The following is a 144,179-nucleotide window of genomic DNA, read 5'->3' as shown; positions in this document are numbered from 1 at the left end:
CTTGGCTTCTGAAGAAGCACCTTGTGATCTCAGATGACCAGCAAAAATAGCTAACATCAGGTTGTAATATTTAAAATACATATGAAAAGGCAATTAAGCCAGCAGATTGGTCTCTATGAGGTCTTTGCATGCTTCAATACAGCCAAGTGTGTGTGCCCAGAACAGCCTTTAGCAACTGTTTAATATCTCCACCAGCACTCAAGTTAAACATTATCTCCAGCACAAATGGCAAGATCTTAAACTCCACACCTTCCCTTCAGTGAATGTCTACAACTGCAATAAACACAGGATCAGAAAAGCTGGCAGCTACCTCAGGAGGTCTCTAGTCCAACTCCTGCTCAAAGCAGGGTCGGCTCTGTAGTCAGACCAGGTTGCTCAGGGAGTTATCTAGTTTAGTCTTGAAAACTTTAAGAGATGAAGATGGGCACAACCTCCCTGGACTACCTGTTCCACTGTTTCCCCTGCTAGCTGGATAGCTATTCAAAACAAACCAAACAAAAAAAGATCTCACTCTACTGATGCCAAAAACCTGGGGATTTTTTTTTACTGAGATTTTGAATGGTGCTTAATTATCTGCATTTATCTCTCAGAGGTTATAATTAACAAAGCTGTAGAACTTTCTCAACTAATGAATCTTCAACACGGTTGCTTGGCCAAATAACATTTCTGTGTCAATCGTGTCAAAACCAAATTCCAGTTACCAATAGTTGAACTTGTCTATTGATTTTAATTTTTTCATTTCCAAGTGAGAAATCATTTCTATTTATCACAGTGTTTTTCCAAGCCCTAGGATGGATTCATCCCACCTGCAAGCAGAACAACCTCCATGAAACTACCAGGATTAACATCCAGCAGGATAAAGCTTAAAACTTTGGGCCAACACATGTAAGAAAATAAGCATTGTGTTGATGTCACTGACAGGGAAATGTTATTCAGCCAAGCACTGCACTGAAGGTTGGTTAGTTGAGAGAGTCCTACAGTTTTGTTAATTACAGATAAAGAGTGCCCATCAGGTCTTGAAAGCTTTTAAACAGTCCAAGAATGATGGGCAGGTCATGAAAGAAACCAAGCAACATAATTTCCTCCGGAACAGTTTATGAAACCTTTAAAACAGTCCAAGAATGATGGGCAGGTCATGAAAGAAACCAAGCAACACAATTTCCTGCAGAACAGTTTATAAAACTTCCACACAGGACAGCACAGCTGCACGTGGAGCATAAAGCTGCCCAGTAAAACCAGCACAGTTCACCCAAATACAGGGAAAATCAGCAGAAGGTAGTTGACTGACACATGGATACTTTGAGGGAAAGACCTACAGGAGTTGGGCAGCTGTCCCACCAGATAAATAAGTATGACAATACTGCAAGAACTTCTGTGTGAGTTACTTAAAGAGTACCAGGCTACAGTTTAGGAGAAATAACTTCCATGGATGTCCAGAGAAGAAAGTCAAGACAGTTAATAAAAATCATCCCAAGCAACACAGGCTTGAGCACAGGATTGCTGGAGGGTAACAACAATTTTATCAGCCTCCCCAGGATCATCACTCCTGTGATTGCCAACCATCAGGGCTGAATAGCTGTCAAACAATGCAGCAATCAGCACACAAGGGGGTTTATGGATTTACAGTTTAACCAAGAAACATCTGCAAATCCCAAAAGATGTCTGTATGCTGAGGTTCTGGAATTCAAGCTACCTAGCTGAAGTCCTTTAACACACAGGTAACAGCCTAGAAATTAATCATAGAATCACAGAATCAATAAGGTTGGAAAAGACCTCAAGGATCATCAAGTCCAAGCTGTCACCCAAGACCTCAGGACTACTAAACCATGGCACCAAGTGCCATGTCCAGTCCCCTCTTGAACACCTCCAGGGACGGTGACTCCACCACCTCCCTGGGCGGCACATTCCAACGGCTAACAACTCTTTCTGTGAAGAACTTTCTCCTCGCCTTAGGCCTAATTTCCCCTGGTGCAGCTTGAGACTGTGTCCTCTTGTTCTGGTGCTGATTGCCTGGGAGAAGAGACCAAACCCCTCCTGGCTACAACCTCCCTTGAGGTAGCTGTAGACAGCAATAAGGTCTCCCCAGAGCCTTTTTCTCCAAGCTAAGCAACCCCAGCACCTTAAATACATGTGCCTTTTAAGTAGGAAAAGGGGGAAAGAAATCTGTTTTCAGAACCATAATTTCTCTCTTTTGGAACAGAAGTCCAGGTCCATTGGATTTCAATAGCTTCCAGATGACACCTTGCACCTGAAGAATGACGTTTGGTGTAATACATAGATGTTGTAAGGACATTCCCTTTCTGAACTAATGGTTCATTTAGGCAGTTGAAGAATGAAGATTCAAATGTGAATTTCTCAGCAGATATAACTACCCACCTACAGATCTCTAGACCTACAGTGACATTATTTGGAAAAATAATGTTTATGGAAAAATCCTGAAACTGAAAATGGAGACCCTAATGCATAGTAATTTAATTCAGAGCTACCTCCCTTTTTCTTCAGCATTATGCTTTTAACCAGTGCTTCTGCACATCCAGCACACTGAACTCACCTGCCTCAGCTACTTAACTACAGCTTTTTAATGCTCCAGTAAAAAGGACTTAAAACCTGACCTACAACAAACAGTAGCTGGCATTTGACTACAGGTTGGATTTTCAGTGAAAATAGCATAATACAAGTTTCAGGATTCAAGGGAAGATAATCAGTAGGACACACAGTGCAGTTACAGCGATGTAGTGATGCTTTGAATATGTAGAAACAGGTTTTCTTCACACAAGTGCCTCACAAAATGTACATGAAGTGGAAAGGTCTGACACAGAAAAGGTTACCTGCTGATTATCTGGAAGTGCTCCTGTCTTATGTGAAACTCTGCTAGAGTTTGGCTTGAGACAGACCTTTTTAAATAAAGGTATACATTCCTTTGATTTCTTTCTTTGGAAATCTAAGGATGCACAGATGGATTAGTGAAGGGGGGAAAAAAATAAACCACTGTTGGTTAGAGCCAAGTGGCTACAGAACTTCAGTAATACATACAGCAAAGTTTCCTCTCTTCAGTTCCCACCTAAAAGCCATCACTTCTGATCTACACCTTTCAGTGCTCAGAACTGAGGCAAAAGGTTATCAAAGCCCCCAAGTTTCCTTCACAACACTGACATGAAGGCAGAGACACACAGTTGTGCTACACACAGAACTCTCAGCCTAAGACCAACAAGGCCATTAAACCATGTCCTGAAGTGCCATGTCCACATATTTCTTGAACACCTCCATGGACAGTGCCTCCACCACCTCTCTGGGCAGCCTGTTCCAATGCCTGGCCACTTTCAGTACAGAAATATTTCCTAATATCCAAGCTAAACCTCCCCTTGCACAATCTGAGGTGGTTTCCTCTTGTTCTATCCACTTGATGATAGGGAGAAGAATTCTCTTGCTGGAAATTTCTGCCCCCTCCAGAGAGTCCACAAGGAAGCTCTTAATCAGCTTCAACGCAGGTTCAACCAACTCCAATCATGCTCTCTGGATATTCAACCAAGTGGCTTAAACTAAAGGAATGAGAACTTGCACAATTCCATGGATGGGCTAAGGGAATGGTAACCACCAGCCAGGCACCTGAATGAGCATTTAATTATTTTCACCCTCAAGCCCTATAGCAAAATTTGGAAAATATAGGACAGCCCAAGACAAAACCAAACAATACCATTTAACCTGGGATCTAAACTAGATTATAAATCACAGCCTCCAGCTATGAAAAATCAATGGCATTTAAAAAAAAATATAGATATTTATATAATTCTAGATATTTACAGCAATCTTTACATATTCTATAGTCATAGAATCATTAAGGTTGGAAAGGACCTCTAAGACTATCAAGTCTTAGTCTAAGACTATCAAGTCTTCTACCCAACACCTTCATGACCACTAGATCATGTCCTGAAGTGCCACATCTATTAATTTTTTAACAGCTCCAGGGACAGTGACTCCACCACCCCCCTGGGCAGCCTGTTCCAATATCTGAACACTCTTTCAGGAAAGAAATTCTTACTAGTATCCAACCTAAACTTCCCTGGCACAGCTTGAAACCATTTCCACGTGTCCTGTTGTCAGTTACTTGGGAGAAGAGTCTACCACGGGCCTCAAAACAACCTCCATTCAGATAGCTGTAGAGGGCAATAAGGTCTCCTCTCAGCCTCCTTTTCTTCAGCTTAAACAATGGCATCTCCCTCAGCCTCTCCTCACAAGACATTCAGTCCAAACCTCCTCACCAGCTTTGTTGCCCTAATCTCTATGCATCATATAAGAAATATGTTCACACTACCTGGCTTGCCCACTTTGATTCTTCTGTCCCTTTTTGTTTCAACACAAATGCTTGCAGAAAAAAATTCCAGCTAAAATCTGCAAATGCAACAGCTAAGCCTGATAAAAAAGAAGATATGCTGATAATTGAATTCTGAAAGCACAATAGCATGTCGTTTATGGCATTACAACATTAGAATGGCAATTATCATGTAAATAACTTTAACAGAACAGTCTATAACACCATTATTAAAACATTCAAATTACACAATAATGCTATTTACCATTTCTAAATCTGGGCTTTTAGACCAGAACATTTTCTTACCCTCCTTGAAGGACATAGAAATCTGCTTCTGTGTTGTCTCCACTACCAGCCAATGGAACTGCTCTTCGTCCATTGGTTCTCCTACAGAAAGCAAAGCACAAAGGATTTTTCCAAAATACAGTTGGACACATTCATTTTAGTCCTATAATATTAAGCTGGTAGATGATTCATCTTCACATTTCATAATCCAATATCCTGATTCTTTTAGTTTCCACTTTACTCCAACAGCAGATCACACTTTGCAATTTTCAGTTAGCTACATTCAATGCAATATATTATTCAATGTTGTGATAAGATCAAATATCATTAATGCAACAACCTATTTCAGATATTGCAGTCTCTGGAGACTTTAAAATGACTTTGGAGTGAGTCTTTAAAATAGCCTTCTAAAGGAAACAAAACAGGATCAAATTGTTTGTGTCCCTTTCATAGAATCATAGAATCGTTCCAGTTGGAAAAGACCTCAAAGATCACTAAGACCAGCTATTAACCCAACACCACCATGACACTTAAACCATGTCCTAACGTGCCATGTCTACACAGTTTTTGAACACCTCCAAAGATGGTGGCTCCACCACCTCTCTGTGCACCCTGGTTCAATGTCTGGCCACTCTTTCAGTAAAGACTTTTTCCCTAATATCCAACCCAAAACTCCTTGGGTGCAATTTGAGGCCATTTCCTGTTGTTCTATCAGTTGATACTAGGAGAAGAGACCAGCACCCACCTGCCTCCAACCTCCTTTCAAGTAGTTGTAGAGAGCAAAGGAGGTTTCCCCTCAGCCTCCTCTTCCCCAGTTTGCTTGCCAATTAATCTTCACTTCTTTTTTATTGAAACAAAAACAGTTCTCGTATTTGGATTTGGCATTTGTATAGTTCTTTGTGTTTATTAGCTAGGTAACCCAAGGCAAATATTCTCAGGTAAATACATAGACACTGGAATAGTCCCAAAATCAGGTAGAAAAGCTTCTAACAGCCACTCTATTTATGAAGGGGGGAAACAAGGACAATGAAGGTTCAGAGAAACAAGTTGCAAAAGCAAACCTAGAGGCAAGGGCAAAACGAAAGATAAGAGCGTAACAACTGAGCAGGGTGACAGCATGACAGCGCTTAGCTGCAAAAATGACGTGTAAGGAGGAGGAAAAGAAAAGAAGATACAGGAGAGGAACAATACATGAGAGAAAAAGTATGAAAGAACAGGAAGGAAAGAAGAAGAAAGCATCCAAACTTTTGTCAAGTTACAATGAAGTTTTATGTTTCACTTCCCTGGAAAACTTTATGACTCCACTGCACACCTGAATGAGCCATCAGAAAGAGGGAGCAAGACAAAATCTCAAGCCAAAATAAGAGCTATAAATTAAAGTACCAGAGAGCTTGTGGAAGATGTATACAACTAAATTAAGACCTGTGAAGAAGGGAGTTAAAAAAGAGGTAATGGCTGTCTTCAGAGATCAGAAATTAATGTCAGAGATCAATTGTATCTGTGAAGAAAAAAAGAGAAATGTATGCTGTTAATTTCTCTTTGAAGCCATTATGGTACCAAACCAGAATTCATGGCACTTGTTCTACATCATTTCTGAAATAGACAGAAAGTATGAAGGTGGAGAGCCTCTTCCCCCAGCTGCACAATTGAGCCAGGTTAAGTGTTGGTCTCTCCTCCCTAGTATCAAGGGATAGAATGAGAGGAACTGGCCAGAGGAGGTTTAGGTTGGACATACTGAAAGGCTGGTAACGCTCGCCTTGGATGATGGAAAATTCTGCCTTGATATAAGGAAGCAACTTCTTTTATCATGAGATGGCTGGAACTGGAGCACAAAGATGGTGGATCTCCATCCTTGAAAAGCTCCAAAACTCAACTGATCAAGGCCTGGAGCAACCTGCTACAGCTAGATGTGATCTGAGCAGAAAGTTGGACTGGATGACTTCTGTGGGTCCCTTCCAAGCCAGAGGAGCCTGTTGCTCTATGCAAGAACTCTTTTCCAGAGTGAGGAATTCCTTATGGCTTAGTATAATCTTTAACAAGAAATTAATCTATTAGGTAGGGAGATTAAATACGTTTTCCCCTTGGTTTCACACAAGAGATCTGACCTTTCACAGGAATTGTTATCATTAGAGGAAAACAATGAACCCATTAAGGTGAAGGTCACACACGTGTCTTTGGAAACAAATTCTTCCTGTATTGTCTCACCTGCTCAGTGTCAAATGTGCATAGCTGTGGTGATACCACCTTTATTTACAGAATTTAAGGCTGCACCAAAAGCTGTGAATAAATGATGAGGCCATTGGTGAAGACATTCACCAATTAACAAGCAGCAGCTGTTTGTCTCCTTTTCTTAGGGTACAATTGATTAAAATTGCATGCTTCATTTAAGCAAAATTCTCTTGTACTTTACCAAAGGGGAGAGAAAATATATTTCAAATAGAGCAGTTTCTTTTCTGATTTATTGAACATCTCCCCAGCTGAATACAAATTAGAAATCTATTTTGTTTTGTTGTGTATAACATGCAGGCACTATTCGAAAAATCAGAGTTAAAATATTTTGAATGTTAATCAGAGATGGATTCTAACAAACAACAGTTGGTGCAACAAGTTATTCAAGGCTTAAACTATGCTTCCTTTTTACAGACTCACAGAATCATAGAATTGCTTAGGCTGGGGAAGACCTTTAAGATTAGTGAGTCCAAACATTAACCCAGCACTTACAGGTCATCACTAAACCACGTCCCTCATTACTACTGCTCCACAGCTTTCAAACCCCTCCAAGGGCAGAGGCTCCACCACTGCCCTGGGCAGCCTGTTTCAGGCTTTGACAATCCTTTGGGGGAAGAATTTTTTCCTCATGTCCAACTCAAACCTTCATAGTGCAACTTGAGGCCTCTTGGCCTGTCACTTGTTACTAAGGAGAAATGACCTATACCCACAATACTACAACCTCCTTTCAGGTTGTTGTAGAGAACAATGAAGTCTCCCTTCAGCCTCTGCTTCTCAGACTAAAAAACCTCAGTTCCCTCAGTTGTTCCTGAAATGACTTTTGCTCTAGACCCTTCACCAGTATTGTTGCCCTTCTCTGGACCCACTCCAGCACCTCAATATCCTTCTTTAAGTGAGGAGCTCTAAATGTGAGCACAGTGTGTGAGGTGCAGCTATAAAAACTTTGGTTCCCATTTTAGGAAAGGCCTCCTTCTCTGTGGAAAAAAAATGTCTGCAAAGCCAACTTGGAGATGTAATGAAAAAGATGACACCTGAAATGACTTTAGGAATTAGTGTTTACCACAAGCCTAAGAATATGCAAAACTAGAACTTCTGGGAAAGGTCTATATGAATTGCTTGACCCCAAGCAGACATTATTCAAGCCTGAAAATGTTCATTAGAAAATAGGTATTTATTAATCATTTACTCTTCATCATTAATAATTTTTATGTTATTTTCACAACATCTGATCACCTGGCAGATACAGAAGTCACTCTGGCTTCTGTCTGCTTAAGAACACCCTGACTCTACTTGGTCTCAGCCCACTGGGCACCTCCAGTACCAACTTTTAACAACTTCAGAAGCACAACATGCTCAAGGCAAGATATTAAGTGGTCACTGTCTTGGACATCTGAAAAGAAATGTGATTTATCTTCACAATTAAAAATGCTGAGTAAGTCTCAGGAAAGAGCAAGCGTATCCCATCTTGATAGAAACATTCATGGTATCATAATCGTGTTCTTCCTAAATCGAGAAGGCACGAGATAGGCTTCACACAAAGCACACAGCTGCTTTTCCACCTGTTTACCTGAAACAACCAACATCTGACTATGGGGAAAAAAAGTTTTTAAACATAATTAAAAATAAAAAGGAAAAAGGAAATCAAGAAATATTTTGTTCTTCATTTTTAAACTTATGTTAGAGGGCACTCTAGAGACTATTATAACTATAGTTAGAACAGTTTAACAGAAAAACTTTATTCCCCATTTGCTGACCTGAGTATTAAAGTAAAATTAGGTGATTTCCCTAATATCTGCTCAGAAAAACCTCCTTTTTTTGAGCATACCATTTCACTTTTTTTTTTTTTACTATTTTTTAAATCTAACAAGTCCTTGAATTATTCACTTCATTATAATTTAAAGGTCTGTATTTCTTTCCAGTAGAGAACACAGAGATAACTGGACTACAAGCAAAAGCTCCTTTAGGGTCAGTGAGCTTTAAGGAATATCTACAGGACATTCTTGGCTCACAGCCACCTTACAACATGGTGTGTGCCATATCCTCTAATCAGAAAAGAAAGCCACATGTGCCTTCAAATATCCCCAACAATTCCCAAACATTTCAGCACATAGCAAGTGATCAGAGATGTTTCTCTAACGATTTCAAAGCACATGCATTATATCTCTCAAAGTCAAATAGGATTTCAGGTTCTGCATCGCTGTTCCCATACTGATGCATCTGTCAAATCTAGGCACCAAGATCTCATCTTTATTGGAACACAATTATTTTCTTCAGTATAGGCTAAATGAAGACCAGAATACTAAAAGCTATAACCATGGTTTTTCCAGTTAAAGCAGAGCCTTTTCAGTTGTGCTCTTGTGCCCACCTAAAGAGATTTAAATGGTGCTACACAGGCAGAACCTTATTTGTAAGTAACCTCAACTGTTCCTGAGAATTAGCTGTTCTCATATGAAAAATGTCATTTAGAGACAATATAAATCTCATCTGCACTTGTAGTTAAAGCAATATCTGAGTATTAGACATTGTTGGAAAACACCAAAGGAGAACGACGTGTTTTCATCTGCAAACACGAGCGCTAAAATAGATCTGAAATGTGGGAGTGAAGATATCAGGGTTTATCACAAATTGAAGTATTCATCAAATATTTCCCACGGTTCTGAAGTCCAGCATGTTATGACTGTTATTAAAACAAAACAAAAAAAACCCCACCTCCTTCAAAAGAGATGCATTTATTAGAGTTTATTTAAATATGTAGATACTTTTGAATGCTGCATATAGTAAAATAGGTATATATGGAACAGAAGACAACAGGACAAAAAAAATGTTAGTACTAATACAGTCCGATTCTGCCACCTAGTGACAAACCTTCCTATGGAAATTTTCGGAGGACATTACTATACATGTCAGCAGGAAACACATTCATCCATAGGAAAAGGACGAAAGTGCTCAGCCTTTACAACCAAACCAGCAAATTCTGGATTTTACTGTCACTGTCACTTCATCTTTAGTTCAAAGGAATCAGAAAAAGAAAGACCCAGTACTCACTTGTGACAGTACCTAAAAAGTACATTCTCTAAGGACAAAGAAAGCATTGGTTTGTTAGCAGTGACTCCAGAATTGTCATTTGTGAGGTAACTAAGACATAAGAAGGGTGAAAAATAAACCAGCCCCAAGAAAGTCAGTAGAAGTTGTGCACAGAAAGCCATCACCATCCCTAGAGGTGTTTAAAAGGTGCAGAAACACGGTGCCAAGGGACATGGTTTAGTACTAGACTAGACAGAGATAATGATTGGACTCGATGATCTTAAAGGTCATCAAGCCTGTGTTATGTCTCCATAGACCAACATTCTCTATATAAGAAATCACACCATAATAGATCTGAAGAAGGAAGACCTGGAGAAGGAATCCTGGAGAGCTGGGTGCAGGCAAACTGCATGAAGTTTAATGAGAACAAGTGCAGGGTCCCATATCTGGGGAGGAATAACAACATGCAGCAGTAAAGGTTAGGGGCTGCCCTGCTGGAAAGAAGCTCCCCAGAGAAAGACCTTGGAGTGCTGGTGGACAGCAAGTACTCCATGGAACAACAATGTGCCCTTGTGTCCAAGAGAGCCAAGGGTATCCTGGGATGCATCAAGAAGGGTGTGTTCAGCAGGTCTAGGGAAGTTCTTCTACCTCTCTACTCTGCCCTCGTGAAACCACACCTGGACTACAGTGTCCAGTTTTGGGCTCCCCAGTTCAAGCAAGACAGAGAACTGCTGGAGAGAATCCAACAGAGAGCCATGATGATGTTTAGGAGACTTGAACATCTCCCCTGTGAAGAGAGACTGAGATCCCTGGGGTTATTTAGTCTTGAGAAGAGAAGACTGAGAGGGCACCTCATCAATGTGTATAAATATCTGAAGGGTGGGTGCCAAGTGGATGGGGCCAAGATCTTTTTAGTGGTACACAGTAATAAGACAAGGAACAATGGGTTCAAACTTGAACATAGAAGATTTCAGCTCAACCTGAGGAGAAACTTCTTTACAGTGAGGATGATGGAGCACTGGAACAGGCTGCCCAAGGGGGTTGTGGAGTCTCCTTCTCTGGAGACTTTCAAAACCCACCTGGATGCATTCCTGTGCAGACTACCCTAAGTGATCCTGCTTTGGCAGAGGGGCTGGACCAATGATCTCTTGAGGTCCCTTCCAACCTTGAATATACTGTGATACTGTGACCTAGCAGATCCCTAGATAAGCAATAGCTCTGAAATTATCCAAGATTTGCAGCGTCTCCCCTGTCCACATGCAGCAGGGTAGAAAAACCTTCTTAATAATAGAGAAGAAAAACATTCCTCGACCATATTTACAATAAAAATGGTATCATTCAAAATCTTTATCAACAAAACACTTTAAGTATTGATAATAATATAATGCAAAATTATATGTTTTCATTTTACTTAAAAACATACATTTGCAGCAAAAAATCAACATTTAAATCACTTTCACCTTTAAAACTCTTTACAAACCTGAAGAAGACAGTACCATGTTAACTTTGCACCTACATATATATGACTCCATGTGTATGCATCATTGCATCTCCTTTCTTTCACTGACTGTAATAACCACTATCCTAATGATTCTCTTCTCTCTGCTGCTTCTTCTGGGGCCTGAAGCAACCAAATACACTGCTGTAGCACTTTTCTAACTGGAGTAATGTGGTTCATTGATTGTACTCTGTCCTAAAATGAATAAATATTTTAAAACATTACTTCTATAATCTAGTTTGTAAATATTGTCACATATGGGAAAATGGATTTGGGAGATTCAATAATAAATGATGTTAAAATTGACTGAGCACTTCTATCTGCTACAAGTGCTTGGAGAACCACAAACACACACAAAAACTATGCTCACATGTAGCAATGATGTCTAAGCAACAGAATCAGCTTTTAAATGTATTATCTGACAGAGAAATGATATCTAAAGTGATTGCATTGGATTCCATCAGAAATCTGGCACGGTTGCCATGCTAGCACACTGAGCCTCTGCATTGAGTTTTAATACAGTCTCTCTCCTTTTCACCATAACTCTTTCTGTATATGCAGAGCTCCTCTTACCTAACTTCTTTTCAACTAACCTGAGATGACACAAGCTTGCAGAAAGGCTTTGGGCTGCAGTATGCCAACATGCAGCTCAAGTCACAAAGCAAGGAAACCCAAGTACAAAATCTCGAAAGATCAAAAAATTTAGATTAATTCAGAATATAATCTGGACAAAACCCCCCCACTATATTAGTACTATAATATATAATGTTGAAAAATAATGTATATACTCATACACATATGTGTCTACAAAGATCTGCTTAATTAACCAACCCATTTCAACCTTAAACAGTAAGTTTCCTGACTGCAAAAAAGGAAACTTCCTATTTTTTTGATGACAGGAAAAAACCCAGAGATGTAATAGCCTGGATGACAAAACCCATGGTGCCCTCTATTTGCAAAGCACTGCTTTGCAAACACACACAAGAAGTGAGGATAACAAAACTCTGGCATTTTAAGTTAGACAAGACATATCCAGTCAAAGCAAGCCATTTTAAAACCCAACCAGCCATTTTGCTTCTGGTTAAATCACTTTCAATAACAAAGACCTAGATGTAAGAAAGATAATTTTGAAAACAAAATGTGGCTCTTTGTAAGTATTAATATAATGAGAAAAAATGCATAAATAAGAATAAAATCTGTGTGATGGGTGAAAAGAGACACTTCCCTGGATGCTCAGGGAAAACAAGATCCAATAAGAATGGCAAAAGAGTGGAAGGTACATTCCCAGTGACAAGGAAAACTTTTGAATTTGAAAATTATAGAATCATACAATTGTTTCAGTTGAAAAAGATCTCTAAGATCATTGAGTCCAACCATCAACCTAAGACCAACAAGGCCATTAAGCCATGTCCCAACGTGCCATGTCTACACATTCCTTGAACACCTCCAGGGACGGTGACTCCACCACCTCCCTGGCCAGCCTGTTCCAGTGCCTGACCATTATTTCAGTAAAGACATTTCCCTAATATCCAACCTAAACTTTTCCTGGCAGAATTTCAGGCTGTTGCCTTGAACATCTCCAAGGACAGTGACTCTACCACCTTCCTGGGCAACCTATTCCATTAGGATGCCTGACAGGCTCTCAAAAAGCCAAAGTGCGAGAGTCAAACTCCGAGAGCATCCACACACCGCTGAGCAGTTTGGATGCTAAATGATATCAACACTTGCAGTTGACTCTTAAAAATGTAATTTTGAACAAAAAAATTTGCCTTCATAAATGAGGGGGGAAAAAAAAAAGGTAAACTCTACAGTTGTTAGGATCATAAATATTTCCTGAACTCCATCAAAATATACCTAGGTTTCTTTAGGAAATTTCACAGGGGCTGTGAATGGAGCAACTTTAAAACATTTAAATTGCTCATCAGTTGTGTTTTAAAACATCACAAGATCTATTTACCAGTTTGAAACTACTATGAGAAAGTCGGTGGTGTTTTCCAGATTGCACCAAAATTGTGGTCTTTTAGGCCAATGAGTCACACAAAACCTGTTGTATTTACCCAAACCCACCCATTATTTATTCTCCCTCTGATTCACACTCCTCTGCATTTACTCCACATAAGTCTATGCAAGCTAAATGTCAATTTGGCTGCCTCACTTATGACAAAAATACCTTATAAGTATATTCTTAGCATGTTATTAATTAATCATACCCCCTTGGTGGTAAAACTTCTATCACTTTGGCACCACCAGCAGCAATGAGCTTAGATAAGAAGTAACTTGGCTCAGCACCATCCATGCAGTGTAACAAACTGATTTAATGTTCTCCACCCAGGTGGCAGAAAAGCTTTGAGCAAGTTTTTACATCCTCTGTGTAAGATATTTATTTTTTTATGGCACATTCCTTTTCAACATACAGTCTGAATTATCACAGTGTCTACATTTGCTCTTGTTGCACCTGAGCTTTACCGGTTAGCACCTGCTCTTTTGATAAAACAGTTTAATTTCCCTGAAGAAAATTTGTCTCTCATTGCAAAGCTGTGAAGCAGCAGATTCTCAAAGTCCTCCAGGCTTCCCATTCCATTATACTTTTACACATTGTCAGCTGCAATTTGCAGTTTCCAGAAGCATACAGTGGAGAATGGTGTCCTAGCAAACACAGGCCTTCAAGACTTACTGCCACCTTCAGAAATTCTAAAACCCAGAAATCACCTCACACTAGAGGAACTCACAGTGCAGAGGTTGTTGGTGTCTTCTCACAAGTTACAACTGATAGAAGAGGAAATGTCATTAAGTTATGCCAGGGCAGGTTTAGATTAGGCGTTAGGAAAATTTTCTCTAATGCAATGGTTATCAAAGACTGGAGTAGGCTGCCCAGGGAAGTGGTTGAATCCCTCTCCCTGGATGTATTTAAAAGCCTTCTAGATACGGTGCTCAAGGATACAGTGTAATAGTGGCCCTGGTAGAGTTCAATAATGGTTGGGCCTGATGATCTTGAAGGTCTTTTCCAACCATAGTGATACTGTGATCCTGTGAACTTCAGCTCTCTGTCCAGCTAAGTCTTCTGTCCAAAGAAGCCTCCAGAAAGAGCAAGGGTTGGATCACATCATCCAACCCTTGTTTGATGCTTATACTTTTGCTACCAACCTGCCTGGGTAACGAAGTCCCACTCAAAGGAAATTAAAAATTCAAACATTTCCTGAATGATGTTCAAATCCCATCTTATCTCTGTTTATTTTTTGGAGCATAGCAAAACAGTACAAACAACTAATTTATACATATATAGGTAAATATGTATAGGTATATAGGTATTTATACATATATAGGTGGTTTCAGAAGTCTGTGCTCTCCCACTCGCTCCCAGCTGTGGTTTTTGTATAGCCTAGAACTGCAAAGTTGTGCTAGAACAGCGAGACTATTTTTTCCCCCAAAGTTTGCCTAAAACATTTACAGATGTTTTTGTACAAAGGAATATATTAAACACATGCCTACTGCATTTCTGTTACCAAATACAGACCTCTACCACTTCCATTTCATTACTTGCTCTCACTTAAATCTCATTTTCTCTAAATGAAGAGAAAATGCTGTCTTCACTGGCAACAGTTAACAGGTTATTTAGCTAAATTGTAATCACTAACCAAAAATTTGCACCTTGTTAAAAATAGGAATTTTCTGTACTTTAAACCCACAGAACTGGGCACAATACTCCAGATATGGCCTCACTTAGAGTAGAGGGGAGAAGAGAACCTCCCCAGACTTCTCAGTTGTTGATGATACAACACAGTGATTAGGATCAGAGACACTTTACCTAGAGGAGGAAGATAAAAACAAACAAAACCCTCTCCTTTACACTTTGCTACGGCCAAGACTGTGATATATTGCCCTACTTACATAAGGTTGTTCTTTATGATTCATTCAGTAAAGGCCATGACTGAAACTAACTGAAAAGAAAAAGAGTAGAAACAATGAGCAGGTGAATTTGAATATTCAACAGTACATTCAAAGCTCATTAAAACATCTGTAGTTCTTAAAAAGAAACAATGCTATCTACTCCATGCAACTGTATTCTGATGCATAAAATAAAATACAAGCTTTACACACCTACAAAAGTCAACAATACTAAATATTCCCATTTTAGAGGCCCTAAATATTGTTTCATTGAAGGATTTGAGTACTGAAGGAACTGAGTTGTTCAGCAAGGAGAAGAGGCTAAGGGGAGACCTTCTTGCTCTCTACAGCTCCGTGAAAGGAGATCAGAGTTGTGTAGGGGTTGGTCTCTTCTTCCTAGTAACAAGCAATAGGACAAGAGGAGAGGGTGTCCAGCTGAACCAGACAAGGTTTAGGTTGGATATCAGGAAAAATTTCTTCACTGAAAGAATGATTCAGCATTGGAACATGTTTGCCAGGGAAGTGGTGCAATCACTGCCCCTGGAAGGGTTTGAAAAACATGAAGATGTGGCACTTAGGGACATAGTTTACTGGACTTGGCAATGCTGGGTTAGTGATTGCAGTCAATGATGTTGGAGGCCTTTTTCAATCTTAATGCTTCTATTTATTATGAGAGATACCAGATTTCATTACTGTGCCCATAAAGCCCTTCTTAATGTACTGCAAAATGGTTCCAATGCTGCAGTTTGCTTCAGCACTATCAAAGGAAAAAGGTCAAAGTTATCTTTCTGGAAACTTTTAAAGTTAAGATGACAAAAAACGGTGACATTTTCTCAGATGGAGCAACATAGTTACCGAAAACAAAGACAATATAATAATAAAGCAGGTATTTTTCTTAACATGTAAAATGATATTTGCTTCCATCTACAGAGGTAAATAGAAATTCAGGATCAAAAGATCATTCATTATCTGTCATTTACTATTTGCTTGCATCTGAGAACTCTATGAAGTTTGACCCCACTTAAAGGGCTACTTCACCTTCAGAAAATAAGCTACATTTCCCCATTTTTTTGTGACCACAGAGGACTCACAGATATATTAACAACATTTTCTGGAAGAAAATTTGGCTTGATTTATGTTGATGGCAAAATTCCCACTAAATTCAAAGGCCAAACATTTAGTTCTGCATCTGTAATGAAGCAGACATTCATACTAAATATAATCTGCATACACAACATCAGGAAGGACATGATTTGACAGAGTATGGCCATGCCAATGCACACTGACTTCCCTAATACTTTGGCTTGATTGACTGTAGAGTAAATGCCAAAGAATGCAAACTGACCCCATTTAGGTCTCCAACAAAATGTTACTGACCTGGTTAGGGTTGGAATATTGCAGCACCTCAGGCAAAATCAATGCAAAATGATGCCATGAGATTTCCTGGGTCTCAAGTTGATGATCAGAGCATTGCAACACCTCTGTAATGAAAACCAACACTGACAGTGACTGAATGCAGCTGACAGCCACTAAGCCAGGGCAGGATCACATTAAAACAATCTCACAATGTCAAAACAACACAAACTACTGAGCACATTGATCCTTGCCAGTTCCCAGTGACAGTAACTGTGTGACCAGAGGAAAACAGCCACATCAACCTCAGCTCAGTTCATACAGTACTGGAAAAACACGTTCAATCCCAGCATGAAAGTCAGTCCTCCAAAGGCAAAGTTCTCACCCTTTTTCTTGGGTTTTTAAGTGCAATACTGCAGCACTGTGTTTTGTAGGAAGACAGTATTTGTTTGTCCAAAGCCAGTCATAATGTGCAACTTGCCCACATCTCATGCTTTACTAAATAAGTTAAGTTCCTTAAAAGTTAGTAAGGATAAGCATATACTAATAAATGAAGATTTTTGCCATGTGAAACAAAGCAAAACGTGTAGCCAGAAAATACTTTTTTCTTTTTGTATTAATAAAAAACCTAGATTTTTTAAAAATTGCATATGCTTTGACCATTCTGCATTATTTAAAGCATTAGGAATCCATGCCCACAGAGAAAGGACTAATCCTCAGTGCAGAGAAATGCAGTCACCTGTGACAGAAAAACATCCTGAGGTGAAGCAGGTGCAATGTGTTTTATTGGGCAAACATTAAAAAACAAACAAAAAAATAGCCACATCAATCAAATCCTAAAGAGGTGGTTGGGATATCTTAAAACACAGAACATTAATTCTAGAGTAAAGAGAATTCTTGTTCTATCATCCATCAGAGCAGCAATGACCATTTGAAAAGTTTCACGCCTGCTGTCAAAAGCTGTAAAGAAAACTGAAGCCGTGAATTCCCAAAGCAGCAGCTCATCCACGCTCTGCTGACACAGCAAGTCTGCTCATCTCTGCAGCAACCACTTCTACAGCTGGAAACATCTTCTGATTTTGAGGTAGGTAATTTGAATAACCCACATGACTCCTTCTCAAACTGCTTGGGTTAAATCGTGCCTCCTTTTCATCAACTGCTGACTGCTGGGTGACTAAAGGTTTCCCTTCCACTTGATCCCTTGTCAGCTCCCTGTAAGTCTGTCACCACCATTATTTACCACTATCTGTAAATGCTTCACCTTGTTCATTTTCCACCACATTGCACACCTTCCTCTTTCAAAGCTCAACATCCCTTCCCTATGCTGCATTTTACCTCCCCCAAATCCTGAAATTCATATTCCAGGCCATGAAAACCTTTCAGCCTTCCCGTTCAAAGAAAAATAAAACTCCATCACTAATATTTTCACAAACAAAGTTCCAAACTTGTTCCAAGAGACTTTCCAGAGAATATTTCTCATCAGTTTACAAAGCAAAAGCCTTCTCACAAACAGCCTGATGTTTCTCTCTTTCCTGCACTGCCACAGCACAAGTTTTTGTTGTCGGCCCATCAGACATTTTGGCCCCTACCCAAACTTCTTGTCTGTAGTTCCTGTCATCTGGAACAAACTGTACTAACACTGTCTAGCTGACTCTTCATCTCATTGCAAATTCAAGTTCAAAATATCCTTTATTCTTTTCTCTATGAATTGTCTCTATTTGTTCCTCCTCCTGCTGTTCCAGCTCTGGAAAGCATTAAGTCTACAGCATGAATATTATACTAACGAACTGAAAAGAGAATGCTGGTCTTGCTTTTTCTAAACAACATAAACAGTATAGAAAACATATAAAGATATCCCATTACATTAAAAACCACTAATAAATTAGAATAAAATTCCATTTAGGCCTCCTCTCATCTGTCTTTTTAAGATGTCTTGATGTTTCAATAACACTTAAAGCCATTCTGTAAAACAGCTCAGGAAAAAAAAGTACTTGCAAAAAACTCACATAGCTCCCAGTTTATTTTTCATGTCATTATTCAATGGAAGTGTAAACAAACAGATCTGGTGCCTAGATGACAATTTTGTGGATAATGCTCTAATGTAGCTATACTGCAGATGATGAGATAGTCAAAGGTTTCATTAAGCAAGTGGTGGTGATAAATATGGTAATCTACAAGAAAAACTTGGTTTGAGCCATTTCCTTTTTGTTTTTTAAACTGTGACAGTTATGGGCCTCATACCAAGCCAGTCCTTTCCTAGGGATGACCCAGGTATACTGAGCTCTAGCAGTGACCTCACAACCTCCTTCTTCACCACCATCACAAAACAAGACTGTGCTTATCAGACAAGGCAAAATCCCAGCAGCCTGAGCTTTGCCCAGCAGGTGGGATAACTGCAGTACTAACGTGAACCTCCTACCTGCTACTCCACAAGGACAAAATTCCAGCTCTTTCTAGAAGTGCTTCTTAGGTTTCAATGGTACAGTAATAAATCTTATCTATAGAATTATAGATTTATGTTGGCTGGAAGAGACCTTTAAGACCATCAAGTCCAACTGTTAACCTAGCACTACCAGGGAACCACTAAACTATCACTAAACTTAACCCAAAAAAACCAGATTATCACTGATGAAAATAAGTTACATTGCTCATGCTACTGATTTGGGATGTGTAGGATAGTGGACATTTAGCAAAATCCTGAATTGTACATTTAATTTAATTTTTTGCCTTTTATAAAATAAAAGTTGCTTACATTTATGTCAATTTATCACAAACTCTGGGTAATCCATTGGTAGAAATAAAACTGAAGCAGTGTCCATTTATTTCCAAAGTGCAAAGTCACTGCATTGTACCCAGAGCCTGCTGGAATGACAGAACAGCTCCTGACCACATGAAAGAGAATGTTTCCTCGATTTGAATCTTGAATCTTGAGTCTCTTTGAATCTTGAATCTGAAACCATCCTCTCAAGTCACTAGCTCTAAGGCTGGACTTCCTCTTCTTAATAAATCTGTTTGGCATTTTTCATTGCTTTCAATATTATCAAATATGCAACAACTGTATTGTGATTGTAACCCAATTCCAATTTCAATTCACAATTAATAAAGAAGAAAGAAAAAAAATCCCCATGAAGCGTCTCAGATACTTCTCTTTCACTTTCATATAAATGTGAAAACAAAGAAAGACTATTGCTTGTATATGCACAATTTCAGCTCAAACCCCATAGCATTCATATGTTCATTCAAATGTTGAGTTAAACCCAGGTTTTTTCATTTGCTGACTTGAAATGCTTTGTTCTAACCCAATCCATCACTGTCTGTCAGTGCTTTTAGGACCAGTGATGCAAAATTAATAATATTTTACCAGCCAACAAAACCTTAAGTGGAAATTAAAGCACAATAGAGGTGTGACTCGTCTGTACTGCTACAGTCTGTCTCACAAGATGGAAATTCTCTATTTCAGTTTTGCAGTTTGCTCAATAAACAGTAATATAGTTACAGTATAACCAAGGTTAAACGTTTCTGTCAGTAGGCCAACAGAGAAGCTAACAGAGTTTTCAAATGAGAGGGCTTTCTTCCACATTTGTTTGCTGTCTGTTGGCCAGGCACCAAGCTTTCATATTCATAAGCAAGAAAAAAATAAATTAAAAATCCTGGAGAGGCTATTAAAGTGTCATTTTTAGTAGTAGGACTCCATAAATCATAGTGATGCTCTCACCTTCAGGTTCTACTAGTGTTTGGCACCGTCTCCTCCCTCAATCAGCTCCAGTAGGTTTATGTGTGCAGGTTACTGGCTCAGCTTTTATTGTACACGAGGAGACCCCTGTCACCATCACTTGTCCTACATCTATCACAGAAAAGCTCTTTAGTGAGGATTTAACATGGGCCAAAATCCAGCTATTGCCCAGCCCTCCTACTTGCAACACCTGTCTTGGCAGGCTGGCTGCCCCGTGGGAATGGTGGCACCATAGCACTGGGGATGGTGGCACCATAGCACTGGGGATGGTGAGCTGCTGGTCCAGAAAACAGCCTGGTCTTCTCCTTGCCCTGGCTAATTTGGTGGTCCTGCAGTCCCACAGCAGAGGCCACCAGCCTCAGGATCTGGGAAACCCGAGGTGGCTTAGCAAGGTAATTCAGTCCCAAGATATCTGCGTAGGAAAAAGCAAAGAACATCTCCTTTTGGATGTCATCTGTCTTTCAGAGCTGCATTGGTTCCATGTAACCCTTGGTTGGTCTCTTTAAGAAAAGTAGAGATCAACCAGATAATGCTTCCTAGTTGAAAGATCAGGGACTGTACCAGGCACACAACTAGAAATCTGGTACCAGCACACATCTTTCTTTTTAAGTCAAAAGAGGGAAATAGCAAAGCCTTCAGGACAAATGTAATTCAAGGTTAGGAACAGTTCTTCCACTTCCAGCTGCAAAAATGCAGTTCCACATCCTGGTGGACATACATGAGTGCTGGAGGTGTTTGGCATCAAAAGATTTTGTGCTGGAAAATCAGATGGATAGAGGAAGTGTTCCTAACAGCATCTGCTGGGTCTCATCTAACAAGAATAAACTATAATTTTGCTTTCTAAAATGTGTCACATTTTAGGCTTCACTTGCTCCATCACAAAGTAAATTTATTCTGAAACCCTCTATTTAAACAACAGTCTTGGTCAGGGGAGGGGAGGGAAAAGAAGTGGCGCCCTTAAATTCCTATTGCTGCCAAAATGGGAGAAGAAAAATGCAACAGAGAAGGAAAAACGTCCTAATACCATTGATATTAGAAATCCAAATTCTGTTTAAATTGCACACAGAAAATCCTCTTCTTCTGAAAGACTTAATAGCAAAGCTGCAAAGGGTACCTATATATTAAGAGGGCTTTATTAAAGACACAGAACATGTTATGTGGCATTTACTGCTATCCTACAGCACATTATCAGCAGCACTTGCACAATATCTAATTTCAATCAATAGCAAAGCTCTCATTGCTATCTTTGAAAGCAGCCTATAACCTAATTTACTAAAAGCACTCATCTGCAGCAAGTGTTTCTCTTCTTTATGAGAATTAATTAAATCCTATATTATGTTAAAAAGTGAATCTTGTGAATTCTTAAGGGCCTGCTGTAATGATGGCAATCAGAAGAGAAGATCGAGCAGCCTTATCAGAAAAGGGTGAAAGTCTCCAAAGGGAAGAAGAGATCATGCAAAATAGCAAAGACAAAGCCAAGAACAGTTGCAGCAAACATTCACCAGAATGGTGCAAAGCAGTTGGAAGATGCAACAGACAGACATCATGAGGTCAAAATCAAAGACTAAAAGAAGCAAGATCAGAAATGAGTACTGTGGCACACTAAGTAACAAAGAGCCATTGCTTGGATGTCTTAATTTGCAAAGGCAATCCACAATCATTCTCCTAACCCAGTTTTGGCTATGTTCATTAAGTTCCTCCACTGCCAGAGAAGCTGTTGGGCTGATGTTCCAAGAGGCTCAAAGTACTCAATCATCCACCTGGCTGAAGGTCAGCACAAAGCATTTCTATGGCCTATTTTAGCAAAGATAAATAACAAAATCTTGTCAACAACCTGTTCTGTTAAAACATTTATTATCACAAAAGGAATATTAGCTTCATAATATTTGGGTTTCAAATTGTAAACATTCTTCTTGATGTGGTAGCATTTAAATTTGCTATCTTCCATTACAGCTACCAAAAAGGAAGAACGAAAAAATTCTCTGGTATGACCATTCAAATTTGTTCAATGAACCAGAAAATATTGGTGTCCAGGTAGTTCTTAATGTTCTGAAGACAAATCTACCTAGCAATGGAGGCAAGCACAGAGTACATACTGCTACTGCTGCAAAGCCTGTGAAAACCAAGTAAAATGCAAGACAACAGCAATTCACCTATTTGCTGCATGCCATTTGAAGCTGAATTTCACCAAAGAAAAAATCCTCTGTGGGACTGCAGTCTCAGTCCCCTCGTGATGTTCATGCCTTATTGATTGATTTCAACCACAGTTAGAGAGGCAGAGTTCTCAATGGCAGTGAGTTTGCAATAATAAATGGGGAAAGATGCAGTCTGCATCTGCATTTATTGTTGTAGTCTCCAACAATATATAGGAAAGAAAACTCAAAATCAGATAAACCATTAGATATCAGGAGAAACCATTAGATATCACAGCATCCACCAAGTGATTTGCTGAATGTGACCTAATTCAGTGTTACTAAGCATGAAATCTGGACTCCTGTCATCTTCACAGATATCATGGTATGTCCTCACTTGTCCTTATGTTAGTTCAAAGCGTATTTTGCAGTACTGTAATGCCAGAGAGTGGACAGATACGTCACCTGGTTCTTTTGCCTTTCAGAGATACTCCTCCATAACATCACATTTGGCTCTGGCCCTCACACTGGGCAGTCTGTCAGTCTTCGCTGCCAGCAACTCCTAAGTGCCAATAATCAGCCTGTTTTTGTGAGCAGCATATAATTAGATTTATCTCATTTGGATTGAGATATTCAGACTGATGAACAAAAGATTTTCTCTTACTTCTCTTTGTTGGCTTTCTATGCTGCTGTCATCAGAGAAGGTATTAATAGCACTGCAGCAAATACGGTCCAAAGCTGTGAAATAATTTGTAACAAGAGGCAATAACTTGTATTAATTCTTTAGTGCAGAAAAAGCTTGGTACAGAAAAAAAACCATACCAGCATTGTGCTCAGAGACTGTTCATCAAGACACTATCAGTATCATTGCTCAACAGGACATTTGCCTCTGGAGCTAAAACAAAAAGTGTTATTTAATATTTCTTCTATAGTACAGATCAGTCAAGATTAGGAGCTTCAGTACTGTTACTGTGGAGTCCTAAGAGTTGGAGTTACTTCATGTCAGTAAGTTTTCCTTCCCCAATCTTTCCAGGCCAGTCCTGGTGTCCTTGAAGGATTAGAATTGGCATCTCTGCTGGTTTTTTTAATGTATCTAGTATATTTGCAGCAAAAGCTGTTACAGCCTTGTAAGATTTCCAAGCAGAGTTAATGCACAGAGTATATAACAAGACTCTTTACTACTCTGGCTTTCTAAAGCACCACAAGTAACATACAATAAACACACTGGCTCCTCCTGATGGATGCTTTCAAGCAGCAGTTATGTCCTGTTAACTGGATGGGACTTGCCACCCCTGCACTGTTTTTGCTGCACCCAGGGGTGAAGCTCATTGTGCTGGGATTAGCCAGCCACATGACCATCCCTGCAGTCACAATAATCACTCCCTAGCCTCCTATTCACGGCAGCTGGGAGTGATAAAGGTCAGGCTCAGCATGCTCTTTCCCAATTATTTTCCAGTCTGGTCGAGGTGGAGACAAGAGCAAACAGTGGTCTGGTACTCATGGTCTGGCTTAACATGCTGCTGAAGTGCAAAAACACAGCTCAGCTTCTGTTTAGCAGTTTTTGAGTTAATCACTGCAGTTTTGAAGAGTTTGGATGATCTTTTAAATATATTTTCTTGAGGCTTATTCACATTACTAAACTACTTGAAGTCTGACCAAAAGATCACAAAGTCACCAGCTGGACCCCAAAACTGAAGAGCTGGGAAATACTAATCCTGAAGCAAGCAGAAATGCTTTTCCCCAGGTTTCGGGGGCCTGAATGAGCGATCAGTGCACAAAGGACTCCTTCCATTACTAATGTATGGTTGCTGGGAATAATACATGTAAGAAAAAATGGAAGTTTTGACCTTTTCTCCAGAGATCCACTGCTTTTCAGAATTACTTGATGGCAGCGATGGTGATGAAGAAGAAATACTAGTATGTGGAGAAGACTTAGAGCTTAATCCTTTTGATGGCTTGCCCTACTCTTCCCGTTACTATAAACTTATGAAAGAAAGAGAAGAGCTTCCAGTATGGAAAGAGAAATATGCTTTTATGGAAAGTTTGCTTCATAATCAAATTGTGATTGTGTCAGGAGATGCTAAGACTGGCAAGAGCTCCCAGGTCAGTACAACATATTTGGTTGGGGGTGTTTTTATTATTTTTAGAACGTTTAATGTTGTACTTTTCAGAGTTACTATTATTATTTTACTAATATTGCATGGTTTTGAAATAGAACATATTTTTTTTGCCTTAAATTGACTATTCACTGTAGTTGCCCCTTACATTAGGTGTATCAGCATCCAAATTTATAACTAGTCCCTGGTTTCTGTTACGAGTGGGCTGTTACTATGCTGAGCACTGTATGGGATTGCAGTAGAAAGACATCCAGCTGTGGTGGTGGTACACATAGTTGCACTGAGTTTAGCCATTCTCAGAGTAGGAGCAGATGTGCAGCCATCTGTTGTAATCTGAGGCGTTAAAACCTGGAGAGGGGAAGTGAATAAAGATTGATGCAGTCAAATACAGATTCAAAATACATGCCTAAGCATACATTTAACTAACTTTCCTCAAATAGTCACGGACAATTGACACTATGTTTATTACAAGCCATTTTACTTGGTTGATGATGTCCTTTGGGCTTCAGGGTAAGCCCCCTGAGTACCCAAGAGTAACACTTCTCAGACTGTATTTGTGTGACAGTGTCATAAACAATAAATACAAACTACAAGTGGTTTTGTACTAAATATTAAATACACAAATATTAAGCCCTTTCTGAGTACTGAAGACCACACACACATTAACTACTACAATCTAAAGTTCAGAATCAAAGATACAGAAAACCTTAAAAAATTCTGTATTAAGTATTATTGTATCTGCCAGTATGTAATTTTTTGCTTCGTTTGTATATCACAATATCAGCTCTGTCCCATCCCTGGAACAATTCTAGGTCAGCTCGGACAGGGTTCTGAGCAACCTGATCTAATCGGTGATATCCCTGCTGACTGTAGGGCGAGTTGGACCTTTAAAGGTCCTTGGAACCCAAACCATTCTAGAAGCTCTACTTGAAAACCTATCAGATCTATCCTTTCAAATGTATTATGGAATGGACCAGCTAAAATCCTTCCCTCCTGAAATTTCAAGTGTATTTCCACTTTCTTCTGTGAGGTCAAATCTAAATGCAGTATACTTTAGGAGTTGATTCAGGTTGCTTTAGTAGATCTATAAATGATTCCATCTACACTTGGCTGGCTGATGTTTTGTTTATTTGGACAATTTTATTGCCTTAATAATGACTGAACTGTCATTTTGCCCTCTTTTTACCCATTGAACACCCAGTGGAAATTGTGAACTCTGCAATGACTGTGTTGGATTCAATGCATATGCTCGCTTGGAAAGCGTGGTGTAGCTCTGGTTAGCACTACAGCAGGAAAGAAATACAGTGGTTCGCAGACAGGTCATAAGAGAAGGTGAAAAAAGTTCTCAAGGAATGAAGGATTGAATGAAAGATTGAAATCAGTAGGGCTGTTCTCAGGGAGAAGTAATGATCTTTCCCTCATTTCAGCCAAGAGTAAAAGGTGGGTTTTTTTCCAACAGAACACAGTTACTTTACAGAACTCATGTTAAAAGACATCACTGAAGATAAAATCTCAGTTGACTCTAACCACCTAATTATCCACTAGGGATATCAAATTCAGCTGTGGTGGTATATAACCTAAGTCTGTTACCACAGGAAGCAGAGAAGAATTTTAAAGCAAGTGCTATAAGCCATAATATTATTGTTTATAACTGGGATCAGGAGAAAGCTTTCCTCCCAGTAAAGCTGTTGCACGGTATCTCATATACTGCCAGAGATTCTGATGCTGGACAGTACTAGAGATCATATATTGAACTAGAGACATCAATTTTCTCTGTTCCTATGAAAAGGATACACAGCCACCTGGTGCCTGGCACTGGCAGGTTTCCTATTCAGCCAGTTGAGAAGCCCTCAACAACAGCACTGTGGGATCGACCAGCAGATGCTTATGGATGATACAACAAATATTATCTGTTCCCCAGGGACTAATTCTGTCCTTTCTGCAATATACTCAAACTAATCTGAGTCCAGCTGAGAAATTCCCAGGTATTCTAGCCAATCACTCCAGTTCTTGACTACTTAACAGATTCTGGGGCTTGACATTTATCAAGGCAGATAATTTCTGTGTTAGGTGCACCTCATCCATCAGTAGGCAGTGGGTGCTCAGGTTGATTTAGTTCTTCCACACTGTCTACCTCTTTTGGATTACAATCTCTGCTAAATACCAAATCCACCTGTTTTCTTGTTTACTCACAGGTTCCTCAGTGGTGTGCTGAGTACTGCCTTTCCATGCACTACCAACACGGCGTAGTCGTGTGCACCCAGGTACACAAGCAGACTGCAGTGTGGCTGGCTCTGCGTGTAGCTGATGAGATGGATGTCAATGTTGGCCATGAAGTGGGGTATTCCATTCCATTTGAAAGCTGCTGTACAACAGAAACCATCCTGAGGTTTGTCTGGTTGGTTTTCAGTTCCTTCTAATAAATTTGTGGCTTACAGCCCTTTGTCAAGTGCAAGTTTGCAGCTGACAGCGCTCCAGTCCTTAGGTCTTTATTGCACAACTAACATGGTCAGGAAGACAACTAACATTGTCATAATTGCAAAAGATGTTTACATATACTATGGCAACAACAATAACAAAGAAACCCCAACAACCAACACTAATTTATAAAATTATATATAATATTTTTAAATGCAGATACCAGGAATTTTGTAAAAGGCCTGAAAGAGATATTCCTGAGGAGAAGGATTTGGGGCATATTAGGGCTTGTAGTGACAGGATGACAGGGAATGGATTTAAGATGGAAAAGGGTACATTTAGACTGGAGATTAGGAAGAAATTCATTACAGTGAGGGTGGTGAAACACTGGAACAGGTTGCTCCAGAGAAATTGCAGATGCCCTGTCCCTGGAAATGTTCAAGGGGTTTTGAGCAAACTGGTCTAGTGGAAGATGTCCCTGCTATGGCAGGGGTTTAGAACCAGATGATCTGTAAGGTCACTTCCAACCCGAACTACACTATGATTCTGTGCTAAACTGTAGTAAAAACTTAAGTGAGAGAGGTTATTATCTGTGCAAAACTTCATTAAGTACCTCACTAACCACCTTTTTCTTTCTCTGTTTTCCAGTACAGCAATGCTCATTACCAAAAGAGAATGTGGGACAATCTATCACAATACAAAGCTGGAATTTAAAAGCAACCAAAAATCATGGCTGCAAAAAGGGTATATTGAGTAACAATGAGGGGGGAAGAAGTATTTAGGAGCTAAGAAATGCATTTAAATACAGACAGGCGACAGCAGCAAGACAGAGATTCAGATTTTGAGCCTCTCTTGAAGTTAAGAGAGTTATTTTCACTGGTCCCTTAATATGGCAAGGCACAAATTATAAAATATAGATCAAAATCCTTTTTCCCAGTCAATGATCCCCAGTGGAAAAGAGATTACTCACCACTCCTGAAAATCTAGTTCAGCCACTCTTCCTTTTGCATGTCCTTTCTCTTTCATGGAGAATTTTCAACCTCATCCTGCAGAACATCTTCCTTAGAGGGGGACGAATTCTGTCCTCTTACACATCAACAGCTGCTTCAAGAATTCAAAGTTCTGCTGAGTAACACAGAAAAAAATATTATAGTTTAAAAAACCCTTTCAGTAGCAGGGATAATAGAGATAAAAGTGAGGAGGGGTTTATGGTACAATTTCATCTCGCACCTTGGTTCTGGCACTGCCTCAAGTGCATGTGTACACCCTTTCATTATCTAGAGCTATTAGTTCCCAGCTCAAGAACTGGTGGTGGCATGCAATATGCTTAGGTAGTTTGGGAGATGAAAGGCAATATCAGTTATGATTCTAGGGCAGAAGTATTTCTTCTTTTCTCCAGAGCATCCTTCCAACCAGAGTGCATTTAGTGCTGTTGAATTACACTGAGTTTCTAGCTACTGATAGGATTTAAACAAGTAGTTGAGACTGTGGCACTGTCCACAAAATAGGGTCTCTATTCTTAACAAATCTTTCTGATAGAAGAGAGCACCAAGCTGTCCCCAGGACCCTGAAGTAATTCCTTACAATCAAGTCCCAAGGAATTGTGTGGAGTTTTCTGTTTGTATGTTGCAGATACTGTACAGATGACATGCTACAAAGGGAAATGATGTCTGCTCCTCTTCTGACCTATTATGGTGTCGTCATCTTGGATGATGTGCATGAAAGAACCACTGCAACAGATGCATTACTCGGCCTTCTTAAAAATGTCTTGATATTAAGACCAGAACTGAGGCTGGTAATACTCACTGCACCTCACATGTTGGGCAAACTGCTGAATTATTATGGCAGCATCCCCTTCATACGAGTGGAAAACAAACACCGTGCAGAAGTTGTATACTCCTGCAGCATTCAGAACAACCACTTTCTGTCTGCACTGAGACTGCTCTTTGAGATACACCACACAAAAGAGAAGGGCAACATTGTGATCTTCCTGGCCTGTGAACAAGTAAGTTATTAACTGATTCCAACATTTCTGATTTGAATCAAGAAACAATTTATATCTGCATTTTTGTATGAACTCGTTGCCAGTATCTAAGACACCAGACACTGCCAACATGTTGTCTCATTTCAGAGTCACAGAATCATTTTGGTTGGAAAAGACCTTTAGGATCATCAGATCCAACCATGCTCTAACACTCCCAAGGCTGGTGCTAAACCATGTCCCTCAGCACCACGTCTCTGCATCTTTTAAACACCTCTAAGGATGGGGATTCAACCACCTTCCTGGGGAGCCTCTTCCAGTCTGTGAGAATCCTTTCAGAGAAGAAGTTTCTTCTCAAATCCAACCTAAACCTCCTCTGGTGAAACTTGACTCCCTTTCCTCTCGTCCTGTCACTTGTTACTAGGGAGAAGAGGCTGACCTCCACCTGGCTCCAGCTTCCTTTCAGCTAGTTGTGGAGAGTGAGATCTCTCCTCAGTCTCCTTTTCTCCAGGCTTAACAACCCCAGCTCCCTCAGCTGCTCCTCACAAGACCTGTTCTTCAGACCCTTCAGCAGCTTCAGTGCCTTCCTCTGGACATCTTCAGAATTTCAATGCCTTGCTAAAATTTGATTTTATTTATAAACATTTTGTGTTTAAAAAACTACCAAAAATTCCTATTATAATTAATAGGTTACCACTGAATTTAGGACTATATTACAGGAATCACAGGAATATTCAGGTTGGAAAAGACCCTCAGGATCACCAAGTCCAACTGATAACCCTACTCTACAAAGTTCACCCCTAAACCACATCCCCAAGCCCTACATCCAAATGACCTTTAAACACCTCCAGGGTTGGTGACTCAACAACCTCCCTGGGCAGCCCTTTCCAATGCCTGACCACTCTTCCTGTGAAAAATTGCACTGCACAGAACAACCTTCTGTGAATTTTCACCCAGGAGGAGATGAAGTAGTAATGAAACCTAGAAATTAAAGGTGACATTCCTTTAGTAGAGTGCAGGGACATTTTATTGATTATATTAGTTCTTCATAGATTTTATTAATCATTGGGGGGGGGTGGTGGAAACCCAATCAAACAACACAAAACAATAAAAACCTTTACCAGACTTATAGCTTCTTAAATATAATAACTAAGGTAAAGTAGGAGGATTTCTGCATACTTTGATTTTCCTAAGGTATTCTAATTAGACTAAGACCATCACAGTATTTTCCAAAGTGAGCCAAAAAGGGGCTCTGCCATTTTAGCCCTTCTCATGATGGGGCCAGTAGGGACTGGAGAAGACAATTACTTGATCTGTTCTGATTGCAGGAGCAGTCCTTGACCTTGGCCATCAGTGCAGGGTCCCTCATTGCCAGCTCCAGAGTGCACCGTGCACAGAAAAAGCCACCCCACAGAGGACAATACCATGTTCATAACTTTGGTTCCAACAAAAGAGAAAGCATTTTGGGCACACCAGTGGAGTATATGAGTACCTGCTACAGTATTCCCAGCCCTACACACACAAACAAATTCTCACCAAACTGGTACTAAGCCACTAATATGGATGCATCCTAAATGTCCTACACACGTGAAGTTTTGTGACCACTTCATAATTTTTCAGCCTTGCTATTCCTGTGCTCTGTTTTTGCACATCTGCATAACAGAGGTGGGTTTGGAGCAAATTAAAGCTAGAGAAGACTGTTTTGAAAACTGCAGAAGAGAAACAGACTTCTCAAAAAACAGCCCAGCTTTTCCCTTGTCTATAGTCAGTGGATAGAGCCAGTAAATCCTCATACATCATTCTGTTCCCTTCTTTTTCCTCTTTAATTATGTAAGGTTTAAAGGTTGTTATAGTTTGATATGTAATTAAAATTCATTTCAGAATTACAAAAACCCAGTTGCTTTCAAATTAAATGTTGATATTTGGTGTTCATGCTCATGAGGAAATAAATTTTCTTTCTCCTGATTACAGGACATTGAAAAAGCTTACCAAATGATCAGACAGGAGCAGTCCAATTTAAACCCTGACCTTGGAGAACTCATTCCAGTTCCTTTATACCCCACAAAACAAGAGCTTATTCCCAAAGCCAACCAAGACAAACAGAAATGCTGCCAGAAATACAGAAGAAAAGTGCTACTCACCACAAGCTCTGGAGAATCTTTGATTTGGATTAAAAATGTAACCTTTGTTATTGATGTTGGTGTGGAGAGAAGAAAGGTTAGTGAAGCTCACCAGAATCAGCAGACCAAAAATTAGCTATGCCTAAGGGTTGTTTTCAGGGTGAGGGAATGGAAAATGTGCAGCTAAGAGATTGTTGCAAATAGTTTCTAGAGGATCAAATATTTGTCTATGGTTTTCATAAGTCAGATTCTATAATATTAACATTCAAATTAACAAAATCTAACTTTCAGGGGCATCTCATGTGAAAACCAAGAAAGAAAACACAATTACTTCCTAAATTCAGACAGGAAACACTATTTTAAAGATTCTAAAGCCAGATAAACACTTTCAGCTGGAAGTGCCACTCATTTGGGTACCAAACCAATGCCATTTCATTTGCAAACTATACCTTATGTTATTTTTTTGCCTATTGGTCATAATTATCTCTTCAGTATCTTACAGGAACAGCAAAACATAACCATTTCTTGGCAGCTTACCTGGTTTAAAAGAAGTAATCTCATCTCTTGTTTAACAATTTAGTAATCAGTGCCACAGACCATACAATGTCAAGAGATGCTCTCAAAGGGCATTCCTTTTTAAAGCTCCTCGTGCTCCTGGATACGTGTTTCCACTCAAACATCTCAAAATGCTGCAGCTTATCAAAGTAATCTCTGACCTTTTGTCTGTCTTCAGTTCTTTTCCAACCCATCCTGGGAAGGACCAGTGCAGCTGCAAACACTTGTTTATCTTTTGCTTCTCTCATGTGTACAAAACTGATGTCCTAAATGATGAGCAACTGTGTAGGAGCAAGTCTTAACATGAATTGGAAAGCTGCACTTGTAACTGTCTTAAGCTTTGTAGCTGTCCTATTTGTTTTGCTAGTCAAAATAATGCCAGTAAGAGGCAAGAGAAACAATATAATAGAGTTTCTTTCTATAATGGAGAATGAAATCACCAAATTGAAGTTAAGTGTTCCTGAAATTTTGGGTCAGGGATCATTAATCTTTGATAAGCCTTGAAAGTATTTCAGGCAAAAGCCTGGGAACTCCCATCACCTTTCATTTTCACTCCAAAAAACTCTAACACTGTCACTTCTAAAGGTTCTTATGTGGGGGCTTATGTGACTCGGCCTCAAGTCAAGCAAAACATAATTGTCATACTTTTGTGTGAAATGAGCAAAAGCCTAAAAGCAGTTTTCAGTTAGGTCATGCACAACTTATTTCTGAAACTACAGTTGTCTTGGATGACAGAAATGAATCTTGTTTCCACAGTAATCTGAAGCCCAAAGTAAAGTTCTGTGAATCATGGAGTGTTTTGGGTTGGAAAGGACCTTAAAGCTCATCTAGTTCCAACCCCCTTCTGTGACTCAGAAATAGGAAGCAATGGGAACCAAATCAATTTCAGCACAGTCCTGATGGCCATCATATCACCTCTATCAATTTTTTACCCCTTAATTCAACTATTTATTCCAAACAGCTGAAGTTTAGTCCTTTCATATTCATTCCTCAGCAGTTCCAATTCATAAACTACATGGCTGAAAGTCAGTTGAACGCAGAGGGAACAGGCAAAGCTTTGTACAGAAAAAAGTCCCACGTAAGTCTTGGCAGTTAGGATATATATAAACACTTACCTGGAGGAAAATAAATTTATCCCCTGCACTGAAGCACATTTTATAGAATCACCTGGTTGGAAAAGACCTTAAGATCATTGAGTACAGCCATAAGTAAACATCTCCCTGTCCAGATCGTTTTTTATTTATTTACTGAACCCCTGCTTAAAGTAGACACTTGATTCACATTATATGATTAGAATGTTGCCTTACCCAGATATTCTATGTCTTGCCCTACACTTCAGAATCTTGTGAGCTCCTAATTTTCATCAAAATCTCAGAATCACAGAATGGTAGGGGTTGGAAGGGACCTCTGAAGATCATCTACCCAAATGCCTCTGCTAAAGCATGGTAACCCACAGCATGTCCAGGCAGGTTTGGAATCTCTTCAGAAGACACTCCACAACCTCTCTGGACAGCCTGCTCCAGGGGTCCAGCACCCTCACAGGAAAGCAGCTTTCCCTCATGTTCAGGTGGAAAATTCTGTGTTCCAGTTTGTGCCTATTGCCACTTGTCCTGTCGCTGGACACCACTGACAAGAGCCTGGCACTGTCCTCTTTCCCACTTTTCCTCCCTCTCCCTTTGCTCTTCTCCAGGTCTCTCAGCCTCTTCTCCTCACACAGATGCTTTAGTCCCCTCTGCATCTTTGCAGCCCTAAGTACAACTAAGTAAAAAATAAAACAGGGCACTGTACCCCTGTGTAACAGTCCTTATCTCCTGCACTGTATTGACAGATTTCAGCATTAAGACAAAAAAAAATGGGAGTTAGGGAACAAAATGTTATCAGACAATGTTGGGATGCTGCAGCTGGAAGAAATAATCTTTTTCTGGTGCTTTTCTTGATGATATTGTAGATATACATTTTGTGCCTTAGTAAGGTACATTTCTCCAGAAAAAGACATTTATTTTGGTGTATACTTACAGAGTTATTGCACAGCATGTCTGCCATGTACCACAGTGCTGACTATTCTCATTTCCAAGCTGATGAAATACGTAACAGAAAAAGAAATGAGACTCTTGCTACACTTTCTGCAAAATGATCCAGGCAAAAATACAGGCCATTAATATTTTTTGTAGCCTTCACTAACTTATCTGATGCTTAATATCTCTTTCATTTAAAGGTGTACAATCCTAGAATCAGAGCAGACTCTGTTATAACGCAGCCCATCAGCAAAAGTCAAGCAGAGATGCATAAGCAAATTCTGGGCGTGTCTTCATCAGGTAGAATTATGAGCTCAAAATTTCAATCCATTAGCTCAAATTATTAGCAGAATCCGTGTGTACAACGCAAAAATATATAAATAAAAGGTAATTTTCCTGAATTATCTTCCAGGAAAACTCTTCTGCTTGTATCCTGAAGAGTTTACACACAAAGAAATGAAAGAACATCTGCCAGCCAAGATACAGGAGTCAAACCTGACAAGCATGGTTCTCTTCCTCAAGAGGATGGATATAGCAGGCTTTGGACCCTGTGACTTCATAACCAGGCCAGGTAATGATGAACTATCAATTTTCCATATATTTATTATTATTATGGCAGTTATTTAAAGGTTGTTTTGGTCCTGTTTATTCAAAATACTGGTTTTGCCTGAAGAACTTGTAATAATATTGACACTGCCTTTACCACTTACCTGCCCGAACAGTTCACAATGCAGTAGCTATACTTAGGAAAAATGTCACTATCTCTGAACTGTTTGCTCTGTGAAAGAACTTAAAGTATCTGAATGCAACTGGAATTATCACCTTTTTTTTTTTTAATATGGCAAATATCTTCTCATCTAGGTTTCATATCATTTGGCTGCAACCCACAAAGAAAAGTTGTGTCCCATTGTACAAGGCACCATACAGATATCTAAGAAAATATATTCATTTAATCAAAAGTTTACAGCCAAAATATAAGTTGCTTCTGTTACCTAGGAGATATATTTGGAGGAAATCAGATTTCTTCTTATCCTCCTGCATCTCCCACCTCAAATTTATAATAAGCTGTTACTTAGGGACAATAATTATACAATAAACCTGAATAAACTTTCAATACTACAAAGGGACTACTCTGACTTTTGAGATAAAAGAGTGTGAAGAAATGGCTGCTTGTTCATTTTTCTGACTTCATATTTTGGGGCTTTTTCTACAGAAGGATACTCTTTGTTCTGATCCTAACAAAACACCCCAATTTTGCTGTTGTTTACCCTTAAGGTGAGGGTAATAGAACAGATTTCACTGGTTTGGGAATCATATGACCTCTCAGTAGCTTCATTTAGAATACTTTCCAACACAAATAGGAAGAATTCTTATATTATCCTCTTTTTCTTCACACACAGACAGAAAATAAGAATCATCACTTGCCTTCTGCGTGTTGTGCAGTGTAATTAACCAGTAATACAGAATTCAGTTCCCACTGTTGGATGTTCTGATACATTGTAAGTGGGATATGTAAGAATAATTCACTCTACTTTTCCCTTTTCTGCCTGCTTAGCAGAAATATGCCTAAAGAAACTATGAAATGTGAAAAATGGGGGGGGGGGGGGAAATGTGGAAAAGCCAGTGGTAAATGATTGAAGACTGATGCAGATGGGAGTATTTTGGCCTTGTGAGGGTCACTTGTGTTGAAATCTTCATGGGAAATGGTTGTGGAAGACAGTTGGCTTCCACTCAAATATAGGACATATTTCAGCTTTAAAAAAAAAAACATTCTAAACCATATTAATGCTTTTACTGGATATGAAGAAAGTTGTCCTTGAATTGGAGAATGAATTAGTGAAGTTACATTAGGAAAAGCACTCTGCATTTTTTTTCATTTAAAGGCACAATGCAGACAATTCAGAGAGAATTCAGAGAGAATTCAGAGACAATGAAATGCTGGAGGCATTTAAGGGCTTTCACAGATGCAGGGATTCTAAGTTTTGTCTGTATTTTTGAGGAAATGGAGCTGAAGAAAGCATCCTGCTGATGTGTACAAAATTGTAAAGGCATTGGATGAACTTATCGAATATGGAAAGGTTTTGGCTAGCTAGATCAAAAGTGCAAGGTCAAGGTATTGAAAGGCTTGAGGAATTACTGAAACTGTGTGAGAAATATTAGGCAAGCTGTTTGAACAAAGAGAAAAATCCTACAGTTGCTGTAGGCAGTCCACTGAAAGGAGAAAGTCTGCACAATTTCCTGGTCTCCTTCCCCTCTTAAGGCCTCCCATGATTAAACATTTCAAACATTGCTTTAATTGTCTAGTACAGCTCTTCCTTTACCCTAGGACAGATTGCATTGGTTTTCTTTGCCTGGGGGCTTTCTTCTTCCCACATCTGAGTGGGCAACAAACCTTTTCTCTGCTAACACTTAGGTTATATTCCTAGCACACCTCCCCAGAGATGACTATAAAGCTCATAGTCTCAGAATGCAGTTTGAAGTACCTGCTGTGAAATACATTTGTCTGAAAGAAACAGGACTACTGAAGTTAGCAGATTTATAAGGGGAGTTAGTTATTGCATTAGACCAACTTACAGAACTCAAAAGAACATGTCAAGCTTTCAAGCACATGGCATATGCCTCATTCAACCTGGCCTTGAATACCTCCAGGGAGGGGGAATCCACAACCTCCCTAGGGAAACTGTTCCACTGTCTCAGCACCCTTACTGTAAAGAATTTCTTTCTAATATCCCTGTTTCTTGTACAAGAGGTAGAGAGCATGCAGGAGATAAGTAAAGAAACAAAAACTGCACCAGTAAAACATTTTACTTGTGCTCAACAACAACATGCACAAGTGGCTTTTTCTCCTGCTCTCTGAGGAAAAAGCCTGGATTAACTCTGATTCATTATTGCATTATGAAAGCAACAAACATGTCAGGCTGACAGCTGTTGCATTTAGTTCATGCTGTAAAAGAGATGAACAAATGAATACATAGAATACATAGAATAAACCAGGTTGGAAGAGACCTTCAAGCATCAGACTTGGGACACTTTTGAGAATTCATGAGCCATCTGAAAATGTCTCTGGCACTGCAGTTCTGAAGTATGCTCTCTGAACTTGTGTGCCACTCTCACAGGGATGTGTTTACATTTTTGTCAGTTAATCTGCTAGATCTTCACTGTGTTCTTTCATGGGACAAAGAGCTCCTTTCCCAGTGAGTGCAGCACCTTTACATCATTTTGTAAATCACTGGAAATTCCTTATTTAAACTATTCAAATCAGTATAGAGATGAAGCCACATAACATTTCTGTAAGGAATCAAGGTGAAAGCATTCTCTAGATTTTTCATTTGTGCTGAATTTCCATAAACAGTTTTCAGTGTAAAAGAGTTGTTGATGGTCATGGATAACACTACATTTCAGAGCTATTCTATTATAGCCCTCTTGAGAATACATTTCTAGAATATCAAGAGTTATATAAATGCAGGTCATTTCAAATTCTTTCAGAAACAAAAATGTGTTTGTGTAGCTTTTTATTATAAACAGACTGTAAAACTCAGAAACTTAATGTGCCTATGTAAGATCTGCTCAACAGAGATTACTTGATGGGAGATTTATGATCACGGATCCACTTGTAGATTCTTTGGTGGTTTAACTCCTGAATTTCATTGATTACATTTAGAATCATAGAATCAATAAGGTTGGAAAAGACCTCAAAGACCATCGAGTCCAACCTGTCACCCAAGACCTCAGGACTACTAAACAATCCCAACTCCCTCAGCCTCTCCTCGTAGGGCTTGTGCTCGAGGCCTCTCCCCAGCCTCGTTGCCCTTCTCTGGACACATTCAAGAGTCTCAATGTCCTTCTTAAATTGAGGGGCCCAGAACTGGATGCAGGACTCAAGGTGTGGCCTAACCAGTGCTGAGTACAGGGGCACAATGACCTCCCTGCTGCTGCTGGCCACACTATTCTTGATGCAGACCAGGCTGCCACTGGCCTTCTTGGCTACCTGGGCACACTGCTGGCTCATACTCAGCCAGCTGTCAATCAGTACCCCCAGGTCCCTTTCTGTTTGGCTGCTCTCCATCCACTCTGACCCCATCCTGTAGCACCACATGGAGTTGTTGTGGCCAAAGTGCAGCACCCGACACTTGGACTTGTTGAATGTCATCATGTTGGACTCTGCCCATCTGTCCAGCCTGTCAAGGTCCCTCTGCAGAGCTCTTCTACCCTCTAACAACCCTTTATCTCCTAATGAAAAGACATGCCCACAGTGCTGTCCCTGGTGTGTGGATATTGCTTAGTATATTTATGTTAGAAAATGCAGGTCAGCCTCTATCCTGACTGGCACGCAGCACAGGAGAAACCATTACCAGGCAGTTTGGAAGACTGAAGAAGCAGCATAAGGGGAAATGGAAAGACTGCAAAGTAAGAGTTTGGAAAAGTAGTTTTTTTTTAATGATCAACTATAACTTTAAAAAAAAAGTAGTTATAGACTTGGTGGCTTCAGCATATGGCAAACTCATAAAAAAAATCCTACCTCAGAAGTCAGAGGGAGAGAAAAGAGAATCAAGATGAAACCTGCACACAGAAGCTTGTCCTTGCAGAAGGAAAATCTTTGCATAATTTGAAGAAAAATTGGCAGTCAGTTTCTCCATATCTTCAGTTTGCTATCCAAGGAGCAATGTTTAAAAAAACAGTAACAGAAAACACCATTCTCCAGAGCCATTCTCCCTGCAGTAATTACTCTGGCACCTCGTCATGCTGTTAAGCCTAAGAGAACCTGGAAAAACTTGTGGATTGCCAGGCAGTGAATCAGCTCTTTAAAGGCAACATTCCTTCACCTGTCACTAAAGTCAGCTCTAACTTTGCAACATTTTTTTTTTCCCCTGTGGAAAGAAAAGATCAAACAGAAGAAAGGTATTTTATATACTCAACATTTTCACAGGGTAGGAGACTGGAACACAGGCCCTGTAGATCCTCCATAGGAATATTAAAAGACTATTAAAAATCATTAAAATTACATTTAACTCTTGTCTCCATTTCTTGCAGAACTTTGTGTAAATCACTTGCTTCATTATGTAACAATAATACTTTTGTATTTATTTGATCACACCTTAAAGGCTCCACGTTCAGCCATGTGGGATGTGATACAGAAAATACTAAAGACACAGCTACCTTTAGAAACATTACTTTGTGCATGCCAATGCTACCAAAAACTGTGAAAGGAAGAACATCATTTTAAGTCAGCTTGAAACTTTCAGATAAACAATTTCACTGCCAACAACATGCAGTTAGTTACTTTCTTTACTAAGGCTAAGTATGATCAGGAGTGCGATCTGTATTGATACAAAGCTGGTCAGATTTCCTGAAACAAGGCCAGAGCAACCCAGTCTTAAGTAACCAAAGAACACAAGCAAGGGAAAGAAAAAGTCAGATAAGGAAATACCTTTTAAACTTCCAGGGATGTGACAGTTTCTTGTTGAAAGCACAGGACACATCTTGAGAGCTTCTTTTAAACTTTGCTCATGTGAAAGCAGCAGTCAAGACACAAAGCATTGTGGTTTGCCTCGATGGCAGCAGCAGTTGGTGCTGGCAATCAGTCCTGAAAAATCGTGATACTGGCTTGCTAGAAATCATCCTAAGACAATATAGGTTTCTGTTCCTTCAATAAGAGCTTTTCATATCTAAACATTTGCAGTACTTGTGATTTATCATAGTTTTTATTGAAATCTATTCTCTGTCATTGATTCTCATTCTTCATTAGCTGTAACTTTTCATTTCTTTAAACTTTCTTCTCAGATGCTTTAGCTTTTGCAAGAGCTCATCCTTTATCCCATTAAGCCTCATCTGTCTGATAACAAAATGTTGTCTCTAGACAGAAGCCCCCCTCATGTACAGGCAAAAAGATGAACTCAAATACTGAAATGAAACAGGTTCACAGGCTCAACAGGAATTTACAGACTCCTGAGATTGCCTCTGAAAACAAATAGGAAGTTTTTTAAAATTAGGTGAAGTCACAGCACTACCAGACTTACAGCTTGGAGAAGTTCTGTAAAAGCTCATGCAAGGGGAATTAATAAACTATTGTTTCCTTTAGACACTAGTAACAGAGAAGGGTCATAGACAACAGGTGCTTGCTTGCTTCCCTATTAACTTTTAGAACCATAGAACCGCTTAGGCTGGAAAAGACTGTTAAATCATCTGGTCTACCCATTAACCTAACCATTCTGGTGCCAAACCATGCCAAACACCTCCAGGGATGGGGATTCAACCACCTCCCTGGGGAGCCTGTTCCAGTGTTTGAGAACCCTTTCAGTGAAGAAGTTTCTTCTAATACCCAACCTAAACCTCTGCTGGTGGAAACAGAAACAGTTTCCTCTCATCCTATCACCTGTTATGATGGAGAAGAGACCTCACTCCAATCTCTTCCAGGGTAGTTGTAGAGAGTGAGAAGGTCTCCCCTCAGCCTGCTTTTCTCCAGTCTAAACAACCCCAGTTCCCTCCTGAAGCACGGTGCCATGGCTAAGTATGACCTACCAATTCCTCACAGCTTGCTTAAATTTGCTTTTAATCTCTGTGGTGCAGAAGCAGCCTGCCAAGGACAGGTTCCTGTTCATAATGAATTCAAGAAAGAAATTCTTTCTAGTCGTCTTCTAATATGCATATGAGAACAAATATACACCCTGGCCATGTGGGCAGCTGTGGCATTGCTTTGGGGTTTTTAACTTAGAGATTTTTTTGGACATTAATATGCAAACTGACAGCAGACCACAGAAGCCTGAAGAACTGCCAGTGCAGTCATTAGTTTCTCAGTGCTGGGTATGCTTGGCTGGGGATGAGGCCAAGTCCTGCTGTCGTGGAATTTTTGCCACCAGCTTCAAGGGGACTAGAATTTAACTCATTACCCATAAAACAGAGAGAAAATATCAAACAGTTCCTTAAGCTGGAATAAGGAGGAAGTTGCTGCTGTGACAGAAGAGCAGTTATGAATTTAAATGAACTGGCACTCACAAAAGATATTGACCATTTCAATAAGATCTGAAATAGAGATCTATCTTTGAAAGGAGCTGGCAGAGAAAAAGCCTTCACACTTCAAGAATTCCCAAATTTCCACCAACTTTTTTTATGCTCTAGCAACTACTTTTTGGAGAGTGTGGGCTTGACAACTTCCACTCAGCTTGCAGGTTCACTCTCTCTAGCCACCATGGTTGCATATAAAGCTCTTCTACGCTTGCTTTGCCCAAGGGACCTACTGTCATTAACAGCAGATTTGTTGACTCTTGTCCTTTCAGATAGGTTTGCTTATCACTGAAGCTGTGAGAGTCTGAATTCATTACACCTTTCTTTCTCATCAAAAGAACACACAGACTAATTTTTTTTACAAAATCTGAAAAAAAAAAATACCCAACCCAAACCCAAAACCCAAACCAAACTCAAACAATCAAAAAACGCAGAATAACACTTCATATTCCTCTGGCACCATCTACCAAAAGCAGTCAGTAATAGTGAAAGAGCCAAGGCATACACAAGCTGAATCTGTCTTCTGCTGCTTCAAGATGCAAAAATGTAAGAAAACAAATAGTGGCAAAACAATACCAAAGGAGAAATCCAGCAACATACTTAACAAGCAAGAAGCATCTTTGCCAGACTCCTGTGTTCTTTACTCCCATCCAGCTGACAGGTTCAGAAGAGTTACTGCAAATGCCACCTTTTGGCCTGTTAAAAAATAGCTGATGAGATGCAAAGATAAGTGATGAGAAAGGTGTATTTGTGTCCCTGTGCATAAGCTATTTTCTGTATTGTCACTTCTTGTGGGTTGATTTCATTCACACTCATCTATGAAAGAGGAAGGTATACCTATGACTTGTGACTTACAGAGTAAGCTTCGTATATCATTGAGCAAAAGTTAATTAATTGAAGATACCTAAGTAATTGGTACTCTAGTGGTCCTAAAAATCTCCATATGTGCCATTTTAGCCTAAAAGCTTGGTGTTCAAGAAGCAAATCTCCCTACTGAACATGAGCCAGCAGTGTGCCCACGTAGCCAAGAAGGCCAGTGGCATCCTGGCCTGTATCAAGAATAGGGTAGCCAGGAGGAACAGGGAAGTCATTGTGCCCCTGCACTCAGCACTGCTTAGGCTCACCTTGAGTCCTGCGTCCAGTTCTGGGCCCCTCAATTTAAGAAGGACATTGAGACTCTTGAATGTGTCCAGAGAAGGGCAACGAGGCTGGTCAGATGCCTCGAGCACAAGCCCTACGAGGAGAGGCTGAGGGAGTTGGGATTGGTTAGCCTGGAGAAGAGGAGGCTCAGGGGAGACCTTATTGCTCTCTACAACTACCTGAAGGGAGGTTGTAGCCAGGAGGGGTTGGTCTCTTCTCCCAGGCAACCAGCACCAGAACAAGAGGACACAGTCTCAAGCTGTGCCAGGGGAAGTTTAGGCTCAAGGTGAGGAGAAAGTTCTTCACAGAGAGAGTCGATAGCCGTTGGAATGTGCTGCTCAGGGAGGTGGTGGAGTCACCATCCCTGGAGATGTCCAAGAGGGGATTGGATGTGGCACTTGGTGCCATGGTTTAGTAGTCCTGAGGTCTTGGGTGACAGGTTGGACTTGATGATCTTTGAGCTCTCTTCCAACCTTATTGATTCTATGATTCCATGATTCTACTGGCAGATCTCCACTTATGTTCATCTACCACCCAAGATAAAAAGCTATCACTTCAGTCTTTGCTCTCCTCTGCTCTCACTGTCCACACCCCTATCTTAAATGCTAAACTCTAACTCACTGTATCTTTCACTTTTTCCTCTGTTCAACCCATTTCATACTCGTGCTCCCTAATCACTGTGCAGCCCAAATTCACGCATTTCCTCCTTTGTTTCCCAAACTTGTCTCTCAGCCTACCCAATTATTTTCCTGGATTCACACATTTGCTCTGCCTTGCTGTTCTCAGTTCTGTCTGTGGAAGTTGTAACATACAACAGGGAAAATTTAATTTAATACAGTGGGAAAGTATAGGAAATTGCTAGGGAGAAATTTTCTGTTACTACATTCCCATTTTTCTTCTGACATCGTGAGAAACCAAGAGATCTCCAAATACCTGCCAGGATGATAAGACAGCTGTAGCTTCTGTGTGTGACTGACATTTGGTTATAACCCTCTTTCCTAGGGTTTCTGTGTACCTCTCAGATGTGGCCATCCACCTCTTTAAAATGAAGATGCACACAACAAAATACCTGAAGTAGGTGCAGCACATTATTCAGCACTGTGGTTGGACTTTTGACAACAACTGCTCTCTCACACACACACACAAAACCAAACCAAACCAACACAACAAAGTTATTTGCGGCCCTGTAATTGTTACCCCTTTTCTCCTCCCTCCACGGTGTTCTCATCTGTTTATTCATCTCATTTATTACTTTTTCTTCTCGCTCATTGTCAAACAACAGAAGCCAGTTTCGATTATTTTCACACAGGAAATATACAGCTGGATGTTATAATGAGAATTCAGACAGCCATTTAAATGGAGCCATTCTCAAGAACTTGAATTATCTTTCCTTTTTATTAGCCCCTGAAAGCCTGATGCAGGCTTTGGAAGACCTTGATTATCTAGCAGCCCTGGATAATGATGGAAACCTTTCTGAATTTGGAATTATTATGTCAGAATTTCCCCTGGATCCCCAACTGTCAAAGTCAATTCTGGCTTCGTGTGAATTTGAGTGCGTTGATGAGATGCTCACCATCGCGGCCATGGTAACAGGTACTTGTAAATAAGGTCTGACTGCATGGCTTGTGCCACCTGCTAAATCCACGTAGATTCTTGCAGAGTCTGTTCACAAGGGCAACCCAAAGGCAAACTTTTGTTATTCACATCCTGCTGACTTCAAGTAAGTGACTATCTCTGGCTGTTTAAGTCTTGACTTCAAGCATGCAACAAAACAAGAGTAATGAATTCCTAAGTAGCACTCTATTTCAGTGCTTCAGCTGCCTCTTTAGCTTCCAACCTTTTGTCAGAAACCATACACAGAATGTCCCTAAAATGAACTTTCTTATCACATTTTCATGTACATTTGGAGCAGATGGGAGCAGCAAATTAGGGGAAGTTCTAATTATAAACAATACTGGCCTACAAAGAATTACTTTGTGGTCTTGTTTCTTCATGCATTTTATAAAACTAACATAACCTTAAGGATGTTATAGTATTAATTATTCTGTCCTGATGGATCACTCTGTTCTTACAAGGCACTGTGAGACAAATCATCTGGCCCCAAAGACTGGACACATGAGGTGTGAAGAAGAATAGTTATATTAGAAAGCTGTTAACTACAGAACTTCTTCCCTTTGGCAAGACAGAGCTTTCAAACCAACACATAACCCCAGATATTTAAAACAAAGCTGCTGTTGAAATCTTGATACATCAAAGATACACAAAAGATTTTAGGATAACCCAGAGGGAGATGACTGCAGAAGTTCAAACAGCAAACAATGACCATGACATCTCAAGATCCCACCAGATAGAGTAGAAGAGGTCTAGATTGGCATTCTTTCAGGTCTCACTGTTACATGCTGGCTTCAACTAGGCTAAGCTGTCCCACTTTCCTCCACAGTGGCCTCCTAATCACATAGCATTATACTGCTGATATTATGACACACCCTGGCACAGCACCAATATTTGACAACTCTCTAATGCTCAACAGTCACCTGTAGAGAAAGTTCTGGCATAGCATTATTGTGCTTTACCCAGAGGGAATATCTTGGGTGCAGAAACTGGTGAGGAGTCTTGGGCAGCAAGGACACGAACCCACAAGGCACCAAGATACCGTAGGGGTTCTCTTTATAGAACAACTTTGTTTTATGCCTCAGCTGGCTTGATTATTAATAGTGGACCTCAACTTGTGGAGAAAATTTTGAGGCACATACAAGTCTAAACGATTAAGCACAGTCTCAATCATCTCAAAAGACACAATTATGTAGCACAGTACCACAACAGAAATTAAATGAACTGCAAGTCACAGTTTTCAACATATAGGAGCAAATTTAGGCATTGCAAACCAAACAAGAGTTTGAAACAACATCTACATAAATAAAACCTTAGTGAATGCCACAGAGTCAGGTCTTCAGCAGCAATCCCACACTGAAGATTAAAGGCAACTGAGAAGGGAAAAAAGCAGAAGCACCAGTGGAGTTACTATTTGTGCGTGCACCTACGTGCTTTAATAACCCCTGGCTTGATTTTTCTCTAAGCTCCTAATTGCTTCTTACACTCACCTCCTGGAACAGAAGAGATTGCTCTTACATGCTGGAGAAAATTCTCACACCCTGCAGGAGATCACTTTACTCTTATCAACATCTTCAACGCCTTCAAAGAAGCCACTGCAAACTCTGCAAATCAATGTAAGTGTGCCCATACTGGGCAGAAGAAAGCATATTGTAATCAATTAGGGGAAAACTGCTAGTATCTGAACAGTCATTATTAGCATTAAGTCACAGAAGCATAGTTCAGACATCCTTTTTTTTAACAGCTTCCCCCTCTACTCTGCCCTAGTGAGGTCACAGCTGCAGTATTGTGTCCACTTCTGGGCTTCACAGTTCAAGAGACAGGAAACTACTGGAGAGAGTTCAACAGAGGCTACAAAGGTGCTGAAGAGCAACTCTCTGAGGAGGAAAGGCTGAGAGACCTGGGGCTATTTAGCCTGGAGGAGAGCAGCCTGAGAGGGGATCTTCTCATTGCTGGTCAATATCTAGAGGGTTGAGGTCAACAGGATGGGGCCAGATTCACTTCAGTGGTGTCCAGTGACAGGTCAAGGGGCAATGGGCACAAACTGGAAAACAGGAGGTTCTACCTGAACATGAGGAATAACTTAGTTCCTGTGAAGGTGACAGCAGGCTGTCCAGAGAGGTTGTGGAGTCTCCTTCCCTGGAGAGATTCCAGACTTACCTGGATATTGTGATCCTGGGCAAAATGCTGTGGGGACCCTGCTTTAGCAGGGGGGTTTAGACTAGATGGTCTCCAGAGGTCCTTCTCAACCCACAGCATGCTGTGATTTTGTGACTGTAATTTACAGGAAGAAACCTAAGATAGCAACCATTGCAAATGAACGTCAGGTTTAGTTTAACTAATTGAAAATTACCTAGGAGAGCACACCTCAGCCAAGAGATATCCATAAGCACTGGAGCAATTGCCATTTGAAGTGACTCTGTGGAAAACCAGACTTATGGTTCCTCCTGTAACAGCACACAAACCATGTTTAAGATGGGAAATTACATAAATACAGTTGAGGAAGGGACTCAGTTCCCTCAGCAGCGTAACAATACTGGTGTTTTTCTGATAGATGTCAACTAAAAGGAAAGTTTAAGGGGAAAAAATAGAAAGTAGTAAAGTTTGTCTTTACAAGAAAGCAAATAAAAGTCAGAGAACTGCACAGCAGACAGAAACTTTTCATAGCTTTTTCCTGTGCTCAGACACCCTACTCAGGTTTATTTAGCCTGAGTCCAGTACTTAGTGATAGATTTGCCCATACTAAATAAGAACCTGGGACAGGAGAGTTTCATGTGCAGTCATGCTGAAGAAAGCTCCATGAGAACCTGCCCTTTACCAGCATGCAACATCCTAGCACTGCTCATGGGGTTTCAGTTCCACATTCCAGCCTGAATCCAGAAAGCCTGAAAATAGAGTTGCTACTCATTCCTTTTGCAGCTATTGCAGGCAAAATAAGGCATTTTGAGTAGTTTTATTCAGGAAGATAAAATTCTACAAAACTAAGTAAGGCTATGAAATATTGCCCACTACAAGCAACAGCAGTGAGCCTAAACTGTCCCACACAGCTCTTGTTATCAGAATTTTGCACAGCTCTGACACAGCTACTCACTCCAAAATGGTTTTAATCTATTGCACCAGTCAAAGAGCACTTTATGGAGCACTATCTCTGTGGGTAGTACCCATCAGCAAGACTTTGCTTTCAGCCAAACCCATTTTTTTTCTCCTCCATAGACTACAGTAATGAGAAATGGTGCCGTCATTATTTCCTAAGCTGCTCTGCACTGAAGATGGCAGAAATCATCAGAGCTGAACTAGTGGAGATTATGAAGCGCATTGAACTTCCCGTTTCAGAACCACACTTTGGATCAAAAGAAAATACTCTGAACATTAAGAAAGCTCTTTTATCTGGTTACTTTATGCATGTAAGGAAAAATACTGTGGTTTCCTCTTACTGCTCTGTCATATAGAATGCTGTCGGAGATCTTAAGTAGTTACACCTCTTGAGTTGTTTTTTCCACAGTGTATAAAACACTTCTGCCAATTCCAATCTTCTCTCTGGGATTCAGGTATGACAGCTGGAAGTCCACACACTTCCCTGCAAGAGGAGAACTGCCAATGTGCGTCTCACTCAAATAATTCTTTTACCCAAACAAATTTTTTGACTTCTAATATTCTCTCAGACATTATTTCCTTTTTGTTCTTGTGAAAATACACTGGAAACAGAGAATTGGCTTGTTCAATATGTTTAGTATATATAATATACAGCTTTCTTCATCCCAAGTGAGAGGTACTGTAGTTACAAACAAGAATGATTTATTACCACTTGAAAACATCCTCCTCATCACTATGTTCCACCTAAAAACACGACTGACCCCTCCATACTACACTGTGCCCTGCCACACATTGTATTTTAGCCTCATACCTCTTCAAGAACACAGCTCTTTTTCACAGACCCTTCAAATTCAGACATTTACTGTACAAGCCTGCCCTCACATGTTGCAGATGGTTTCCTTTCAAATATACAGATGGACATTTTCTTTCACTCTCATTTTATAAAATCCACTCCCTGGTTTTCCCACAGAAATTTGGGAAGAGATTTAGACTTTCTAGTTCAAAGTATCTGAATACAAGTTTAATATGCTAGGCAAACACTGATCTATGCATCTCTGCGTTCAATTAAGTCATGAATGACTGTTTTCTTTTAGATTGCTCGTGATGTAGATGGCTCAGGAAACTACTTAATGTTAACACACAGACAAGTGGCCCAGCTTCATCCTTTCTCATCCTATTACAACACCAGAAGAATTCCTGAGTGGGTTTTATTCCATGAGTTTAATATAGCAGAAGACAATTCCATCAGGGTCGTCACCGAGATATCACCTGATCTGTAAGTAAACCATGATAAAACTCTTTCTTCACTCATACCTCTACCACAATAGCACAAGCTAAGACAGAAAGAGGGTAAGGGGGTGTGTGTACAGAGAGAAGTCTTCTCTTTTTCTTTTATCTCTGTCATAAACACAGATATCATGGATGGTTTAGTACCCATCCCTGAAAGTGTTTAAAAGAGGCAGAAATGTGGTGCTGAGGGACATGGTTTAGCCCCAGCCCTCATAGTCAGATAACGGTTGGATTCTATAATCTTTAAAGTCTTTTTCAACCAAAATAATTCCATAATGCTGTCTTCTGGTTCTGTTGAGAAAGCACTCCAAGCATAACAGGTTGACTAGGTATGGGTGTGGATTTAAAAGAAAATAAAGCCAGCAAAACAGGCATAGAGAAGAGGAAATTTTCCTATCTAAGCAAAAGGAGCTGGCATCACTAAAGGTGAAGAAATTGTTGCTTTTCATATTGTTTTGCATTCACTAGAGAATGTATGTGGGATGTTATTTCTTTGTTGCCAGTGTTGTCTGTCACTGTGTGTGTAGGTTTGCTTGATGTCTTCATTTTCTCTCAGAACACTGCATTAGAGCTCAGAACTATTGAAAAAAAGGAAGAACTGTGATCTCAGGCCCTCACTATTCTTTTCATACAAACCAAAACATCATGTAAATCAGCCTTTCCTCTTCCCTAATCTGGCTGTTCTGTATGGGTACTGAAGTAAATCTCAGTGTCTGCCACTGTAACTGTAATCAGTTCATCCAGTGAAAGAAACACGTTAGAAGCTGTAAAAGTTTCTTGTGAAATACACAGAAAAAAAACCCCAAACACAAAAAAAACAACAAACAAAAGCCAAACAACAAAAAGAAAACCACCACCAAAAGCCATGGAAGAGTTAACATGGCAGTGTACTCACAGATTAATCTAGCTGGAAATGTCTTCGTTCCCTGAAAAGCTATTTTCCAGCCAATCTTTTTCTCAACGTGTTTTATGTACCCAGCCAGCTACATCATCTCATATCAACTGCTTACGGATTCAAGACTACAATCTTCCTTCTGCAAAAAACTCTTTACACTGAAAAGATACATTTCACTGCCCCACCTTTGCTATTTCCAGTGTTTATGAGAAAGCCCTTTTCATAATTTTCTTGAAGAAAAAATATGTTCAAATCCAGAAAACATTGCTGTTTAATGCAATCTGCAGCACTGAGAACCAAAGGACAATCACCCCCAGTGTAGAGAGAAAATATTAACTGCAAATCGACTGAAAGCATGAACTGCTCTTACACCTTGCAATGTTTGGGTTCTGAGTTGAGACCCTCTTTGTAGCTGTACTTATCAACACCTTGCTGACATCTTTTATCTAAGCTTGGAAATAACTATTCAAATACTTCAAAACTCAGTTAAAAAAAAAAAAGATGTTTTGCCTTATTTCTCTATCCATTAAAAAAGTAACAATGTTTTGTCTTATTTCCTCACCAGATTCATGGAGCTGGTACCTCAATACTATTTTAGCAATCTTCCTCCTAGTGAAAATAAGGATATTCTGCAGGAAGTGATCAATCACTTGTCACCCGTTTCAAGCATGAAGGAGAAACAGAAAGCTAGCAATGACAACAAGGAAAATGAAAAACTTGCCCAGACTCCCACAGAACAAAGGTGTACCATTCAGTGATTTTAGACTGAGCTAGTAGATACTGGACAAATAGAAATAAAAGCAGTATATGCATCAATCTTCCCCATCTTAACCCAGGTAATTACAGTGGGCTTTTGACATAAATGTATTCAACAGAAGAAAGTCATGGGTTAGAGCTGAGCTGGCCACTAGACAAGTGACAGTAATTGCTAGGCCACTCTCCATCATATTTGGTGAGTTTTGGGGAACAGGAGAGGTGCCTGAGGACTGCAGCAAAGCAATTGTAACTCCAGTTTTCAGAAAGGCCAAGAAGGAGGAGGTAAGCCTCACCTCCATCCCTGGAAATATGATGGACCAACTGACCCACCTTGATATGCCTCTAGGCATATCAAAGATAGGAAGGTCATTTGGAACAGTCAGCACGGTTTTACCAAGGGGAAGTCATGTTTAACCAACATGATAGCCTTTGATGAATAACCAGGTGCATAGGTGATGGCAGTACAGTTGAAGTGGTTTGTCTTGATCTCAGGAAAGCATTTAACACCACTTCCCACAGCATCCTTGCATCTAAACAGAGGGTGTGGTCTGGAGGGTCAGGTAGCGAGGTGGATTGTGAACTGGTTGAAGGAAAGAAGTCAGAGTTGTGGTCAATGGGATGGACTATAGATGGAGGCCTCTAACTAGTGCAGTCCCTCAGGGGTCAGTACTGGAACCAGTACTATTCAATATTGTCTCCAGTTCTGGGCTCCTCGGTTCAAGAAGGACCTCAGAGAACTGCTTGAAAGAGTCCAGTGCAGAGCCACAAAGATGCTGAAGGGAGTAGAACACCTCCTTTATGAGGAAAAGTTAAGGAAGCTGGGTCTCTTTAGCTTGGAGGAGAGGAGACTGAGGGGGTGACCTCATTAATGTTAATAAATATATGAAGGACGAATGTCAGGAAGATGGAGCCAGATTCTTCTCACTAATGTCCAATGATAAGACAAGGAGCAACAGTGCATGCTGGAGCATAGAAGGTTCCACATGAAAATAAGGAAAAACTTTCTCTCTGTGAGGGTGACAGAAGACTGGAACAGGCTGCCCAGAGAGGCTGTGGAGTCTCCCTATAGAGACATTCAAAATCCACTTAGATGCATTCCTGTGATCTACTCTAGGTGATCCTGCTCAGGCAGGATAGTTGGACTTGGCAATCTTTCAAGGTCCCTTCCAACCACTAACATTCTGTGATTCTTTGAATCTGTGACAAATGCTCTCCACGAATCCCTCTGCCTTCCCAAATGGGAGAGAAAGGGAATTAGGGAGAGAGAGTGATGGGCTGGGGAGAAAACTAAAAGAGCTTTAATTGAAATAATAATGGAATAGACAAAAATAGATACAAACCAGTATCAAACCCAATGCCTGATGGCAACGATGTCATCATCACTGCTGATGCTGAGGACAGGCACTGGGGAAGTCCCAGACCAGACACCATGGCAGACAGGAACTGGATTCAGGAACACATAGATGGGGTCCCAAGGAAGAACAGCGTCCTCCTTGTACACTGAAGAGGCTTGATCCTGGTGATCCCCCAGCCTTCTCCAGTAGTTGAAGTCTGTGAGATGGAATCCCTTGTTGGTCAGTTTTGGGTCACCTGGCCTGTCCTCTCCTCCCTGCAGATGACACCTCTTACTGCGCCCCAGCATGGCACACAAGATTCAGCAGTGATTCTGATCTGCACCCCAGCCCTTGGCAGTAATTTTGACCACCAGCATTCTCACTGCTAGAAGCAGTCACTGTTTGCAAAAACACACCCTGAACTTCAGAAAGTGCAGCAACTGAGCAGAGGCTGAGCTGAGGAGTCAAATCATTGCACTGAGCTCAAACTGAGACACAAACATACTGAAAAACCACTCTTCTTAAGGAAAGGGAGTTGCACACATTATTTAGTAACAAAAATACACAGGTTTGGTTAAAAATGTATTGAACAGGTTTTGAAGTTTTCTTGTAACACTGGGTTTTTATTGTCTAGTTGTTGATGATACCAAAGTGTAAGACACAGTATTTAAAACTATTAACTTGATGGACATTTTTACTGGTACCACCTGCCACAAGAAGAAGCATCTGAGCAGTACAAAACCATTAGCTCTTCTGAAAATATTGTGAAGCCATAGTTCTGCATGGCTGCTTTCTAAAATGGTCTTTATAGGAGAGTTCAGAGTGAGAGATAGTCTTTGAGTTTATCCATAATTACATTAATTCTATCAGCTGGAACTATCATAACAGTCCGCCAAGGTTTCATTGGTACATCATCAAAGGACCATCTGCCGCCCAAACAAGTGTCACTTTCCTCTTGCACAGAGTAGCTGAACTTCAGAAGGGCTTTCTAAACAACACAAATAAATGCATTAGGATTAGAACTTTTAATTAGCACATGGATAATACATCATTTAAAGCAAGTGACAACAATGACCATTATGGACATGCCTATTAAGAAGTCACCTAACAAATGTTTCTGGCTCCCACACAAGTCAGATGGAGAAGTATGAACTGAACTAAGTAGAAAAACTTACCTAACCTCTTCCCTTTTCGGGGAAACTGAAGACCTGGTCCCTTTTAGGTTTGCTATTTACTAACAGTATCTCAAGGCTGTACATGTAATTTTGGAAGAATCATCAGATAAATTGAGTGGCTTTGCTCAAGAACAAACAATGTGAGCAATGGAGGCCCTAAACATCTAATCAGTTCCAAGTGTGGTATAATAGAATTTTTCTTCTGCTCCCTCTATAACATTTTAAGGAACAAAATAAAGCACAGGAAACTGACAAGTGCAAAAAAGCTTCTCTTCATGTATGTGTCTCAAAATGTCTGCCTCACCACATTTAATAGTATTTTATGGCAACCTGATTAACACCATGTGTGATCAGGGAGGATACAGATGCCGACACTAATTTAACCCATTATTAAGTACAGAGACCCACTCAATCTAATATCCTCCATCATGTTCAAAATGAATTTGTTAAAAATATTAGAAAGACTGTTGAAAAGAAAAGCACATTCAGTTTGAGTCAGTCCACTTGAGTTAAAAATCACTGCCATTTAGATTAAAGCACACAATTAGTCCTCAAAATGCCACTCGAATTAACAAAACAGAGGCAAACACAAACCAGGCCTTCTAGAATGTGACACCCATGGACACATGGGTAGCACAGGTTTCACCCCCCTCAGGTTTTCAATAACATGTTTACACAGAGTTCAAGCTCAGTTTGTAAAGCTGCTGTGGCAGGAACACAAAAAGAAAATTCCAAACTTGTCACTGCCTAGAGGCCACAACAGTTTTCCCCCACAGCTACAAGGAATTCACTCACTTGGGTTCTTTTCAGTTCCCATGAAATAAAATTACAGCCAGATCGCACCCTCTAACAGAAAACATCATGAAGGATTACACACAGGAACCTTTGCCATTAACCCTATGATGTGTGTGCCAGTGCTTTATCCTGTAGGCACTGCCAGAAGTGAAAAATAATGGCCTCCTGACAAAGCAGTAATATTGGAGAATGAGATTTTTCAAGCTTTGGGAAAAAACCAAAGACCAATGCACCAATTCTTTGCATTTAAGTACATTTTATATTTAATTCCCTGCTGCTTCCTCTTGCCTGATTTGGCAGAGCAGTGTACACAGGTTGCTTAGGAAATAGGAATTGGTACTCTAGCACTTTTTATTAATATTCTTGAGGAGAAAAGAGGCAGAAAGGGGAGGTGATAGCTACTTCTTTGGATCTTCAAAACTTTTTATTCTGAGCATTTTGAACGCTGGAATAGGATCCCCAGGTAGGTGGCTGAATCCCCTGGAGGATTTGGATCCCTGGAGGTGTTTAAAAGATGCAGAGATGTGATGCTGAGAGACATGGTTTAGCACCAGCCTTGGTAAAGTTAGATAATGGTTGGACTCAAGGATCTTAAAGGTCTTTTCTAACCAAAGTGATTCTGTTATTTTTTGCAAGTAACAATTGTTGGAAAGGGAAGAGATAAATGTTTCCACATAAACCCAACAAATACAAAACCACAGCTTTGGTATCTGTGAATTGTCTTGGGAAGAGAGATCTCAGGGAAACACATTTAACTGCATTACCAAATATAAATAGTCTCCACAGGTGCTTTTTTGGACCTAGGATAAACTATGTAAGGGCAAGACAAAGAGAGCTGTGTATTTAAGTCTTAACAGGCACCGCAGATGCCGACTGAGACTCTAACAGAGATTCCTCTACATTTTTTGGAATCTTGAAAGCTGTGACACACAATTAAGTCAAAACACCCTCACAAGTTACTACTCAATGTTGAGCTGCCACCTTGCTTGACTGTCATTGAGAGATCCTGAAGCTAACTGTACTTACTCCACACACCCACAGCCTGTGTTCTCTGCTCAGCTGATGCAGCAATTTTAACACATCTTTCACATTTCTTATTGTCCAAATTGAAGAAGACAACTGCACTGCTCCCCAAACTAAAGAGATTCCAAACTTTTGTAAATCCAGGCAGCCTGGGACATGCTGTTAAATTCAACATCCAGATTTATTACCATTTGTTTGGCCATTCACAAATTTTAACATATCTGACAATTACTGCGTTCAGCTTTGGTGTGTGAGTAAGGAGATTAATTTTGTTAAGCCTTTGAAGCCAAGACACTGGCCTCAAGACAAAGTAATATCTGATCTTTCCCCTAAATTCTCTGCTTATTTCAGATGTTCTTTGAATTTTTTCCATTACCCTCACAGCATAGAAGGCCTGATTGTGTAGTAAAGCTGCCACAGGTAGTCTACACCACACTTTCTTATAATCAGGTCAATTGTGACCTGATACAATTAATATATTCATAAATTAATACCAATATGGGGGATTAATTTAGTAATTTGGACTAATGGATGGCACAACTCTCCACAATACACAGTAATAAATCCCTGTACTCGGCGCTGGTTAGGCCACACCTCGAGTCCTGTGTCCAGTTCTGGGCCCTTCAGTTCAGGAAAGATGTTGAGTTACTGGAATGTGTCCAGAGAAGGGCAACAAAGCTGGTGAGGGGTTTGGAGCACAAGCCCTATGGAGGAGAGGCTGAGGGAGCTGGGGTTGCTCAGCCTAGAGAAGAGGAGGCTCAGGGGAGACCTTATTGCTGTCCACAACTACCTGAAGGGATGTTGTAGCCAGGTAGGGGTTGGTCCCTTCTCCCAGGCAACCAGCACCAGAACAAGAGGACACAGTCTCAAGCTGCACCAGGGGAGGTTTAGGCTGGATGTTAGGAAGAAGTTCTTCACAGGAAGAGTGATTGGCCATTGGAATGTGCTGCCCAGGGAGGTGGTGAAGTCACCATCACTGGAGGCGTTTAAGAAGAGCCTGGATGGGGCACTTAGTGCCAGGGGTTAGTTGATTAGATGGTGCTGGGTGATAGGTTGGACTCGATCTTGAAGGTCTTTTCCAACCTGGTTAAGTCTATTCTATTCCTCATCACCCAACACTAAAAAAAAGCTGTGTTTAATTTAAAAGATACATGATGTATCTTTTTAAAAGATCCTCTTGAATTTCACATAGACATAGAATGGTTTTGGTGGGAAGGGACCTTAAGGATCATCTAGTTCCAACCTCTCTGCCATGGGCAGGCACATCTCTTGCTGGACCAGGCTGCTCAAGGCCTGATCCAACCTGGCTTTGAACACTTCCAGGCTTGAAGCCCTCACAACTTCTCTGGACAACCTGTTCCAGTGCCTCAACATGCTCATGGTGAAGGATTTCTTCCTAATGTCCAACCTAAATCTAGCTTTCTCCAGTTTGAATTTAAGGTGAAACATCTTTTTTGACGATGTATAAAGAAAAATAAATATTTTACATGAAAAGAATCACATTACCTCATAAAAGAATTCTTCCTCTGCATTTGCAAACATCAATTCCTCTTTCTGCTGATTTCTCCCTTCCCTCTTCTTAGAGCTGCTCTTTGTGGCTTCTGTAAAGGTCTTGCTGATAAGAAGATAGTAGTGGCACTTCCCACAAGGTTTGTTCGTTCTCTGTGCCTCAGTCAATTCTTTCCTAAAGATAAATAAATATTTACACATACAATTTAAAAACCAGTTCTCACACACACAATTTCAATCCTAAACAACTGTTTAAGGAATTTATATACTGCATTACTGTAGAAAAAATACTTACATTGCAGCCTATTCTTTAATGAAAGAAATTGTCTGTAAGCCTTCCTAGCACTTCAACACACTATTTGTACTCTAAAACAATAAAAATATGATATAACCCTTTTTGCCCCACAATCCTGTTCATGGTAGAGTGTGGAAATGGTTCTAAGTGCAGCTCCCCTGAAAATACATCACACTCTCTCTTCCACAAGGAACTGTGATTGAGAGCCCAAAAATACTCCTGCCCACCCATGTACTAAACATGATGTCACTGCAACACTCCAAAACAACAAGAGCAGCTCACATAAGAATCCGAGTTGTGCAAGTGCTGTACTAGCAGGTAACTACAAAGCTAAGCCTTCAAGCACCTCTTTTCTTTCTCTCAAAACCTTCCTGACCCACCTTATTGACATGTTTTCTTTCACATCAAAATACTAATCCCTTAAATATCTGTTTTATGGTTTAAGTGAGCCAGGATAGCAGTCAGCTTAATCTGACTTCGTACATACAAGAAAAGAAAACTAAAGAAAAGGGAGAAAAACTCAAAATATTTGATTACTTGAGCTTCTTATCCAAAATAATCTCCTGGTTCTCAAGATGGCACTAATATAACACTATCTCAGTGGATTAATTTACTTCCTGTTGCTGAGCCCCTGACAGAAATCCACAAACTGGTAGACACCAGATGGCACCTAACTTGCTTCACTTATTTATTTGAAACGAAGCAAAATACTGCATATGGACTTCAAGGACCAGAACTTATCCACCTTTTAAGTTTCAAATCTTCCATTCTAGAGCTAGGCATTAACACAGAGGTAGAAATATCCAAGTTGCTCCTTATCAGCATGACATAAAAAAGTTCTTACATTTTTTTTTAGCTCAGTATGAAACCAACCTGCAAGACACAAACTGTGACATACACACAGCTATGTCTGCAGTAAAATGGGACATATTCCTAAAAGACTTCTTCTATCTTAATGCATAAAGAATTTGAAAAGCTAAACAAATGTTAAAATATTAACAAGATGATGAAAATTGGTTTTTTTTTTCTTCTTATTTGTATCTCTGTAGTCTCACCTCTCAACACAGATTTCTGAAAAACTGTGAAGGACAACTACAGGAATACAACATCAGGTTAAAAAACCAAACCACACAAACTTACTGCAGCTGTTGGTGCATGGGCAGAGCAATCTGTGGTGGGACATTAATGAATCTTTCACTCAGTATAAGACCCACGGGCTTAGTACTGTCATTTAGGAGCTTATTCAGTTGTTCAACAACACACTGCTCACAGCTCTTCTCACACCGACTCAGAATCAGCTCTTTGATTTGTTCAGCACACGGTGTACCCTAGAAGCAAAAGGTTTATTTTCTTTATGTTGTAAGACAATTATCTGCACACACAAAAAAAACTTGAGTGGGAACTTCATAGGAATATTCTAGAGACTGCCTAAGGAAATTGCTAATAGGCCTGTAAAGTGCTGCACAATCTCTCCTAAATATTTACCAGCCCTGAAGCTGAGGGCAACCAAAGTTCTAACTAACAGGGATGCAGTCATGAGCTGCAACACCAGCACACTCCACAGCAAAAGACAAAAGCTGCAGAAGTTCAACAAGAAGCTTAACAACTCGGGTCCTGTGTCTGGGTCAGGACCTTTTACAAAGGCATGAAGTGACAGGATCAGGGGTAATTGTTTCAAACTGGATGGAGCTGGATTTAGATTAGATGTTAGGAAGAAATTCTTCACCTTGAGGTAGTGAGGCACTGGAACAGATTGCCCAGAGAGCTAAGGAGGCCCCAATCCTGAATGTGTCCACAGCCAGGACGGATGGGGCTTTGAGAAATGTGGTCTAGTCAGGAGCATCCTTGCTCAATGCAATGGGGGTTGGACTATATAGTCTTAACATTCCTTTCAATCCAAACCATTCTATGATTCCACAAGATGAAAGTGAAGAAATACAAGAGGCTGGCAGCTCAGTTATCCTGGAACCACTTATTAGACACAGTTTCAACTCTCTGTTCCACCCTGCTTTATGTATGAGATTCAGCATGCAACACAGGACCAGATCCAAAGAAACCTAAGTGATAGTTCAGTAGATTAGCAGCAGACTTGGCAATGCTGGGTTAACAGTTGGACTCAATGATCTTTAAGGCTTTTCCCAGCCTAAATGATATTCTGATTCTATGTGGAATTTTTAAGACCATAATCCTCCATAGTAGAATTCAAAATCCTGATTGGCTGGCCGGCCAGGCTGAAAAGCAGGATGCTGCCTCAAGTTATCACTTTCTGTAAGTTAATGAGGAATACCAACCTTCCTTTCTGTTAAATTTAAGCAGCTTATAAAACCAAAGACTTCATCATCATCGTCTTCATCATTGTCACTCTCCTCTGGGACTTCTGCTTGCTATTTAAGGAAAGAAAAAGCAACAAGTCATATTGACATTCAAATCATTTCCACTCTCTGCAGCACAAAATGTTTTCATTTCCAGAAGATGCTCAGCAGATGATGACCATTCTGGTAATCTGTATGAAAACCCAAGCTACAAATTCTGGTTACAGTTGTGGAAGTGCTACATCACCAGATGTCTTTGTGCTTAGAGAGCCAGGGCATGGACCTTCTAGAGCAGTATCTTCTGAAAGGTACCAAAATTTGGTGGCTCACATATAAGAAGCAGCATCTTGCTGCAAGGTATGGCAAGATCTTAAACAAAACCAATTTTCTTCTGTTTCTTTGTAGGGAAATAAGCTTACAAAGTCTTGAACCCCAGAAGGCAATGGAGAACTGAGACACTGAAAAAATGGGGCTCTACGATAATGAGATGGGGCTCTACCTCTGCACATGTTGAGAACGCAGGGAAAACACAAGGTCCTACTTATGGAGATGGCAACAAAGTTCCCTCCAGCACTGAAATTCAGAGACAAAAGTGAAAACCCTTCCACATATAAAAAGAAAGCAATCAAAATAATTCCCTGTTTGGTTGAAAGCAGGCATGGAAAACTTCAGCTGCCATAGAAGAATTATTCTCAAAGCAAAAAAGGAAGCATACAAATTATGATGACCATATCCCCTTCTAAAGTCTGTTACTTCATTTCAACATAAAGAGCATTAAACTTCATCTACAAATATAAATTCTATCTTACCTTGATAATACTTCCAATATGATTCTGTTGTATTAATATATCAGTTAATTCAGCAGTGTTAACAGGAGCTTTTAGGAACAACTGGAAAATAAGAAACAAGTTACTAAGTTTTAGGCCTGATAATATCTCCCCAGTAAGAAGTGACAGAACAAGATGAAATGGCCTCAAGTTCCACCAAGGGAGGTTTAGGTTGGAAATTAGGGAAAATTTCTTCCCCAAAAGGCTTGTCAAGCCCTGGAACAGACTGCCATGGGAAGTGGTGGAGCCATCATCCTTGGAGGGATTTAAAAGCCACATAGATGTGGTGCAGAGGGACATGGTTCAGTGGTGAACTGGCAGCACTGGGTTAACAGTAGGACTTGATGATCTTCAAGGTCTATTCCAACCAAAATGATTCTGATGCTATGTATGACAGGCCACTTGGTAGGAAATAAAGTCACCAATTTCTCTAAGTTATGTAACACACTCATTTTTAATTTCCATTTAGTGAGTTTGCTTAAATTCCTTACATATAATCCTGTAAAGACTAAAAGCAGCTTCCTGAAGTGCCTGATCCTCAACCCTCCACAAGCTGGCTTTTGGCACAACTGGGATCCTTTCGAGTCTGGAACGATCCAAATGTTTGCTGAGCATCTGTTTGTAACAACAGCCAAAAGAAGACTGCAAGTTGTCACAGAACAGAGATGTTACTTGTTTGGTTGGCATTTACAAGCTGTAATTTACGAAAGAAACCAAAACTCCAGGAAGCTGATCAACATTGCTTGAAGTTCTCTGGGCAGCAGCTAACAACATGAAGAAGGAAGAGCAGCCCTACAGATTATCAGGTAAAGCTCCTGTAGTTGTAATTGTTTAATCTTTTTAAGTACAGTAAAATCTCTCCAAAGAATGATACTTCACAACCTCTCTGGGCAGTGTGCTTCAGGGCTCCAGCACCCTCTCAAGAGAGAAGTTTTCCCTTATGCTTAGGCAGACCCTCCTGTGTTCTAACAATATAAACAATATGAAATTATGACTTTACATAGCTCTTTGGATATTATCAATGGATGTATCAATCAAGCTAAGGAGAAGTCACAATACCTGTTGTAGTAATTTCTTTATTCCATTATAGTCATTGTCTGATATGGAATGTGCTTCAAATTCAATGTTCACTTCCTAAGAAGAAGAAAATAGAGAAGATCAAGCATAGTCAACAAGAAGCTAGAACAAGCCATAAAATCAACATAAACCACTGGAGCAACCTTCTAACACTGGTTGTGCTTCATGGCTTTTCCACTATCCCAAAGAACAGCCTGGTATGACAGAGATTACAAACTCCATTTTTCATCTGTTAAAAAAAACACACCTCCAAACTACAACAAATAAAGACTCAACATCTATTTTGGTGTGCTCCAAAGAGCAAAGCTATACTTGGCAATCAGATTGTGCTCTCAGACTGACAGAACTACAACACACCGCTTTCCATGAAGAAACTATCTGCCTAAAGGAAGACATTTCCATTTTCCTTTCCCTTTTCCCCTTTGATGTGTTAGATAAGAACTGAGGGAAACTCAATATATTTTTATATCAGGACCTCCAAACTGAAATAAATGTCACAGTGATTGATTATCCTCAAAAACTGGACTACCAAATTAAAATAAGCATTATACTGCTGATATTACCCAGTCCACCAACAACTGCAAATAAAACACAACACTGCAGGATACACAGAAGAGTCAAGAAACTTCATCCACAAATATACAAGAATGCTACTTCAAGAGAGAAAGGAAAAGTAGTATTATTGTCTCTTAGCTTTAATTTCACGGTGTGCAACATCTTGTATCAGTTTAGGAACACTGAACAGTAGACAAAGTACTAGCAGGACTAGTCAAGAACTTGATAAACACATATCAGTTCAGACTAAGTACCCATACAATGTGGCACACGTTTCCAGCTGTGGTGGTTCTCTGAGGAGGATTAACTCCAGCTCAGCCAAACCCAATACACCAGCAAATGGGAAACGTGCTTTTGCATCATCCTGGTAACACAATTAAACCTAAACTTTTTAATCATGATACCATTTTAAAAAGGCAAGTGTTTAGGGGTTTTATTTGCTAGCATAATCTAACTAAGGCCCCCTCTAAGAAAAAGGAGGACAGCTCAGAGTGAACCCCTAGTGAAGACAAACAAGCCCGCATAATATTTATTTTGAAATATACAGAGTTAAAACCCATCGGAACTTCTGTTCCTCGACAATTTAAACCCTGTGAAAACGACACAGATTGCCTTATCATCTGAAGGTTTTAATAGGAGTTCAAAGTCAGTGCACAGCTCTTCCTTTCCATATGGGCACTTCTACCTGTCCAGGGGCATACATATATAGAGAGCTCAGATGAGACACTTAAATTTTATTTCTGTGAAGCCTTCTTTTTTTTCTTCTTTTTAATGCTTTCTACTCCGCACTTTTCTTCCACAAAAATGATTTTATTTTTTTTGGTGTCAAAAGCATTATTTTAAGTGGCTGTCTCCAGTCCCACACCAAGACCGCATGCAGATAGGTAAGGGCCAAGTCTGTACACCTGGAAGCAGCCTTAGGGATGCAAACATTTAAAAGAGAAGAAAAATGAAAACTCAAGACTCTCAACAACAATTAAGCGAATACACTTCACATCACCACGAACACGAACGTGGTACGGACACTTCGACACGGGAACTCACAGCCCAAGAGGCTTTACAGGGGGACAGCCCTCTCCCCAGCAGCTCCCAGCCACGGCTTCGTGGCTGTCGCGCTATCGTTTTATAACTTATCCCCGGTACAGCGAGCGGAGAGAGGAGAGGAAGCCCCCGGAGCAGGGCAGGGAGCGACTGAGCTCCCCTGAGCGGAAGGCCCCGCGCACCGCGTGGAGGCCGCGAGCGCCGGGCAGGGCCCCGCGCCCCGCGCTCACCTCATCGATCCCCTCCTCCTCTTCCTCCTCAGAGTCCGACTCCGGCTCCGACTCCGAGTCCGAGCCGCTTTCCGCGGCGGGGGGCTGCGGCTGCGGCTGGGCCCGGCGCTTAGCCGGCGTGGCCATGCTGTCGCGGCGCGCACGCGCTCGGCAGCCGGAAGGCCGCCGCGGCGCCTGCCGAGGGTGGCCTGGCTGCTGGCGCTGCGTCCCGGTCAGCGCCGCGACCAGCGCGGCCTTGCTGCTTCCCGTGGGCCCGGGATCTTCAGCAGGGCCCGCGACAGGGCCGTGGTCTCCGGCTGCGGGGTGACCGTAACGCCGCAAGGCTCTGCAGTCTCTGGGGTATGGTCGTGCCTGTCGGCGGTGAACGAAATGGAGAGGGGAAGAGGCCAGGGAAAGCCCCGGGCTGGGCATGTGGGGAGCTGGGGGAAAAATGTCCCGGGCTGCCCCTCTCCTCGCTCATTAAAAAAGCCCAACCAAACAACAAACCACCACCAAACGGGATTCCTTCTTCGCGCTGGTGATGTCACCTGCTTTAAAAGAGACAGTAAGACTGGGAGGGTCTTCCGGGCGCTGCCGGGACTCAGAATCATAGCATCGTTTTGGTTGGAAAAGACCTTTAACATCATCCAGTCCAACCCTAACTCCGCCAAGACTGGTGCTAAGCCATGTCCCTCAGCACCACATCTCTGCGTCTTTTAAACACTTGAGGGATGGGGATTCAACCACCTTCTTGGGTAGCCTGTGCCACTGCTAGAGAAGTTGAATAGCCAACCTAAATCTCCCCCGATGCGACTTGATCCCATTTCCTCTCATCCTCAAAATACTCTCGGAAACTGAACGGTGAATTGTAGATACGTGGTAATTCTTGCATTGCCGAAGCATCCTCTGATTAAAGGCAGAATAACCATCCTGTTAAACAAATGTCCCTCCCAGCTGAAACCACTGTATGATTCTGTGAAATCCACCCAAGGAGGTCCGTGCTGGGGATTTCAGGTTCTACTGGTGCAGTGTCTGTCAATAGAGATTTGCTGTCAGCCGAGCTGAGAGCACCTGCGGCCAGGGAGTTTCTGTGGCGATTCGGGGAGCTTTTTGTTTTACCGTATGTCTTATTTATGCCTCTCTCTCTCTACTGCTATCTGAAGGGTGGTTGTAGCAATGTGGAGGTAATTCTCTTTTCCAAGTAGTAAAGTGGATGTCAGTTTCTTTTCCCGAGTAACAAGAGACAGGACAACAGAAAATGGCCTCAGGTTGCACCAGGGGAGGTTTAGGTTGGACATTAGGAAAAATTCCTTTCCAGAAGGGTTGTCAAGCCCTGGCACAGGCTGCTCATGAAAGTGGTGGAGTCCCCATTCCTGGAGGGATTTCAAAGCTGTGTAGATGTGGTGCTGAGGGGCATGGTTTAGTGGTGACCTGGCAGCGCTGGGTTAACAGTTGGACTTGATGATCTTAAAGTTCTTTTCCAACTAAAGTGATTCAATGATTTGGAGAAGAGGATTGGGCATTGGCTGTTGCCAGCCAGAAGAAATGCAATTTTTGCCTTTTAAAATACCTTCCAAATGGCTAAGAATGTGCATGCCTCATTAAAATGTCAAGCATGTCGATGTTTATTATTACTTTTGGAGAGCTGGGTTTGCTTTGGGGGTGCTTAGGTCGTTTCCAAAATACCAGTACTGATACACTGGGAAAGAAACCATTGTGGAGGAAGATGAACTGGCAGAGCCCTCTACTGCTGGAGCAAAACTACCTCTGAGGAGATGCAACCTAAATCTGTATAAAATTTTCCATTGTATTTTTGAAACTGCATCAGCCAAGAATGATACTAAGTTTTAACATTATTCGTGTTGTAGTCAAAGGCCCTGAACCCTTTGCTGGCTCTTGTGCATTGCCGTGTCAAAGAACCGCTTTTGCTGTTAAGTTTTGTGACATAGACACCCAAATAGTAGGAATTATTCTCAAATCTTTGTTGCTGTTACTTGCTGGTACTGAAAGAGGGTAGGTTTATACTAGATACTAGGAAGAAATTGTTCCCTCGGAGGGTGATGAGACACTGGAACAGATTGCCCGGAGATGTTTTGGAGGCTCCAACCCTGGAAGTGTCCAAAGACAGGTTGGGTGGAGCTTTGAGCAACCTGGTCTAGCGAAAGGTGCCCCTGTCCAGGAGGAATAGTTGGCACTAGATGATCCTTATGGTCCCTTCAAACCCAAACCACTGTATGGTTCTTTAATAGATGTATTGCTTTGTGAATATGGTAGATTTCTGAACTCAACTGCAGCCTTACAGGTGGACTTTTTTCCTTCTCTGGTTATTAAACCAATCTAATCATAGTGAAATAATATTAGTAAGAAATACATAGCATGAAAAATACTAGCCCAGGGGGGTTTAGAGGTTTGTAAAATATCATAAGAGCATCCCAAAATTCATCTCCATTTCTGTTTATGATGGAAAAGTCAATTCCCTTTGCATTTGGCAATCAGACTTTATTGCATGACCCATACTGTTGCTTATAATCGGAATAGTATTAGAAAAGTTTAATATATTTTGCAGCTCCCTGTGCCACTTGGCAGCAAGAAACAAAAGGACCCATTTATTTCTTTTTTACAGACTGTCCTTCTCTATTAAAGACAGTTCCAATTAGTTTGGGAGCAGCTTTTCAAATTAAATTTGAGTGACCCACAGAGATGTCCTTTCTGTACAGTGTTGTATATAAAAAAATCTGCAAAGGTCTTTTTAATATGAGGGAGTATTGCTCATTTTTCCTCTACTAATATCAGGGACCTAGAGATACACATTGTAATCAGCTTTAGACTTTAATTGAAAGCACAAGGATGTTGAATTTTACTGTGTGGTGCTGTGAATAGGAAGCATTTCAATTATGCCTGCAAGGATAATATTCTGAAAATGCAGTGTGACCTAAATTACCCTCCTTCTAAAATTAAGGGGGACTTAAAATTGAGTAATGTGGACTCAGAGAAATAGCACCAAACTGCTTTTAGCCTTAATGCCTCAGATGCTCCAGTCCTCTTGTAGTTCATCAGAGCTAACTGGATAGTTCCAAACCTTAGGCTGACGAATACAAGTTTTATTTCATCTTTCTGTCTGTGTGCTCCAGACAAAAAAAATCTGTTGGCCTTTTCTTAGCTGTTTGCAAGCCTAATAAGCTTTAAATGTTGGTGGTTGTTTTCTTAAAACATTTTGAAGAACAGTCTTTGCAGGGTTGTTATTGCTGCTCTGGCAAACAAAGTGCTTCTTTAGTGGGCCAAAAGCATCACTGTATAAACACAGACCAGCGGTCTAAGTTTGTTGAGGTTTGTGCTGGTTTGGGTTGAGGGAGAGTTACTTTCTTCACAGTAGCTGGTGTGGAGCTGTGTTTTGGGTTTGTGCTGGAAACAGTGTTGCTAACACAAGGAAGTCTTAGTCAGTGCTGAGCAGTGCTTACAGAGTCAAGGCTTCTTCTGCTACTCACACCACCCCGCTTGCAAGGAGACACAGTGGGGACATCTGATCCCAGCTGACCAAAAGGATATTACAGACCATACGACATCGTGCTCAGCAGATGCAGCTTAGGGAAGAAGGAGGGGATTTGGGGAGTTATGGCTTTGTCTTCTCAGGTCATTGTTATGTGCAATGGAGCCCTGCTCTCCTGACGATGGCTGAACACCTGCCTGCAGATAGGAAGTGGTGATTGAATTCCTTGGATTGCTTTTCTTGTGTGTGCAGCTTTTTCTTTAACTATTAAACTATCATTATCTCAACCCAGCAGTTTTCTCACTTTTACCCTTCCAATTGTGTCTCCCATCACAGCAAGGGGAAGTGAATGGCCATGTGGGGGTTAGTTACCAGCTTCAACCACGACAAGGTTATTCGTGCACGTTCTCTTTTCCAGATACAGATTGAGCACTGCTGGACTCTGCTAAGTCAGTTCATTGTTCAAAACAGAAACTTTCTGTGGTTGTTTAGATGATAAAGACACAAGTAAACCAGTAAAAGGAGTGTCTTTCTCTTACCATCAGCAAATCTATATGAACCTGTCTGAGCTACTTAGGCATAAAAACCAGAAGAGTCCAAGAGGTTTATGGCTGTGGAAAAAGAGGCAATAAACCCCTAAGCGGTCAGAGAGCAGTTGGAGATCAAAGATATGTTATTCATGCAAAACTTTACAGATTCCCTAGATCAACTCTGTGTCCTCTTGGATGCTTGCAGCAACGTTTTGGAGTCAATAATCAAGCTGCCTTCTGGTGGAATGAAAATAAGCCAGTGGCTTCTGGTAGGGCCAGAGCTACGCAGTCTTGCTCTTTATGCAAGTGAGCCAGATGGTTGAGTCCAAAGCGCAGCTTGTAAGATTTCTTTGTTGAGGAGACAGCTAGGTAATTGCATCTCCCAGTTGTTCATGGTGTTTTATGATGTTGTAATTATTCTTTGGTTTCAGTATCTCTTTTCTGTGCAGGATCTAAACAAAATAATGAATTTGATTATTATAAGTCACCTTGTTAAGCAGGGATGTTTACACATTTCTTACTGTTATTCATCACTTGACACAGTAATAAGGCAGAGGATGGGAAGTAAATTCATTTCTAACTACCCAAGTAATTAATGAGAAATCTGCTCTCTCCAGGCATACCTGAATTAACTCTTTAATGTCATCAGTGTGTTTTATTGCACTACTGTCAGAGATGGCTCTTTCCGAAAAGCATTACTATCTGTATTAGACAGCTTGGAAGGGTTTGTTTCCTCACATTTCTGTATGTTTGGATGACTTGATGTTATTAAACATGATGACTTGATGTTATTAAACATCATCTGTGGAAAAAGACTTGGAGGTCCTGATGGATGAGAAGCTGGACATGAGCAGACAGTGTGCGCTTGCAGCACAGAAGGCAAATCATATCCTGGGCTGCATCAAAAGATGTGTGGCTAGCAGGTTGAGTGAAGTGGTTCTGCCACTTTGCTCTGGTGAGACCTCACCTGGACTACTGCATCCAGGTCTGGAGCCCTCAATACAGGAAGAACACAGAACTGTTGGGGGGGGTGTGCAGGGGAGGGCCACAAAAAGAATCAGGGGGGTTGGAGCACCTTTGCTGGGGTTGTTCACCCCGGAGGAGAGGAGGCTCTGGGAAGACCTTATAGCAACCTCCAGTACCTGAAGGGACCCTACAGGAAGGATGGAGAGAGACTGTTTACAAAAGTCTGTAGTGATAGGACAAGGGGCAATGGCTTCAAACTAGAAAAGAGTAGATTTAGGTTGGATGTTAGGAACAGGTTATTTACCATGAGGGTAGTGGAACACTGGAACAGGTTGCCTGGGAAGGTGGTTGAGGCCTGATCCCTGGAGATTGTCAAAGTGAGGCTTGACAGGGCTCTGGGCAGCCTGACCTACTGCAGAGGGGGTTGGACTAGATGACCTTTGGAGCTCCCTTCCAACTCAGACCATTCTATCATTCTTTGATTCTATGATCTGGTTTGGAAACAGGAAGGTTGGATAGGTTTGGGAGGTGTAGGCTGGATGTTAGGAAGAAGCTCTTCACAGGAAGGGATTGGCCTTTGGGATGGGCTGCCCGGGGAGGCGGCGGAGTCCCTGTCTCTGCAAGTGTTTTTAGAAAAAGACTGGATGTGGCACTTAGTGTCATAGTTTAATTGATTGGATGGTGTCAGGTAAGAGGTTGGATTTGGTGATCTTGGAGGTCATTTCCAACCTAGTTAATTCTGTGATCAGTATCAGAACAGCAGTCTGTACTACAAAGAACTGTGCACTGTCTTTTGCCAGGAGTCTTCAAAGTTGCAGTGTTGCAGTGACTGAGAAAAGTCACAGAACCACAAAATCGACCTCCTCTCTGGACAACCTAGGTCAGTGTCTCACCACTTGAGGTGCAGAGGATTTCTTTCTTCTCCCTAGTCTAAATCTCCCTCTTTTAATTTCAAACTGTCACCCCTTGTCCTGTCATAACAGGCTCAGCTAAAAAGTCTGTCCCCAGCTTTTCAATCAGCCCTTGTAAGTCCTGAAAGGCCCCAAGAAGGTCTCGCTGGAGTCTTCTCTTCTCCAGGCTGAACAACCCTGACTTTCAGCCTGGCCTCACAGCAGAGGTGTTCGAAGCCTCCCATCATTGCTGTGGCCTCTTCTGGCCCCACGCCAATAGGTCCATGTCTCCCCTGTGCTGAGATCTCCAGAGCTGGACCCAGCAGTGCAGGTGGGGGTCTCAGCAGAGTGGAGGGGCAGAAGCCTCTTCTTTGACATGCTGGCCGTGTTTCTGTTGATGCAGGCCTGTTGGGCCTTCTGGGCTGTGAGAGCACTTTGTTGCTTCATGGCCAGCTTTTCACCTGCCATGTCTTTCTATGGTTTAAAAAAAATCTTGAAACACTTCCCCAGATGTGTTTTCCTCCATGAAAAGAGACCCCGAATACATCAAATTAAACCGCTTGATGCATAAACCCTTGCGTGCTCATTATGATGAGCATAGGCTGGAAACCAGCATGAAAATTAATAGAAGTTTTTGTAGATAGGAGCTTATTACAAAATATTCTCCTTTAAATTGCATTACAGTTCCTCCCTTAAGCAGTGTTATCTGAAGACAGCATGTTATTTGTTGGCCTTATCAGGGTGGATGTTCATGCGCAGAGAATGTACATTAACTGCTTACTCATTGTGTAGAGAGCAATGCAGCTGTTAGCCCCCCTGTTTCTTTGAAGCTGAGCTATTGGAGTCACTGCTGAGTAGAAAGTCCTCTAGATCTAATTTAGATAAATTCCTTTATTTTATTTCAGAGTTCTTGTGCAATTATTTGGTAAACAATGAAGGTTCTGTTGCTGAAGGATCCCAAAGAGAGAGATTCAGGACCAGATCCATATATTAAAGTGAGTAAGCTTTGAAAAAAGTGAACAATTGTGTCACTTCACTATTAAATATCTTGTGTTCAGCAAGATAGATGAGTTTAACTATTTCATCTGAAAAATTTACTTAATCCAAATTAGAACCTACATATCTGAAACGATGCTGTTTTCTAAGTCATTATTAGGAGTGTCTGAAATTATGCTATGGAAATGCTCCGCTAGAAAATTTGCTCTTACTGAAAGAATTATTGTAGTTATGGGGCAGTTGTACCATTAAAGCTCTTAGCATAATACTGATATTAAAACCATTTTAACTAAGCAATATTGATTACGTTCACATGCACAGAATTAAGTTACAAAAGCTGGTGGTAGTTTTACTGGGAAGATAATGTGAACAGAAGTTACCTGTTGCTGCACTGGCTTTTCATCACGTGAGCAGATCTTACTTGTAAGGGCAGTTCTGTTGAGTCAAAAATGACAGAGCTACACAAGAATATTTGCAAGATGAGGTGACCATTTGATACTGTGGGACTTCAGAGCTATGTGCTGGTGTATACCATTCAGTAGCTATCTGGGAGGCCTCAGATCCACAACTATTTGTTTACTCTAATGTAATATTTAATAGCTAACAAACCCAACTTAAATTGCCTAGTAAGAGCAAGTAAGTTGCCTTTGTATTTACTTTAGGAAAAAGAAATATTTACTCTTGTTTACTTAATGTTTTGAAAAACAAAAGGCTACTGTTTGAAATTTATTCCAGGAGCTATACATATTTATTTTTTTGAATTAGGAATTAGGAGCATATGGATTTGAAGCAACTTTGATTCCAGTTCTGTCATTTGAATTCATCTCTCTTGAAGGCTTATTTGAAAAGGTAAGTTTGAAATTATTTCAGTTGTCTTATTTCCAACAGACTTCAGGCTATGGTTGCCAAAATGCTGGGTCTTACCTTGATTTAATAATGCTCTTTGTGGTACCTCTTTTTCTTTCCACAGGCATAATTGTGTACAATACAGCATTGAGAGAACATCAAGTGTGTTTCCTGTACTTGTTAAAGGCTTCAGCTGGTCAGATGGAATTCACATTTAGGTTGATGGGCCATAGGCAGCCATAAACATTAGAGGATTTTTGTCACAATATAAACCTAGAAGCTTGTAGTGGCCACTAAAGGTTTAGCTGAGGTTCTCCCTTACATTGTACAGTAATTGTGTACTGTATCCTCTAGTTACATGGAATGAAATTCCATCATCTATATTCTCTTTCTTCAGTGTATGTACTTAATTGTAAAATGTTGAAAAGGAGGAGGTTCCCTTTATTGACAGTCTTCAACAGCATTAAACTTTGCTAGGTGTTTGAATACATCATGCTCTGCATTTACAGGTGATCCAAGAACACTTCTTCCTTTTTGTACTGATCTCTCTGAGTCTCAACTCTTCTTTGAGAGGCCTGTCTGGGTGTTCCCCTCTGTGTTACTACTTCAAATAACAGTTTGTTTCCCTGACATGAATTTTTAAGTATCTCATACGTATTTTGCCCATCCATCCAGCTCATTTCAGTGACAGGAATCCTTGTCCATTCATACAGCCACTCAGAATTAACACAATCTTTGCAGGTTTTGTTCTGCACTTGAGATTTGTTATACATTTCTCTTACAAATATTCTGGCTACTGAGAGCAATGAGTATTTGCCCAGTTTAGTTTCAGGCATTTATTGAAGCTGTTCTGGTTTTTACAGGATTATAAATAATTGATAACTTAATTTGTTTATTTATTAATTCTTTTATTCTTATATTTGCTGTTTCTAAGTAGCTCTCTCATCCAGAATCTTACGGAGGCCTGGTTTTTACCAGTCCAAGAGCATTAGAAGCTGTCAAGATATGTTTAAAAGAGAACAGTAAAAATGAAGGTAGGGGCATATTCGTACTTATTAGTCTCTCTGGTTCAGTGTTTTGTGAAGTTTGTGATTTTATTTCCCCCACCAGTAGGTGCTTGGAGTGTGCCCATTTAAAAACACTTCATCTCAGTTTATTCTTCTGGCATCAGAAAGGCCTCGTGCAAAATTGGGCTTTTGAGAGACTGAGGGCTGGGGTTTCTGCGCTTAGGCTGTTGTTAGAAAGGAAAGGAAAGAGCTTTTGGAGTAAATTACTGCTTAATGTGAGCTTTTCTAGTTGTATTTATCTTTGGTTAAAAAAAAGTTGTAAACAGAAATTCATGCCTGAGGAATGATTTGCTGTGGTGCCTCATTTTGCTTGCTAGCCGCAGTCTGATCACTGCTGCTTCTGTGGACTTCCTATGGAGTCTCACAGAAACTTAGACTTAGACTCTGTCTTGAATATAGAATTTATTGAATGAATTAAGCATCAGGTAAAAAGCAGTGAAAAAATTGTGAGACATAAAAGCCATCAGATTAGTTGCAACAATCCTGCAGAGTGCTAAATAGAAATTATTTCCCAATGATCTAGCAAATTCTTGTAAACTCCTTGAAAGTCTTACTCTAAGTGATAACTTCTGGCTTTGAGAATATGTGTGCACTTAAATTGTATCATTCCTTTGTCTGCTCCATATTTAGGCTGGGGTCATACTAATCATAGTGAGGAAGGTTGCATCCTTGAGTAAGGTTGCTCTAACATTTCCACCAGCAGAAGGCTGTATTTGAGGATTTTTTTGTCAAATGCAATCTTTTATCTAGACTTGATCCCTAGTCTTGAGTAGGACTGTTGGGAGCTGCTGAAATACCTGCTTAATCGATAAAATAAGTAGTTCCTGTTTGGGTTCCTTTCAATCCTAATCAATCCTTTTCTTTTGCCTTCTTTGGAATAGTTTCCCTTGATGTTTTAAAATGTTACTGTTGTAGCTTCTATTTCTCTTTTTTTCTTTCCTCCCCAAGAATACTAGAAAGGAGCTCAGTGTTCTGTGTTGTACTGTTTTAAAACAAGGTAGCAAAAGATCAGGTAGCTGGATCCAAGAAGTGTAATCTATAACATACTTGTTGCCTGGAGGAGGAAAACCATTTCCTAGTCATTTTATTTTACTCTCTGATACATTTTATTTCTCAGCTGAAAACTTGTTTTTCATGTCTGTTTAAAATATAATCAGTTTCTGTATTTTTCTTGTGTAAGAGTTGCAGAGTGTTGTAGTTCATGGATACATATTTTTACCCTTCTATTTATTGTCATAGAAGATTATAAGTTTTTTTGCCCTAAGCCTTCACTTTTAAACTACCAGTTTATATGCCTGGTTCTCTCTTTGTACCATGTGCTGGTTTCTCCTGTGACTTTAGATATAGAGTGTAAATGAACGTTGCAAGTTGCCTGTGATCTGGCATAGGGCAAGCGTGCATTCAAAACGCTGCTTAACAAAAGCAGCTAAAAGCTGTTTACTCAGGCTTTTAAAACTATGTCAGAGACTACTATTTACACAACAACAAAAATGCATTAAGAATTCATTTTGTACATCCAGATTTGCTAAAATATGTAGTGGAGTATTAGTTACTCTTATTTTGCTGTATTTGTAGATTAAACAGCAGTCCAAATACTCCTTTAACATGCATACTTTTTTGTCATGTGCTTAAATTCAATCATGTGTTTTTCAGTCTGGTCAAAATCTCTTAAACAAATGTGGAATACCAAACCAGTGTATGTGGTAGGAAAAGCTACAGCTTCCCTAGGTAAGTTGGGGGTGAAAGAAAGAAATTTGAGATAAATCTGTCTTGTAAGTACAATTTTGGGAATATTAGGTGCTTCCAAGGATGCTTAGACAGAACAAAAGTCCATTTTATAAACGGGTGGGTTTGAAACTAAGTAATTGTGTACACATCACAATTACATATGCTTACTTCAGCTATAGGTCTAGCTTCTGGTTTTTCATTACTTTATTGTCATGGGAACTACAGAGGAGGTATTCTGAGAAGACTAGTATTTGAGAATTGTAAGCCTTGACATTTCCCTGCTTCTAGTGCAAAAGGATTGGAAGAACTGGCTACCTCTATAAAACCCTATTCAGGCAGGCTGGTAAAAACACCTGCTGCTATGACACCTAGCAAGGATCTTGAATCAGTCAAGGCCACAGATTAGTTAACTTCTCAGGAACTCATCCCTGCATACTTGCTTAAGATAAGTGTCCTACTGTCAGATTTTCTGAGAGGATTTCAACCCTTCACTGCAGAGACCAGCAGCACCCTAATTGGGAAGCTGCTGCAACCAAACCATGCCCAGAACTGCAGCCCGTTCAGCACAGTCAGTACTTTCTGTTTCACTGCTTCAGGTATGAGAGTTTAAAAACCCCACAGCAGCTCAGCTATCCCCAGAATTCTCCTCTTGTACTTTGTTTCATTTATGCCTTTCTAGAGCCAAAATCAAATATTTCATAGCATGTTACTACTTCAAATGCTCTGGTTTTGTGCTTTTCAAAGAAGTATTTGTGTGCCTGGAGCAAGTTGTGTCTTTCTTTTCAACACATCTTTCTGTGATAGCAAATCTGAATTGTTCTCATTGATTTCAGTGTTTTTACTCTGATGCTTTTGGTTCTAGTGGAAGAAATTGGTCTTATTCCACAAGGAGAAAAGTCTGGAAATGCTGAAAAATTAGCAGAATATATTTGCTCAAGTGAGTAAATCTACTTGAAATGAAGCTAATGTGCCTTCCATTGTTTCCGAATTGCCTGTAAGTAAAATCAAGTGTACACTCAAGCAGAAAAGTCCAAACTGCCTATCTCTCTTATACATAGAACTTAGGAATTCAGCTCTGCAATTGATTTAAAATACTCTATGACCCAGTAGACAGAGTACATTTCTTTTTTAGTGAAAGATCAGACATGCAGAGGTGCATGCTGCCTTCAACTACCTGTCTGAGCGTTGGCTGAAAGGAGAGGTAGGAATAACACCCCTGCACCAGTATGGGTTAGAGACTGGAACCATTCCAGGTCAGGTTGTCTGAGGCTCTGAGCAACATCCTCTAGTGGAAGATGTCTCTGCTGACTGCAGGGGTGTTGGATTAGGTGACCTTTAAAGGTCCTTTCCAACCCAAACCTTGCTGTGATTCTGTGGTTCTACAATTCTGTTACCTGGTGGCATTTTTAAAGCAGGATTTGTTTAGCCCTCTAATACTGCATTAAAACCACACAAAACCTATGGAATCTGCATCCCAGGCATACCCTGTCTTACAAACTCTTAAGTTAGACACAGCCATGTGTCAGAAAGGTCCTTTCCAGATCACCTTCCATGTGTTGTCTGTGTACCAGTAATTAAAGGTCACTTCCATTTTAAAGAACAAGAACAGGTGAGGATATCCACTTCCACCCTAGCAGTGCAAGCAGAATCCTTTTTCCTTGGAGAAGGAAGAAAATAGAGTTTGAGACGGAGTGCAACTTTTCAGCTCCGTGTTTCTGTCCTCTTCTTTGCCTGAACATTCTTTTCTATAGAGAGCGCTGTCATGTATTGAGCGGGACTAAGATTTTAAATACAACACTGAGGAAGATTGTGTTTCTTGCGAAGAGGAGGAGATAACTTGCACAGTACTTTTTTTTGCTTTGTGGAATGGCAAGGGGAATAAAAATGCAGAATATCTCTGTTGAGATCTTTTTAGGCAATGTATTCATATTTCAGTTACAGAATATTTTTTAATTTACATGCTAAGTAGCCTCTGTCCTCTGAATCGTGGATGCAGTTGCACTGCAAATGTTTTCAGTTACCTTAGGGAAGTGTCTGGTGAAGCATTTACTGCAGTATTCAATGTCTGGTCCCTTTAAAATGTATGAAATGTATCGTATTTACTCTTTATTAAAGACATAAGTTAATTAAAATTCTTGTTTCTATGTTTACAGGAGAGAAACCTAATCACTCAGCCCTTCTTTTTCCTTGTGGAGCCCTGAAAAGAGAAGTACTTCCTGCAGTACTTCGGGAAAAAGGTTGGACTTCCCTTGGAGCCTCGTTTTAAGTAGTCAGTTGTGAGGAAAGTTGTAGTTAAAGCTGGTGAACCAATTGGAATCAGTGAAAAATTGAATGTGCTGTTATGTTGGCTAGCAGTTAGAGGGTGGGAGTGGAAATTGTGAGGTTGGATTGGTGCCCACAGCTCTGGGACTGAGCCGCAGCGTAACGTGAGCGAAGTTATTTGCCTTGTTCTTCACCTGGGATGGAAAATAACTTCTTCACAGCAGCCTTGCACGATTTGTTGGGTTTCCAGTGTGCTTCAAGGTCCTCTGATTACAGATGGGTTTAGTATATCCTGTAAATCTACTTGCAAATCCTTCACAGATTTTCTTTCCCCCCCCTGTATCTTTTTAACCTAAAATAGTCCAAAAGTGCTGTTAGAATCTTCAGAGTGTTTTATGGAAATAATAGATATTAATGAAACCCTGGTTAATAATGACTGTATGTCCTGGTTCCAGGTATAGCTCTGGAAAGCCTTACTGTTTATCAAACAACCCAACACTCTGACCTGCAGGAATCTTTGAGCAGTTATTTCTCACAACAGGTACTGCATGCTGATGTCAGCTGAGAATTTTTGAGGTCCATGATAATATCCATCAGAATACCCATCTCTGGAAACTTTCAAAACACACCTGGATGTGTTCCTGTGTGACCTTCTCTAGGTGATCCTGCCTTGGCCAGGGAGTTGGACTTGCTGATCTCCAGAAGCTCCTTCCAACCGCTGCCATTCTGTGATTCTGTGATACACTCCTTTTTTTTTCCAGATGCTTATAAATGATAGTTTGTGGTGACAAAGATCCTGCATAGGCTTCTTAGTTTGTTTTCCTGTTGACTACCAAGAAAATCTTTTAGCAAAAGTTTCAGAGTGAGTCCCTCAGCTACTAGTTAGAACAACTGCAAATAAGCTGAGAAGACACAGCCTCCATGTGAAGAAAAAAAGCACTTCTATGCTTTGTCTTTCAAATCTGTTCAAAGCTCTTGGGTAATAATTACATGTATAATTACATACTCTTTTTTTTTATCATAGAATCATTTAGGTTGGAAGAGACCTTTAAGATCATCAAATCCAACTCTTAGCCCAGCACTGCCAGGTCACCACTAAACTGTATCCCTCAGCACCACATCAGGTCTTTCAAATCCCTCCAGGGATGGAGATTCCACCACTACTGAGCAGCCTGTGCCAGGTCTTCTCCTGGGGGTGAAATTGTTCCTCCTGGCCAACCTAAACCTCTCCTAGTGCAACTTGAGGCCATTTCCTCTTGTTTTGTCACCTGTTGCTAGGGAGAAGAGACAGACCCCCACCTCATTACAACATGGGAAGGGATTTAGTTGAAGGTGCACTGATACTGCTGCCAGAGTGAATCATCTGTTCTAACCTGTGGTTACTTTTACTCAGGGAATTCCAGCAAGCATCGTGTTCTTCAGCCCATCTGGTGTCAAATTCTGCCTCCAGCACATTCAGAAGCTTTTGGGGGATTTTAGCAACAGTATCAAGGTATCTGCTCTTTAAAAGTGGTGAAAGGCAATAGGGTGTAAGCTTGGGGTGGGTGAATGGGAGATGGGAAAGCTGTTACACCCACTGCAAACCTCCATTTCCATTTTTTCCCCTTGAACTCCAAAGAGGTTATGGCAAATGAAAATGTTGTTATGGAGCTGGGAGCCTTCTTTTAAAAGAAGAAAAAGAAATTGTTTTCACCTAAAATCTTTAACTTACCTGATCTCCACTCATTTTAGAATGACAGAATGCTTTGGGCTGGAAGGAACCTTTAAAGTTTGTGTAGTCCAAACCCCCTGCGGTGAGGAGGGACTTCTGCAGCTAGAGGAGGTTGCTCAGAGCCCCAAGCAAGCTGACCTGGAATGGTTCCAGGGATGAGCTTTATTTCTCTCTGATGTGCAGGTGCCAGTCATTCTTGCCTGAATCAGCAGTTCCAGGCTGAGGCAGATTGAAATTGCTCTTGCAGTGTTTGCAGTGATGAGATAAATAACAATCTTGCCCAAGTAACTTCTAAATAGCTCCATTGATGGGTGGGTTTTAATGCTGAGACCCTTCAACTTGAAATGATTAAGAGCATCTAGTAAGCTCAGCCATGCCAGTTGACAGACTGACAATGCCAAAGAAGGAAGGGTATGTAGCTAAGTAACTATTAAGAGATAACACCACACCTGGTTATACTTCTGTAACTGTAAATGATGTCATTTCAGTTCGCTGCAATTGGTCCAACCACAGCAGAAGCCATGGAAGCAGCAGGAATCCCAGCCAGCTGCACTGCAGAGAGTCCAACTCCACAAGACTTGGCTGCTGGGATCCAAAAAGCACTTCACTTACAGAACTGCTCAATATCTAAGTGAGAGCACAGCACACCTTTGAAGCTGAATATGGTGCTGTGGAAGATTTTTCCACCTTGCAGTCCTGGTGTCCTGCAAGAAGATACTTTTCAGGACTGCATAACACTGTCCTTAAGATTACACAATTGTTGTTTGGAAAAGACCTTTAAGATGATAGAGTCTAACCCTTCATTGGTTATCTTTGTTGTAAGAAGCTTGTATCTGAAGATGTAAGAAACCCAAGACATGACCAGAGTATTTTACAGCATGTAGCAACTCCCCTTTTTCTCATGTGTGCATTGTAAATATTTTATGTGGATTTCCCTTCTAACTCTTTGTGAGAAGCTGATCAGTATATTGAAATCATTGTATCACCTCAGGTATCTCCTACCACACCAGGTATGGATTTAAATTTTCTGCACACTTTTACACACACATCTTTTTCTTTTGTGAAAGAAAAGCCTGTTTAGATGAAGTATTTTCTGTTGTAAAGCTTCACTTGTTTGTGGTTCTGCTTTTCAGGTATTTGTATTACACTGATGATTGTAGATTCTCAGTGGAATAGGACAGTCCTTGCAGTGAAGTTGCACTGTGTGAAGCTAACAGCACCTCATCTGTTGACACTAAAGATCACAGAACTACAGATTAGTTTCGGTTGGAAGAGACCTCTAGAATCAAGTCCAAAAGTGAACCCAGCACTGCCAGGTCGTCACTAAACCATGTCCCTCAGCACCACATCTACACAGCTTTTCTGTCCCTCTAGGGATGGGGACTCCAGAACTTCCCTGGGCAGCCTGGTCCAGACCTTGAAAATCCTCTCAGTGAAGAAGTTTCTTCTAATAGCCAACCTAACTTTCCCCTGGTACAACTTGAGACCATTCCTCTTGTGCTTTCACTTGTTCCTAGGGAGAAGAGGCAAACCCTAATGTTGCTGCAACCTCCTCACAGTACATGTCTCAGAAAATCCCCCAAAAACTATTGGTTTCTATTTGTGCAATGAAGGAGGATTTATTAACAGAAATAAACTGGCTTATCATTGTTAATAATGGTGTTAGAGTTGTATAGCTTGGATGTGGTTTCTGCTTTAATTGTTTGTCTGTGAAAGGAGGGAAAATAATCCTGTTTAGCACTAATGCTTGGAAATTCATGAAAGATTTAAATCATAATATACTCTATAATACTCCTGAAAGTCATTTGTGTTGTCAGGGCAGCACGGGGCTGCAGCATGGAACACAGAAATCTTCATTTGCTGTAAGATTCTGTGAGCTTCACTCTAAGCAAAGGACCTGAATTCCCAATTAAGTGATGTGCTTCCTAGCTAGAGGAAGAGTTAGGCTGAACCCAATTATGGTAATAGAACCTGAAGTCATTTCAGACTGGGTATGTGGCTTCATCAGTCAGACTGGGCAGGCACAGACAACCCTGTGGCTTTAGAAAGCAGTTCAATGCCTAGAGATTAAATAGTGTCTCAGAAGTGTACTAATTGTTGGAAGAGAAGTTCAACGGTGGGAGGAATGCTTCAAGACTGAACATCATCCTGCAGGGCACTAGAATGGCTGTGAGAATTGGGTAGAGCTCCAGGAGCCCTGGGACTCAGCAGTGGTGAGGTCATACCTCAAATAATAGGTTCACTTTTGGGTCCCTCACTACAAGAAAGAGATTGAGGCCCTGAAGCAGGTCCAGAAAAGGGCAACAAAGCTGGTGAAGGGTCTGGAGAATGAGTCTGGTGAGAGGAGATTGGCGTGAGGGGGGTGCTGATCTCTGCTCCCAAGTAAGAAACAAAAGGGCAAGAGAAGATAATCAGGCATTGAACCAGAGGAGGCTCAGGTTGGACATTGAGAAAAATTTCTTCCCCAAGAAGGTTGTCAAGCCATGGAACAGGCTGCCTGGTGAAGTGGTAGGATTGAAAAACCAGGAATATATGGTGCTGAGGGATAGAATTAGATAATAGCTGGACTTGATCTTAAAAGTCTCTTCCAACCAAAACAATTCTATGATTGTGTAGGTATTTTTCTAGCCCTCACTGCCTCCAGAATAGTTTGAACCCTGTGGGTCCTGACAGCCCTAACCACTGAAAGAAGCAGAGCAATTTGTGAGTTTTTATGTAATAAATAAAACTTTTATTTAAAAATATGCTCTCATTTATTCACAGTTTCAAGTCTGAAAAAGATAATACTAGTCTCCATCAATTCAAACCCAGCTAAACCCATTCATTCTCAGGTAACTGAAGCCCCAGGGATGGCCAGTCTCTGCCAGAGCCTCACAGCAGAGCTCAGAAGGCACAGAGTTTTGTGCAAGGTGGTGACTGTGCTCAACATACCCAGCAGCCACTTCTTTGTACAGCTTCATGTTACCAGTTCAAGTGCTCCAACAGGGCCCTGCTTACAACATGTATTTCAGGCAACAGCAAACCACAGCAACAGGGAGATTGCATTTTATGCAAAAAAAGAAGTCTCTCTCACTGCAAACCCCATTTCCTGTCAGAGGAAAATCACTGATTTCTCCAACAAACAAGTGTTACATTCACATCCAGAACCCCAAGCTGGCACCACAGAAATGCTGGTAACCAACCCCCCGTGGAGTTCTCATAGGATAAAACACAATTCCTGCTCTTTCCCCAGAAGGTAACAACATGAGTAATATTTATCACCTTCAACAAACACATACTCCAGATGAGGAAGAAGCCCACCCATCCCATGACTACAAGGCACTTCTTCAGCTGTTCTGCAGCTTCTCAGTCACTGAACTCCTCCATTACTGGCCTCAGCATTTGGAGTCAGCTGCTCCAGCAAGCTCAAGATCACCTCTGTCCGTTCCAGCAGAGTCATAGCCTTGTTAGCAGTTGCACGCAACAGCAGAGAGTAGACTTGTTTGTTTGTTTTAAGCACAATTTCTTCTTCATTAACACCCCTAAAAAGAAAAGAAATCATACAAACTTAATCCCACCACAATATATCCCACCTCTCAAGCAAGGTTCTCCTTCCCCCACTACTCTGCCCTGGTAAGGTCACATATGGAGTATTGTGTCCAGTTCTGGGCCCCTCACTTCAAGGGCAGGAAACTGCTTGAAAGAGTCTAGCACAGAACCACAAAGATGCTGAAGGGAGTGGAACATCTCCCGTACGAGGAAATGCTGAGGGAGCTAGGCCTTGTTAGCTTGGAAAAGAGAAGGCTGAGGGGTAACCTCAATGTTTATAAATACATGAAGAGTGAGGACAGAGCCAGGCTCTTTTCAGTGATGTCCAATGATAGGACAAGCAGCAATAGGTGCAAGCTGGAGCACGGGAGGTTCCATGTGAACATAATCTTTTTTCCCCACTGTGAGGGTGAACACACACTGGAATGGGCTGCCCAGAGTGTCCTTCTCTGAGGACACTCAAAACCCAACTTGGATGCATTCCTTTGTGATCTACTCTAGGTGACTCTGCTCTGGCAGGAAGGTTGGATTTGACCTTTTAAGGTCCCTTCTGAACCCTAGCATTCTGCAATTCTGTGAAACATTAAGTGTGCCACATCATCTGTTGTCTGCAAAGTGCATCTGAGACCCTGACCTGGCAAGGGAGCTCAAATTTCTTCCCTTTTCAGCCCATTACTAAATCAAAAGGTAGATGTTATCTTACACAAAGCAGAACTGAGGAAACATCCACCAAGTACCACAAAGGCTAAAGTGAAGAACAGGCTTAGTCCACTGCTGGTTAAAAATGTTTAACACATTGCAGCAGCACTCCCATGTCACAGTATTCAAATGTTAACAACTTCCCCTATGGGGAATCTTCAGCACAAAATCTTCAGAGACTATGAGGAGAAAAATAAATGGGGGGAAACCCAAAACCCCAGAGTAAACCCAGGAAGGTTTCTGTGTACAACACTGTTATTATGAGACGAAAGAACTAAACCAATTTACTGTTTGGAGTATCTATGTACAAACCATACCTTAGTCCTCTGCCTCTCACATATTCAGATTGCCACCTTGTGGAAGCTCTTTAAAGTAAAAGCAGCCAGCACTGGCACCTAAACAACTAAGGGAGCACACAGGCTGCCTTCTTGTCTCCTGTTCTCTAGTCTCCTACCATCAACAGACCAGTTCTGTGCAGAATTAATTCGCTTCACAGTTTACTCCTAGCAAAACAATCCTTGCAGCAGCAGTACTTCTATCTGTCAAACTTCCAGCAACAAAAGAATTCTCTAAAGGTCTACTAGAGCTGCTGCTACACTTGCATAACTGAACTTTCTGTAGAATCAGGGACTGGTTAGGGTGTGAATTTAAAGCCATGGAGGGCACAGGATGCGTCTCCTCTGTAGGATAAGCCACATATTGAAACGCACAGGAAAGCATCAGTGATTCACCGCCGCTCTGGGCAGTTCAGAGCGTTACAAACTTATTTTCCTACTTGAATCCAGCCACTCCAGCCTGACTTTGCCCTCACTCACTCCTGGACTGCTGTCAGGAAAGATGAGTGAAAAAGAGCTGCCTACACACAGTGAAGAGGTTTCTTGGGAATTTCCTCAATTACATACAAAACCCACAGAAAACATGCAAAATTTAGCCCCAAGATAAACCTCAGGCATCTAAACCTCAGGCATCTTTCTCCACACAGAGGAGTCACATCCATGAGGGGAAAAAAAAAGTAGTTCCTTTCATGTTCAAGGGCACATAGCTTGTAGATTCATAGATGAGACTCATCACACATATGAAGGTTCATCTTACCCAATTTTTTTTTTGCTTGAAGTTAACAATTTAATGGATTGGAGGAGGAGGAATGACATTCTCGACTCAAAAATACTCAGCAGCTTCAATACTTCTTCTTTGTTGAGGCCAGGGGTGGAATCATGAGATGACGTGTTCTCAGCACTACTTTTCTCCTTCCTTATCTACAAGGAGAGAAAAACAAAATCTGTATCACTTGACTCCACCATTAAAACACATTTCAATCTATCACAGAATCCCAGTATGGGGGGGGGTGGGTTTAGAAGGGACCTCTGAAGATCATCTAAATCCAACCCCAAGCTAAACCAGGGTCACCTACAGCAGGTTGCCCAGGATGACAATGTGCAGGTGGGTTTGGAATCTCCAGGAGCCTCCACAACCTCTCTAGGCAGCCTGCTCCAGGGCTCCAGCACCCTCACAGGAAAGCAGTTTCTCCTGACAATGAAGTCAGACACCACACTTGCAGGGCAGATGACCCTTTACTAGAGTGGTACCAACATCACAACTGCTGTAACACCCTGTTTATGATGTTTCAGTAAGTTGCTCGTACTCACACCGCACACAAGCTACACCAACTGCCTATGGATTGTAGAATGGTTTGGAAATATCCTTAATGATCACCCTGTTCCAACCCCCTGCCATAGGTGGGGACACCTCCCCCTACTCCAGGTTGTTCAAAGCCCCATCCAACCTGCTTCTGAAACACTGCCAGGCTGATGCAGTGTCTCACCACCCACGTGGGCAGGAACTTCTTTGTAATGTTTAACCTAAACCTGGCTTTTTCCAGTTTGAAGCCATCACCCCTCCCATTCCTGTTACAAAGGCATGGAGTAAAATGTCCCTCTCCAGTTCTCCTTCAGCAACCCTTCGAAACACTAGACGGGTAAGATCTCCCCAGAACCTTATCTTCTCCAGGCTGAACAAGCCCAATTCTCTCAGTCTTTCTTCACAGCAGTGGGATTCTAAGCTCTCTGATCATCTTTGTGGACAACTCTGGACCCACTGGAACAGTTCTAGAGCTAATTTTTTTTTAATCCACTTCCACTTGCTAGAAGAGAACTGCAGTAGGTCCAAACCCTGTCCACACTATTTAAGCAACTCCCTCTGAGAAATAACCAAGCAGTGCTCAATGACCAGTTATGTGAACGCCAGAGACAGAAGAGAGCAGACAATCCCCACTTGACTGGTTTACCTGTTCACTTTCTGCCATCAGCTCCTTTCTGATGAGCTGGATCGCACCCTTGGTTTTTGCCATTATATCTAGGGCCCCAAACAGAGTCTTTAATTTCCCAGCATTGCTGTTCTGACCTAAAAAACAAAAGTAAAAGTTAAGCACACAAATATTATGGATAGTACTTTGGCTTCCTGAAAGATTTCAAGAGTTCTCACACCAAAAAGCATGTATGGTCCTAGTCAGCTGAAAACCAGCAAGATTAAAATGCCTCTTCTCTTGAGGAAGATCCTGCTCTGCAAAGCAGGTTGCTCTTGCTCTTGCATACAAGGTTATCTAAAAAGAAATTAAGTATGTAAATGCATTGGAAATCTGTTTTAGTAAGACAGAGCTGGACTTACTTGCCATCTGGAACTCTGCAAATGCCACTCTCTCCAGCTGCACACGGAGAAACTCACAGGGTGCATCCTTCAAGAGCTGGAAGAGTCGCACTGCTTTGCTGTAATGAAGATCAGCAAGGATTCGGTGCTGTTTCCTCAAGTGTTCATCACCAACCTGCACTCAAAGTAGGCACACAGTAAATCCTAGACAGTTTGCATGTTCATGAGGTAACCCTTAGGAAAAAAAACCTTCTTATGATGGCACATGAGGTGCCAACAATTGCTCTCCAGCTCATTTCATAATGGCTCAATTACATATTCCTAGGATATACCACCAGCCTGATCCCTCTGAAGAGCCTAATTTCATAGCTCATGCTAACAAACTCACGTCAAGTAAAATTAGCTTCACTATTAAAGAACAGTAATATGGAAAAACAAGTTCATCAGAAAGCAACATGCAAGTATACATTAGGGCATTAAACCCAAACCAAAACAAAACCATTAAAAGCTAATGGTCTAGCCCAAGGATGCCTGCTTAAGGATCACAATACTCACTAGGAAGCGAAACCAAACAAAATGAAATACTGATCACCAATGGCTTCTGTTATGAGAGCAGGGAACTACTCAGAATAGAATGATAAGGCTCTCCATAAATACCTATAATACATAAATACCCTCCATGAAGAGCAGACTGCTCTTAGAAGTAATGCTGTGCTTCAGAATGACTTGCAAATCCTTGTGGACAGCTGGACAAGGACTTTGTAAAAAGGCGGGTATTGACAGGATGAGGGTTAATAGCTTCAAACTGGAAGAAGCTGGCTTTAGATTGGGTATCTGGAAGAAATTCTTCACCACAAGCATGATGAGGCACTGGAACAAGTTGCCCAGAGAAGCTACGGACGCTCCCAAGCCTGGAAGTGTTCAAAGCCAGGTTGGATGAGGCCTTTACCAACCTGGTCTAGTAGGTGTCCCTGTGTATGGCATGGTGGTTGGAACTAGATGATCTTTAAAGGTCCCTTCCAACACAAACAATTACATGATTCAAGTAAAACCCCTCACATTTTCTTGGTTAAATCAAACAGATCTCAACTACAGGCAGAAGGATAAATATCCATCTCCAGGCATACTGAACATGCCAAGAATGGAAGCCATAGAGAAAACCAAAACTGCTGGTACTAATACCTGGTTTCTCAGACAGCTGTGGTACATTGAGGCAAGCCTGTGGTGAATGGTTGCAGCGCGGTACTGGCAGAGAGGCTGCCGTGCAGACACTGTATCAACATCGCAGTATTTCAAGGACTTCATCATGGCTTCGCTAACTTCCTTCTCTATCTACAAGACAAAATGATAGAGCGTGATCACCTTGAAACCAGCACACCACTAGATGCAAGAGTAGGGATTAAACCTCCCTGTATGGTGCTAGCTTTTCATCAAGCAAAACCTTAAAGATCCAAGGGCCAGAACATTTTATGGTTTGCCAGAAATATTTCACAGGAGTTCAACCTAATGGAGGTTTACAATGAAGACTTCTTCCAGTATCTATTGTCAACACTGTTTGGATTTTTCAGGAAGATATTAGCTCATTTTACCAGCTGTTACCACAAATACACTTCCTTACCTGTTCCTGAGCCTTTCGGGACAGGGGAGCATAATCCTGCTGTAGAGTTGCCATAGTGAAATATGTAGTAGACAGCTCCCAGTTCACAGAATCCCAAACAGCTGGATGCACATCTCTCTTCCCTAGGGATCTTAGTGCCTTCAGATAGTAGTCAATAGCCTACAAGTTATAAAACACCACATGTACACAGTTACTGCTAAGTTTATAGCAACCAGAACTTAATTTCCCATTTGTTATTCTCAAGGAATCATTCCAAAATAACCTGTCTGAACCTTCTTGTTTTCCTTACACTCACTTTAGTTCTAACCACGCATTTCTATCTCCTTCACTTGTGCTACTGCAGTCAGAATCTGAACATCACAGCACTCCATTTACCAGAGCAAAAGAATCAAACCTTGGCAGCAATACTGAAGCCTATTCAGTGGCAGTTAGAATAACATGAAAGCAGGAGAGGTATCCCAAGTTGTTACAGCAAGACTTATAGATCTTTACAAAGATATTTACCAATGTTCCACCATAAAAGGCATGTTAGGGCCTAAATTCTCACAACAGCATGATGTTACCTTATTATAATAAAGTGCCTCTTCTGGGGAAAACTCTCTTTTGAAGTCCCCTTCAGCCGCACAGTGTGCCTGAGCACAAATGCGCATCAGCCTGCCTGTGTTGCACAGCAGAAGGGCAGCATTGGTTGCATCCTCAATCGACTCAAAGTTCTGGATTCCTTCTTCAAAGCACGAGAAGCTTTTCTTCCACAGCTGCTGCTCAGTCATTGATATGTTTTTACTCACTAGGGCAAAGACAGTTTATCATCTCATTCACACTCCTGAAAGATTACTCAACGAGCATTTCTATTACATCCTTACAGAACGGCGAAAGGAGGAGAGAAAAATGGCCTCAAGTTGGGCCATGGGATGTTTAGGTTGGGTATTAGAAGAAATTTCTTCACTCAAAGGGTTCTCAGACACTGAAATAGGCTCCCCAAGAAGGTGGTTGAATCCCCATCCCTGAAAGTTTTTCAAAGATGCAGAGATGTGGTGCTGAGGGACATTGTTTAACACCAGACTCGGAGTTAGAATCGTTAGACCCCATGATCTTAAATGTCTTTTCCAACCCATAATAACTCTAAGAGATGTGAAACATATGTATCTTAACACAAAGTGCACTACTAGACATACTATACTTTCACAAGAGTTGTGGTAACATGACACACAAAACCCAAGGGAAGCTAACAGAACAAACCAGATCTTAATTTTCACAGCAATACCCAGGGCATTGCAGTAACATGGATACGCTCACAGTATGAAACAAGTGAAATGTGACTTTTACAGACAAATGGAATTCAGTATTTGGGCTTTAACTTCAGCTGAATAACAATTCTGGAAAGCCACAGAGATGAGGAAATTCTATGAAAAATTCCAGCCCCAAAATCATTCCAATAGCAGCTGAACAAAGGTCACAGAAAACAGCTGCTATTTGGGAGCCTGAAGCTGTTTACACCAGCAGCTGGTTTCTTCCCCTTTACATAAATCTTACCTGTAGACAAAACATTTCTGGTTTTACTTCAAAAACAAAACCTCAAACACCTTACCCTCCAAGGAAGCTTAGGCGACCTCCCTTTCCTCAAAAAAAAACCCCAACCAACCCAAAAAACCAACCAGAAACAAACAAAAAGACCCCACCAAAAGTAAACCAGAAGGAAAGCTTCCAAGGATTTACTTCAAAAAAAAACAAACAATAAGAGGTGGATGAAAGAATGCTTACCCACTCTCTCAGTCTGCACAGCAGCAGCCTGGTTCATGTAGAACACTCCAATCTCGTTCCTGATGTTGCCCATCCTCTTCAGCACCTGTACATGTTGCTCTGGGTTTTGGTTTTTTAAGTTGCTGAACAGCAGAATTTCATAAGCTGCTTCATAACATTTACAGCTGACAGAAAGCTGGCACTCCAGGTCTGTGGATAAATCTGTTGCCCAGGCAAATACTAGAAAACAAAATTCAAATTCAATATAGAGTCCTCATGGAATTGTTTTGAGTAGAAAAAGACCTCCAAGGCCATTGAGTCCAACCATCAGCCCAGCATCACCATGTCCCAAAGTGCCATGTCTACATGGATAAGGCCTTGAGCAATCTGGTCTAGTGAAAGGTGTCCCTGCCAACAGCAGGTGGGTGGAACTAGATGATCAGGGTCCCTTCCAACCCAAACCATTCTATAAATCTGTGTCAAACAGCATTTCCAAACAAACTTCAAACTGTGATAGTCCAGAGAACAATGCTCCAAAAGAAAACCAAGTATAAAACCTGTGTCAGCACAATCCCACAATTTCTACAGATCAGTGAAGTTTACCCATTAAACAATTACTGCCTTCAGTTCCTTTACTGGCATGCCTAGCTTCAGGCATGCCATACATTATCTTGACAACCTCCTTACACACGACAGGCACAATAAGCTTTCCCTGAAGAAAAGAGAACTGAAGCGTAATAAACCCTCCTCCAGAAGTGTTTCTCATGCATGGTTTTGAGGAAGCACAAAGAAATTACTTTTATCTGTCATGTAACTGAACTAGAGCTGTTATCTTGTATCAGTATCATACCTTGACACCTGGATTCTCTATGCAGACTGTGCAGTATTTCCTGATCTTCCTTTGTCTGGTAATTGTATTCTTCCAGATACGCTGCTCTGTTGTTTGCATTCTGAGCAAGCATTAACTGGATATCTCCACAAAGTGTTAAGCACTGACAGAGGAACATCAACACCTCAGGGAGCATGCTGGCAGAGAGACAGCAGTAGGTATCTATTAGAGATAAAACCCGTGGGTGAGAGAGGAGGGAAAAAAAGAATTAAACAACAAAAAGTTTGACACAGTCTGACAATAGGATTGGGGTTTATGTTACCTGTCACATGTACTCTCTGTATGTAGACAACACATGTTCTTCTAACAATCATGAACCTATTTTAAAGTCACAGTTGCTCTACAGAGCTGACAGCTTCAATAGAGTAACCAAGTCGTCCAAGCCAAGCAGTCAATCTGGTAATTGTAAGTGCTAACCTCAAATTTGACTAAAGGAAAACTGACTGTATACAGAGTAACTCCAATGAGATACAGCCTGAAAAATGCATTTCCAAAAGGTGTAGTTTAAACTCAATTCTCAAGCCTTTAAACCACTAAAAGCTAAAGAATGCTTTGAGTTATTGATAAACATACTGATACTGTGTGTTAAGATCAAGTGTTCTGGCTTTATAAGCCTCCTCCTGCTCCAAGCCCTACAAATACAGAAGGAAAACAGCAGCACTACAGTACTAGACTTATGACATTTACTAGTCTATTAATTATTTTCATTGCAGTTGTAACATTCTCAACAGTTCTGATTTTACTTCCTTCCTTTTCCTTGGTAATACTTAAAAATGCATTTAAATGCTGATCAATATCCAAAGGGCAGGGGGCAAGAGGATGGGGCCAGACTTTTCAGTAGTGCCCAGTGACAGGACAAGAGGCAATGGGCACAAACTGGAACACAGGAGGTTCCATATAAATGGAAAGGAAAAATTTGTCACTGTGAGGGTGCCAAAGCCCTGGAGCAGGCTGTCCAGAAAGGTTGTGGAGTCTCCTCCTCTGCAGAAATTCCAAACCTGCATGGACATTGTGATCCTGGGTGACTGGCTGTGGGTGACCCTGCTTTAACAAGGGGGTTGTACTGGGTGATCTCCAGAGGTCTTTTCCATCCCCACCTAACTGGGATTCATTTTGGAGGAGTACCTAATTCAGCTGAAGAACAAGTTTGGTACTTCTGAGAGTCAGGGATATTTAAATGAAATGGGAACCACCAGGGGAAAAAAAAATTATTTGCTTGCAGTGATAGCACTTTGACAGCAGAATACTATCTTGGTCTTGGCACAAGGACCAACCCTGCCAACCTGAAGTACTCTGAAGCTCTACATCTGCACTCCCAGAGTGTCAAAATGGCAGCACCTTTCTAGCAAAGAGACAGGAGTTGTTCTTAGTACAGGCTTCCCTCCTAAATAATGAGCTAGATGCTCAGTTTAACTAAATGCACAGCTGTCAGTCTCGTCACTGCATGTCATCAGACTAAATCATGCACAAGAGAAGTACTTGATACCATGACAGATCTAGAGAAGCAATAGTACAGATGACAAACATTCCAGCAACTTACCATGACACTGTAAAGCCAGCTTGATGTATCGTAACGCTCTCCCATACTTCTGCAGAACCATAGCAGCATCAGACAGGATGTAATAAGCCCTTGAAGATTTCAGAATCAGCTGCAGTTTCATTTTATATTGCCACGATCCAGGAATCATTCCTGACTGACTGGAGTGCTTACCCTTCTGAAAGGAGCCCACTGTAACAGGAACAGAACCTCATCAGTAAATCCCATCTCCATAACGCGTGCCAGAGGGTGGACACGACTTCATCTGCATACAGACAGAATGTAAACTGCCTTCTTACAGCTCTGCACAAGGATAGTTGTGCCAGCTTGTCTGCTACCACATTTTTCATCTGCAAGGAGGACTCAAGACTTGAAACTTTCCCATGTGCTCCACCAGACAGTGGAATGCTTAAACTCAGTGAGCACTGTGACACCGCAGCCAACTATATTTTAAACAGCTTTATAAACACAGGTGCAGTGGCCAAGACTACTCTGTTAAATAAAAACAGACAAGAACAAGAAAGCCATAAGCCATGCCATGTTTGCCAACAAATCCTTGTGATACATGCTCTGTTTCTGTAGGAAGAGTCTCAAAGGGAGAAATCATCCATTTGTGGGTTTAGCTTCCAGCACAGAAGGAACAGGATAACCCCATGTCTCTCACACTCCTAGCAAGACATTCTCTGCATAAGTTTATGAAAGTTTCTTCTTCAATGCTGCAGTGGTTAAGGAACCACAGAATGCATTGGGTAGAAAGGTACTCTCAAAGACCATCTTGTCCAACTCCCCTGCAATGAGCAGGCACACCTTCAACTAGGTCAAGTTGCTCAGGGCCTCATCAAATTTGAACTTGAATGCCTCCAGGGATGGGGCCTCAACCACATCTCTGGGCAACCTGCTCCAGTATTTCACCACTCATTGTGAAGAACTTCCTCCATATGTCCAACCTAAATATACCCTGCTCCAGCTTAAAACCATTGCCCCAAAACCAGGAAGAACAGGCCACTGACTTTAGACACAGTAAAGGACAGAATTTTGTCCTGACACCACTTGCAAGCAGAAATAATTCTCTGACTTGCAGGCAGACCTAAAAGGCCTGACTTGCAAACCCCATCTTCAGTAAGTTCTAGAACTATGTGTTTACAGTAGGACAAAAACCAATCTAGTAGAGTAACACCTCATGCAGTTAAAGATACAGAATGTGCATCTACTGTATCTATTCAGAAGTAGTTCTCTTCAAGAATTAATACCACTTATCCTTTCTCTATGTACATAGACATACACACATAGAGAAACTACAGGATTTGCATCACAGAAAACCAACCAACCCACACAGTGGAGAAGTAGAAGTTTCTCCCTTACAGTTGAACTACTTTTCTCAGGGCTGAATTCAATCCTTTTGACCTACACAAGCATCACAACTGCTGCTTCAGGACAGAACTCCAGCACAGCTCCAGACGTCAACTGAAACATTTTTTCCTCCTGATTTGTGTAATATTTACCTCCCACATTCCCCAGGAAACATTTGTTTCTAAACAGAAAAAGTTAACATGCAGACACTCTCCTTGCCAGCTGGCAAGCAGCTGCAACTTGTCATCAGCTCCAAATTGTGAAGGCAGAAGACAGGAGCCCGACTGCAGGAGCACTGAAATAAGCATGCTGATCTTGCTGAGCTGACCTAGGTAAAAAAACTCTTAGTAGGCCTTGATAAAAATGAATCTCACAGTGGATAGTAACAGAACTGTGTAGAACTTATGCAAGCTCAATACAGTGTAACTTTGATGGAAGTGTTAAATTCTGTGGTCATGTATCTGATAAAAAATAAGAAAATATGCACATGTCTTCAAGGTCCTTGACCTTCAAGACACAATCATAAAATTGGAAGAGAAACATGAGAACACTTAAATGAATAAATGGAACTTGACTCTTATTTAGAGTTTTTTCAAGGAGGAATGGCAGAAAAATGAAAGGATAAGAGTTGCAAAAAGATGCAAGACAAAATTTCTTTCTGGGTTACGTTCATGGAGCTGCTTGCACAGCAGAGAACTCTGCTTTCAAAAGAAGAGGCTTTCTTATACCTTTTAAGTGTGCTCCAAAGAAAAATAAAACAGTCTGAGCCTCCTGGGGTTTGAGTCTTTAAGCAAGCAAAACAGCTTTAATTTGCTGCTTCCTTCCACAATTGTAGAGGTACCAGAAAGAAAACAAAATCCTAGCATTTTATTTGCAATTCAGCAGGAAGCATAACATAAGTGAAAGTTCTCCCATGAAAGTTCCAAGTCAAAACCAACCAAACATGAAAAAAATTAAGATACTGCTACACAAAGCAACCCCCCAAAACAATAAACCCTTACAGAATTCATCTGCAAGCCACATTTAAATAGGGTCCAGTAAAAATTATATATTCACTAAAAAAAAAGAGTGATTTCATATGCAAAGTACCCCCAAAGGGCTTTTCTCTTCACATTTAAAAAGGAACAGACTGTTCTCTCATTTTTTTTATCTGTAACTTTTGCTTATGCAACAGTGCAATCAATGACTTACAAGTACACTACACCAACAATCAAAGTGCAGCAGCTTGTGTTGGCACTGGAAAGGTCTTATTTGCACAACAATGTGACTCACTTTTGTCCAAAAACAATGCCATCTGTTTCTCCGGACACTCAGGACCACCACTGGTGGATTCATCTTCATATTTCAATGGGATTGGTGTGCTGGGGTCAGCTGCAGGAAGGTCACTTTCTTTTTTAATACTGCTGTCAACAGATTTCAAGCCCTGCAAGAAGAAATCCATTCATTCACCTTGAAAGCAGTACTTACCTAATTTTTGATGTAGTCTGTATTTGCTATGACATGATACTCATTAGAAAGCTGATGGCTGCACTGTGAGAAACTAATAGCAGCTCAGCTGTTGCCACTAAAGATCATAGAATCCTTTTGGTCAGAAGAGACCTTTAAGATCATGAAGTCTGACCATTAATCCAACGCTGCCAAGTCTGCCACTAAACTACATCCCTCAGCACCACATCTACAGAGCTTTTAAATCCCTTTAAGGATGGGGACTCCACCACTGCCCTGTGCAGCCTGTTCCAGGACTTAACATCTCTTTTAAACCTCCCCTGGTTCAACTTCAAGCCATTTCCTCTTGTCCTGTCACTTGTTTTTAGGTAGATGGGAGAGAACTCCACTTCACTCCAACCTCCTTTCAGGGAGTTGTTCTGGCTGTCTACAACTCCCCTCAGCCTCCTTTTCCCCAGGCTAAACCACCCCAGTTTCCCCAGCTGCTCCTCTTAACACCTGTGGTCTAGATCTTTCAGCAGCTTCACTAATCTTCTTCAGACATACTCCAGCACCTCAATATCATTCTGTGAGTGAGGGGCCCAAAACTGAATCCAGTATTTGAGGTCTGGCCTCACCAGAGCTGAGTACAGAAGGACAATCCCTGCCCTGGTCCTGATACAGACCAGGATGCTGCTGGCCACCTTGGCACACTGAAGGCTGATGTTCAGCCAGCTGCTGACCAGCATCCCCAAGTCTTTTCCTGACAAGCAGCTTTCCAACCACTCTGCCCAAGCCTTTAACACAGCATGGTGCTGTTGCGAGCCCAACTTACTTACCTCTAAGACGTAGTTGAGCACCAGGCGGCAGCGCTCCTCGGTGTCATGGCAGACAGGAAATGCACAGCTAGGCTTCATCGAGGGGGCAGCAGGGAAGGAATAGGAAGAGAATAAATATTTGAAGTATGAAATGTCAGCATTACTGAAGATGCAAATGAGAGATAGCATCAAGAAAACCTGTGAATGGAACACCTGAACTCTACACTGGAGTGTCATGGTATTTCATGCCTTTATCTTATCGAGGAATTTGTACATCTGGTCATCTACACTTAGTCTCTCTTTGTAACCCCAAAGAAAATGCAGAGGGGTGAAGAGACAACTCTGTTCCAGAATAGTAACCACAAAAGCACTGAGAGACAGTCTGTAGTGCAGACCTGGGAAGATAAGTACATTCAATACAATCCAGAAATAATTTCCTCAGCAGATACATCTCAGTTGCACTTTCATGACCTTCAGATTACTCAATGCCTTGGTTTTTGGATTTGGGGTTTTTTTTAGGGGGAGTTATTTTTGTCTTCTGTAATAGAAGGGAAAGAAAAAAGGGGAAATTAAGGGCTTCAGCAATGGCATAAAGTTGTTGCACTTTCCTACACTTCAAGGTCTATCTTGTTCTCTGCTATTCAGACATTAGGAAAAGGTTTAGCTTTTCACAGTATCACAGTATAACTAAGGTTGGAAGAGACCCCAAGGATCATCAAGTCCAACCTCTTCCAACAGACCTCACAACTAACTTTTGAACAAATCATTTCACAATCACACCCCTGTGTAGGGAAGACAAGCAAAACATCAGGAAAGTAAAAAGCTACGAACAGGTCCTTCACTCATCTTCTGATATATTCCTCTTTTCTTTCAGTAAGAATGCACTGAAATGGTGATGAAGTAGCAGTGCTACACTACTTCCAATTCACTTATGAAGTCCATGTACGGCAATGAAGTTAAGCACACAGCTGTGCCTTGGACACAAGATACACCCATGTGCAGAGTAAAGCTTCACCTCTGCATTAAAAAGAGCTCTAAACAAAATGTCAAGGAAATCAAACTGCTGTATTCTGACCAGTTACCTGCAAAGACAAATCAAAGTGGAAACTCATAGACTAACTCTGTGGACATGCAGTATTTGATGCTCCCAACAACACACACACAGACAACCCAAAACAAACAAAAACCCCAACCCAAACCAAAGAAACACCAAACCAAAACCAAAAATCCCAAACAAACATTAATATTGCTCCAGTTAAAAAAACAACAACCAACCACCCACACAAACAAAACCAAACAAACATCACCACCACTGCTACTAAGAGGACCCAGCCACCCACACAAACTTGGGGTCATTTACAGCCCTTTACACTCTGTTGTCATGAGAGGGCTAATTTTTCCTACAGCCGGCTGTGCAGAACCATGCCCATAAAGGACACATGCAAGGTGCTAAGGGAAAGATCTCCATTAAATGTGCTATACTGTAAAATTCAGAAGGCCTGCAAGTTCTGTGAACAGACCATGAGAAGTTTCTTTCCCCGCTGCCTCCTACTTCAGTTAAAGCTGAAGACAAAACCGGCAGCCAGCTGGATTTCAGTAAGAAACCTTGCTATATGAACTGGATCTTTCCAGAAAGCCCTTCTAAAATCCTCAACTTCACTTACACGGATTCGATGAACAGACTTGTATTTTTCTGGCACTGATAACTCTCCAACAGATTTGATGATAGCCACAGCTTTATTGTCATCTGGTGGATCAGAACTGTTGCTGTAAGAACCATTTTCATCGCTGTCTGGCATTTCTTCCTCTTCCTCACTGTAACTTTCATCAGAATTTCCATTTATAGGGAAGTCCATACTGTCTTTCTTCGGTTCATCCAACTGAAAAAGCTCTGATAACATGTAGTTTGCTGAAGCACTAATCTTTTTAAAGAAAAGAAAAAAGCAATTATTTTCAAGTTATTTTTTTACTTTTGGGAGGCAAGGTCAATATAAGCTGGGAACAGACATTTTAGCAGGGCCCGTTGTGACAGGCCAAGGCGGGATGATTTTGAACTAAAGAGAAGGAAATTCAGACTGCAGAGAAGGAAGACTTTAATTTTAAATACTGAGGGCTGTGAAATGCTGATCTGGGTTTGCCTAGAGAGGTGGTAGAAGGCCCATCCCTGCAACCATTCCAAGTTAGGTTGTTTGGGGCTCTAAGCAACCCGCTCTAGTTGAAGATGCCTCTGCTCACTGCAGGGGAGTTGACTAGATGACCTTTAAAAGTCCCTTCCAACACTAACCATTTTAAGATTCTCCTAAAACAGCAAGACAAAACAAAACCCCCAAATGGTCTGGGGCTTCTTTAAGCATAATCAACTACCAAGTTTATAAATCAGTTTAAATTCTCTCCATTGCAAAGGGAAGTATTACACTAAATAGATGAGATTTATTACCATGACAGCATTTTTATTCTATGTAAAAAGCTACAAGAAAACATAGTTCTTACTTGAGGATGCCTGCCATTATCCAACAACTTAAGACAATTAAGGAGCAATGTTCTGATAGTGCCATAGTGTTTCTTGTTCTGGTTTTTCTTCAGCATCATATTGCAAGCAACTCTAAAAGAAATTTGAACAAATCAGTAAATCCCTGGAGATTTCCCTTGTGCTGGAAGGAAAAAAGCAAGCTTTACACATTTGCTGTAGTACTGTTTCTCTTCCCAACTTTATGATACATCTAACACAAGACTTACTCAGCAAGTGTAGTTTATGTGGAGAAATGTCAAAGAGTCTGTTTTGCTTTAATGAGAATGAAGCTTACTAAGATTGTATGAGAGGAGATTATTTCCTTCATTTCCATTTCATCAGAAGTTTTGGTCCCTGTTCTTAACACAACTGCACCAAGAATGAAGTGATACAACATGAATGGTAAAAACTCACTTGTACAGAAGAATTGCCACAGGCATTGTAAAAGGGTTTTGGTATTTGTCTTCTGTCTCTTCACAAAGGGTGGTCAGGTCATACAGCTTTACTATATCACTCCCACTTGCTGTAAGGCAAGACCTGTCATTAGCCAACGTGCCACTAAGAAACCTTTTCAAATCCATCTAAATCTACTTACCTTTAAATAACCAGTATGTATGTCCTTCTTTGGTGCAATTTGATTTCAGAAAAGATAAAATATTTTGAGCAATATCTTTAATTACTTTGGTAGAAAAATTAGAGTTTTCCAAATTAGGAATATCTTCGGTCTTGATCATTTCATATTTCTGCAAGGAATATATATTAGAATTCAAGATTAGGAGGGTTTTCCATCACCTACCCTCCCACTCTTAAACAAACAAAAAACAGAACAAAACAAAATCTAGTGTGTCTATCAAGTGCTGAAAGAAACAAAGGCTGCTACTCTGACACACTGTCATGAAAAACTGAGTTAATTTTGAAGTAAGTCTTAGAAAGGAAGCACATAATTACACTACTCAGTACAAACTTTAAGGAAGATTCATTTCTCTGACAAACAAGCTAAATGGAGAACAAAAGGCAAAAAAGTGGTGCATGTGCAACATCTAACGTTGAGGGCCACAATGATGCGAGGGCTGCAACCCCAGGCTGAGAGAGTTGGGGTTGTTCAGCCTGGAGAAGAGAAGGCTTTGGGAAGACCTTCGTGGGAATTTCTGGTACTTAAAGGGGTGTGTAAGAAAGCTGGGGACAGACTTCTCATCAAGGCTTCCTGTGACAGGACAAGGGGTGACTCAAAAGGGGACACAGACTAAACAGAAGGAAGAAATGTTTTACACTGAGGGCAAAAAACCCTGGCCAGCAGTGGGAGATGCCCCCTCTCTGGAAACATTCCAGGTCAGGCTGTTTGGGGCTCTGAGCAACCTGTTGTAATTGCTGATGTCCCTGCTTACTGCAGGAGGGTTGTACTAGGTGACCTTTAGAGATCCCTTCCAACCCAAACCATTCTGTGATTTTATGATTACTTCAACAAAACCTAATCAGCCTGGTAAGCAACTATATAATACCAGGTACAACAGAAACTTAGCTTGTATGTGTGCAAAAACAAACCAAAGTTTAAATCAAGCACCCACAAACATGCATTTATCTTGGCCACTGAAAGCTACACATTTTAAGACGCACAAAATGAATGCAGTTGTGATGCTACATTTTTTCATTTTGCCTTCACTCTCACACTAAGTGGAGACAAAAAAACCCCCACAACATTTTGAGTGACTTTTGCAAGCTGTGCTGATCCTTCTCGTTTTGCAATAAAGGATTTTTGTGACCTTGGTGTCAGAACAGTAAGATCATAAAGAGATCTGTCACAATTAAAGCAATATTCAGAAACTGAAGAAGGGATTAAGTAGGCTTAATGCAAAGAGCCAGACTTACCTGAACAATGCCATTAACATGAAAGCACATCACAAGCTCTGGTACATTGCATATTAAGTTGTCCAACCAATAGTCAATTCCTGTCAGTACATTTATTGGCTTGTTGTTATCCCTAAAAGCAAATAGTTCTAGTGTTAAGTCATTATTTACTCTTCAGAAAACATTAGGGATGTTTACTAACAGGATTTAGATTTAAGTCACCTGAGAGTGGATGGCTAATAATTAATTGTGAATTCTTATAAAAGAGACAAACAAGGTGTATCAAACCAAACATATGCAGGGATCTCTCCAGTGGAACACACTCACCTTCACTCAGCAGTTTTGAATTTTGCCTTCACTTATACAGCAACTTTACCAAGCTTCAGATGTCACACTATTACCAAGTTAGTAAGTTCTAAAGGAACAGCAGTATTAGCTGCACTTAATTATAGCACAAGCCTTCTCCCAGACCTTCAAAATTCCTTGCAAAGCAAGGTACTGTTAATTCCTCAAAGTGCCTTCAAAAAGATGACAAGTATGCCAAAGGAGTTTCAAGGTTTGCCCATTCTTTGCCTATGCATAATCAGGAACAGAGAAACTGGAAATCAAGTGATCAATATAAAGTATTAGAGAACACCAAGACAATCAGAAATTAGAACTACTGCAGTCACAAGTTTTAAGTACTCAAGTGCAAACTAGCATTTACTGACATTCAGAATCCCAGTAGGAGAAACAGGACTTCCCTAATTCATAAAAATAGCAACAGAATGGCATTAAACACTAAATGTACAGAACTGTTTTAACACTCAACATTCCTGAAGTCAGGAAAGGTTGAAAACTGACAATACTTCCAAATAAAGGTTTAGTAACATGGCCAGAAAAAAACAGCAGAGCATCTCAAGTCCCAAGTGCAGTGGCACAAGCATGGGGACTGTTTGTTTTCTGCACTTTGCAGGGGCATCATCATTCAAGTCTAAAGCATGAAAGTTATCTTCTACCACATGTAGAGTCAACCAAACAAGGTGCAGAGAACTGTATAAGAAGCAAAGTGTCAACTCAGTAACTCATAAGATTCAAAACTTGGGGCACTTCCAAGCACAAATACAAGCTGAGCAGGGAATGGATACACAGCAGTCCCGAGCAGGACTTGGGGGTGCTGGGCGATGAAAAGCGGGACATGGTGGCAATGTGCACTTGCAGCCCAGAAGCCCACTGTATCCTGGGCTGCATCCCCAGCAATGAGGGAGGTGGTAGTTGCATTATACTCCACCCTCATAAGATCCCAGCAGGAGCAGTGTTCAGCTGTGGAATCCCAAACACAAGGACATGGAACTGCTACGGTGCGTCCAGAGGAGGCCACAAAGATGATCAGAGGGCTGGTGGACCTCTGCTATGAAGCCAGACTATGAGAGTTGAGGTTGTTCAGCCTGGAGAAGAGAAGGCTCTGGGAAGACCTTAGAGCAGCCTACAGGAGAGCTGGGGAGGAACCTTCTACAAAGGCAAGATGAGGGGTAACGGCTTCATACTGGAAGAAGCTTGATTTTGAGAAGACATTGGGAGGAAAATTCTTCCCCATAAGAGCTGTGAGGAATTGCAAGAGGTTGCCCAGAGAAGTTGTAGAGGCTCCAATCCTTGAAGTGTTCAAAGCCAGGTTGGACAATGCCTTGAGCAACCTGGTCTAGGAGGTGTCCCTGCCCTCTTAGAGGGAGATGGAATTGGATTTTGTCTGAGGTCCCTTCCAACCAAAACCATTCTGCGACTCAATGAAAACTCACCTGAGACGCAAGCTCACAGCAGGGTATCTCCCACCTCCAAATATAGGCATGTTTGATCCTACTAACATGTGGATGTCTTCAAAGGTCCACAAGATATTACGAACAAAGTCATTTTTAAGTCCCTTCATTAAAGAGGAAAAAAAAAGGTTTAGAAATCACTAGTAAAAAACTTGTTCTGTATGGAATTGTGTGGAATGATGAAGAAGAAAGAAGCAAAAGCAGCAAATAGAAGACAGCACATAATGAACTAGGCTAAGCATTCACATTAACTTAAAAGACTGAGGTCACAGAAGCTGCTCCTACAGGGGACAGTTTTTCTCTTTGCTCTAATTTAGACCAAATTTAAAAATGCTTGTTTAAATTGGAGGTTTCAGTGTTTGAGCTCAAATTTCATGTATAGCATACCTGACTGTTTTCCCCATCACTGAACAAAGGAGTCAGGTTTTGTTCTTTGGGGGCTGAGGCCACATGCCCCACTAGACATGAGGGTTCAAGAGGCACACTGCCCTGTGAAAAGCACAAGCATAAAGGAGTGATTCTGCTGCTGAGATACAGTTAGGCCATTTAAAAAAAGAATGTGAACAACAGCATGTAAGGGAAAAATCTTTAACACCTTTAGATTAATATGTATTACACTAGGAAAAAAGTCTCTGGTCCGTGACTACAATGTTTCTTACCTACAGTTACTACCAAAATTTTGTACTTAAATTTTCAGAGGCTTTGGAAAAAAATTAAAAATAAATCCAAAAAGTTTTATCCAAATTCTTTATTAACCCAGGGTCAGCATCAGATGAAGTATCCAGAAGTAAAACCTGCATCCTGATGCCTCCTTGTCTGTTATTAAAAGAATCCCCACCCCTGAAGGCATTTAGAAGAGGCAGAGATGTGGTGCTGAGAGACATGGTTCATCAGCAGCCTCGGTAGAGTTAGAGAACAGTTGGACTTGATGATCTTAAAGGTCTTTTTCAACTAAAACGCTTCTGCGAGTCTATTTATAAATTAAAGACACACTGTACAAACCATGACAAGTTCTTTCTGATAAGCAGGCTGTTGAATTAGGCAATAGTTCCTCAAGAAGGTGGAAGAAAGAAGTCCTCCTTCTTTCAAGCACTGAAATATTTCTCCAGTTTAGAAGATTGCCACACTCTCAACACACATGGCTCCAATTCCATGGATAATGTGCCAGAGCCTTCGTAAGTTAGCTGACCAAGGCACAGGGCATAGTAGCTGGCAAGTGTAACTTGTGGACTGCATACAATAAATCTTTCAACCTCTCAAAAATTTAATCAATTCCCACATTCTATTACTCCAAACCCACAGGAATTAACAGCTTTCATAAATATGCTCAGCCACAGACTGGAATCCTGGACTGGGGCCTAATACTAATCAGTTTGTTGCATAATTGCTATAAACATCTCCCCCTTCCACTTGTGCAAACTCACAGCAAGTATTTGCACATGCTGCTTAACTGTTTTGCAAACATTTCCATAGATCTTCATTTTCCTGTTCACTTCAAATTCAAGGCCACCACAGATTTATTATAATGACAAATTCAGAAAGAAAGGCCAAACCCTTTGGCTTCCATACACCTGAAAATCAGATTTTCCTATTTTTAGGTAAGCCATTGATGAGCACTTCTTGCCAAATGCTTTGTGTCTCAAAAATGCATAGCTAAGAAAATATTGAGTATGACAGGGACAGAACAAAAAAAGTTCCTGAAATTTGGAGCTCTGAAACATTGGTATAAGCTAAACAACACACACTGCCAAGTCCTTCTAATGCCCAAGTTCATTTCTTTCAGCAAATACTGCAACAGCATCTTTGAAAACCTTTCAACATGTACCACACTCTACAAGAGCTAAGGCACCATTTCCAACATTATACACACTAACCTGGTTAGAGGCACCTGGCTCTTCAGATAACGAAGAAGGCATTTCAAAAGGAGCTGGCCAGGAGGCCCTTCCTGCTTCATCACTCTCACCCGAAACAGGACCCTCCTGATGAGGTTTTGAAGTGGAAGGAACAGGCTGAGCAGCTCCATCACCATTAATGCTGACCAAGAAACATTAAAAAGTTCAGTCAAAAATATGCAAACACATTCATTTTAGAATCCTTAGATTCGATGCACTCTTCTCAAAGAATGACTTGTCAATCTTCTAGATTATTCCCAAAGTTATTCAATATTCAAATTCCTGAGAACAACTACACCAGGTGTCACAATCTACTTTGTCCATTTTAAAGTTTTCCTTCCCTCACAACCAGATATATTGAGATATCAAACTAAGTAATGCTACTTCATTCTTTAGTTATTTACTTTTACTTTACTTCAGTTTCTGTTAAAACATTTACACGTTATTTCCTGATCTCATCCCTCAATTCCCTCTGTGTAAGGATAAATCAGTCAGCAAGACAGATCATCATGGAATTTTAACATTTATTCAAGACAAAAGAGCAGGCAAAAGTGGATAATTTGAGATTCATGCAAACCAAGTTACCTGTAATACAAAAATTTAGAAAGTATAGCCTTCTGGTACCAATGTTCTTTACTCTTCTTTTTTCGTTGCCACTTCTGATCAATCAGCCTTTGATAAAACTCTTTCAGCCACGTCCAGTCCCCTGTCTAAACAACATCATAAACATGAAATTGAGAACAAGAAACATCCACAGAGTAAATTAGGTTCCTTATTAACTTATGAATACTCATCCACAGTAACATCAAATTCCTATAAAATCACTTCAGTCTTGAATTGGTCATTTATTGAACATGTATTTCCCAGATCAGTTGTTTTCTTACTAAAAAGCTGACTTCACTAGGAAGTCAGATACCTGGTAAGTTGTTACACAGTAACAAATAGTTATTAATAGTAAAATTAATAATAGTATAGTAATACTGAAGCAACAGCAGGAAAGTGGGACATAGAATTTCAATCCTATGATGTCATAAATCTAGGCCATCAGACACGGTGCAGAACTGAGCACCTTTTGTACTCACATGTGATTCTTGGGAATTGTAATACCTACATTGCTTTCATGCTGGCTATACCACCCTTGAAAGAATGGATTCTGACCATACCACATACTTAACAAAACCCAAATGGTGCACCTGAGAGGATCTCATGAAGAGTTCTTGAATATCCAGCTCATCCAACAAGAGGGTCCGCCCGATACGATGTACTGCCATGCTCACATGGCTCTTGCTATAAGGGATCTTCAAAAGCTTTTTAATGTTCTTGCAGGAGAAAAGAGAATAGAGATTATTTTTAATACAATTATACTGCATTGTAAGACAATTCTTAGGAATTTGTAAGCAGAGAACACACTACTAACACTGGGAGGCATAAGCTGGCAAATAAAACCTCAGAGTGCCAGTGACTAAGGCTGTTCCACAAGAAGTTGCACTTGTTAAGGTCAGAAAGCATGAGTGACAGTGATCAAGAGACCATATAGTCAGTATAAACCACAGACATAGTTAAATATGGTCTCTCTTTGGAACATCACAATCAGGTATCATAAGAGACAAAAAGCAGGTAAGTGGATAGTTAGGATTTTAAAAGCTTGGGAATACCAACATTTTGTCAGACATCCAGAGGAATCTGGACAGAGATCTAAGTCTGAATAAAAATCTGCCAAACATCAGCACTGAGGCAGTAAATGAGTACATCTCTTCTGAACAGCCTCATCTGAATCCTACAGGTATTACCAACAACAAAAAAAAAGGCTGACAGAGAGTGGAAAGAAGAAGGAGGGAGGGCTACTTTTCCTCAAAGGACACCAAGATAACAGACACTATGACAGAATCTTAAAATAAGCTCTATACACCATAAGAATTGGAATGCAGTAAGTGAAAAAGTTATACGTACCTCTGAATCAGACACGACATCTACATCATTTCCAACGGAGTCAATGAAGTCATATGCCATTCCAAAGCTATTTAAAGCATAGTACAAATTAAGACACATGCCACGTGGCAGGTGTGGGGTTTTTAAGATTATTAAATCTTTGGAAGTTCTTTCTTCATTGAAAAACAACAACAAACCAAAACAAGTATCAAGCTAAACATTACCAGGTGTGATGATCTCTCTAGTTAAAATTATTTCATTTTTGCATTCTACAAGTTTTTCAAAGCTATCTTTGAAAGTGCTTAGATTCAATTTCAAGACATCCTAAAAAGTAGTACAAGTTTTGCTGATATTGAGAAAATCAGAACTATTTACACTGTTTATGGCAGCTAAGGAGAAACTAGAGAAACTGAGGTTTTAATTCTTGAAAAACTGGTTTTGGTTTTAAATAAAGTTTCTCTTGAAGGCATTAAGCACATTAAATACTTTTACTTTAGCAGCTATCTTTTCATTTCACCTCTTATTTGTGCCTCCTAAACCTGGCCCTAAACATGTAACAGCCACATCCTTTTATCACAGAATGATCTGGATTGGAAGGGACCTCTAAAGGTCATCTAGTCTAGTCATCCAGTGCAGGGTCATCCTCGGCTAGATCAGGTTGCCCAGAGTCCTGTGAAGCCTATCTTCACTTTCATTAAGGCCTCTCTAAATTACAAGGTGGTTAGACTATTTTAATGCCCAAATCATTCTTTAAAATTAAACCAGATATTAGTATAACCCAAAAAAATACATGATGTGCAAGTCTCCCAAGTTCTGCTTTAGCTATTAGCTTTTAAATGCTGACACTAGAGACAGATTAAACTGCCAGCCACTACTTGTCAAATATCTAAACAAAAAAAAACAACAAAGCCCTGAGAAACATGTGATTCAGCTCCAAAAATTTACATCTCCTAAAACAGATCATGAGGATTTCAACACAGACTGTCCAAAACCTGTGAAATTTCACTAACTTTTTGACTTAGTGTGAATCTGCCTGTTCAGCACAGGATGTAAGCCTCCTATTCATAAACATTCTGAACTCTAACTGTTTATCAAACACTGAAAGCTAACACTGCTCTCTGGCATTGTTTTGTCCCTTATTCCACCTTCTGTGCTCACTCTTAGCATGACTTTAAACGTCTTTTGCCATTAGTTAGCCAGGTCCAACTCCTCAAGATCCAGAAGAGATATAAATAGGCTCTACAGTTTTCAAAGGGCATCACATTTGGTTCATTTTCACCTGTTGCCAAAAACAGAATGGCTGACTGAATTAGTCTAGTTTGATTTTTGACCACTTGACAACAGCCAGCCAGGACAGAAGATCAAGTTAGTTTGACTGTCTTAGGCAAGGTGTCAACACCCACTTGAGAAAAAGTCATAATCAATAGCATTACCAGCATGACAAGGTCAGGCTGGATAGGGCTTTGAGCAACCTCTTCTAGCAGAAGGTGTCCTTCCCCGTGGCAGGTGGGGTGAAAATAGATGATCTTGAATATCCCTTCCAACCCAAACCATTCTGTAATCATTAATCCTTTACAAAGGAGGCAAGATTGGAGCATACAGGCAAGAACTAAGGATGAAAAAGCAGAGGAAGAATGGCTATAAAAAGCAATAGCTAGTTGCTATGGCAGAGCCTGTATGTTATACTCTGAATTACATATGTTCCAAGATCACTGTTAGAATTATTCTTAAAGACCTAGGGGAAAAAAAAAAGAAATACAGCCTGCTGTTATTTACCTTGAAAATGGTTTACTTTTTTTGTTGTTGCCAAGAATGGTTGTACCTGCTGCTCCCAGCTTCGCGCTGTCACGCAACCAGTTGGCAGGTGGAAGCTTCAAGTCTGTTTTCTCCTGCAGACGGGCAAATGCTGCTTGTGGAGGGGCAGAGGAGTACTTCACCACAGCGCTGCTTTTCACTTCATTGCCTCCAAGAAACAGCACTGAGCCCTAGTTTTCAAAGAGAAATGAGTCTTTCATTTCCATTTATCAGATCTGCTCTGCGATAAGCTATTTTTAACTACAACGGATCAAAGCCTATCCTGCATCCAACTATAATTTTCTCCTGCACATGCTTGAGGAAGTTAGATCTAGATTAGTTACTAGAAAGAAATTCTTCACAGTGAGGGTGGTGAGACACTGGAACAGGTTGCTTAGGGAAGCTGTGGATGTCCCCTCCCTGGAGGATGAATGACGTCTTGAGCAACCTGGTCTAGTGGAAGGTGTCCTTGCCAATGCTTAGGCAATTGGAACTAGATGATTTTTCAAGACACCTTCCAACCCAAGCCATCCTGTGAATTTATGTTCATTTAAGTTCCCCCAACTCCAACATCTTCACCATGCCTATGCTCCACTTTATGAGTTATAAAGTGCTATTAAGGTCAGGTCCCCAGAGAATGTGAAACTGCTAAGCTAAACCAGAATTCTGGTAATACCATAGAAGTTCGAAAAAGTGTCCACTAGTACACAGTAACGTTGAAGCTAAACATGCTTTTGCCTCATTACAGCCTACAGCTAAACACATAGCTGTCACACTTGTGCTGAGAGCTTTGAAGTGATGGATGTTAAGGGGAAAAAACAGATCCACAGGACACTCTTTATGCAAATATCATGCTCCATACTGCACTTAACAACAGAAACCCTGATTATAATTAATGCTTAATCATAATTAGCACGTTCCCTACTGCGCTCCAGTCCTGACAACAGCACTGCCTTACTGGCTAAAGTGGAAGGAGGCTGGATACACGCCTCGGAGAAGACTGAAAACATCACTGTGGGCTGTGTTTACAGGGGCTGCGGCCAAACCAGCAGCGCCCGGGTCCGCCGCCGGCAGCAGCTGCCCTCCCGAGCCTCAGCCTGCCCTCTCCCGCTCCACCGACCGCCCCACACCGGGCAGGCAAGAGGGGACAGAGACAACTCCGTAGGAGCGGAGGAGTCTACGGGACTGGGGCTGTCCCTCAGCCGCGGGACCCCCAGTCCCGCTGCGGCTGTAGGGCACCGCAAACAGAGTCACATCCTCCCTCCATTCCTCTCCCCGACAAATCGCTACCTGCTTGGGCTCCTCCGCGTCGGTCCGCAGAGGGGCAGCGGCCCCCGCAGCGCAGAGCTCCTCCATGTTGCGGCAGCCCGAAGAAGCGGGGGGCGCTGTCAGCTGGGGAGCGGGGCGCACGTCTGCGCCTCAACGCAAGGCACCACCTCTCGCGAGACTTTCTCAGAACTCCCAGTGGGCGCTGGGGCGGGAAAAGGGCGCGCTGGCCAATAGGAGAGCGCGAGTGGTGGTGCTCGCGGGCAGGGTGGTAGCGACGGCCTGTGGCGCAACGTCGCAGTTACGTCCAGCCCGGTTGGCGTCCGGCTCGGTGGGAGTCCGGCTGCTCTGGGCTTGGTGGGTGGGTGGGTGGGTGCGGTGAGGGTGCGCCATCGGCAGCTGCCTGTGCTACGCCGGACCGTGCTGGGGTGCTGAGGCCTTCGGGGCTTGTGTGGCAAGAGCTGCTGCACATCTGGGAGCTGGGCACGGCAGGTGCCCTCAGAACCCAGCTGTCCTGGGTTGTCCCAGGTCTGTCCTGAGCAAAGAGTTGGACGTTGCCAAATTAAGTATTTTAGGTAAGGGAATCGTAGAATCGTTTGGATTGTAAAAGGCGCTTTTAAGATAAGCACCTCCAACCATATCTAACCCTACCAGGTCTCTCAATGCCACATCTCTTGAGCCTTCTGAACACCGGGGTTGGTGACCTATGTCCTCCCTGGGCAGCCTGGTGTAGTGTTTGAGAGCACTTAAAAGTGAAGAAGCTTCTAATATCCAACCTAAAGCTCTGCTGCCACAACTTCAGGCCATTTTCTGTTACTCTGTCACCTTATACTGGGGAAAGAGACCAACACCTACGTCACTCCAACCTGCTTTGAGAGGGTTGTAGAGAGCAAGAGCTCCCTTCAGCCTCCTTCCCTGGAGGCTAAAGAAGCCCTGTTCTCTCAGCCACTCCTCACAGGAGCTGTTTTTGCCCTTCTGTGGACCTGCTCTAGCAGCTGTGTCTTTTTTTTTTGTAGTGATGAACCCAAAACTGAACACTACTAAAGATGTGGCCTCCCCAGTGCCGAATATAGGGGAGCAGGGCAACAGAGGTTACTGGTAGCGTTTGCAGATAACGCTGAATAACTCTCACCACTGAAATCTTGGTGAGGAGACACCTTAAGAGTGGGGGGAGATGAATTCATAGAATCGTGGAATTGTTTTGGGTGGAAAAGACCTTTAAGATCATCAAGTCCAACTCCGAACCCAACAGTACTGTGGCCATTGGACCACGTCCCAAAGTGCCATGTCTACACATTTTTTAACACCTCCAGGGACAGTGTACACCACCTCCCTGGGCAGCCTGTTCCAGTGCATGATCACATTGTAGCGTGCTAGACTCAGCTACACAGTGAAACTGACGAAGACATTGCTGTGATGACCTAAGCAAACAAACGGTGCTGAAAGGATTTTTAATCTTTGTTATTCTTTATTCACCATGCTCCAAGAGACAGTACAGTTTGTGACTGATCAGGAAGTACAAATGCCAACAGCCTGTTGTCACCATCCTTGACAATATATATATAGCAACTAGGCCACTGCCTGCCTTTCTTTTCTGAGGTACTTTTTTCTCCTGCCACTGGTCCTCATGGAGTTTAGGTGGTCCTAGTTGTCTTTGAAATTTTCTCTGAAAGTTGACTGAAAATGTCTTGAAGGTTTAAAAATTATTATTAGATTTCAGAAGCAGAGTGCAGTGGCATCAGCCTTATTTCCTTTGTGAACCAAGCTACAATACTCTAGTTTTGCATATATTTACTGACAGAGCATATGTCTCTTATCAGTAACAACAACATTATAACAATCCATTTTGATATGAAGATACACATATAGAATCTACTTAAGAAATATAATGTTTTAAAGCAGTTTTAGTCAAACTTCCATTAATTTGGACCTATGCTTACTGCTGTTGCAAACTGGCACAAATCTTCTTTAATTATTAATTCATTATGTTCCTTTAAAATCTGTTTATGGTGTTAGTAAGGGAACTTCTAAGTCTCATCCTTAAACTTTTGCGGCTGTACCCATATCTCACTAGAAGATTGCAGGAAATACAAAACTATTGCAACCTTTAATTGTACTCACTCTAATGGACCGACGTTAAAAACCAAGGTGCTGTTTGAGTTTGCAGTAACAGCCCCCAATTTACTGAATCTGAAAATTAATAGAATGGAATGAAAACAAATTCCAGTTTCCTCTGCCTGTCATGTTCTTTATCCTTCTCTAGTTGTTTCTATCTCTGGCTTGCTCAGTCTTAAAAATAGCATGAGCTATCTCCCCAGCTTTCTGCTTTGCTGCTGGCACATCCAGGCAGTTCATTACAGTCAAGGCTGAGATGACAACAGAGTCATAAAAGTGTTTCAGACCATATTGCTCTTTGAGTTGGTTTAACCTCAACTGGCAGCTGAGCACCATGCAGGCTCTTGCTCATTCCTCCTCTCTCCCAATGGAAGTAAAAGGAAAACTCATGGGTTGAAATAAGAATAACTTAGAAACTAAATTAAAATATATTCATAAAATATGCTAATCATCATTGTAATGACAAAGGATATAAGACACATAAATAGAAGCCAAGAGAAGTGATGCGCAGTGTAATCGCTTACCACCCACTGACCGGTGCTCCAGCACTGATCAGCCACCCACCAGCAAACACACCCCAGTTTATATACTAAGAATGAGCTTTGGAGGTGTGGAATGTCTCTTCAGCTAGTTTAGGTCAGCTCTCCTTGCCATGTTCCCCTCAACTTTTTGTGCTCCTGAACAAACCAGGAAGTTGGAAAGTCCTTGATTCCTTATGAACAACTAACAACATCAGTATATTGTCTGCACCCACCTCACACTGAATCCAAACCACAGCACCATTCTAGCTACTAAGAAGTTAATTGGCTGTTAATTCCAGCTTATTTACAGTTACTGCTGTTTGTTTTTTTTTCCTTAGCCAAAACTGTGTCATCTGGAATAGCTTCTTTTTCATAAACAAGGTTTCAACCAGCTTCTGTAAATTGTCATAAAAGTAATTTACCTACTTTTGTACTTAAAATAGCTTGCAGAATGGTATTATTAATAGTAACAAGTCCCAGATAATTGCTCTTATCAAAACTTCAGCAGATACTGAGGGAGATAAAGTAGAGGAAAGCCTTGAAAAACTCTACAATGGCAGCGAGGTTCCCAAATATCCTGACCTATGTCTGATACTAAGATGGAAAACTAGGTACTCCCACAAGAAATTTGTAGTTGCACTTTGTAAATGTCTGAGACTGAATCATGTGCACTTAACTCATACAAATGCTGGCTTTTTTTTCTTGTTCCATTTGCCAGACAGGATATCTGATTCCTACATGAGTTAGCCTTGAATGTCAGAATACTGGAAAACAGCCACTTGCCATATGAGCGTCATGTTGTTTACAGGGAGTGAAGTCTTTGGAGGGAAAGTCTTGCTTTGTGCTTGGTTTAGTGAGAAGTTCTGCCTTGTCTGCAGCTCACCCACAGGCTCATTTCATCATAAGCAAGGGGTTTGTGCCTCCATTTTTATTTATGTGAAATGAGCTTTACATTTTGGTTGGTTCTTTACTTCCCCATCCTTAAAAGTTTCATCCTTGCTGTCAGAGCATGCAGCTAATAGTTAAATAGTGTGGATGTGTGCAAGTCAGTGCTTGATTTCAAAGCCAAAAGACATCCATTTCTCTCTCATTTTAAGACAGCATTAAATTATTTTATCAACTTTTATTTTCCCCTGCTGCAGCTGATAGGGAAGAGCAGCAAAGCTTTTGCTCATCTGGGTCTCACAGAAACATCAAAATCATTTAGTGATGCAATCAGGGAGCGTCTAAACTCATGGCAGAGGGTACTACCCCTCACCCCACTCTGTGAGTGGGCCAGGTGGTCACCGTGGTAACCACAGTGTCCAGGGAGCCAGGCAGTGTGGCCAGGGCAGTAGTGGTGTGGAACCATGCCCAAGGGCAGGTGTTCACATCACAGAGAGCAGCACGCTGGATCTTGGGTGAGCCACTGTGTCCCCACTGGGGCTTTTTTAACCTTAACTTCTCACCATGCAGAGGGTGACTTTGTCCTTCAGCCAGAAACAAGGTTTCCTGTTCCTGATGTTTGTGAGGAAAGGTGTTGGGATGTTTTTGCTGTTTTCCAACAGTGCTGAAGGTCTTTTATTTTACATTTATCCCTCAACAATTTTCTTTACCTTCTGGAAAATGCTAGCTGATACTTACCTCAGTTCTCACCCTCAGAAGAAGTGCGGTGATCCCCATCAAAGGCCTGGTACTGGGACCTCTGGGCATCCCAGGGCACTGTGACACATGCCTAGCACAGGCTGGTCTTCAGTTCCTGAGCTCATGGTCCTAATGTTTGGCTGAGCTGTTCCCCAGAAGTTTTGTGCTTTCAAACCTATGATCATACAATAGCAAGGAGCAGTGTGGGGGGTGGGGGAAAAGACATTATAGCATAAGGGAGCATGGAAGTGCTGGTGGATAACAAGGTCACCGTGAGCCAGAAGTGGGCTCTTGTGGCCAAGAAAACAAATGGTCACCTGGGGTACCTTAAGAAGAGTGTGTGGCCAGAAGTCAAGGGAGGTTCCCCTCTCCCTCTACTCTGCCATAGTGAGGTCAGAGATGAGAGTACTGTCTCCAGTTCCGGACTCCCCAGTTCAGAGGAGACGGGGAACTAACTAGTGGACAGAATCCAGCAGAGGCTATGAAGATGCTGAGGGGATTGGAGTATCTCTCTGAGGAGGAAAGGCTGAGAGACCTGAGGCTGTTCAGCCTGAGAAGAGAAGACTGAGAGGGGATCTTCTCAATGCTCAGCAAGAGCTAGAAGGTGGAGGGCAAGAGAACGAGGCCAGTCTCTTTTCAGTGGTGCCTGGCAACCGGACAAGGAGCATCAGGCACAAACTGGAACACAGGAAGTTCTCTCCAAACATATGAAAAAACTTCTTTGCTGTGAGGGTGGCAGAGACCTGGAGCAGACTGCCCAGAAAGGTTGTGGAGTCTCCTTCTCTGTAGAGATTCCAAACCTGTTCCTGGACATTACAATCCTGGGCAACCTGCTGTGGGTGACGCTGCTTTAGCAGCGGAGTTGGACTAGATCTGCAGAGGTGCCATCCGGCCCCCATTATTGCTGTAATACTGCTAAGTATTTTATTAGATGGATTATCTCTACATAAACAAATTTTTAATGTTCCTGGAGAAATAATATTCTTTTCTGGCTACTGATCTGTGTTGTAAAATCTTTATCACAGTAGTTGTGTTGTGTGTGGGAGGCTCCTGTTTATTCCAGAGGCCACTAGGTGCTGCTGCAATCCAAATAATAAGAAATAAATGGGAAAATGCCGTTACCCACATTTCTGATTGCATTGATTTGAGGTTTTGTTCTTAGTTTGTTTCAGGGTTTCTTTGGGTTTGGTGTTTTGGGGCTTTTAGTTTGTTTTTTGTTTGGTTGTGGTTTATATGTTTTGTTTGTTTTAATGAGTCACAATTTTCATTATTTTCTAGTTTGTTCATGCTGAAGCATTCCAGGGTCAACTTGAGTCAACAACAAGCTCTGCACTAAAAGAGGTTTACAGCTTAGGAGCAGCTCAGTATATCGAGGAGAGATTGCTGCCAGCATACAGAGCTCGGGAGCAGGTGAGTGACTGTGGCAGAACAGTCAGCGTACAGAGCTCCTTTCTGCAAGATGCCACTTGCTAAATTATGAGTTAAGAACAGCACTTATGGCAGTTAGGAAAGCAGTCACAGCAGCCTGGCAGACTTTGTGCCTCAGGGGATAAAATGATTGCAGGCTGTACAAGGAAGGAACATATTTCCCTGTTACTCAGTTATCATTTTGGATGCTCAAAGTCCTGCTGTAGTTATTACTGATCTCCAGCATCAGTTACTTCATCAGCTCTTTGAGACATGTTCATGTGCCAGAATATATTATCATCAATCTGAATCCAAAACCTGTGTGGAAAGCCCTACAAGAACATTTAATTGAAATGCTGTGATCTCTTTTGAATTAAATGTACAGAAATTCTGTATGTTTATCTTTTTATAATCATTAACAATTTAGAAACTTCATATTTGAAACATTAAAACATTTCCCTTCCGACCCAAACCATTCTGTGATTCTATGGTATTTAAGGCTTGCTTTAAACATGGGATTTGGGACAACTTTGTAAGCAAACAAAATGCAGCATTTTAAAATCACAAGTATTTAAAATGTTACAATTTCCTAAGCAATATTTTTGTCCTTATTTTATCACCACTGAGCTTTGCTTTTCCCACCCACTTGGTGCACAGAACATTTTCTATTTTCATTTTCTCTACACAGAGCAATACTGTTGCATTCACAGAGTGTGATATAAAGAAGAGCAGAAATGGGCAGGGAAGGGATATTTGAGAGGGAAGTTTGGGGCTAGGGGAAAAGAAAAGATTTTACTGTAACATGGTACACCTTTGCAAAGGCCTGTAGTGGCAGGATGAGGGGTATTGGCTTCAAACTGGAAGAAGCTGGATTTAGGTTAGACATTAGAAAGAAATTCTTCCCTATGAGGGTGATGAGGCAGTGGAACAGGCTGCCAGAGAAGTTGTGGAGTCTTCCAAGCCTGGGAATATTCAAAGCCAGGTTAGTTGGGAACCTTGAGCAACCTGGTCTAGTGAGAAGTGTCCCTTCCCATGGCAGGGGGTTGGAATTAGATGACCTTTAAGGACCCTTCCAACCCAAGTTATTCTATGGTTCTATGATTCTGATGATACTCCATATACATTTCTGCTAAACATCTGGCCTCAGCCACCATCCGAAAGGAAGAAACAAGTTAGACTGACCTTTTGTCAACACTAATAAGACTGTTCAGCTGCTGCTTTGTGTCCTGTACTTACCAGCCCTTCACTGTTAGAAGTGAATTCCTATCTATTGTAAATCAAGAACTGAAATGGGATCAGCAGGGAGACTGTGAAGATGCATTAAAATGTGGTGTCACAGGAACAATCTGAGGAAGTTTGTTTATGTGACCTTTTTTAAAGTGCTGACAGAGTGTTGCTGTGTGTCAAGGTGGATGTCTCCAATCTCTTTGTATTGGTGAACTCACTGGCTCTGAGGTTAATTAATTTTCACAGAAATCCAGTGCTGTTTAAGCTGATACTACCTCTGATTTCTTACTTCATGATAGTCCTATAATTATTCTGTAATAGATTTTTCTTTTAACCATTAGTTTATACAGAGAGTCCTTCCAAGAGGTGATATTCAATATTTACCATCTTGGCTTTCAATTTTCCTGCAGCATGTGGGCACTGGTAATAAACTCTGCTCTGAAAATGTTAATATTGACGTGGAATTGCAGCAGGATGTTTTAGTGAGTCCTACATTTACTGACTCTGGAGGTGCTTATTTTTAAACACGTGTGTGAGAATATACGCATTTAATTTCCTTATCCATAGAATGGCAGCTTGGTTGAATCTGTATGAGAAAACAAGTGAACATGTGGCACAAACCTAAAAAAGGTAGAGAATCTGTTTAGTTTACCCAGTACTCTAAAATAGGATCATGCAGCTGACTCCATGCAGGCAGATTTTGTGTTCAGTGATTTTTTTTTTCCGATTTGAAGCCTCTGATTACATTTATCTTTAGAACAGGTTCAGTTTCACTTACTCTTGAAACATGTTTTAAATTGTGTTACATTAAAATTTGCTTTCTTCTTTGGAAGTGAATATCATAGCTGGAAGATGAAAAATGTATTCTACAAGGTTGAAAGTAAAAATTACTGGAGTATTTACAGATAAGAAATCATGAAGTTCCCAACAAGAAACAGAAACACCCCCCCCCCCATACTCAGGGAAGAACAGAGTCAATCTAATAGTCCAGAAGAGTTTTCAGAGTTCCAGTTTTTCCATATTTTAATAACATTGCAATGATACCTAACAAAGAAACCTTACAAAAATTAAACATGTTAAAATCCTTCTAAAATATGTGTGTGTGTGGGGGGGGGGGGGGTCTGCAGTTGTCCTTTTTTTCTTCTGAAACTCCAATTTCATTTTAGAGGTTGGAGGAACACTACGGTAAAGAATGAGATTATAAATTAGTTATGCAATTAATACCTCCTCCACTTCCCCTGCAACAAGCAGTGTACATGACATTCAGCACATAAATCATAGATTAATTCAGTTTTGAGGTCCCTTTTGTCATTCATTTTAATTAGCTTTAGGCTCACTTGTGAATCAAACAAGCCAGTGCTGACATCTATCTGGTGTTTTGCTGCTTTGAAAGTTCACACTTTTCTGTTAATCATGCAGGTATTCAGCTGGCCAAGGGACTGCAGATCTCTTGATGATTTTGCTTAAAAAATAATAAAGTACAATACAGAAGGTCCACATTATCCCTATAAAATAATGTGCAGTTGAACATTTAACTTACAAATGTGAATTACTGGTGGTGGATATTATGTAGTGTTGGGTGAAAAACTGGATTTGAGCCAGCAATGTGCACTCACCATGCCTAACCATGTCCTGGGCTGCATCCCCAGCAGCATAGGCAGCAGGTGGAGGGAGGAGATTCTGCCCCTCTGCTCCGCTCTGCTGAGATGCCACCTGCAGTGCTGGGGCAAAGGCTGGAGTCCTCAGCACGGGAGGGACATGGACCCGCTGGAGCAAGGACAGAGGAGGCTACAACAACAATGTGAGGGCTGGAAGCCCTCTGTTGTGAAAACAGTCTGAGAGAGTTGGGATTGTTCATCCTGAAGAGAAGAGAAGGCTCCAGGGAGATGTTCTAGTGGCTTTTCAGGACTTAAAGGGGCCTATAAGAAAGCTGGGGATAGACTTTTTAGCAGGGCCTGTTATGACAGGACAAGGGGTGATGGTTTTAAACTAAAAAAGTGAGAGAATCACAGAATCATTGAATGTTAGAGATTGGAAGGGAGCTTAAAAGATTGTCTAGTTCAACCCTCCTGCCAAAGCAGGATCACCTAGGGCAGGCTGCACAGGAACACATCCAGGAGGAGTTTTAAAGTCTGCAGAGAAGGAGACTCCACAACCTCTCTCGGGCAGCCTGTTCCAGGGCTCTGTTACCCTCACCATAAAGAAGTGTCTCCTTGTGTTGAGGTGGAACCTTCTGTGTTTTACCTTGTACTCATTGTTCCTTGTTCTATTACTGCGCACTACTGAAATAAGACTGGCACCTTCATCTTGACACCCACCCCTCAGATACTTACAGACATTAATAAGATCCCCTCTCAGCCTTCTCAAGACTAAACAGCCCCAGGTTTCTCAGGCTTTCTTCATAGGAGAGATGATCCAGTCCCACAGTCATTCTTGCAGCTCTTCATTAGACTGTCTCCAGTAGAACCCCGTCTCTTTTGAGTTGGTGAACACAAAACTGGACACAATATTCCAGGTGTGGTCTCACCAGGGCAGCGTGGAGGGGGAGGAGAACCTCACTAGACCTGCCAAACACACTTTTCTTAATGCACCCCCAGCTGACCTTCAAGGGTCCCTTCCAACCCAAACCATTCTATGACTTCCCTGTTAGAACACAAGCAGCTGTAATTTCAGCATATGTCCAAACACAACAACAAATAATGTGAAAATTCATATTTTTTTTCAATTACATCTTCTTTTTTTCTATTTTTCAGAGAGCAGTGAACAACAATTTTCCCTTTTCTTCTTATGACAACAGACACTGTCTGCACAACTTCGGAGAGTATTTTGATTTTGTAAGTACCCAGCACTGGCAAAAAATAAGCAAGTCCATGTCTCTTGGTCTGCCAGAGATTAAACACAGCATCTTTTCACTCCCCTGCAAAAAATTCAAGATGTTGAATATCTTGAGGAAAGAAAAATATAAACAGGAAAGAAAAACACTCTTTTAATCAATGTAGGGATGGCAGTCTGCTATACCTTGCACAGAAGCACACGTGGTCCTCGAGAAGGGCAAAATTCAAAGGGAGCAAAAGCCCCATGATTTGTGTCTGTGAAATTCATTTTCTAGTGATCCTGGGGCTTATGTCTTAGCATGGTTTTGTACCCAGTTATATGTCCTACTAGTGCTAAAGGTGATTTGCCTTGTGGTGAACTTTTTGTCCACTCAGCCACTCAGAATTCACAGTCCCACATGTTTGGTTCAGACTCTTCTTTATCATGTTTAACCAAAATCCACAGGACACCACAATATATCTCCAGAATGTGTTATTTCCCAATCCACATCTCTTTTTAATATACCTCTTTAAATCTATGTTGCAGAAGCCACAATTAAAAGAATTTAAATTATTTGGAGGTTTTTTATGTGTGCAGCTGTTTGGTTTTCCACTTTTCTTAGAATAGCATAGCATAGCGTAGCGTAGCGTAGCATAGCATAGCATAGCATAGCATAGCATAGAATAGAATAGAATAGACCAGGTTGGAAGAGACCTTCAAGATCATCACGTCCAACCTATCATCCAGCACCACCTAATCACCTAAACCATGCAACCAAGCACCTTATCAAGTCTCCTCCTGAACACCTCCAATGATGGTGACTCCACCACCTCCCCGGGCACCCCATTCCAATGGGCAATCACTCTCTCTGTGTAGTTCTTCCTAACCTCCAGCTTAAACCTCCCCTGGCACAGCTTGAGACTGTGTCCTCTTGTTCTGGTGCTGGTTGCCTGGGAGAAGAGACCAACCTCTGCCTGTCTACAACCTCCCTTAAGGTAGCTGTAGAGAGCAATAAGGTCACCCCTGAGTCTCCTCCAGGCTAAGCCAACCCCAGCTCCCTCAGTCTCTCCTCATAGGGCTTGTGTTCCAAATTCCTCACCAACTTTGTTGCCCTTCTCTGGACACGTTCCAGCAAGTCAACCTCCTTCCTAAACTGAGGGGCCCTGAACTGGTTGACATCTTTCTAAGCAGCAAAGTAAATTGTGCAACTCACAAGATAACGAGTAGACAAAGAAGGAGCAAATTGAGATAGTGAAAATTTGTCTGACTTTGGGGCTCTTTTAGCCCTGATTTTTTTGCTGTTCATTATTGCCTGAGTGTCCTCCATTTCTGTGCACTTTGTGCAGCGTTTCAGAGTTTCAGAGATACCGATCAACCGCCATTCCAAATAAATATTCTGCAAGCTATGGAGTGTGAAAATGAAGCCTCATCTCTGTGTTTGGACACACAAGGGATAACTTTGAAGATTCAGATTTCATGGTCTGTCTCAGCTTCTTTATTGCAGGCTGAACATAAAATTATTAACCTATTTCTTTGGGTTACTCTGAAGCTTGAATTTAGCAGAGTATAGCTAAATAGCCTTGAGTATAGAGTATGCTGTAGAAATGCAAAGTGTAAATGGTTTATTAGTACTAAGAGGTGGAAGGTCAACAGATTTCCCATTATATCTGCAACCAGAAATGTTCATACAGGCAAGTCTGACAATATTATTTTTAACTTGCTGAAGATCAACCCCGAGTTCTTGAAATCACTGTGGTAACAGCTTGGTTAACTTCCCTGTGGGGTAGTGACTGTTACAAGATTCATCTGTGAAGCTGTGATTCTAAGTCATATGTTTACAGGGATTTTTCCTTCCACTTTTTGATCTAGGGTATGGGCCAGAGGAAGGCGGAACCGGAAAGAGGGCAACAGAACTCCCAGAACTTTCAGCTATGGGCTCATGAAGCAGTTCCTAGCAGCAAGGATGGCTTAACCATTTATCAGACATCATTTGTGAAAAATCAAAAAGCCGAGGGCCCATTTTATCGGCGATACCCGAAACACCACTCAGAAAAATGGTGCAGTGGCAAACATGCTCCTGAGAGTGAAAAAAGCTGCGGCCAAAACAAGTCACCTTGATTATAAAAACACCTTTGTAGTGCCACCTCCTCAGGGCATTTTCTCCAGAGCTGAACTACTTGTTGCTCCAATGGATAATGAAATAAATATTTGTGTGAAGTGAATGTGGTAGCACAGTTGAGAGTTGATTGAAATGAGCTATCATGTTACTCTAAAGACACATTACTATAAAAAAGTGAATGAAGAGGAGCATTATAAGGGAAAACATGACTCTACATCTCTTTAAAAATACCTCAGCTAGCAGAACAGAGGTACTGATTGTACTTGTGTTATTTGATACTGGTTGACCCTTGTCCTGATACAAAAGCTCCTTCAGCTTCAGAATCTGTGGCATGGCTGTACCTCAAGCAGCAGACAGCATCTATGTTGACAGAAGTGGATGATGAACTGGATCCTTCAGAGTTGTCCACAACAGGGAGCCAAAACTGAGCTCAGGTAAGAGAGAAATTTGATGACAAGTTTCATGGCTAGGAAGGAAAGTCACTGCCCACTCATTAGTGAAAACAGATAAAAAAGAAGATGCACATCAGATTGCTGTGCAAAATTACTAATGTTTGGTTATAACAGCAGTTGTGCAAGGAAAGAAAGATGGGAAGTTGTAAGCAATGTTTACATGCCTGTGTGCACTCACACAATGTGACTGTACTTCTGTGCATCATTTGTGTCAGTGAAGGGAAAAGAGCTCAAGCTGAGAGAGGAACGCTGCATGAAAGTTTGAGTTTGAGGTGGACTGGACCTGAAAATAAGTCATGATTTCACAGTTACATGTCCCTAAGGAAGTGAATTCTGACCCAATCCTCTAAGCACTCTGCTGCCAGAATCCTGCCTCACTTTAGGATATGGAAGGCGTTAGAGTCAGACCTCCCAATATTGTGTTTCCCTCTTCTGCATCATTTCTATTAATATCAGTAAAATAATAAACTGTCTGGTTTGAAATATACTAGAAACAAGCGTGTTGCTATGCAAAATAATGCTGACTTTAAAAAGTTAAGCAGATGTTTATGGGATAATTTCCTTTGTTTACAAGATAAATGGAAAGAAAACCTAAGCCCTTAGAATTCCCTGCCTTGAAACTGAACTATGTTAAGAAAGTATTTGTGCCTCTCAGTGAACAGCTCTGCCTTTTTGTATCAGCAACTGTCTACCCTTTTTGTGTGCCATCAGAATAGATGTTTTTTTAGGCTATTTCCCCAAACATGAAGCAATCCTATTAGCACATGCTGAAATGATAAACCTTTTTCTTAGTTTTATGAAGTTCCCCCTATTAAAGTTCTCAGGGTGCTGCACAACGTGTGGAAATGCAAAACATTAGTGGACATTGTTAAAACAGATAAAAAGCCAAGGAACATGGAACTGTTAAAAAAGGATTATTTTTTCTCAAAGTAAAGACAGCCTGACAACTCCAGAGTCACAATTTCCAGAGCTTTAGCCAAAAATTTCATCTCCAAAGTAATTCCAAACTGAAGTCTGTGCCAATCACATGGTAGATGAAGTACCCCATGCTGTCTGGCATACTCAAGAGGGCAATTCTGGGCCTCCATCAGAAGGAAGAAACACATTCTTGCTACATTGGTAATGTTTATCTGTGGTCTAGCATTACAACTGGATCTGGTGAAATAAATTGCTCTAGTTTGTTATGCCTTAAAACATCAACAGAAACATTCCAGATTTCTTGCCCCTCCCCCCCGGTTTCTTTTGTTCCTGCACATTTTGATCCAAACATGATTGTTTAGGTTTTATGTGTGTGTGTAAATGTGAATTAATATATAGAATCCCAGCATGGTAGGGTACAGAGGGGACCATCATCTAGTCCAACTCCACTGCTAAAGCAGGGTCACCCACCGCAAGCTGCCCAGGATCACAATGTCCAGTCAGGTTTTGATTCTCCCCAGATAAGGAGACTCCACAACCTCACTGGGCAGCCTGCTCCAGGGCTCCAGCACCCTTACAGGAAAGCTTCTCCTCCTGTTCAGATGGAACCTCTTGGATTCCAGTTTGTGCCTGTTGTCCCTTGTCCTGTTACTGGGCCCTTTAGCTCTTGCTGAGCATTGAGAAGATCCATTATCAGTCTGCTCTTCTCCAGGCTAAGCAACCCCAGGTCTTCCAACCTCTCTTTATAACATTTTTATTAGAAAACGAATCCAAGGGGTTGATCTGGACAGGTTCTTTTGGTCTACTGAGCTGCTACTCATCAGCTAAACCCTGCAACAGGCTGAGGCTGAACAGTAACAACTTTGTCACTTCTGTGCACAGGTTGAAGCCAGCTTGCTTCCCAGGTTGTGCTGGCTCAGCTGCATTGCAGTACATTGTTAGACTTGTGTCTGTCTGTATGCCTATGACTGCTTGTTTAAAGTGTGTTTGGTTCTTTGCCCTTTTCAGCTCCGGTTGCTGATGACTAGATCTGATCAGATCGTCTCGCTCAGAGCTGCTGTCTCCTGGTTCACATGCCCCTCTGCTAAGGTACAGGTCAGTTTTTAAACCTGGTTTATTTCTTAAAATGTTGTGACCTTTGAAATACTTTTAATAGTCATTTGCACCCTGATAGATAACCTGGTGTATGCCAGCAGTTTGGTTTTGGTACAACAGGAGGCAAGATTCAAAGTTGGCCTTTTGTTTACTTGGTGTCTAAAGAAGCTTAAAGAGATGCTTGAAGCCTGAACTGCCTGGCCTGCAGGGAGGGTTGGATGGAAGGGGGAGTGCTGCTGCTCATGGAGCTTGATTTCCAAGTCATCTGCTGCTAATCTAATCACTCCATGTTCATAATCAAATCACTCCATGTAGTCGGAATGTTGTTTCTTAGCCTGTACTTTCGAGGTTAGTCTGAGTGAAGTCCCTTGCTAGAAATGTTGCCCTGAAGATGAGCCCTTTTCCTTCCCCGGGCTGCACAGTTATGTAGTAGCTCTACTGCTATAGATCTCTCTAAACCCAGAACTGGTGCTGATTTATTGACAGTGGTAAAGCATAGATAATATTAAGCTTCTATAAATGTTCTTACACTGGTTTCACTTTCCACTAGCTGAGCAAAATATTGGATGGTGCTGATGCTGAATCAAAAAATAGGCCTGTATCTAGTAGAAATGTTTGTGTGGGTACCGTGGTTGACATCAAATTTCTGAAATTAAGTTGAAACAGTGGATTAGGCATCTCCAACTTTAAATCTCAGTCTGCAAATCTTTCTTTTTTTAATTATTCCTTGTTCCTCCCCCCTGCTGCTACATTATCTAATGAGTAGTAGATGGCAAGCACAGAGTTCTGTTCCTCTCCAGAGTGAGAAAGGACTACACAGAGATGCCTCATCCCTTGCTTTGTGCCTGCCTCCCCAAAGAAGAAATGAAATAACAAGCTGTTAAAACATTATCTCTGGAATATCTAATTAAAGGGAAGTCTATTCAACAGGGAAGTAATCCTAACTGACCTTAATGTGGATGTATGGCAATAGTGGGTGTGAGTGAACCAGTAAAGCACCCAATTTATGACTCAGGCAGGCGGCTGTGTGGCGTTTGTGAAAGGCATGTTATCAAGCTTGCTCTTCTCAGATCATGTCAGTATGTTCACCTGGAAGTGAAGTAACTCAAATTATCATTTCTTAAATGTGGTGTACAGAAAGAAATGCAGTTTGAAATAGTTAAGTTTCAGCCAAACAGGACCAAGTAAGTGCTGCTCAGGGAGGACTTCTGGACATGTCTAGTCCAGCTTCTTGCTCAGGCCTGACCCTTGGCAGCACCGGATCAGCTGAGTAGTGGCTTTGTTGCTGTGTCAAGAAAGCCTCTAAAGAGGGAGCTTGCACAACTCTCCAGCTGACCTGTTCCAGCAGTACAATGAAGTGCTAGAGGACAATATTTTGCTAATAACCATCCTGAGCCTTCCAGCCTGCTGTGTGAATGCTGCCTCTCAGTGCATCATTGGGCAGTACCAGAAAGTTTGGCTGGATCCCCTTTGTAAGTATTCCTCAAGTACTCACAGACTGCTCTTAGCCACATCTTCACCAGACCAAAGAAACTATTTTCCTCAGTGTCTTCTCACACATCTTGTGGCTCTGACCTATCTTATTTATTATTGGATCCTGCCCTATTTCTCTGCTGCCCAAAGTTTGTCACACTATGCCAGGTTCAGCCTGCAATATTCAGGGAATAAAATCTCTCAGCCTTGTTGTAGGAAGTGATTCTCAAAGCCTTAATCTGTCAATGGGCTAAAATCATCTGTTTGGATGTAAAACAGGGTTGAAAAACCATCCAAACACCTGGGTGAGCTTGCATTTTCTCCTTTCTGAGGTTGTGCAGTGGATTCTGTACATAGCAAAAGTGGAAACGGCAATTTACAGAGTATTGTGAACTGTGTCATTTACAGAGGCTGCTGCAGCGGTTCAGTGTCCTTCTTGTGTTGAGGGCCTCAGAGATGGATGCAATATTTCTAAAAGTAATTTCTGTGTAAAACAGCCTTATCACTGTGAAGATGGTGTATACCTTTCAGTATTGATGTTACTAGAATGTACAGTCAGAAAAAAGTTCAAGTATTTGTAAATGCGTGAGTTTCTGATATCTATCTGACCCATCACAAACAAATCAGACTAATGTATCTCTGTAAGTGGGGAGCACACTGAAGGTGGATCTAATGCCAAATCCTCCCTTTTTATCTTCTCCTTGTTTACTTCAAAGAGCTCTCATGAAGAAAACTCTCCTGGATGCCTCAGAGGAGACACATTTCATCTGTGCATGCTATTTATGCTTTTTTTCCTGAGCAGTAGCATCATGGTAACCCCTGCCAGCAAAGGGAGGCATTTGGTTGCTGTGGAGGAGTAACTAGAATTTGCACATAAGCATGACTGGACATTAGGAGAAGTTTCTATACTCAAGGTGTGGTCAGGCAACGGAACAGTCTGCCCAAGGAGGTGGTGGAGCTACCATCCCTGGAGGTGTTCAAGAAACACATGGATGTGGCACTTTGGGAGGTGGTTTAATGGTCGTGGTAGTCTTAGGTTCATGGCTTTTCCAATCAAAACATTTCCATAATTCTATGTATGTAGAACTCCTATTAATCTGGTGGCAGATGCTGGATACACCCAAGTCTCCAGTCTTCCATGGGTGCTTAAAATGCTACTTAAATGCTACTTCTAGACACATGAAGAAGCACCTTCATCTTGATGCCAAATTTAAACCCATGTCAGGCAAAAGGTCCACAAATTAATTATTTTCATGTCACCGCTCTGCTTTCAACTGGGAGGATGCTCAAACACATCAAGTTCTTCAGTGGGTACATGAAGAACAGCTATTATCATGTCTGCATGTAAGAGCTTAATTATTACAACACCCATGTGAAATAGGTTCTATTCTTTCCTCACTTCTTGCATTGTTTCAGGGATAGGGTTATGGCTTATTATACAGTGGTGCAAGTTTTGCCTTTTCTCTTCCTGAAGCTGTCTCATGTGCCTGGAATATTTTCATGTTCATTAAAGCGTCAAGAGAACGCTTACCTCTATTCATGATGGTCTAGCCCAGGAGTTAGGACACCCACAAGAGAAATGGGGTTACCTGGTCAGGCTCTTTATATGTCTTTCAAATTTAAAGCAAACAATTCTGGTGCCCCCAGCACAAGAAGGACATCAAACTCTTGGAGAGAGTCCAGAGGAGGCCATGAAGATCAGAGGGCTGCAGCACCTCTCCTGTGAGGATGGGGTGCAATAACTGGGGCTGCTCAGCCTGGAGAAGGCTCTGGGGAGACCTTAAAGCAGCCTTCCAGTACCTGAAGGGGACCTGCAAGAAAGCTGGGGAGGGTTTGTTGTGATAGGACGAGGGGGAATGGTTTTAGCTGTGAGGGTGGTGAGTCACTGGAACAGGTAGCACAGGGAGGTCATGCATGCTGCAACCCCTCCAAGGTGTTCAAGGCCAGGTTGAACAATTTGGTGTAGTGGAATGTGGCCCTGCCAATGCCAGGAAGGTTGGAACTAGATGATCTTTAAGGTCCCTTCCAACTCAAGCCATTCTACACTTTTATGATTCTACAAATAATGGAAACAAGGACTGAAACTCAGGCCTGCCAGCTCACTGGTGAGTGCCCAGACCACCAGAGATCAGGAGAAAACCCTGTGTTTGCTTTCAAACCCAGCATTTAGCTGTTTCATAGAATATGTACCAGCTCTGGCAGAAGGAGTAGACAGTGATTGTTTCTTCAGATTACGTGAGCCCAATTCAGAAAATCAGGAGAATCTTAGAGTAGCTTTTTAAAATTTCCCTTACTGTGGGATGTGTAGAAATAGAGGTATGTGGATCATAAAGCAAATAACTAATCCTTACAGAAGCCACATGAAGTATTTAAGTTTTAGTACTCATTCTGCAGATTGCTTTAATGATGGCATGCTGTACTGAGGGTGATTGCTGTGAGCAACCAAGCCATGAATAGAAAGAGTCCTGGTTCCTCAACTTCTGCTGTAATGAGCACTTCTTTCCTTACACACAGATTAGCTATAGAGTATTTAGAGTTTCACTAGAGAACTAGTTGCCTACAAGTGTATCATTTTAAGAAATTAATCACAGAATCTCAGCATGGTGGGGGTTGGAAGGGACCTCTGGAGGTCATCTAGTTCAACCCCCCCTGCTTAAGCAGAGTCACCCAGGGCTGGTTGCCCAGGATCACAATAAGCAGACAGGTTTGGAATCTCTCCAGAGGAGACTCCACAACCTCTGGGCTGTCTGCTCCACTGCCCTGGAACCCTCAGAGCAAAGACATTTTTCTTTCTGTTTAGACTAATGGCAGTGTGTATGTTTTTATGATCTCTTTCCTATGAAAGGAGAGATAAAGGACTCAAAGCATGGAATTTCTGAAACAGAAGGTGACTTTCTAGCTTTAAAATGAACATCCTCTATCCCTCCATCATCCCTTCCACCCCCCAAAATAAAGGCCCTGGTTAGATTGTCCAGTATATTCTAATACTACAAATGGAGAGTGTCTGCTATGCACATAGCCCAACAGAAGTATCAAGTACTGTGCTCAGATGTAAATTCTTGTGAGATCAGGTTCTATAATACTAAGCAGACACACATGTCTCAAATGGCATTTTAGGCATGCGTTAATGACCCCGAGGGACAGACCTTCTCATCTTATTGCTTAATTAATCAGTGGCCCAGTGGCACATTGGCAGGGCTCTTTTTCAAGCTGTGCCTCCCCTCAGATGGCAATCAGATGGTATATGGCTCTATCTACTTATGGGAAAGTCAGACCCCAATAAATAAAGTTTAATTTCCTGATTCCCCTAGGATACAGAGATTCTTTTTAACAATGCTTCTTCAGTTGAGTTGAAATTAAAAAAGCAGCATGATCAACATATTGCATAATATTTCATGGATGGAGTTGAGTACCAGGTTTAAAGACTTCAAGGGGAAAAAAAAAGGTAGAAGAGGACTGATGGGGGAAGACTTAATAGAGAAGCAGAATGTTTCCTGTATTTTTAATTCTGGTTTTGTTACTGGTGTTAAACTCTGCGTTGTCAGCTTTTAAGCATTACTGTGAAGGTTTTCTGTGCAAGTGTGGTGTCAGTTTTCACTTGGTCAGGCACTGGAATAGGTTTTCCAGGGAGGTGTTGGAGTTACTGTCCCTGGAGGTGCTCATGGAACATGTGGACATGGCACTTCAGGACCTGGTTTAATGGCCATGGTGGTGTTAGGTCAACAGTTGGACTCGGTGCTCACAGAGGTGTTTTCCAGCAAAACAATTCAATGATTTTAAGTGAAGCTCACAATCTTTTGGAATAAAAAGAACATTTAATCTTCTAAATATTTCGGAATCTGCAGTACAGCCAGATGCCATAGGAGGGCAGATGTGCTGAATGGCTTTATTTTGATGTGTGAGTGCTACATTAGTGTAAGATCCACTGTAGTGATCTGAATTATCAGATTCATACTGGCATCTGTGAGCTCTCAGTCATGTCAGAGAGCAACAACAGCTTGATTCGAACACAAATGGAAATAAGTCTCATGGGGTTTATGGATTTAAATATCTTTTCCCAGTCATTCATTTTTGATGCTTACAAAGTTCAAAGATTTTTCAGTCCACAGTTATTTTGTTTTGCCTTTGAGAGCCCACAATCTGGCTACAGTTATGTATTTAATCACAGACAATAGCCAGCAAATTAACAAAATGTATTCTTTAGTTTGCTACTTAGATTTAAGTCAACTCTTTCTAGCACCAGTTTTTCAATACATGCTGATTATGCTACAGTTTTCTTTAACCTTCAAGTTAAATTCAATCTTAAATAGAAAAGAGCTTTAGCCTCTGGGTTAAATAATTCCTTGTGAAATCTGAAATTCCATTCAGTCCCTATTTGCCTTTTCAAGTGGATGGAGAGATGAATGAAACTTGCTAGTGGAAGTAACATGTGTCTGTACTTTTTTCATGGCATAGGTGATCCCTTCTTGTAGAGTAATTGGGAGGTTCTCTGATACAGGGATGAGTTTCTACATGCTGAGCTTGTGCTGAGGTCCTCGCTGATAGACTGTTAGATTCAGAAACACCAACTCAGAAAATAGTTGTGATCTCCCCAGTCTGTCCCTTTGGCTCTGTTATTCCTGACCTCTGAGCATCGCAAAAGGGGGATGCCTGCTGAGTTGTTAAGCAGAGGCTGTTCTGCAACCTGGGAATTCTGCTTTCCTGTCAGGATTGTAGGACAAAGGCTTTTGATGGGCAGTACTATTTCTTCTGTGAGTGGAGAAAAATATCCAGCATCCTGAGCTCAAAGAAGACGACGAACGTTTCATCTATCTCATATAACGAAGTCCCTGAAGTGGAAGAGGGCTTGTTAAAGCAGTGAAGACATTAAGAGGCACAATTTCTAAGACAAATCCAGCCCTTCAGATACAGGAATGACCGTGTATCAGTCTGACCTTCTCTTGCTGTTCAGCTGACCTGACTTCTTCCCCCTGAGACTGGCTAAATCTCTCTCCAAATACACAGCAGCACCTGCAGAAGGGATTCAGCCACATTTTCTGCAGCATGAGGCAGCCCTAAACTCCTGTGGAAGCAAATATCCTTAGATTACAGGGAAGGTGGTGTGGAAGAGTGGTATTCTGTGTCCTCAGCCCAAACAGCCCACAGAAGGCAATCTTTGCTGTACTCTAAAAAGAAATTGTCAGAGGATCTGTTAGCTGATGGGTCAGCCCTTTCTCACAGAAGTGGACGCCTTCATTCCATATCCTTCTTTTATAGCACAATTTAGAACTACCAGGTTGTCCCAAAACTTACAGAGAAAGATCCTCATCATCTCCATCCTCTCCCTTATTCTCTGGTTGCTCTTTCATTTAAACTATCCAGATTCTGATCTTGCTGCCAAAGTAGGTATCAGAAGCCAGTATAGTAGCTGTCATACAGGCAAAAATCCTGCTGAGATCTGTAATACTAATTCATGTGTCAGAACACAGGCCAGCTGATCACTTTATTTATCTTGATGTGCAGGTGTCTTCTTGGATAAATTCAAAAGAGTCTGAGCCCATTGCCCTGTGTAGGATCTAAATCCTGGCATCTCATACAGCAATAGAGCCTGTCCCAACTGTTGATGTCTGGATGTCACATGGGAAGTTTGTGTTCACATTTCTTTTCTCTCTAATAACAAGAATCTGCAGCTTTTTTTGTACCATGAAAACCTCTCTCTCATCTTCTTGACTATAGGCTGAGAGGGTTGTAGCCCCTCTCCTGTGAGTTCAGGCTGATAGAATTGGAGTTGTTCAGCTTAGAGAAGAGAAGACTTTAGGGACACCTTCTGGTGGCCTTTCAGTACTTAAAGGGAGTCTCTAAGAAAGATTAGGACAATCTTTTTAGCCTCTTCCAACCCAAAGCATTCTGTGACTGTGATTCTAAGCCAGCATTGCTCTGTAACAAAGATGCAAAAACTTTTGTAGCCAGCTACGTTTTGCTGTTTCTTCCCTACCTCTGTCTGCTCCCATTTAACTCCCCCCAATAGGATTTGGGCACTGCATGTCTGGAAATACTGCATGTGCTCTGACACAAACCAATACCTTCAGCACTAATAATAAATTAGACACAGTGGGAATTTCAGCTTGTTTTTTTGTCCAAGGTGATACAATGGAAGTCATTCATAACGAAGGCAAAAAGTAATTGTTATGCAGCATTTTGGTATTAAACATGCCTCCCCAGATGACCCAGAGTACAAAGAGAATGTTTTCCAAGCTTTGTTACAGCCATGGTTGAGCAAAATGCATGTGAATGTCCTCTGTTTTGCATAAGTAGGATTTCTGAGCGTACAAAACATTTGTATTGTGTTAAGCTCCCTCCAGCCTCGCTACCTCACAAGACATATCATAGTTTTATCATTAATCAAAACAAAGCCAAAATCAATAAACATGCATAATCAGCAGCCTCTGATTCCACTATGCAAATCCACCTCATATGGAGGAAATGCTTTGGAATCTAAAATAGTTCTGCACTTTTTTTTTCCCCTCTCAGAAGTCCCCGAGCATTTTTATTTTAATATTTTATGCATCTGAGTGAAAAGAGTTCCTGTATTAGAGATAACAAGTTAAAAGATAAATGGTGGATGAGTCCCTTAATAGTTCTTGTTTACTTTGTTGTCTTTAAAGGCGGTTTACGCATCTGAAAGGCTGGCAATTACTTGACCTTTTCAGGCCCAGTCCTGCAAGAGCAGTTGTTCTGCCGTGTGCTTTACAGCTGGTACCAGGGCACGGGCAGCCAGTCTCTGGGCTCTGTGCCAGGGCCATTTGTTAATTAGTGAAAATCAGTTGTTCCTGATGTGCGGGGAGATCAAAGGGTTACCTTACAGGGGCACAGAAGTGATGTTCAGCCAGCACAAGTCTGTGTCCTTGCTGGGGTTGAGATACTGATGGGTACCTGCAGTTGCATGGAGCAAGGGCACTGCTTGGGAGACTTGAACCCCGCTTCTAACCTTAGTCAAAACTCAGCTCACATGCCAACAGACCATGCACATCATTACTGATGCATTCTCAGTGCTGTCCTGTTTCAAATTCCTTACCAAACACCCCTACATTATGATACAAGGAACATTACCATCTGAAGCCACATTCGGGTTTCAGAATCTTACATTGCTACTGTTAAGAACCTTTCTTGGTGCATGGTTCAAGTAAATGCTGCAAATTCCTTTAATCTGAATCATGTATTTCTAACAAGTGAGCTGTGATGGGGTAAATCTTAGCACCAACCACTTTTTATCTTAGTCTAAAGCTCGATGTGTCCACAGCAAGTACAAAGCACAGACCCAAGCCACAGGCACATCAACAACAAAAGGATTTAAATAAGACAAAACTCTACCAAGGCCAAAGTTAGAGGAAAAGAAGGATGAAGAAGATCAGTGGGAGAAAAGCCAGGCTGCAATTAAGTTGAAAAAGTTCCTTGTTTGCTAGTCAAATAATAAGCCATGTCAGAGCTGTAGAATTGGCTATTGCAGCATAATTGCATCTCTTGTGTATCTGTGGGACTCTGCTAACCACAGGCATGATCCTCTCGTGAGAGTCATCCCCTCTGAGCTGATTTATTAGAAATGTGAAGAGTTTAAAGGTGTGATGTTTATTTTATATCCTAATGAAATAAAGGATTCAGCAATCACAGATTGGGAAGCACAGTTTCAAACTGTGAGAGACTTTGAGACTTATTAATTTGCTGTGCATGGATTTCTGTTTGGCAAGTCATGCTTCAGTACATGTGCTCAATGCTTGTTTTCACAACCATGGTGTGTAAAAGCATAAAATAACATTTTAAATGCCTTTGGTGGAAATAGCTGCACACCTGGAGAAGAATGGTAGATGCCCTTCAGTACATGAAGGAAACCTACAAGAAGGTTAGAGAGGGTGCATTTTGCAATAGCTTGTAGTGATAGGGCAAGAGGGAATGGAGAAGGAGATTCCATTACCTCTGGGCAGCCTGTTTCAGGGCTCCATAACCCTTACAATAAAGAAGTTTTTCCTGATGTTGAGGTGAAGAAGAAGGTGAAGGTGTTGAAGTGAAGAAGGTAAAGAAGAACTGACATTTCAAGCCAGAACATCACATGATGCTCTTCTTCACTTAAATTGCTTTACTGCTGCTGCACAATGCTTCATATGTGTTTTTCCACCTCTCTATTCCTTAACCACACCACTCATCCAAAGGTGGTGGCTTCTGGCAGCAGTGAGCTCTACCAGTAGAACTCTGTGTGTTTCTCTTCTTGCTGTGTTGCATGCATGAAATACAATGTTGAGTCCTCTACACAAGCTCATTCTTTATTTTAAGTGTAATTTCTCATTTTGGTAAGTCTGAGGGCAAGCAGGAATTGTTGTGACCTGATGTGCCTTGTGCACAAACTCTCCATCACATCTTGTTGCACTAGGTTGTTGTTGAAAAGGAGAAGGTAAAATCCATCAGCCGAACCAGAAGAATCTATCTCCTGGTCTATCTGGTTTTAGCAAGCATGGTAGGGGAAATACAACTGAAGCCATTTCTTTATTGCTCGTGGCATATGTTCAAATAAATGAGGAACCTGACAGAGTGAGAGCAGTGATTAATATTTTTAAAGCTCTTGGGTTTCTCTGGCTCAAACTTTCTGCACAAGGGTGGAGTATTAACATGAATCACAAGCACGGAGCTTCGGTCTCCAGGACTGTCAACCTGGCACCTCCTATCATTGCTGCATTTCAAAAGGAGGGAATAAACTATAAATCACCTGATAATCTTGCAGGAATATTGCAGAAGGAAACAAACTGTGGAGTAAAGGAAAACATCATCTTTTCACGCGTGGTCTTCTCATCCAGGACTGTTAAGTTTTAACATCAGTGTGTACTGCTCTTCAAAGGGATGATACTCGCTGGATTTATTAATCTCTAGCTCCAGGGACTGCCATTTTCATTTAGACTCACACAGTGGTTTGTGTTTTGAAAATATTTTTTTCCCATGAGATTTCTGAAATGCATTGAAGAGAATAAATGGACCTTGCTCCACCCTGGAGAGGTATAATTAACTTCTTGGCAAAGATGGGATTGGAACCAAAGGAAACACACCCACTCCCCCCCCACCCCCCCTTTTATCTCCTTACCCTTCTCTAAACACTTTCATGACCTTGTTTGGAAAAGTTTTGCCCAAGTAATATCAAACAGAGGACTTTTTTCCCATGTCCTCCCCCGTTTTGTTGCACAGTGTGGTCTGTTTTAAATAAGCTGCACAGTGCAGTCATTTAAGGAAATGAAGATATTTCATAGCACGCTTAGCATTTGCATTTGAATATAGGCCACCCTGCTGTTTGATTAAACTGGAGTTTAAGAAAATTCTAAGACTGGAGGTTCATGTGCAGTGCAGCACTTCACACTCAGATTGCGAAGGTTGTGGAAGGGAAAAAAAAATGATAATATCCTTGGAAGTACATGACTAATGAGAATATATATAGCACTTCTGAGACAGCTCAAATATATAATTATTGTGAGGATTTCATAGACACATAAATATAATGATCTTCAGCTAAGTAAATTGCTACCTACCAATGAAATAAATATGGTCCCTTCAGAATTTGAAATAATTCAGTGCTGTAGGTGGTGGGAAATGATTCACCTTAGCTGTTATCTCTGGAACAGTAATATAGAAATATATCTGCCAGTACTGTTACATTTACATTGTTCTTCATATCCTGTGGAGTTTGTCAGAAGATCTGCGGTCCCTGCTGATTTCCACCCTCTTATTTTGATAAGGCTCCACACAGCATGGCTCAACAATGGCTTGGAGCAGCTAATATTGTTTACCACAGTAGGCATCTCAGCCATAATATTTTTCCAAGAAACACTGATGTGTTTAAAGGTCAGGTTGATACTGATTTGACTGCTAAACATGAACTCATTTTTCTAGGAGCAGAAGGGTGTACATGCCTTAGGATAAAGGTTAAATTGTTGTTTATGCACTCAATAGGTGGAAAACATAAGGCTTTAATACACAAATCATAACAGCTTGTTCTGGTCAGCCAGGGAGTTGTAGTGCTTTACATTAAATGGAAGCTCTGAATCCTCATCCCTCTTTTTGACTATCACTAGAGAAGAAAGCTCACTGAAAATGTCAGTGCTTGCCTGAAAGATCTTTGCAACCAGTTGAAACTTTTTTCTAGGCACAGTAGTCCAATACTTTTCCAGGACTTTCAATGGCACTAGTAAAATCGGATTTTTTTTTTCAGAGACACTGGCCCCTCCTGCTATGGGAAGAGGTAATGGAGGGAGGGAGAAATGGACTGCCCTACAAATTTGGATTTGCTGTCTTGCCATCTTCAGTGAAGTAGGAGTGATGTGGTGGTCTCCTTTTCCCAAAAGGAAGGGCCTCCTCTCCTCTTGTAGCTCCCACCTCTCCTGTTGATGTGCTTCTTCCTGCAGCAATGGAATCATGGTCAGTAAGGCTGGATTAGTCATGGACATTCTAGCAGGCAGCTGCACTAGACAGTACTCCAGTGGGGTCTCACCAGAGCAGAGTAGAGGGGAAGAATCACCTCCCTTGACCTGCTGGTTATGCTTCTCTTGATGCATCCCAGGCTCTGTTTGGCTTTCTGGGCTTCAGGTGCACACTGCTGGCTCGTGTTGAACTTCTCATCCATCAGCACCCCCAGGTCCTTTTCTTCAGGGCTGATCTCAAGCCACTCACTGCCCAGCCTGTATCAGTGCTTGGGATTGCCCCAGCCCAGATGCAGGACTTGTCTTGTTGAACTTGGTCATGACATTGGATTGGACCCACCTCTCCAGCCTGTCAAGGTCCCTCTGGATGGCATCCCTTCCCTCCAGAGTGTCTGCTGCACCACACAGCTTGCTGTCATTGGCAAACTTGCTGGGAGTGCACTCGATGTAACTGTCCATCTTGCCAACAAAGATGTTCTTTGCCAGCAGTCTCTTTTGTGCACTGTGTCCAGGCCAGTCACCCCTATCTTTGCCATTCCTCCCCTTGTCTTCCAGCCTCTTGAGGTCTGAGTCACCCTTTTAGCCATCCTATTTATACCTTTCCTTTCAACTTTCTTCTTTTCTTTCTGTAGTTAGAAAATCTTTAATGCCATGTTAGAATGAGACAACTGTAGCCTTGTGAGAGGCTAACACACTTTCCAAAGAAATAACCAGTTCTCTCTGACCACATTACATGTTTCCTTAACCACATGTTTGGGAATTCTGGGATAGGGCTTTTGGGGCTGTTCAGGCATCTAGAGGAGTCTGTGTTACAGGTGGTCCTGTGGTGCTGTTTTTCAGTACATTATTCAGCTTCTGTCTTCATGGGAGCAATGGGATATCTCTGCAGTAGACCAACACCAACTCCTTTAAGATCCCAAGTTTACTTATCAACATTGATAAGCACACAATTTCAGCTTTTAACTCTGCTTTGTAAAAGAATCAGTTCTTTTCACTGTTTCCTTTATTTCATTTGGGTTGCAAACTGCTTGAAAGTCTCAAAGTCCATCCAGGATTGTTCCTATTGAATTATCTTATAAATGTGTTAAAGTGTTTTATTTCTACAGATTTTGTTTCTGCATAGACTCCAGTCCTGGCACTGCAGTTCAGGTCACTTCTTTCCCATTTTCAGTGGGATGCTCTGACAACTTGACCATCTTGGCATTCGCTTTGAGAACAGATGGAGAAAACAGTCCGTAATACGACTGTTGGCCTAAAAGCAAAGACTCTAGCAGTGCCATGAGTGGCTTGCTGGCTGACATCAACAGCACAGGATGCTGTATTTGATTAGCTTTGCTTTCACAAGAGCGACCCACAGTATTGTTTTGAAGAATGTGTTCAGTTGTTGTAGCATACTGAAAAATCCCCCATGGCTAGAGAAATAGAATGTTCAAGTGAAATGACCACCGTGTCAGGGATACAAAGCCTTGCAAAATGTTCTGTCTACAGATCACCCTCAATCCTGAAGCATTATCTGTTCAGAAAAACTTCTGGATTTTTTTTTTTCTTTCATGTTGTGAAAACAGATAAATCTAGAATCCCTGCAGGAGGATTTCTGACTGAACAAACATAGCCTGACTGCATTTGGGTTTGGTATTTTAGCTCAACAGTACAAATACGTGTGTCAAAGATCTTGGCTTGAATCCTGGAATTATTTCAGATGTGATGGTGTGATAATAAGAAAAAGAATCCCCCCTACACTTTCATGCCTGCTTCATTTCTGCCAGGTTGCTGTTTTACTAAAGAGGGAAAACTGAATAGTTAGTGCAGTATTCCAGATGTTCTTTGGAGAAGATGATTTCTGTGAATGTTTTGTAAGGAAACATCTTTGCTGTTTCTAAAAGGCAAACATGACACAGAAAATAAAAAAGGTCCAAATGAGGAAAACCAGCACAGGACTGGAAATGAGAACTTTCATTTTCTCTTTGCAGTGTGTTTTCTTTCTCCTGCCCCTGCTCCTCAGGCCAAGGACTCCCATGGCCCTTTTCCCATCCTTAGTATTAATCATTCCCCTACACTGATAACTTCTAATTGCTTTCTTAGAAAGCTATATCTCTGACTTCCTGACAAGTGGTACTTTATCCCTGAAATACTGAGCAGGAGTGACAGCCACTTGATAGATTAATTCCAGATATATATTTCACAGGGGTAAGTCAGTATTTCACAAACATTTAAATAAGTTGGGTTTTTTTTAAATGCCAGAAAAATAGATATTGTTTCTACTCTCTACTCCTGACTTCTTTTAAGGTACTTCAGTGAGTGTTTACCTTTGATTATTTTTGTAGGAATAGAGTTTCTTACAAGAAGGGCATTGTGGTGCAGGAATGTGTCCAGAGAAGGGTAACAAAGCTGGTGAAGGGTCTGGAGAACAGATCTGGTGAGGAGCAGCTGAGGGAAGTGGGGTTGTTCAGTCTGGAGAAAAAGAGACTGAGGGGAGACCTCATTGCTCCCTACAGCTCTGTGAAAGGAGGTTGGAGCCAGGTGGGTGCTGGTCTCTTCTTCATCATAACGAGTAATAGGACAAGAGGAAAGAGCCTCAGGATGTGCCAGGGGAGGTTTAAGTTAGACATTAAGAAAAATGTCCTTACTGAAATGGTTGTCAATTGCTGGAGCAGGCTGCCCTGGGAAGTGGTGGAGTCTGCATCTGTGGAGGTATTTAAAAGCCATATAGATGTGGTGCTGAGGGACATGGTTTAGTAGTGACTTGGCAGTATTGGGTTAATCATTGGATTCAATGATCTTAAAGGTCTTTTCCAACCTAAAAAAATATGTCTATATTTCTATGATTCTATAATCCTACAGATTTTTATAGCAATCAGAAAACTGAAAAATATGGACTAAATACAATTCCGTGTCACGGTTGTTTCAAACCAGAAAGAAGAAGAAGAAAAAGCTTCCTCTGTTAAGAGATAGTAGGTTTCTTTTCCTGTTCAGTAGTAACACCACAAAGTGTGAGTTTAAATATTACTTTCACAAAATGGAGGATACAATTTCATTTTTGTTTATTGGTTAATCCTCATTACCACAGTGTCTGAACATTTTTGAGTCACCCTGTAAGTGACATAACTGACATCTGTCATAGTTTTCATGTCTTTTGACATCTGTCATAGTTTTCCTATCTCTTCTTATGGAGCTTTGTTTATGCACTTCATACTTTGGATTGATACAGTCTTGATTAGATACTTTCCCTCTTCCCCACCCCTGCCAAAATGTACCAGACAAATGAACCACATACAGCGTACTGAAAGCAGACTGTGAAGTATATGATGAGTTTTTGGATGCTGAATTGCTGATCAAAAAAGGAGATTGATAGCTTTGCATCTGTTTTTCACCCGAGCTTTTATCATTGCTAAATAAGCTCTCTCTTTAATGGAAACATGGACTGCTTAATGGGTAAGAAAGACATAAAACCACAACACAAAGCCTGTTTTATAGGATGAGGCATAGTATTGCATTGTCACATTGAAACTGCCTTGAAAGGAGCTGAAAAACCCCAGTGCTTTGTCAATAACAATACACAGCACAACACAAACCTGTAACACTGAGATGTTGCCTGGGCAGGTTTAAGGCCTCTTTAATAGTAAAAGGAAAACAAACATCTCAGATTTAAAAAGAAGCAAAATAGAAAATAATGTGGTTCTTACTAATATTATGAGGCAAGGGTTGTAGACACCTTCAGATTAAAAAAGGCAATTAATATTTATTTCGTATCAAAGTAGATTGCTAATTAGGGCTGTACTCTTCCTATTCCCCAGGGAAATAATCAGATGAGTGAATCTCATCTGAAAGTTCACATGTGGCAATGAGAAGCTCATCATGAAGATAAAACCAGGAAAGAACCTGGGTGACCTGATGAGATGTTCAGGCTATCTCAGAGACTTTGCTCTCTAATGGGGTTTAAAAGACCTGGTATTAGGGAATTTATTTTGCTGGTTTTCTGGTGACAGTTTCTAAAAGGCCATGATTATATATAGCTCAGTCACTTGTCAGTGTCCTTTCATTAACGTGCCTAAAGAATCTTAATTGCTCAATCAGAATGGCAGGTTTTGCTTCTACTGGTAAAGTTTAAGAGGTTATTGAAGCCAAAAAGGAAAATGGAAATCCTGTCCAAACAGGTGTAACAGAAAGAACAAGGGGTGATGGTTTTAAACTAAAAGAGGGAGATTTATACTAGATAGAAGGAAGATGGGTTTTTTTCAGTGAGTGGTGAGACATTGACCCAGGTTGCCCCAGAGAGATAATATATCCATAGGAACCATTCCAGGTTAGGTTGTTTGGGGCTCTGAACAACCTGCTCTGGTTGCAGATGTCCGTTTTGACAGCAGGGGAGTAGGACTAGCTGACCCTTATAGGTCCCTTCCCACCCAAACCATTCTGTGATTCTATGAATTCAAATAAAATCTGGTGAGTTTAGTGAAAGAACCATGCAACCTTCATGACATTTCCCTGTGTAAGTGTGTATTTAAACTTCTTCAGATTGATTCTTTGATGATTTATAGATTGTCTGATTTGCTTCAAGGTATTTGTGTGAGAAGAGATGAATAGCTGGATTTTTTTCCTGTCTTTAAATGCCCTGCTTGCTATTTCAGATTAAAGTGAAAGACACAGGTTGTCTCCTAGAAGCTTACTGTCATTAAATCAATAGCAAGATGTCTGACATGGTTTGCCATTGTCCTTAAAAAAATAATTAGACAGTGCAGTGGAGTCAACCCCAGTGGAATTTTGGTATATCTGCTTTATAACCTGTAAGACCCAGGCCTTAATTACACAGTGGCATCAGTGGCTTTGGCACTTCAGTCCCTTTTGCTGGGTGTTGACATTACTAAATTATCTCATGTTTTCAATGCAAAGTAGCTGATTTTTCCTAAATGCATTTCTTGGCAAGCCAGAGATAAATTGGTCTGGTTCCATTCTTGTGAAGGGCTTTGTCCTTTAATGGTCCTGAAATTAATCCTAGTAATTCCACCTGAGAGGATGGCACTTCTAGGAAACATGGAACAGAGTCATGCATTGTTCTGCTTGCAGGTATTTACAAATAGTCTGTAGGCTGCTCCTTTTCAAACAGAAAAGAGATTTATCCAGTTATTTAAGAAGCAAGATATAAATAGATGAATGTCATTGAAGAGCAGCCTTCCTGCCTTTGAATTAAATGGTGCAGCTTTAGACAAAGTGGAGGACAGTTTGTCCTAGAAGAATGCAGGTTCTTTTTGGCAAAACTAGAGGCCTTAAATTAGATGATAGTAATACATGTAAAAGTTTATAAATAATTTTTTAAAAGTATATGAGATAACTAGATAGATAGATACGATTTTTTAAATACATCTCCAACCCACATTCCCTTAGTCAATCTTAGTTCTCAGACTGATCCTGTGGAATAAGAGACTGCTAGTAACCTGCCTGATCTGGTGAAGCTGTGAGGATCAATGTTTGGGGATCTGCAGCCTACTGCCTTTGCTCCTTTACATAAGACAGTTGTTTGGGCACATCATTTCAGTGGCTGTTCTGAGATTTAAAAAAGATAAGTGTGTTTAGGGGAGCCAGTGCAGAACCCAAGTCTGCTGCTCATTCCCAAGATCTCTCCACAGTTTTGGAGTTTTTTGTGGTTTTTAGGTCTATGATTTCACAGTGTTTTACAAGTATTACTTTGGAGCAAAGGGGGTACTGTGTTTAACAAAGGGGAAGCTGTAGCACAAGCCCTTGAAGAACCAAACCTGCAAAGTACTAATTCGAAGAGCTGGACTGGATGTCCCCAAATCATCTGATGCAGCCATTCTTTCTTCTTTTCTCCCATGAACATACAGATGCCACCTCTACCTCCCCCACATAAGTCTGGAGTTAAAGCAAGGATTCTGTCACACCCTGAGTGCAGGGCAACGCAACCATTGCCTCTCTCTTCCTTTCTAGTCCTGAAGGACCTGAAGGAACAAGAGAGTCCAGTGATGTGCAGCAGCCTAAGAAGGGAGATCTTTATGTTGCACTGCTTCACAAGGGCCCCTCTGAGCATCACATACAACAGTGGACAATCTGTATGTCACAACTTTTCCCTTCTTGTTTTTTGTGGGTTTTTTTTGTTTGTTTGGGTTTTGTTTGTTTGGGTTTTGTGTTGGGTTTTGTTTGTCTGATTTGGTTTTGTTATATGGAAAGAATATGTAGTGTGGTACAGAACAAAGCTGTTCAAGAAATGTGTGGACACGGCACAGGGACATGGTTTAATGGCCATGGTGGTCTTAGGTTGATGGTTGGACTCACAAGTCTTTTCCAAGCAAAACAATTCCATGATTCTGTGATTCCAGTAGATGGTGCTGCTGTAAACTTTTGCATAGTGACCATACAACTCATCCTTCCAGAGGTACAAGAGGGCAGTTTGTGCATCTATACACACTGTCTTAGGGCATGGGTGTTTATGACACATTTCCCAAAGGCTTTCCCACCTGAAAAGACTTCAGAACAATTATCTGCCCTTATTTAACATAGCACAGTGTATGTTTGATTGCCGTAATTATACCTACATATGCCAAGTAATAAGTAAAATGCTGCAAAAAGTTACTCAGCAATATACCAGCTCCACCATTTAAGATCAGAAAGACGTCAGTCTTGTTGCCTTCAAGTTAAGACTTCCTCTACTGGACACAAAAAAAAGGGAATTAAATCAATATGGACAAACTACTAATAAATCTGTGGTAGTATATCCAACAAAAAAACCAGAAGACACTATGCTTGTTCTCTTTCAGTTGGTGATGATATCACTAGATCTTTATAGAGGGCTTGAAGGGATTTACAGTCCTTTTGTCTGCTTTCTGTAAAGGTGATTAGTTACAATTCTGTGATGCCAGGCTGTATCAGGTAAGGTTAATGAAAGTATTTCAAGCTCTCTTTCCAAATGCTTTTTCTCTGAATACGTTAACAGCACATTTCCATCTTGGCCACAAGAGCTATAAGGAAAGAAAGAACTCATAGAGTTAAGCTTTCGGTTCAGAATCTGAAGTTTTTTCTTAAAACCTAGGATAATCAATGGAGGTGTTAACAGTGTCCTTAATCAGCAGGATCTTGTTCCTTCCAAAGGCCTCAGAGAATCTGGATTTGAAACAAGGAAGTATTTATCAGGTAGAAGATTAGCAGTAGGTTAAAGTGTCACCTGCATCAACTTCCACTGTTCTTGTAGATAAAGTTATGCTACTTTTAAATGAATACAACTCAAGTCCCTTCAGGCCTCAGATGGAACAAACCTATCAGAGCAGGTCGACTTTCACCTCTCATCTGAAATACCCATTGCAATGAGGGCAATTAAGTAAAAAACAAAAGCCACAATACTGTTTTCTCCTCTGTCTTCCTGATGCACAGTTCTGGCTTCATTCCTGTGGGAGTGGAAGCATTTGTGTAGAATGGCACCAAGATCTGTCCACATGGAGTAACACATAGAAGTGGGCAATGTCAATCCCCCAAAGAGAGACTTTTGTGTGTGTGTTTGTCTTCCTGATTATCTTTGATGGGAACAGGGACAATATCATACAGTAGTTCAGAGTATATTTTGCAGTGGAATTGAAATATTTTAAGCCCATGATGCTGCCAAAAGGAGGGTCTTTGTTGTCTCCTGGTTCTCAGGCTCATGGTCCTGGTCTGTCCAGCAGTGACAGCGATGCTTGAGTAATTATGCAGATGCTCAGAACAGCAAACTGGAGAAGAAAGCATACTTATCTGAGAAAGGGAAAGGACAGTTTTGTTTCTTGCATGGACTACTAAAGCTGTAACAGAAAAAGCATTGGAGATGCACGCTTAAGATGAAAAGGTCAGGATCACCCCTTTCAGAGCTAGCATGGTCTTAAACATGCTTCAGCTGGCTGCAGGACTGTGCCCATACACACCTAAATATTAAGTAGGATATACTGGCTAACTCCAAAATGGGGTTCCCAAAACCTTTAACTTCCTGATTAGATAGACCCGAAGTTACCCAAGACTTTGAATACTTCTGTTTCTTACCTGTGTTTGCCAATTGCCTGCAAATCCTTCTTCATCTGTCGTCTTTGACAAGACCAACTGAAGACCTCCAAGCATAACTCAAACATGATCCTTCTAAACATTCAGAGGTGTAGCAGGGGAAGTGTGGAGGAGCACCAGAAGGAGGGAGGCAATCTGAATACTAAAATGCCTTGCTGTGATCAGAGTACTTACACAAGTAATGTGTTGCACAAATAGAGTTGGATGTTTGATTTCCTCCTTTGAATAAGGAAATTCAGATCTCGCCTCTCAAGTGATTTCTTTGAGCTGTAGATTGATGGGACTGGAGCATTACTAATTTTTCCTGTTCAAGATTAATTAGTCCAGGAACAGGAGTCTACAACCCAGTACATAGGGCACTGAGTTTGAAAGGAAAAAGGGTGAATGGGATCTGTCTTAAATCTAATGCCTGTTTGGCTTGACATACAGAGCGGAAATGCTCTAAAGGCAGCCTAAAACCTATTCTACATTGAGTTTTCACATCTCTGGGAAGTTATGAAATCCTAATTATTTTAAAATCTGTCCATAACATGATTTATTGAGGAATCACAGCTTGTGCCTGTCATAGCATTTGAAATACAGAGCTCTGTGGTGGTATCATCAGAGTAAGAATAGCAAGCCCTTGGGTTAGCTTTCTGTTGGCGGGTGGGGGGGAGGGGTGGTGGTGTTTGCATTGTAGCTGAATTCACAACCTACCAGGACAATAGACAGCTGGAAATCTCAAGTTGCAGGCAATCTCATGTGAGAAGTGTATGTAGAGAAATGGTTTGGGTTGATTCTGCTGACAGATTATTTGGCTCAATCTGAACAGTGACTTGTGTTTTTTTTAATACCAAATGTGCTCTGGAAGCATTGCTTGAGAGATTGAGGTTAGAGGGTTGGTTGGTTTATTTATGTGGGGTGACAATAGGGGATATTTTTGATTTTAGTACTAACTGAACTCTTCTGGAAGATAACAAAAAATGGAACTCTTTCCCCATAATTGTGGTTAAATAACTGCCCTGTGGATGCATTTCTGGTGTCAAAATTAACTAAATAGATTTTGCATTGCTTTTCTTGCTACTGGCAAGTGAGCAAGTCACTAATAGTAACCGAGCTGTTGTGTAATCAAAACTAATCCTTACTCATGGTAAGAATTAGAGTCAAAAGCCTATAATCCTACTGTAGGCTGCATTCCTCTGTAGGTTTCCTCTTAATATCTCTTGCTTTTTCCTCCTTGTGAATTACTTTCTGTATTTTTAGATTAAATTCTTGACCTAAAATTTGTATTGTTATTTTTTCAGGTTTTTTTTTTTCCATGGGGAATGTGTTCTTTGAGTTTGCCTCAGTGCCCTCTTCATTGCATAGCAGCCTGCCAGTACATCTTCAAAGACAATCACAGTCCTGGCAGCACTTACACGTTTCATTGCAAGCCTTAATCTATTTGCTGCATTGCTCACATTCCAGATTTTTAGATTCCTGCCTTCTTTCTGAGACTCTCAGCTTTTATTTAATAAAGTAAAAGGAAGTAAAGTCTTTGTGGCTGTGGAGAAAGGTCTACCATAAAGCACTATAAAAGACAGAAAAATAAAAGTCCTTCAAATTCAGTCCTGTGTTTTTTCAGACCTGATTCAGAAGCTTTGAATACTTCCAGCTTAGTATCTTAACATTTGATTTACAATGGAGTGTTGTGAAAGGGGACATTGTGCACATAGAATCATAGAATTGTTTAGGCTGGAAAAGACTTTTAAGATCATCGAGTCCAACCATTAACCCAACATTACAAAGTCCCACTGCTAAGCCATATCCCTCAGCATCCCATCCACATGTCTTTTCAATCTGTCCATGGATGCTGATTCTGCCACATCCCTGGGGAGTCTGTTCCAGGGCTTTTGGGGAAGAAATTATTCCTAATGTCCTCTGGTGCAACTTGAGGCTGTTTCCTCTCATCTCATCACTTGTTCCATGGGAGAAGAGATCACCTCCCATCTTGCTCCAACATCTTTCAGGGAGCTCTAGAGAACCAGGTCTTCCCTCAGCCTCCTTTTCTCCAGGCCAAACAACCCCAGTTGCCTCAGTGACTCCTCACCTGTTCTCCAGACCCTGTATCATCTTTGTTGTCTTTCTCTGGACCTGTTCCAGCACCTCAACATCTTTTTTGTAGTGAGATGTAGCACTCATAGATGTTCTCAAATGGTTTTCCTTTTTGTGATTGCTGAAGAAGTTCATCGAAGTCCTTTTCACTAAGCTCTTCACTGGTTAGTGATAACAGTTGCTGGAGATTGACTCTAGGTCTTTGATAGACTGAGTTTATCAAATCAGTAGTGAATAGGTACCAGATATTCTGTGGCTTCCTTTACAGACTTTTTGCTTTAGAATAGGTTTCATCAATTGGGATCACTCATGTATGGCTGTGGTGGCTGTACTGGAATGGGCTGTAGATCCATCCAGTGTACTCACCAGTCCCTACCAGCAGTTAACATCTCAAACTGGAGGAGACAGACGGCAAGCAAACCACAGCCTCACAGAATATTCCCCACCTCTCTGCATGGCTCTGTGGGAAAATTCTTCTCCAAGAGCTTTCGGCGATCATCTTACAGCCTGGAGCATGAGAGTGAATAACTTATTATCTTGATTTGAATGGTTCACAAGCTCTATAAAAGGTAGAGGAGTCCCCCCTCCCTTGCTTGTGTGGCTGACCTGGGGATGGAGTAGGGGGGGCTCTCTGCAGAGGCAGTCGACCTCCTTGGGTAACAAGATACCAGGAAACAGTGGAGAACAACACAGCAAGCCAGCCCAGACAGGTCTCACTATACTCTGCTGTGAATGGATGATGGCTGTATCATAGCTGGTAGTGGTAAGTAGGAGAGTTAACCAGAAAAAGCATTGCTTAAACTGAAATGGAATGCTTCCCATGCAGTTTTTCCTTCTCCCTTTCTCCATCTGCGCATGTCTGACCCAGGTAACAGGAGAAGTAACTTGTTCTGTGAGAAGGAAGCAGACCAGCAGTGCCAATTGGCATAACAACATACAGGCAGGGTCAGCCCATCATATTGGAAATTCCCAGGTGAACTTTGAACAAGGACAGATGAACCATCACGGAAGTCCAGCAAAGTAAGGGTTGGAAGTGACCTCTGGAGATCATTTGGTCCAACCCCTCTGCCAAAGCAGAATCTCTCAGAGCAGTCTGCCCAGAATCACAATGTTCAGGTGTGTTTGGAATCTCTCCAGAGAAGGAAACTCTACGACTTCTCTGGAGAGCTTGCAACAGGGCTCTGTCACGCTCACAGATTCAGTGTCCTGGTTTGTGCTTGTTGCTCCTTGTCCTATCACTGTGAAATACTGAAAAGAGTCCAGCTCTGCACAGCAATTAAGACCTAGATCAAGCCTTCTGATCACAAGAAGTCAATTCATTAATTTTCCCTCCTTTCTTCCTTTTTCCCTTCTCTGTTCTTTCTTTCCCATTAACTACTTAGAGTTGCTCAGTTTCAGGTATTTTGCCTTTCTGGAACTTCATATAATTCTTGCAAATGCAATCTTGGAGATTAAAGAACTGTAAAAGGAATCACAAATCCCGTATTGTCAAAGAACAGCCAGCATATGAAACAAAGCTGCTTCAAAAGAAGTTTTTCTGCGTAAAATTAAAAGCCAAAATAGTTAAAATTGTCAGAGTACAGCATTAAAACTCAGTTAAAACTGGGTCTCCAGTGTCATCAATGATGAAAGAGGAAGTTTGTAGATAAGACATGCATTGATAATTAGTTTGGTCAGAAAACAAGATCTATGATCAGTTGGCAATGCACTCATATGGGTTTAAACTGTATTAAAACTATGGAATTTTATATTAAGGTTATGTACTGCTGGTGGAACTGTGATCAGCATCTCTTTCAGGTTTGTTTGCTTACTTTTAGTTGTTTTGGGTTGTTTTATTTATGAAGTTTTGAAGTTGTTAGACCTTCAGGCAACAAATTCCCAGCTGGATACAGTGCCATGTTCATTCTTTTGCCTGTGACAATCAACACTTCATTATCACACAGTGATAGCAGTTGGAAAGGACCTCTGGAAACCATCTAGTCTAAGCCCCCTCTCAGAGCAGGTTTACCTAGAGCAGGTTGCACTTGCCTTATAACCTGGAAACTTAATTATTACCATTAATTGCTATCACTGAGCCTCAATTTCCCACTACTTCTCCTTCCCTAACACAGTACATGTACTAAACTCCATGCTCAGTGTCAAAATTAAGTCCCTGGAACTTCAGCCAGGTACTTTGGTTTTGTCCCTTCATCAGAAATATCCTGTAGCACTGCCTATTGTTATATGCTGCCTCTTCTGTTTCCAAATAAACTATGGTAGTGAAGTGTGAAACCAAAACCACTTGATACACTCTGTCTTGAAGTCACAAGGAATTAAATAAAAGCTTCATTGTCTAACTAAGAATACTGATTGCTTGTCATCAGCAACAGATAAACAATAGGTTGACAATCTCTGCCAGCACATAACCATGAATGAAGAGTCTTAAAACTGAATAAATTCTCTTCATTCTCTCACTTCTTTTTTTTTTTTTAATTAGTAAGACTTTTGTCTCTTTTGGAATGCAGGACTTCACTGTAAGCTTAATTTT

At 41.2% G+C, this 144,179-nt stretch overlaps 5 protein-coding genes across 7 annotated transcripts; 3 read left to right on the top strand and 2 right to left on the bottom strand.

Annotated features, from left to right (window-relative positions):
* The first annotated feature begins 24,258 nt into the window (after positions 1-24,258).
* Positions 24,259-49,443, top strand: DHX32 (DEAH-box helicase 32 (putative)). Its single transcript, XM_009907150.2, has 11 exons — positions 24,259-24,551; positions 26,761-26,954; positions 28,616-28,988; positions 30,936-31,181; positions 33,855-33,954; positions 34,067-34,225; positions 43,198-43,389; positions 44,874-45,023; positions 46,621-46,811; positions 47,595-47,776; positions 49,251-49,443. The coding sequence occupies exons 1-11, from the start codon at positions 24,282-24,284 to the stop codon at positions 49,441-49,443; spliced, it is 2,250 nt and encodes a 749-aa protein (XP_009905452.2). The 5' UTR covers positions 24,259-24,281.
* A 1,502-nt stretch (positions 49,444-50,945) lies between these two features.
* BCCIP (BRCA2 and CDKN1A interacting protein) lies at positions 50,946-61,766 on the bottom strand. The gene is made up of 7 exons (XM_009907151.2): positions 61,615-61,766; positions 59,771-59,845; positions 58,694-58,774; positions 57,864-57,956; positions 56,713-56,900; positions 55,275-55,452; positions 50,946-51,763 (listed from the first exon to the last, which is right to left on the bottom strand). Exons 1-7 carry the CDS (start codon positions 61,738-61,740, stop codon positions 51,593-51,595), a joined length of 912 nt encoding a protein of 303 aa, XP_009905453.2. The 5' UTR covers positions 61,741-61,766; the 3' UTR covers positions 50,946-51,592.
* Positions 61,767-61,863: 97 nt separating this feature from the next.
* Positions 61,864-77,349, top strand: UROS (uroporphyrinogen III synthase). The gene is made up of 10 exons (XM_054174756.1): positions 61,864-61,953; positions 68,372-68,461; positions 69,228-69,311; positions 70,246-70,342; positions 72,029-72,103; positions 72,966-73,040; positions 74,257-74,340; positions 74,821-74,906; positions 75,759-75,857; positions 76,565-77,349. Exons 2-10 carry the CDS (start codon positions 68,399-68,401, stop codon positions 76,709-76,711), a joined length of 810 nt encoding a protein of 269 aa, XP_054030731.1. The 5' UTR covers positions 61,864-61,953; positions 68,372-68,398; the 3' UTR covers positions 76,712-77,349.
* A 1,451-nt stretch (positions 77,350-78,800) lies between these two features.
* Positions 78,801-105,447, bottom strand: EDRF1 (erythroid differentiation regulatory factor 1). 3 transcript variants are annotated; one of them, XM_009907114.2, is made up of 25 exons: positions 105,376-105,447; positions 104,068-104,276; positions 102,313-102,379; positions 101,556-101,681; positions 100,948-101,072; positions 100,345-100,504; positions 98,858-98,959; positions 98,453-98,574; positions 96,699-96,810; positions 95,428-95,575; positions 95,247-95,355; positions 94,814-94,925; positions 93,988-94,245; positions 92,345-92,416; positions 91,353-91,503; positions 88,734-88,922; positions 87,155-87,355; positions 86,326-86,544; positions 85,128-85,351; positions 84,565-84,723; positions 84,129-84,278; positions 82,968-83,121; positions 82,588-82,703; positions 81,396-81,559; positions 78,801-79,597 (listed from the first exon to the last, which is right to left on the bottom strand). In XM_009907114.2, exons 1-25 carry the CDS (start codon positions 105,439-105,441, stop codon positions 79,426-79,428), a joined length of 3,687 nt encoding a protein of 1,228 aa, XP_009905416.2. In that variant the 5' UTR covers positions 105,442-105,447; the 3' UTR covers positions 78,801-79,425. The 3 variants fall into 3 exon arrangements, with proteins under 3 accessions (XP_009905416.2, XP_054030624.1, XP_054030625.1); XM_054174649.1 differs by lacking the exon at positions 92,345-92,416; XM_054174650.1 differs by lacking the exon at positions 98,858-98,959.
* Positions 105,440-117,176, top strand: TEX36 (testis expressed 36). Its single transcript, XM_054174608.1, has 4 exons — positions 105,440-105,682; positions 110,889-111,020; positions 114,998-115,078; positions 116,928-117,176. The coding sequence occupies exons 1-4, from the start codon at positions 105,440-105,442 to the stop codon at positions 117,174-117,176; spliced, it is 705 nt and encodes a 234-aa protein (XP_054030583.1).
* Positions 117,177-144,179: the final 27,003 nt, after the last annotated feature.

Source organism: Dryobates pubescens, chromosome 30, assembly GCF_014839835.1.
Source record: "Dryobates pubescens isolate bDryPub1 chromosome 30, bDryPub1.pri, whole genome shotgun sequence".
NCBI lineage: Eukaryota > Metazoa > Chordata > Aves > Piciformes > Picidae > Dryobates > Dryobates pubescens.
The sequence above is the reverse complement of the archived record's forward strand: the minus strand, read 5'-3'. Positions and strand labels throughout refer to the sequence as shown.

Coding starts and splice junctions, on each gene's coding strand:
- EDRF1 (XM_009907114.2), bottom strand. CDS start 105,441: ATGGAGGAGCTCTGCGCTGCGGGGGCCGCTGCCCCTCTGCGGACCGAC. Junction 102,380..104,067: donor AAAAGTAAACCATTTTCAAG/GTAAATAACAGC, acceptor TGCTTTAAATAG/CTTTGGAATGGCATATGACT. Junction 86,545..87,154: donor TAGAGAATCCAGGTGTCAAG/GTATGATACTGA, acceptor TTTGTTTTCTAG/TATTTGCCTGGGCAACAGAT.
- UROS (XM_054174756.1), top strand. CDS start 68,399: ATGAAGGTTCTGTTGCTGAAGGATCCCAAAGAGAGAGATTCAGGACCA. Junction 72,104..72,965: donor AAAAGCTACAGCTTCCCTAG/GTAAGTTGGGGG, acceptor TTTTGGTTCTAG/TGGAAGAAATTGGTCTTATT. Junction 75,858..76,564: donor ATTTTAGCAACAGTATCAAG/GTATCTGCTCTT, acceptor ATGTCATTTCAG/TTCGCTGCAATTGGTCCAAC.
- DHX32 (XM_009907150.2), top strand. CDS start 24,282: ATGGAAGTTTTGACCTTTTCTCCAGAGATCCACTGCTTTTCAGAATTA. Junction 24,552..26,760: donor AGACTGGCAAGAGCTCCCAG/GTCAGTACAACA, acceptor GTTTACTCACAG/GTTCCTCAGTGGTGTGCTGA. Junction 45,024..46,620: donor TGCAAACTCTGCAAATCAAT/GTAAGTGTGCCC, acceptor TCTCCTCCATAG/ACTACAGTAATGAGAAATGG.
- TEX36 (XM_054174608.1), top strand. CDS start 105,440: ATGTTGCGGCAGCCCGAAGAAGCGGGGGGCGCTGTCAGCTGGGGAGCG. Junction 105,683..110,888: donor CCCGGTTGGCGTCCGGCTCG/GTGGGAGTCCGG, acceptor ATTATTTTCTAG/TTTGTTCATGCTGAAGCATT. Junction 115,079..116,927: donor TCGGAGAGTATTTTGATTTT/GTAAGTACCCAG, acceptor TTTTTGATCTAG/GGTATGGGCCAGAGGAAGGC.
- BCCIP (XM_009907151.2), bottom strand. CDS start 61,740: ATGGCCACGCCGGCTAAGCGCCGGGCCCAGCCGCAGCCGCAGCCCCCC. Junction 57,957..58,693: donor ATATTGGAAGTATTATCAAG/GTAAGATAGAAT, acceptor TTCCTTAAATAG/CAAGCAGAAGTCCCAGAGGA. Junction 55,453..56,712: donor CCCATGCACCAACAGCTGCA/GTAAGTTTGTGT, acceptor ATTTATCTTTAG/GAAAGAATTGACTGAGGCAC.